This window comes from Phascolarctos cinereus, unplaced genomic scaffold, assembly GCF_003287225.1.
Source record: "Phascolarctos cinereus isolate Bilbo 61053 unplaced genomic scaffold, phaCin_HiC Scaffold_4;HRSCAF=312, whole genome shotgun sequence".
Lineage (NCBI taxonomy): Eukaryota > Metazoa > Chordata > Mammalia > Diprotodontia > Phascolarctidae > Phascolarctos > Phascolarctos cinereus.
This window is the reverse complement of record NW_027555847.1, coordinates 4,127,609-4,246,712: the sequence shown is the minus strand read 5'-3', so window position 1 is coordinate 4,246,712 and position 119,104 is coordinate 4,127,609. Positions and strand designations below refer to the sequence as shown.

Below are 119,104 nucleotides of genomic sequence, written 5' to 3'. Positions count from 1 at the left end.
ATTTACCCCATTCTACCTCTCTTTCTTCTTCTCTGAGTATAATCCTCTCTCATCCCTTAATTTTATTCTCCAGATATGACCCCTTAATCTTCAACTCACCCTGTGCCCTCTATCTATCTATCTATCTATCTATCTATCTATCTATCTATCTATCTATCTATCTATCTATCATACATATAATTTTTTTCCTCCAACTACCCTAATACTGACAAAGGTCTCATGAGTTATAAATATCATCTTTCCATGCAGGAATGTAAACAGTTCAATCTTAATAAGTCTCTTATGATTTCTCTTTCCTGTTTACCTCTTCATGTTCCACTTGAGTCCTGTATTTGAAAGTCAAATTTTCTATTCAGCTCTGGTCTTGTCATTAAGGATGCTTGAAAGTCCTCTATTTCACTGAATAACCATTTTTTCCCCTGAAGGATTATACTCAGTTTTGCTGGGTAGGTGATTCTTGGTTGTAATCCTATCTCCTTTGCCCTCCGGAATATTATATTCCATGCCCTGCGGTCCTTTAATGTAGAAGCTGCTAAATCTTGTGTTATCCTGATTGTGTTTCCACAGTACTTGAATTGTTTCCTTCTGGCAGCTTGTAATATTTTCTCCTTGACCTGGGAACTCTGGAATTTGGCTACAATATTCCTAGGAGTTTTCCTTTGGGGATCTCTTTCAGGAGGAGATTGTGGATTCTTTCAATTTCTATTTTGCCCTCTGGTTCTACTATATCAGGGCAGTTTTCCTTGATAATTTCTTGAAAGATGATGTCTAGGCTCTTTTTTTGATCATGGCTTTCAGATAGTCCAATAATTTTTAAATTCTCTCTCCTGGATCTATTTTCCAGGTCAGTTGTTTTTCCAATGAGATATTTCACATTGTTTTCTAATTTTTCATTCTTTTGGATTTGTTTTACAGTGTCTTGATTTCTCATAAAGTCACTAGCTTCCAATTGCTCTATTCTAATTTTTAAGGAAGTATTTTCTTCAGTAAGCTTTTGGACTTCCTTTTCCATCTGGCCAATTTTGCTTTTTAGGGCATTTTTCTCCTCATTGGCTTTTTGGACCTCTTTTGCCATTTGGGTTAGGCTATTTTTTAAGGTGTTATTTTCTTCAGTATTTTTTTGGGTCTCCTTTAGCATCACTCTCAGTTTTTCCTCTACTTCTCTAACTTGCTTCTCAAAATCGTTTTTGAGCTCTTCCATGGCCTGGGACCAATTCATATTTTTCTTGGAGGCTTTGGATGTAGGGGCTTTGACTTTGTTGTCTTCTTCTGGTTGTATATTTTGATCTTCTTTTTCACCCAAGTAAGATAATATAGTCTGACTCTTTTTGCGCTGCTTGCTCATGATCCCAGCCAATTACTTGAGTTTTAAACTCTTTGTTAAGGTATGAATCTGCTTCCAATGTGGAGAATGTATTGTCCCAAGCTTCAGGGGTTTGTACAGCTGTTTTCAGAGATACTTGTAGGGACCTGTAAATTTTCAGTTCTTCCAAGGTGGTATGATAAGGGGCAAGGTGTTTACTCCTTTCCTGGCCTGCGACTACAAGTACTCCTTTCTGTCCTGTAACTGTGATGAGGGGCACCACAACCACTACAAGCTCCACCAAGCCAGCGCTCCTCCTCCCCCCAGCACCGCTGCCCAGAACTGTGACCCAGATCCACACACGGGCAAAGCAAGAGATCCCTGCCTCAGCACTGGCAAAGAGATCCCTGCAATCCCTCTCTGATCAGCCACTGGATTCCCCCTCAGTCTGTGGGCCGGAAGCTCGGGAAGCAGCTGCCCCCCCCAGGGCCACGCTCTTGGGGAATGGAGCTAAAACCCGGCCTTCCTCTCTGAGCACCGACAGAAACAGACTTTTCCCACTGACCTTCTAAGTTGTGTTTGGTATTTGTGGATTGAGGAGTCTGGAAACCTCCACAGCTGCCCGCGATTCAGTCCTCTGAAGCCCGCTCCAGGTTCACTGTGGCCTGCGCTCCCAGCCCGGTGTGATACACCTTTCTGATCAATCATCCAGGTTGTCTTGGCCTGGAAATTTGTTTCACTCTGTCTTTTTGTGGGTTCTGCTGCAGCCATTTTTTATGAGTATCTGGAGGGTTTGGGGGAGAGCTCACGCAAGTCACTGTTTTCACTCTGCCATCTTGGCTCCGCCCCCCCAATCCCTCAATGCACAAATTGAGAGATGTCTCCACTCCCAGTGTTCATACGGGGCCTGTCCTGTGGTAGAGCCCTCTGAGCTTGTGCTGTGGATCAGCCATAGTGGGACACGGTGTACCTTGTCCCCATACAAAGGGCAAACAGCAGCAGGTGAACACTGATTATAGGAGATCATTCTCCTTAATCGTCCTCATAAGTGCTTTCCTCCTTCTCTCTTTTTCTGCTTTTCTTCTCAGATCAGTAATGTGCACTGATGATGATAAGCTGATGTTCATGCAGCTGTGCACCAGGCACTGTGCTGAGCACTTTTGTTGTTATTCAGTTGTAAGTCACGTTCAACTCTTTGTGGCCCTGTTTGGGGTTTTCTTTAGCAAAGATACTGGGGTGTTTTGCCATTTCCTTCTCATTTTACGGATGAGAAACTGAGGCAGAGGTTAAGTGACTTGCCCAGGGTCACACAGCTAGGAAGTGTCTGAGGCTATCTATGAACTCAAGTCTTCCTGACTCCAGGCCCAGTACTCTATGCTCTGTGGTGCCACTGAGCTACCCTCATAATAGAAAAAAGTTTCTTTCTCACTCCATCTGGCCATTGCCTGTGCTTTGTGGAGTGTCTGTTCCTTCATCCTGCATCTATTCCTTTCCCCTTCCCAAAATCTATGAGCTCCCTCAGATGACAGCACGACTTCCCTGGCCACTCTTTCATTCTCAGAATCGCTGGGTGAAGCGGGAGAGCTGGAATGCTCCTTGTTCCCCATTAGCCCTTCCAGGTTCTCCCCCTTTCTCCATCACTCTGCCTCTCCTCTTTGAAGCTTAATGAGGTTCACGTCGACCAGCCCATCAGAATCCTGGTAGCTGTCATCGTCACGGCCCTTTTTTCTTCAGTTAGTTTGATACCTGGCTTACAAGTTTTCTCTCCTTCCCAACTCCCACTCATACTAGGGCATGTCAACATACACTATGATACTCTTTCAAATGCCCAAACCACTGGGATCGCAGTCTACCTCGAAATCTACCCGCTTCTTGTGAACTTCTCCAACCAACCTCAGTCACAGACCAGTGGCCTGGCCATCATCCACCAGTCTACCACCTCCATGTTCAAGAACTCTAAATTCCCTTTATTTGATCATAACTTACTGGCTTTCCACCTCGCCCTCTGCTTCCTATGCATGACTTCCAATCCCTTAGCCCCTCGATTCTCTCCCAGGCCATCTCCCCTGCACTTGCCACTCTCTCCTCTCCTCCCCATTTTGACCCCTTGATGAACCATTCAACTCTACACTGTCCTTCTCTCTTGAATCCGTGACCCCTTATATTGTCGATTCTGTCCACCCAAGGCCTGGCCTTAAATCACGCACACCATTCATTATCTTTGAGCCTATACATACATGTGCTGCTGAATGAAGATGAAGAAAATCACCCAGCTGTTCTGACAGGGTCCATAGTAGATTTATGTTTCACAGCTGCTAAGCAATCCTACTATGCCCCACTTAGCAACTTACTCCCACTCTCCACAGCAGCTGCCTCAAACCTTCTCATCCCTCCTCAAACCTCCCACAGCCTACCTTCCCCCAACTCTCTCAGCTGAGAACTGGTTCCTGTTTTATAGAAGTCGAGGCCATGCACTATGAATTCCTCCCTTTCCTCTCTTTCTTACTTCCCATCACTCAGGTTCCTTCTGTCCCTGTGTCCCGCTTTACCCTTCTCTTCTGACCAACATCAAGCCCTGTGCCTGCTTAAGCAATCCCATTCCATGCCATCTCCTCCAACAGATTGCCCCCTCTGTCATCCTGATTCATTTATAGTCTTTCCCTCCTGGCTCCTTCTCTACTGTCCACAAACATGTCCCTGGTTCCCTAACCTAGAAGAACTTTCACTTGGCCCTTCTATCCCCACTAACTATCATCTCTTCTGCTCTTTGTAGCTAAACTGCTAAGGGCTGCCTACCAGAGAGGGCTCTGCATCCTCTCTTCTTTTTCTCTTAATGCCTTCCAGTCTAGCTTCTGACCTTATCCTTCCATCAGAACTGCTCTCTCCAATGTTACTGGTGATCTCCTGGTTGCTAAAGCCAAAGGACTTTTCTCAGTCCACATTCTCCTTGACCTCTGTAGCCTTTGACGCAGTGGCTTGCTCTCTCCCCGACTCGCTTTTCTCTAGGTTTCTGGACACCCCTCTCTCCTGGTTCTCCCTGACACCTCTCTGAGCCCTGTCTCCTTTGCTGGATCTTTATCCAGCCCACACCCACTAATGATGGGTGTCCCGCAGGTTCTGTCCCGAGTCTCCTTCCCTCCCCCCTCTGATTTCCATCAGCTCCGGTGGGATTCTCAATCAACCTTTCCTGCCTCAGACTCTCTGCTATTGCAGAGATGTAATCTCGCATCTCCCACTGTCTTTTCAGACATCATGAACTGGAAGTCCAGCAGACATTTTAAACGGAACCTGTCCTAAACACAACTCCTTATCTTCCCCACTATCCTGGACTCTCGTTGTCTGTCTGTCTGCCTGTCTCTCTGTGTCTCTCTCTCCCCCCCGCTCCTGTCACCACAGTTCTTACGTAGAAATGTGTTTTGCTTGACTGCATGTTTTTAACAGTGGCCTTTTTTTCCTTTCATTCTCAATTAACAGAGGAGGGTGGTTGGGTTTGGAGAGAAATCAGAGTGTGGCTGATGGAAAAAAATAAAATATAATTTTTAAAAGGACCTATTGTCTTAACTGTAATGTGTATTTGGAAGACCATTCCATTTAATTAGGACTTGTATCTGAACAGCTACCGAGGCCCAGATTGGAATGGAAGGAAGAGGAATCGATAAGTATCAGAGTCCAGTGATGCCAAACTGCTCCCCTACACACAAGTCTATCTTTTTAACACTTGTGTTGACACAGTGATTCTATAGGTCTTTAAATCTTAATGCTCCCAAAACACAGTAGAATGAAAGTTTCAAGTCATGCAAATATCAGTGGCGTCACTAAGATGGTAAGTTGGGGATGGACAGCTCGAAGGCCTACCACACAGCTACCCATAAAATGCCAAAAAAAAATGGCCTAGAGCAAGGCCATGGGACACAGCTGGGGGCAGGGCAGGACTGGGGACCTCTCAATGAAGGAGGAGATGGTTGGTCTGAGCTTTGAAGGATTGTTAAAAGGTAAACAGGAAGAGAGTGGGGGGAAGGGCATCAAGAAAAAGTGGGAAATCATATTGTGTTTGGCAACAGTGAAAAATCAAGTTTGGCTGGATCACAAAATTTGTGGGGGAGAAGGCATAACAGAAGAGAAAGCTTGGAAAGCAGTTTGCAGCCAGATGATGGAGGCCTTTTTAAGAGGTAGTGGGGAGCCATCATGGCTTTTCAGCTTCGTGTATCAGTCATGCTGCATGAAGATTATTCTGGCAAATTCGTGTAGGATGGATCGGACAGGGAAGAGTCTGGATTTGAACCCAGAAATCAGAGAGTTACTGCCCCAAACCCAGGCCCAAACTGGGGTGTTGACAGTGGAAAACGGGAGGGCTGAAATTGAAAGCTGTTGCATGAATCGGGACCAGTTTACATCAGCATTATAAATGAAAACAACTTTGGAAGGCTTCAGGCTGCTGACCAATGCCATCATCAAGTACAATGCCAGGGGGCAATGACAGGGAAGCAGTGAACTCCAAGTACAGAATCAGAGGTGCCACATGTTTGTATCTTGGCCATCATGGGAATTTGTGTTGCTTAACCATTATAAAGATTTTTTTTCCCCAGTTGGGAGCAGTTGGGGAGGGGGTAGATAATGAGAGAAAAGAGGAGCTAGCAGTAGGGTTACTGAAAAGGGGAGAGAGTGTAGCATTTATTACACTCCTATGTGCCAAGCACCTCGCAACAACCGTAGGAAGTAGACACTTTCATTATCCCCATTTTACAATTGAAGTAATTTGGCCAAGGTCACACACCTAGTAAGGGTCTGAAGCTGGATTTGAACTCAGGTCTCCCTGACTCTGGGCCCAGGACTCTCTTCACCATACTGCCTAAAAAAAGAGAGCCATTGACTCACTTTTTAAAAGTGCACAGAAGAGAAGGAAGTCAGACAGCCTTGAAAGTTAAGAGGAAAAAAGTATCTTGAGCAAAGAACCACCAAGCCGGAGGGCAGCTGGAGGGGTTACCAGGCTGGTGCCTGAGACTGGGATCCTGCTAGGGAGGCAGGAGACCCCAGAGCTTACATGTTACTAGTCTCAGGGTGTGGGCTCCCTAGCCAATTCCCTAGGCTGGGGTGTCAGTAGAGTCTGAAGCTAAAGGTGGCAGTATGGCTCTAACAGTGCAGTGGAACCATGTTTCTTGGACAGGGAGACAGAGGCTGGCATGAGCAATCATGTCCATCGGGGCTAGCATGTGCTAGGTGCCTGTCCAACCTTCCTGCTGATGGGGTGTCTATTTGTGGAAGACAGCAATCCCGTTTGTGGGGGAGATGGCTTGTTTCTTCTCTCTGCCATTTCAGGAAATGCCCTTTGCCCTGAGCTAATTGTGCCCTCTGGATGACTACTAAAGGGCCCCTCACCGGTAGGGGCTCAGGAGCCATGGTCTTTAGGAGAGTGGACCTACCGCGGACTCTGCACCCAGAGTAACCCCCACATTGGGAAATGTTGGGTTTTTCCATGAGGAATCCCATGGGTTTTTTCCGTGGGCACTTAGAGGATGCCCGGGAAGCCAGTCGACAGACCTGGGGAGGGAGAGCATTGCTCGAAGGGCGGCCTGAGAAAATGCGTGGAGTCGAGAGATGGAGGGACGCAACCCTCCTGGATTTGAGGATGAGCCGGAGGCCAGTGTTAGCGAAGTGCAGACTTGGCGGCGGGGTGATGAGCTTTGAAGGCCAAACAGCATTTTGTACTTGCCCCCGAAGGCCACAGGGAGCCCCTGGAGCTTACTGAGTGACCTGGTCGGGTCTGCGTTTTAGGAAAATCACTTGGGTGACTGGATGGAGGGGGAGATCCGGGAGGCAGGCAGATTCCCACCCGCGCCGGCTACCGCAACGATCCAGGTCAGAGGTGAAGAGAGAACGCACCAGAGTCGGCGGACACAGGAGGGATGATGTCACCTAAGTGGAACTGACCAGGCAGGCGTGCGCCTGCGCCGAGACCTCCTACCGCCTGAGGGCGCCTCACGGGCAAGGGCGCGCAGACCGCGGTCTCCGGGCTCTTGGGGGCGGAGCCTGCATTCTGCCCCGCCTTCTCTCTACTCCCGCCGTGGGCGGAGCCTCAATTCCGCCCCATTGTCCGTCGGGCGGGCCTTTGGGTCTCTAGAACCCTGCAGGGACCACAGCCCTAGACGACAGGAATGCGTAGCGCGGCGGCAGGGGGCGTGGCCAGACGGGCGGAAGTTCCGCGGGGCCGGGGGCGTGGCCTTGCGAGGAGGACGGGGGCGTGGCCTGGAGGGGGCGGAAACCGCCCGCTGCGGGTGGGCCGGGGTCAGTAGGGCTCGGGATGAAGCGCCTGCAGGTTGTGCTTGGCCACCTGTCCGGCCGCCCGGATCCGGGCTCGGTTCTGGGCCTTCAGGCCGCCCCATGTTCGGGCTCGGCGCCCGCAGCCCCGTCCAGGGCGTCCGCCGACGACATCGTGGTGGTGCATGGGCGGCGCACGGCCATCGGCAAGGCCGGCCGCGGTGGCTTCAAGGTAGCGGGCCTCCCGTCCCCGAGCCTGACTCCGCTCGCCTCCCTCGCGTCGTATCCCTCTCTCGGGGCTCCCCGGGTCCCAGCCTCATCTGATCTCCCATCTACGTCCCTTTGTCCCCGCAGGACACGACGCCAGACGAGCTGCTGGCTGCCGTGATGACAGCCGTGCTGCGGGACGTGCAGCTGCCGCCCAGGGAGCTGGGCGACATCTGCGTGGGTGAGTGTGGGCCCGCAGCGGGAGGGGCGCTGCGCCCCGCATCCCCCCAGCCTTAAACATGGAAGGAAGCTAAGGACGGGGGCGGGGGGGGGGGCTTCTTGGCCAAGGATACACAGGCTGAACTTGCTGCAATAATTAAGCGCCTACTTCGTACCAGACACCGGGCACAAAGGAAGGGCCGCAAAGAAACCCACCCCTGCCGGAGGCTGCAGGCAGCCGTTTGCACCCTGGGAGACTCCCCGGGCTGAAAGCTGAGGCGTCCTCTCTGCAGCTCTGCCTCCCTCTGAAATGTACCCCCCTCTGCCCACAGGGAACGTGCTGCAGCCCGGGGCCGGTGCCGTCATGGCCAGAATTGCCCAGTTTCTAAGGTAAAGAAAGTTCTGGGAGCTCTTGGTCTGCCTGCCCTTTGACCTCAGACTTGGCAAGGGACACCATTCCCACAGCTAGACCTCAAGCTGGGGTCTGCAGTCCTCTAACCCCTCAGGACCCCAACCATTGAGCCCTCCAAGAGGGGTGAGCGCAGCATTCGCCATGGCGTTAAGGCCAACAAGGCAGCTGTAAGGTCATCCCCCGACCCAGCCAACACAGTGGGCGCCATCTCAGCCGCTCCCAGCCAGCTTAGGCCCGGGACAGTAGTCTGCTGTGGCACGAAGATGGGGTGGGGGAGGGGTTGGCTGGTGGTGATGGGGGGCTGAAAATGGAAAACTTTTCGCCTTCTCAGAGGCCAAAGTTAGATCTGCTTAGGAAGAAGGAATTCAGGAGTTCAGTGTTCATGATGCCTCACAGTCATTAGCTAAGCTGTGATTGACCTTTTCCCTTATTTCCCAACACTCAGCTGTAGACAGATTGCCTTTGGCTCCTTGGCACACTCCTGGACTTTCCCCCTGATTTGAAGGGAGGATCTATTAATTGAGTTCTTTGGTTTCCAGGTCAGGTTAAAGCCAGGGAATTACCTGCCATTAATTCCACCAAGGCATACTTTTCCTAAGATGGACAGAAATAAACTGTCAGGGAGGTGGGGCCAACCAGAGACATGATATGGGGCTGTCTAACCCATTGCTGGCCCTAGGGCTGATGTCTGGCTCACTAGAACTTCCCGGAGCCCTGATCTCCATTCCAAGGGTCTGCTGCAGGACAGGCCCAGCCTGGATGCCCCTGGTGGATCCATTACTGCTTCAAGGACCCCACCCGTGGGGGCTGGGTATATGGGCTTGCAGAGCAAGAGCCAGCCTGGAGGCTCCCGTCCAGGGTACCCACTGACTGCCTGACAGGTCCAAGGTCACCCTCTGGAACTGGGCATTTGGACACTCGAGCTGCCCACCTCCCTCTTTTCTCTGTGTCTGGCGTTCGCTCAGCTCCTCAACCCAAGACGAGGGTTGCCCTGTCCTGTCTGCTCAGCCCCTCTCTCAATATGACTTCTTCCCGCGCAGCCCTGTTCCTTTGTTGGCTAACAATGTCAGAGGCATCAGGCACTGTGCTTTTTAACGTTCATGTCTGTATGTCCTTGTCTTCCAACTGGATGGTGAGCTTCTTGTGGGGAGTACAGCTCTTCTGGGTGGTCTGGAGGGCATCAGTGGCAGCCAACTGAGCCCTTCCACATTTAGAACAAGGATGTTCCCCAGGCCCAGAGGGCAAGAACTAGAAAGGACCTTGGGGCCCACGCCTTCCAGCACCCGCATTTTACTGATTGAAATTGCAGCCCAAAGAGATCAATTAGCAAGTGACAGAACCAGAACTTGAACCCAAGGCCATGTTTCCAGGTTCACCACTCTCTGCTGAAGCTCAGCAACTCTTTATTCTGTATATAAACCCAGGGAGTACGTGGAGCTCTCGCTAGAGAAATTGACCAGGACCCAGGAATGGAAGCCAATGGAGGGGCTGGCAGGCAGGCAGTCCACACTTATTTAATGTCTGTGGTGTGCCAGGCACTGTGCTTGGGATACCAAGGAAGGCAGAAGACAGTCCTTCCTTCAAGAACTTCACAGTCTTCTGGGGGGAGACCACAAGCAAAGAACATTGTACAGAAGCAGTATGTACAGAATAAATTGGAGACAATCAGCAGAAGGAGGGCACTGGTAATAAGGGGGATCAGGATGGGCTTTCTGTAGAAGGGGCCACTTTAGCCTCACTTGAAGGAAAACAAGGAGGTCCAAAGGTAGAGCTGAGGAGCAGGAGTGTCACTGGCATGGGACCCTGCCAAGGTAGGGAGGTGGGGAGGGGGGTCGTCTTGTTAGAGGGGCTGCAAAGAGACCTGTGTCCTTGGGATGTAGAATTATGGGGGAGGGCATTATGAAGGGCTTTGAGGGCCAAACAGGATTTTATTTGATCCTGGAGTTTACTGAGAAAACCACTTTGGTGGCTGAATGGAGAATGGACTGGAGTGGGGGTTGGGAGGGGGGAAACTGGAGGCAGGCAGGACCCCCTTCCTCCCCCCGCCCCAGCAGCTATTGCCATAGGCCAGGTGTAAGAAGATAAGGCTCTGCACTGAGGTGGGAACAGGGTCAGAGAGATGGGTAGGATTATTTTGGAGAGAGGTTGCACAATTGAAATTCACAAGAGATGTAGCAGAGGTGAAATCTGCAAGAGATGTAGGAGAGGTGAAATCTACACAAGATTTTGCAGAGGTGAAATCAGTGAGAGATGTAGCAGAGGTGAAATCCACAAGAAATGGTACAGAGATGAAATCAATCAACATCCTTGGCCACAGCTTGGTATGGGGAAGTGAGAGATAGTGGGAGCCCAAGGGGCCAGGAAGGTGGTGTTCCCTTTACAGTAACAGAGAAGGTAGGGGGCAGGGTGAGGCTTTAGGGAGAAAGATAATGAGTTCCATTCTGGACATGTTGAGTTGAAGACTTTTACTGGACATCCAGTTTGAGATATCTGAAAGGCAGTTGGAGATGCAAGACTGGAGGTCAGCAGAGGTTTGAAAATCATCAGCTTAGAGAAGGTAATTAAATCCAGTGCACTGATGAGATTGAGTAGTATAGCCGGAGAAGAGGACCCTGGGTGGAAGAGCTGTCCTTCCTCCTGTGCTGCGGGGGTACCAGGGTATGTCACCCACCAGGCAGGAATCTTTCCCTTGGTTCCTAATTTACTTATCAGAGAAAAAAAAGTTTTCCAATGTGATGAATGGGATCATTCCTGTTTGAGGGGATATATTTCAGGCTTTTCATCTGTCTTCAGAGCCTAATTTTTTTTTTCAGTAGCCACCTCCTATATCTAGGGATCTTCATTCACCTTTGGGGAAAGAAGGGACTTGGATTATAGAGAGAGGGATGAGGAAAGAAAGCTACTGCTCTTAGAACCAAGGAGTTCCTTGAGAACTGACTTTCCATTAATTAGATTATCTCATGGGGTGTGTAGGTATAGCAAATTTTGAAGAAGCATGGGATGGGTTTAAGGAGATATGACCTAGTTTAAGTAGGAGTAGATAATGAGGGCAAATAAAGTGGTTTGTTTAAGGCAGGGGGAAAGGAAAGAAGCTGAAGCAGAGGACTTTAGACTCTTGTGTAACAGGTTGTTTTTGTCTTTGTTTTATCAGTCGGTCAATGCATCCTTAACAAGTACCTCCTGTGTGCCAGGCACTGCCAAGCCCTGAGGATGTAGAGCCCAGTCTAATGGGGAGACAGCAAGCAAACACACAGATACAAAGCAAGCTTTGTGCAGGATAGATTTGTTGTTACTCAGTCGGTGCAGTCATGTCCTCTGGCTCTGCTGACCCCATCTGGGGTTTTCTTTTCAAAGATGCTGGAGAGGTTTGCCGTTTCCTTCTCCAGTTCATCTCACAGATGAGGAAACTGAGGCAAACAGGGTTAGGTGACTTGCTCAGGGTCACATATCAGGTGTCTGAGGCTGGATTAGAACTCGGGAAGAGGAGTCTTCCTGATGCTAGGCTGGCACTCTATCCACTGTGTCAGGTAGCTGCCCATATGGGATAAATAGAGGATCATCAACAGGGAAGGTACTGTAATTAAGAGGGATTGGAAAAGGTTTCCTGTCCAAGATTAGATTTTAATTGGAACTTAGAGGGTGCCAGGGAGGTCAGTAGTGGGAGTGGAGGAGGGATTGCCTGTGCAGGCATAGGGGCCTCCATGCCTGGAGCCGAGAGGTGGAGGGTTTTGTTTGTGGCACAGCTGGAAGGCCAGTCACTGGACTGAAGACTGTGTTGGGGAGTGAGGTATAAGGAGACTGGAAAGGTAGAAGAGGGCCAGGTCATGAAGGACTTTGAGGGCCAATCAGAGCCTTTGTATTTGATCCTGGAGGTGACAGGAAGCTACTGGAGTTTACTGAAGAGAGGGTGACCTGGTCTGCTCTGAGCTTTAGCAAGATCACTTGGGTGGCCAAATGGAGAGTGGACTGGAGCGGGTAAAGACTTGAGGCAGGCAGAAACTCCCCCTCCCTCCAATTAGGCTATTGGAATGGTCCAGTTGTGAAGTGGTGACAGCGTCAGCGGAAGAAGGGGGTATGTTCTGGAGGTGCTGCAGAGGTGAAATAGACGGGCCTTGGCACCATATTGGATGTGGGAGGTGAGAGACAGTGGGAGCTTGGCAGCCTGGGAGAATGGTATTGCCCCCCCACAGTAACAGGGAAGGTAGGAAGTAGGGGAGGTTAAATGAAAAGGTAATGAGTTAGTTCAGTGTTGGACGGCTAAGATGTCTACTGGACATCCAGTTTGAGATGTCTTCAACTGAAAGCAGTTGAAGAAGTGAGATTGGAGGTCAGCAGAGAGATGAGAAGACTTGAGAATTCTCAACATAGGGATGGTAGTTAAATCCATGGGAGCCGATGAGCTCACCAAGCAAAGTAAGATAGAGGGAGAAGAGAAGAGGGCCCAGGACAGAGCCCTGTGGGACACCCGCCGTTAGTGGGTGTGAGCGAGATGAAGATCCAGCAAAAGAGACAGGATCAGTCAAATAGGAGGAGAACCAGGAGAGAGAGAGAGGGAGAGAAGGAGAGAAGGGTGTCCTGAAAACCTTGAAAGAAGAGAGAGAATGTCAAGGAGGAGAGAGTGACCCACAGTGTCCAAAGCAGGAAGGTCCAGATAAGGAGTGAGAACAAGCCATTGGAAAAGGCGATTAAGAGAGTATCAGTAAATAACATCTGTTCTGATTGTGAAGTGGAGGTGACGACTAGATTTCGGGATTAGATCTGGTAGATAGAGCGCCTGAATAAGTATGGACAGAGGTTCGTGATATTGCACAGGAGGCAGCAGCAAAAAAACATCCCAAAGAAACAGAAGAGCAAGAAAGCAAAATGGCGTCTGATGAGGCTTTACAAAGGAAAGAAGGAAAGTGAAAAATAAAGCAGAAAGGGAAAGATGTGTCCAACTGAATGCAGAATTCCAGAGAATAACAAGGAGAGAGAAGAGGGTTTTCTTAATGAGCAATGCAAAGAAATAGAAGAAAACAAGAGAATGGAAAAGACAAGAGACCTTTTCAAGAAAATGAGAGACATCAAGGTAACGGTTCATGCAAAAATGGGCAGAATAAAAGAAAAAATGGTAGGGACTTAACAGAAGCAGAAGAGATGAAGAAGAAGTGGCAAGAATGCACAGAACTACACAAGAAAGATCTCAACACGATGTGGTTCCTGATCTCGAGCCAGACAGCCTAGAGAATGATGTCAAATAGGCCTTGGGAAGCACTGCTAGCAATGAGGGCAGTGGAGATGATGGAATGCCAGCTGGGCTGTTTGGAATCTGAAAAGGTGATGCAATTAAAGTGCCGCACTCAATCTGCCAGCAAGTTTGGAAAACTCAACAGTGATTACTGTGTTGGAAAAGATCAGTTTATGTCCCGATCCTAAAGAAGGGCAGTGCCGAAGGACATTCAGATTTCTGAACAATTGCACTCATTTCACACGCCAGCAAGGGTGTGCTAAAGCTCCTGCAAGCTCAGCTTCAGTGATATGTGAACTGAGAGCTAGCAGAAGAGCAGGCTGGCTTCCAAAGAGGCAGAGGAACCGGAGATCAAATTGCCAGCATTCGCTGGACTGTGGAGAAAGCAAGAGAGAGTTCCAGAAGGAAAACATCTGCTTCTGCTTCCTTGACTGCACTTAAAGCCTTTGACTGTGTGTGTCACAACAAAATGTGGCAAGTCCTCCAAGAGATGGGAGGACCAGGTCGTCTTGTCTCCTGAGGAGCCTGTGTGTGGGACCATAAGCGACCATGAGAACTGAACGTGAAACGGCCAATCAGTTCAAGACTGGAAAAGGAGTATGACAAGGCTGCATACTGTCACCCGATTTATGTAACTTCATGTGTAATGCCGGGCTGGAGGAATCAAAGGCGGGAATTAAGGTTGCTGGGAGAAATACCAACAACCTCAGACATCCAGACGCTCCCGCTCTGGTGGCAGAGAGTGAAGAGGAATCCAGAAGCCTCCTGATGAGGGTGAAAGAGGAGGGCGTCAAAGCTGGCCTGAGGTTTGACATCAAAAAACCAAAACAAAACTGAGATCTTGGCATCTGGCCCCATCACTCCTTGCAGATGGAGGGAGAAGAAATGGAAACAGGGTCAGATTTTCTCTTCTTGGACTCAAAGATCACTACAGACAGAGACTGCAGCTGTGAAATTAGAAGACTCTTGCTCCTTGGAAGGAAAGCTATGGAAATCCAGATGGCACACCAAGAGGCAGAGACAGCATCTTGCTGACAAAGGTCCATTTAGTCAAAGCTAGGCTTTTTTAGTAGCAATGTGCTGCTGTGAGAGCTGGACTATAAGGAAAGCTGGGCGCTGCAGAATCGATGTGTTTGAGTTGTGCTGGTGAGAGTCGCTTGGACATTAAGGAGATCAAATTGGTGAATGCTTAAAGAAATTAATTCTAGCTCTTCATTGGAAGGTCAGATACTGAAGCTGAAGCTCAAATACTCTGGCCATGTAATGAGAAGGCAGGACTCATTGGAAAAGACCCTGATGCTGGGGAAGATTGAAAGCAAAAGGAGACGGGGAAGGCAGAGGATGAGATGGACAGAGTGTCATGGAAGCAACAGACATGAGGTTGGACAGACTTCAGGAGACAGTGGAGAGTAGAAGGGCCTGATGTGCCGTGGTCCACAGAGTCACAAAGATGCAGATGCGACTGAGCAGCAAATAACTGGAGGGTGGTTTTGGTGAAATGATGAGGCTGGAAGCCAGATTGTAAGGAGTTAAGAAGAGAGTGAGGGGAGAGAAAGTGGAGACCCCTGTTGTAGGTGCCTTTTCCAGGAGTTTGGGAACAAAGGGAAGAAGAGGAGAAACAGGAGGATAGTGGGGAGGTTAGAATCAAGTGAGGGGTTTTTTTTGAGGATGGGGAGACATGGGCATGTTTGTAGGCAGTAGAGAAGGAGGGATTGAAAATAAGTGAGTGGGGATGACAGAAGGGGCTGAATGGAGTGGGATCTCTTATGCAAGGAGAGAGTTAGACTTGGTCAGGAGGAAGGCCTCTGTGTCCTGTGAGATGGGGGTGCAGGAGGAGGGTGGGGACAGGAGGGAGCTCATAGGGAATGCCCTCAATTTTCTCCATGAAATAGGAGACTTGGTCTCAGCTGAGAGAGGCAGGAGGTGAGAGGAGGGATGAGAAGGGGTGGAGAGTGGGAGAGGGGGCTGAGCAGGGAGGCGGAGCAGCATGGCTGGGCAGCAGTGAGGGCCCCATGGAGGCTGCATCACATAAAGGTGTGGTGCACCTTTTCAGAATGGTGGTGGGATTTTCTCCACCTTTGTTCAGGAGAGAGTGTGTGTGTATATGTGTTGCAGAAGCAAAGGTGACAAATGGTGAGAGTGAGCCAAGGCTGGGGCTTGTCCGAGTGTAGTTCGTAATGTGAGAAGGAGGCCGCTGATTGCAGAGAAGAGGACCAGGGGTCAGAGGGTGGTTAGTGCAAAGGAGGTGGCTGGGGAGAGAACTGAGGGATCAAGGGGTGGGAGGTCACGGTGTGGATGAGAGTGGGGATATGTAAGGGAAGGCAGAGGGTGAGGCAGAAAGCCAGTACATTATGGTCAGATCAGGGGACTTCAGAATTCTGCACCATGGATGTGGTCCCTCTGTGGGTGATGACCAGAGGGAGGCCGGCTCTACTTTGTGACTGAGGTCGGGTGGAGGGATTTTAGGTGGAGGAACTGAGTGGTTTGAGTGTTTGACGGGGAATCAGTGTTGAAATCCCCAAGGCTGAGTGTAGGAGCTGGGGAAAACAGAGTGACTGTTGGGCTCAAACGAGGTAATAATCACAAAGCGCTCTCTAATCGCTAGTTATGAAAAATATTAACTCTTCTTAGCACCTCTTCCTGTCTCGGTCTGCCTGGACAGTCTGCCCCAGGACCATAAAGTTGTGCTTCTCACGCCCTTCAACAGAGTCCCAGGCCCTGTATAACACCTTCCTCTGGCCCTGCCCTCTTCATCCTTGGAGCCCACGGGGGGGGGGGCGCTCCAGCTTGAAGGGGAGGCAGCCCCATGGACTCGCTTTGTGTTCTGTTTCAGTGACATCCCAGAGACAGTGCCTTTGTCTGCTGTCAACAGGCAGTGCTCGTCGGGGCTGCAGGCTGTGATGAACATCGCAGGTAAGCTGAGGCAGGGCCTCCCACTGCACTGGGGCCCAGGTTCAAGGCATGACTGGAGTCTCAGACTTGGTTTTTCTTCTATAAATGAGGGTAATCCTCGCTTCTCAGCCTCTTGGCTTGCTCTGCAGGAATGTGTGAGCCAGGCTCTGTGGGCCCTAAAGCCCCATCCTTCCTATTCTTTCCTTCTCTTCCTTCCTGGTCAGCTGCTACTGCTGCCCCCGCTGCTGAGTGAAGCTCACACCCTGATGTCTGGGGCCTCCATGGATCCTGTGAGCTCAAGGAATAGTCCATGGAGGGCTTTTATGGCGATGAAGCCACAGAAAGTCGCCAGCCACCCCAGCACTGGGTGTCGTGGCCTGTGGGCCGCGCCGTGAGGAATGCTCATGAGCCACTTTCATTGCAGGTGGAATCCGTCAGGGCTCTTACGACATTGGCATGGCCTGTGGGTAAGCATCTTTCTTTGCTGAGCTGCTGGGCACTTGCTCACACGTCTCCAGGCCAAGCCCCTTCCACTGGACCAGTGTGGGGTCTCTTGGGACGAGGGTCCCCCAAGTGTGGGGGCCCAGGAAGCATCCCCCTGCACGGAGGCCACCATGGTGGTTCTTGCTGGGATGAGTGGCTCCCTCCTTGTTCTTGGCAGAATGCTCCCCTCCAAAGGCACACCCAAGCCTACCTTGGCCTGCTGCCTCCTACCTTCCCCCCTCTCCCAGGGGGCTGGAGGAAGAGGAGGAGCTTAATGAGTGATCACCGGTCGATTGACAGGGGTCGGTTCCCGCAGGCCTGCTTTGCCTCGGCCCAGGGCCCCCCACCTCCCCTCTGGGGCCGCTGGAGAGCAGAGGGTCTCGGGGGGATAGTGGTCTTTGCTCTGGTTTTCCTAGTCTTGTCCACTGTGTTTCTGGCTCCCGCGTTGGCCCTCAGAGGCAGTTCTGTTTCTCCCCATCTCTTGTCTGTGCCGTGGGAAGACTGAGGGCAGCTGGCCGGCCATTGCCCCTTCCCCGTCTGGCCCAGGCCTGAGGTGGGCATGGAAGCAGATGGCCACCGATCCCCGGGAGGGCTATACTTGTAAAAGTCAGCTGGCCAGCCAGTGGAGGCCTCCCCACAGCCGCAACGGTCCCATTTTATAGGTGAACAGACTGAGGCTTTGGAACTCTGAAGTGGTTTTTCCAGGGTCACAGAGCTAGAAGGGGCTGGAGCAGTAACTGCTCTCTGACCTCATCCTAAGGCTGGCCTTTTCCACAGCCTGTGCTCTCCCTTCCCAGAGTGGCCGGGGGGAGAGCATGTGTGGAAACCAGGATGCCTCTGGCTGCCTCATGGGCCTGCATTCTAGGCCGCTGCTGGGGAGCCCTCTAACTTTAGCCTGGTCACTTCCCATCCTGTGAAATGGGTAGAGTGGGCTAAATGGTCCCTAACATTCTCACATGGCCTGGTAGCCATGCCCTCCTCATTTGGGGTCATCCCGAACCCACCACCCTGAGGCTGCTGGTCTGGGCCACAGGGTCAATGAGAACCAGGACTCGCTCCCATTCCAGCCCCGGCGTGTGCTCCAGGAGGGGGCTGCCCTCCTCCCCTTCCCTGCCCCTCCTCTCCTTCCCCTTCCCCTCCTCCCCACCCAGGCTGGCCCCTCAGCATATCCACGCTGGCCTCCTTGGTCAGGCCCATCTTCCCACCCTGGGGCAGCTGGGGCAGGAGGTGGGGGGCGCAGCCCCTCCAAGGGAGCCCAGCATTGAGGTGCCTCTCTCCTGGGCAGGGTGGAGTCCATGTCCCTGGCCGACCGAGGGAACCCTGGCAACATCACCTCCCGCCTGGTGGAGAACAGTCAAGCCAGAGACTGTCTGATCCCCATGGGGTGAGTGCTCCGAGCGGGGGAGGGGGGAGCTGACCCCACTGAGCCCCTACCTGCCCTGGGGCGGTGTCCTCCCCCTGCCAGCACACGGAGCTGAGCCAGCCGTCCAGGGTCGCCTGCCACACTCTCTGTCCACCTGCTGCAGCCGGCCAGGTTTCAGGGAGGGCTGGAGGCCGCTTCCTGCTTGTTTTAGTATTCTCAGCTAAGTTCCCATGATAAGGCACCACGCTGAGCCTCGGTTTCCTCATCTGTAAGAATGGGGCCATCATCTTTGTGCTGTGATGGTATCTGTCCCCATGCCCGGCTCCCCTTCCTTCCCTGTCTCGACCCTCTGCTCTTCTTGGCATCCCAGGATTACGTCGGAAAACGTGGCGGAGCGATTTGGCATCTCCCGGGAGAAGCAGGACGCCTTTGCTCTGGCTTCCCAGAAGAAGTGAGTGTGCACCTGGGGGCACAGGGGATGTGGTGCTCCGGGAAGGGATGTGTTCTGGGCACGGTTGGGCTGCCAGCTGCGGTCCGAGGGAAGGGCAGAGGTGAGCAGTGGCCTCCTCAGGCTTAGGGCCCCCAGCCCCACCCGCCGCGCCGATGATTAGCTGTGGTGCCCGTAGCCTCGTCCCCACCCCAGTCCCGGGAGGCAGGCGGTCTTCTGATCCCCATCGTACAGATGAGCGCACTAAGGCAGGCTCTGCCCAGGCTCCCCCAGCCTTTCCCAACCCGGTGTTCTCCCTGCATCCTTGAGGTCTTGCAGCTGATAGGTTAGTGATGGGCGTTGTGCAGAATCTTGGAGCTGGGAGGACCTTAGTCCAGCGCAGGCCTCCCGGCTCCTCCATAATGCAGCCACGTGTTGTGAATGATAGGCCTGCTCTGAACCACCTCGCTCTCTCACTCAAGAACTGTGGCTCTCCCTTGCCTCTGGAACAAACTACGGAATGCTGAGCCAGCCTCTTGCAGTGTGGCACAGCGGACTTTTCTAGGCTTCTTTCATATCACTTCCCTTTAGGCACTTCCTATTTCTGTCCAACAGTGATTTTCTGAACTCAGCATTTTTTTTGAGTGCTTTACACTTAATTATCTCATTTGATTCTGTTTTATTTTATTTTTTAATTAATTTATTTTGATTTATCAACAATCACTTCCATATGCTTCTGAGTTTAAAATGTTTCTCTCCTTTTCTCCCCACCACCCTCCCCAAGACAGTGCACAATCTGATACAGGCTCTACATTTACATTCCTATTAAACATATTTTCAGATTAGTGGTGTTGTAAGAATTAGAACCAATAGGAGGAACCAATAGGAGGAACCACCAGAAAGAGGAAACAAAACTCAAGAAAAGAGAAAAATAAGTGATAGCGATTCGACTTCCATAGTTCTTTCTTTGCATGTGGGCAGCATTTTCTATCCCGAGGCCTCTGGAGATGTCTTAGATCCTTGTAATGCTGAGAAGGCTTCAGTTCAACAATATTAGTCGTCGCACAAGGTGGCTGTTACTGTGTACAACGTTCTCCTGGTTCTGCTCGCTTCACTCAGCATCAGACCATACAAATCTTTCCAGGTTTTTCTGAAGTCAGCCTGTTCATCATTTCTTAGAGCACAGTAGTATTCCCTTACATTCATATACCACAGCTTGCTCAGCCATTCCCCAATTGATGGGCATCCCCTCAATTTCTAGTTCTTTGCCACCACAAAAAGAGCTGCTCTAAATATTTTTGTACATATGGGTCCTTTTCCCATTTGTTTGATCTCTTTAGGATATAGCCCTAGGAGTGCTATTGCTGGATCAAAGGGTATGCACATTTTTATAGCCCTTTGGGCATAGTTGCAAATTGCTCTCCAAAATGGATCATTTCATAACTCCACCAACAGTGCATTAGCGTTCCAATTTTCCCACATCTTCTCCAACGTTTATCATTGAACTCAGCATTTCATCTACCACCTCCATACCTTTGCCCTGGCTGTGCCTCTGCCTAGAATGCTGCCTCTCCTCTCCTTAGTCTCTTGGGGCCCTTGCTTTCTTCAGAATTTGGCTTCCACTGCTTATGAAAAGCCTTCTCTGGTACCACCGGTTGTTAGCTCACTCTTCCTCTGCTAATTCTCCGTTGACTTGATGGCTGCCCTGGGAGAATGGAAGCACCTTGAGGAGGAGATATGTTTTGTGGTGCAGACTGCCCTGAGTGCTCACTGCTCGGCCTGTGCCTGGCCCCTGCTGCCTCTCTGGGCCTCGTGGCCCTTCATTCTGCAGTGAGATGGCAGCTCTTCAGTGAAGCGCCCCCAGGGCTGTGTGGCGTCCCCAGGACCCAGAGTTGGGAGGGACAGAATAGCACACTGATCCAGAGGGGCTGTGGTCCTGCTGTGTGGCCTAGCACATAGTAGGCAGTGAATACAGACTTGTTTGATATCCCTTCCCCTGCTGTTCTGTGGCCACAACCAGGGCCCATGTGCTGCTTGGTAGATGGGATTGTGGCCGGTCTCCCCTCACCTCGCACTCTAACTGGTCTTCCTGCCTCCGTTGTGGACCTTCCTTCTGCACTTTGTCCAACCTCCTGTGGCCCCCTCCAAGTGCTTGGTGAGCTGTCTGTCTATCCTCCGTGGCTTCTCCTGTGGCCCAAGCTTCCTCGGATCCCTCCTGGGCCTTTGTCTGTGGCTTTATCCGTGGCCTTCATGGGAACCTTCCGTACTTTGGAGCCTGGAGCCCTAAAAACTGAGGGGCATGGAGGGGGTGCTGGGGAAGCCTCTCGTCCCCTCCCGTTCCAGCTTGGCGGTAGCAGCCTGTGGACATCCCCTTTCTCTGCCCACTCGGCGGCTCTCTTAGGCCCCACGCCCTGGCCAGCTGACACTCGGCCTTGAGGACAGGGACGGCTCAGTCTATAGCTCTCGGGGCCCAGAGTGGGCCCTCCCCCTCGACTGGTGCGTGGGGATGCCCCAAGGGGCCCCTGCAGCTCTCCTTCCCGTTGACCATCTTTGGGACGATTCTGAGCTCCCCAGCCAGCTCCGCCTGGTTTCGCGCTGGGGACGGGCTCTCAAAGCGTTTGTTCCCTTGGTGCCAACAGGGCGGCTAGGGCCCAGAGCCAGGGCTGTTTCCAGGCTGAGATTGTGCCTGTGACCACCACCATCCAGGACAACAAGGGTCACGAGAAGTCGGTCACCGTTTCCCAGGACGAAGGCATCCGAGCCAGCACCACGCTGGAAGGGCTTGCCAAGTTGAAGCCAGCCTTCCGGAAAGATGGGTCCACCACTGCCGGTGAGGGCGTGGGGCACAGGGCAGTGCCAGGGTGACCTCTCTCTGTGGCCCCTCCTCATCAGCCCTGTCTCCACCAGGAAACTCCAGCCAAGTGAGCGATGGAGCTGCTGCCGTCCTGCTGGCTCGCAGGGCCAGAGCTGAGCAGCTGGGCCTCCCTGTCCTTGGCATCCTGCGGGCCTATGCCGTGGTGGGTGTGCCCCCCGACATCATGGGCATCGGCCCCGCCTATGCCATCCCCGCGGCATTGCAGAAATCAGGTGATGACTGGCAGGAGGCTGGCGGGCACCCTGTTCATCAATCAGTCAGCTGGGGAGGGGGTGTATGGGGGGCTGGAGACTGCATCAGTGAGGCCAGGGGAGCCCCCACATGTCCTTGGCAAGTTTCCTCACTGGGAGACTAAGGAAGATGGCCACCTGGGTTTGGGGGTGGGGGGCCCCAGGCCAAGCACCCCTGGGGCTGGCCAGGGGAGGGGGCTGGGCATTGTCCATAGACTTGCTAACGGGTCGTTTCCTTGGCATCCCCTGCCGCCCTCCTGAAGGGCTAACCGTGAAGGACGTGGATATCTTTGAGATCAACGAGGCCTTTGCCAGTCAGGTGAGCAGCCCTGTTGACTCTACTGCCCTCCCATGCCTACCCTTCGGTGTCCGTGGACACTCATTTTTCTCCCCACAGGGCCAGACCCCATGTTAGGAATTTCCACTGTTTCTAAGATGATGTTGGGGTAAAGTGACAATGGCACAGGGAACAGAGGGCTGGCTTGAAATCAAGACCTGGGTTCAAGCCCTCCTCTGCCACCTAGTGACTGTGGGCATTGGGGAGGGACAGAGCCAGTGCCAACCTACATCAGTAGAGGGCAAGTCCTCACCTGGGAGTTTCCTCACCCATGAAATCACAGGTTCAGGGGCCTCTCTCTGCTGGTTTGGCCAGGAAGTGCGGAATCAGCACGGCAGTCAGTAATCATTTATCAAGCACCAGCTGTATGCTGGGCTCACTGCAGAGGACACAGACTGTGAATGAAACCGTCCCTGGGCTCGGAGAACTTCCATTGGTTTTGGGGCAAAATATTTCTACTATTTATTGATGACTCCTCAACCTCAGCCTCGACCATGCCCATCCAAGGAGACGTGTCCATCACAGCAGGCCCGCGACCCAGACAGCCGCTCTGGCCATTAGCGGGAAGGCCCTCCCGTACTGGGGGGGTAAGGAGGCTGCCCTCCATGCCAGGGGAAGGACATGGGAGCCTCAGGCCTGCCCTTCTTCTCTTTCCAGGCTACTTATTGTGTAGAGAAGCTGGGGATTCCCCTGGAGAAAGTGAATCCTCGGGGGAGCCATTGCCTTGGGGCACCCGCTGGGATGCACAGGGGCCCGCCAGGTCATCACACTGCTCAATGAGCTGAAGCGCAGGGGGAAGAGGTGAGACACCCCGCCTGCTGGGAGGTCCAGCTGTGGCCCCGGGGCTGGGCTTATGTGGGGGCTTGCCAAGGAACCAAGCTCCAGGGCATCCTGGAGGGAGGGGCCGCTGTCTGGGCCTTTCCCAGCCCAGTCCCACGTAGGGGACAGTCTGACCTGGCTGGCTAGGCCCTGCTAATCCCCTTTCCCTCTCCCGGCACAGGGCTTATGGCGTGGTGTCCATGTGCATTGGTACTGGGATGGGAGCTGCTGCTGTCTTTGAGTACCCGGGACCCTGAGGCCTCAGCCCTGGGTGAGGGAGGAGGCCCTGGGGGCGCACTCAGAGCCCTGGGGAGCCAGGGCAGAGGCCCTGCGGGGGTGGGGGGGGGCTGCTTCTGGAGGGGGCTTAGGCAGCCCTCCCATCTCTCTCTTCCCTCCCTTCCTTCCTTGCTGGGAGCAGCTGCTGTTTCCTCAGGGGGTGCACCAGCAGCCCCCCGGCTCTTGTGCCTTTTTCAAAGAAATGTTCTCTTGCATAAATAACTAAAATGATGGCCAGCAGCATGGCCTGTTCAGTGGCCTGTGGCTTGGTCCAGGCTTTCCCCTCTGTTCCTCCTAGCTAGCTGAGGGTTTCTGGCCAGGAGCCAACTGGGCTGGGGTGAGCAGGGAAGGGGGCTTCCAGGGGTTGGGGTCAGGCTGTCTCTAAAATCTCTTTAATCAGAACAATAAACCCTCATGACTAATTTCCAGGACTCTTCTCTAGGGGTGTGGACCTGAGGATGCCCCTAGGCCATGGGGAAGGAGTGAGCTCCCCCCACCCCAAGGCAGCTAGGTGGAAGACCTAGTGCAGATCTGGCCTGTGACCTGGCCAAGTCTCTGCACCTGTTTGCCTATGTTTCCTCATCTGTAGAATGGGGGTCATTGTAACACTGACCTTATGGGTTGTGAGAATCCCATGAGATTGTCTTTGTAAAAAGGCACTTACCTAGCACTCCCTTGAGCTGACGCCCAGCCTTCCCTGGCACTGCCTTCCCCGCCCCAGGCAGGAGACTGCCTGGGCCTCCACACCCCCAGCCCTGCCCCCACGGAGGAAGAGAAGGGCAGGTCAGGCAAGCTCTGCATTTATTAAAGTGGTGCTCATTGCCACACCTGTCCTGCTCACGGGACCAAGGCCATGCCAGGCCACCAGCATCTAGTACTTCTCATTGTAGGAGCCTTGCCCACGCACATGCAAGATGCAGGCCTCTCCCAGAATGTCGTCCACCGTCACGACTGCTTCATACTCGCAGCTGTCACTGCCACGAAAGGGGATGGCCCATCACCAGGAGGCACGGGCTAGCAGGAGAGACCCTGGGCCACCCCAGGCCTGTGCCCTCAGTGTCAGAAGTCTGACCCTGAGCAGGGAACGGGGCTCTAGTCATGCTGAGGTTGGGGAAATCTGCAGGAGAAATGCCTTCCGGGGAAACCCCAGTGCTAGCAAGGCCTGGAGAGAAGCCCAGGCTGCCCTTTCCCCCTCCCCACAAGGAATGGGCCTGCAGCCTACCTGGCAGTAAAGTGGATATACAAGCTCATGGAGGTTGGTGGGGAGTTGACTTTCCGAGCTTCCAGTACGCCACTGGTTGGGTAGACTTGAAAGATGACGTTGTGCCTCTCCTGCTTGTCTGTGGTTCAGAGAAACCAAGGAGAGGCCTGAGGGAGGGGCAGGAGGGAGGAGGTGGCATTCCCATGGGGCAGCCACATCCCATCTGCCTTCGCCCCCCATGGAGTGTGCCTACCTGGTGGCCAGGGACCTAGCCAGGCACCTTCCCTTGCATGTGGGGTTTTCCCCCTCTGGGTCGGCTTCAGGCGAGGGCTTGGGGTCTTACCGGTCAGAGCTATCCAGTGGCTTCGGCAGGAACTCTGGTTCAGCAGGGTGACCTCTCGGGTGTACGTCTCATTCACAAAGCAGGTGCCAAAGTCCACCCAGCTGGTGGAGAGCTGCAGGGATGGAATGCTCACAATGGCCAAGAGGGGCACCACCTATGGGCAAGTGGGCATGTCAGCGGGGAAGGGTGGGGCTCTCGGCAGAAGCCCTCTGGTGCCCCATCTCATCAAGTGTCTGAGTGGACCGCCATGTCTCCGGCCCTGCTCTTCGTTCTCCATGACCAGCACTCCTTGGGGCTCCTTCCCCCCTGCTGGGATGATGCCAACAGCCTCCCACCGGGTCTCCTCACCTTCCCCCCCCTCCCCTCTCCAATCATGACCAGGTCACTCCTCCAGGACAAAATCAGTCAGATTCTTCTAGTGCCCCACACTCTGACTGCCCTTTCACTCACTCCTCCTGAACTCACTGGTCAGCAGTGGGGCATCTTCCTGCTCCTTGCTGTCTGTCAGCACTTCCAGGCTCTCCCTCTAACCCCATCACTCAGTCACCTCTCTCCCAGTCAGGATTCCAGCAGCCCCTGTCCAGCCCTTCCTTCCTCCATGCCCGGTCCCTGGGGCGTTCCCTCCTCACATTAGGGGACTTCAGCATGCATGTCCGTGCTCAGGAGCTCTGAAATGGCTTCATCTGATAATAATAGGTTGTCATTCCACCTCTGCCTCTGCCTTGTAAGCCCAGACCCTGTTCCGTGTTCCCTCCTGCCTTTCTCCCTTCCTGGGGAAACCAGCTCAGCTCACACTGTCTTCTCTCAAGCCCCTTGCCCACTTACCCTCTCTCTGATCCTGCCATGCCAAATTCACTCTAGCCTTAGATTACTCCCACCAAAAACTGGGACACTAATGCACTGTTGGCAGAGTTGTGAACTGTCAGCCATTCTGGAGAGCAATTTGGAACTGTGCCCAAAGGGCTAGAGAACTGTGCATGCCCTTTGATCCAGCAATACAACTGCTAGGTCTATATCCCAAAGAGATCATAAAAATGGGGAAAAGACCCACATGGACAAAAAATATTTATAGCAGCTCTTTGGTATCAATGAAATAGAAATCGAGGGATGCCCATCCATTGGGGAATGGCTGAACAAGCTATGGTATAGGAATGTAATACTACTGTGCTATAAGAAATGATGAGCAGGATGCTCTCAGAAAAAACCTGGAAAGACTTGTGTGAACTGATGCAAAGTGAGGTGTGCAGAACCAGGAGAACATCGTACACAGTAACAGCAACATTGTGCCATGGTCGCTGTGATTGACTTGGCTCTTCTCAGCAAGGCAATTCCAAAGGATTTATGATGGAAAATGCTACCCACATCCAAAGAAAGAACCGATGGTCTGAATGTGGATGAAAGCATGCTATTTTCATCATCTTTATTTTTTGTGTTTTCTTTTTTTTCCCCTTTTGGTCTGTTTCTTCTTTCACAACATGACTAATGTGGACATGTGTTTTTACATGATTGTGTGTACATACATATATACATACACACATATATATACACACATACATATATATATATATATATACATATACATGTATATATATATATATATATATATATATATACATATACATGTATATATATATAAACCTGTCTCAAACCACTTACCATCTTAGGGATGGGGCAGGAAAGGAAGGGAGGGAGAAAACTTGGAGCTCAAAATTTTATTTGAAACAATGTCAACAGTTATCTTTACATATAATTGGGAAAAAAATATTTAATGGTATTAAAAAATTACTCCCACCCTCCACTGCTTTCACACCTGCATAAAACTATGCTGCCTTGGGATACTACAAGTTTATCTTACAGATTCTCAACTAGGCCCTCAATAATGCAAGTCAATTTTTCTATACCTCCCTAATTCACTCACAGCAGCTATTCCAACTTAGAAACCTTCCTCTTCCCCTGATTTCTCAGCAGAGGAAATAGTAGGGAAAGAGGTCTAGGAAAAGGGGGGGTAAGCAATAAGAGGGAGGGCTGATTAAGGGAAAGATTTTTGGAAGCAAAACAAACTCTTAAAAGAGAGAAGCAAGAAATCAAAACAACTCTGAGGTACCACATCACACCTATCAGATTGGCCAACACAACAAAACAAGAAAATGATAAATGTTGGAGAGGATGTGGGAAAATTGGAACACTAATACATTGCTGGTGGAGTTGTGAAATGATCCAACCATTTTGGAAAACAATTTGGAACTATGCCCAAAGGGCTACAAAAATGTGCATACCCTTTGATCCAGCAATAGCACTCCTAAGGCTATATCCCAAAGAGATCAAACAAATGGGAAAAGGACCCACATGTACAAAAATATTCATAGCAGCTCTTTTTGTGGTGGCAAAGAATTGGAAATTGAGAGGATGCCCATCAATTAGGGAATGGCTGAGCAAGTTGTGGTATATGAATGTAATGGAATACTATTGTGCTATAGGAAATGATGAACAGGCTGACTTCAGAAAAACCTGGAAAGATTTGTATGGTCTGATGCTGAGTGAAGTGAACAGAACCAAGAGGACTTTGTACACAATAACAGCCACTTTATGCAATGACTAAGATTGTTAAGCTGAACCCTTCTCAGCATTATGAGGATCTAAGACATCTCCACAGGCCTCAGGATGGAAAATGCTGTCCATATCCAAAGAAAGAACTATGGAAGTTGAATCGCTATCATTTTTTTTCTCTTTTCTTGAGTTTTGTTTCCTCTTTCTGGTGGTTCCTCCTGTTGGTTTTAACTTTTACTTACAACTTCACTAATGTGAAAATATGTTTAATGGGTATGTAAATGTAAAGCCTATGTCAGATTGTGAGCCATCTTGGGGAGGGTGGGGGGGAGGAAGGAGGAGAAAAATTTTAAACTCAAAAGCATATGGGAAAAAAACAAAGAAAAAAGAGAAGCAAGAAAAAAACTACAAGAGAATAGGAGGGAAGGAAATATATAATTAGTAACTGTGAACATGAATAGGATGAATTCACCCATAAAACACAAGAGCACAGCAGAGTGGATTAGAAACCAGAATCCAACAATATGTGGTTTACAAGAAACACACTTGAAACAGAAGGATAAATACAGAATGAAAATGAGGGACAAGAGTACAGTCTATTAAGCTTTAACTGAAATAAAAAAGGCCAGGAGCAGCAAGGATGATATCAAACAACGTGACAGCAAAAACAGACCTAATTCAAAGACTGCGTTTTGCTGAAGGGTACCATAAGACAATGATATCAGTACTAAACATACATTCACCAAATGGCTAAATTCTTAAAAGAAAAGTTAAAGGAGTTATAGAGAGAAATATATAGTAAGACTAGAATGAAAGGACCTCAGATCTACATAAACCTAACAACAACAAAAAGGCCTGAATAGAATTTTTTAGAAAATTTAGATATGGCAGATCTCTGAGGAATACTAAATGGGAATATAAAGGAGCATATCTATTTCTCAGTTGTTCATGGCACCTTCAAAAAAAAAACTGACTGAGGGCATAAACCTCACAAGCAAATGCATAAAAGCAGAAGTAAAAGCAATAAAAATTATATTCTATAAGAGGTTTTTGAATCAAAGATTAAAAGTAATTGGAAACTAATCCTAAAGAATGGGTGGATCAAAGAACAAATCATAAAAACTAATTTCATTAAAGATAATGACAACAAGAAAACATGCCAAAATTTGGGGGATGCTGACAAAGCAGTACTTAGAGGAAGATTCACATCTCTACACACTTTTATTTGTAAAAAGAGGGAAAGAATAGACCAACAAATTGGGCATGCAACTAAAAAAACCTAGAAAATCAACAAATTAATCCCCTCAATTAAATACCAAAATAGAAGCCCTGAATCAAATCAAAGATTAACAAGATTGAAAGCAAAAATAAACAAAAAGTTTGAATAATAAATGAAACGACCTTTTTTTAGAAAGAAAAAAAACCCCAATAAACCAGATAAGCTATTAGCTAACTTGATTTAAAAAAGAAGAAAACCAAATTAACAGTATCAAAAATTAAAAAGGTGAATTCACAACCAAGGAAGGAGAAATGTAAAAAATGATTGAGCTATTTCATCTATTTACATACATACATGTGCCAATAAAACTTGCAATCTAAATGAAATGGATGAATATTTACAAAAATAAATTGTCCAGATTAATAGAACAGTAATTAGAATATTTAAATAACCCTATATTAGAAAAGGAACTGAACAAGCAATAAATGAATTCCTAAAGAAAAAATGCCAGGACGAGATGGATTTGTAAGCGAATGAATCAAACATTTAAAGAACAATTTGAAGACTACATACGCTGTTTGGAAAAATAGGAAAAGGAGGAGTCTTACCAAATTCCTTCTTGGACACAAATATATTCTTAATAACTAAACCAGGGAGAATCAAATCAAAGAAAAAAAGTGTGGACCAATATCCCTATTTAACATTGATGTAAGCTTTTCAAATAAAACTACTACTGTAAAGACCACAGTGACATATCACCAAGATCATACACTCTGACCAGACTATATCATACGAGGAATGCGATCTTGTTCAACTTCAGGAAACATATAGACAGAATTGACTATATTAATAACATACAAAACAAAGATCACAGAATTAAATAAAAAGATGTAGAAAAAGCTTTTGACAAGATAAACAGCCATTCCTGTTTAGAAAAAAAAAACACACTAGAAAGACTAAGGGGGAAAATGGAGCTTTCTTTAATATGGTAATTAGTAACTATCTGAAACCAAGATCCAATGTCACACATAACGTGGATAATGTGGAAAAAAGGCCCTTCCAGGAAGATGAGGGGAAAGCCAGGATGCCCATTGTCACCGTTAGCATTCAACACAGTGCTGGAAATGATAGTCATGTCAATAAGGAAAAAAGACATTGAGAGAATGAGAGAATAAGCAATGGGGAAACAAAATTATACTTTTTGAAGATGACATGATGGTTTACTTAGAAACCCCAGAGTCAAATAAAAAATGAAATGAAACAACAACTTCAGCAAAGTTGCAGGATATTTTAAAAATAAACCCATACAAATCACCAGCATTGATGTATAATACTAACAAAATCCAGGAGGAAGAAATAGAGAAATTCTATTTAAAATACCTGCAGATAGTATAAAATATTTGAGAGGCTACCTGCCAAGACACACAGAGGAACTGTACGAACACAATTATAAAACTCTTTAGACAGATAAGACATTGAAATAATTGGAGAAATATTAGTTGCTTAGAGGTAGGCTGAGCTAATATAATAAAAATGACCATACTACCTAAATTAATTTATTTATTCAGTACCATACCAACCAAACAACTGACGGATTACTTTCTATGGTTGGAAAATTTTTTTAAAAAATTCATTTGGAGGAACAAAGGGTCAAGAATATCGAGAGAATTGATGGGGGAAAAAAGGGGAAAGGAAGGAGACCTAGCAGTGCCAGATCTCAAACTATACCACAAAGCTCTAATCATCAAAACAACAATCTGGTACTGGGTAAGAAATAGAAAGGTTGATCACTGGAACAGATTAAACATACAACAGACAGAAGCAAACAGGCATAGTAATTGAGTGGTTTGATAGACCTAAAGACCCCAGGTATTGGGGTAAGAACTCACTATTTGACAAAAACTATTGGGAAAACAGGACAGCAGTCTAAAAGAAACTATGCAGAGACCAGCATCTCATACCCCATACTACAATAAACTCCACATGGGTACATGGCTTAGGCATACAGGGTGACATCTTTTTTTTTAATATAAATTTATTTATTTTTAGTTTTCAACATTCCCTTCCACAAGTTTTTGAGTTCCAAATTTTCAACCCATCTCGCCCCCTCCCCCCACCCCAAGATGTCATGCGTTCTGAATATCCCTTCCCCTACTGTCCTCTCTCCTATCTCTCTCCCCTTCTCTTATCCCCTTCCCCTTCTATTTTCCTGTAGGGCAGGATAGACTTCTGTACCCCATTTCCTATATTTATTTCCCAGTAGCATGTGAAAACATTTTTTTAAACATGTTTTTAAAACTTTAGGTTTCAAATTTTCTCTCTTCCTCCCCACCCACCCTCATTGAAAAGGCAAGCAACTCAATATAAGTTGTACATGTGCAGTTATGCAAAACATGTCCATAGTAGACATGTTGTGAAAAACTAACTCTATTTTCCTTAATCCTATCCTGCCCTCCCATTTATTCTATTCTTTCTTTTGACCCTATCTCTCCTCAGAATTATTTACTTCTAATTAACCCCTTTCCCAATCTGCCCTCCTCTCTATCATCCCCCTGCTCTCTTGTCCCCTTTCCCCCCTATTTTCCTGTAGGGTAAGACAGATTTCCATACCCAATTGAATGTGTATGTTATTCCCTCCTTAAGCCAAATCCTATGAGAATAAGATTCACTCATTCCCTCTCACCTTCCTCTGTTTCCCCTTCCACTGTAACAGACTTTTCTGGGGTTTTTTTTGTGAGATAATTTACCCTATTCTACCTCTCCCTTTCTTCTTCTCCGAGTATAATCCTCTCTCATCCCTTAATTTTATTCTCCAGATATGACCCCTTAATCTTCAGCACACCCTGTGCCCTCTATCTACATATACATACATATAATTTTTTTCCTCCAACTATGCTAATACTGACAAAGGTCTCATGAGTTTCCATGCAGGAATGTGAACAGTTCAACCTTAATAAGTCTCTTATGATTTCTCTTTCCTGTTTACCTCTTCATGTTCCACTTGAGTCCTGTATTTGAAAGTCAAATTTTCTATTCAGCTCTGGTCTTTTTATCAGGGAATGCTTGAAAGTCCTCTATTTCACTGAATGACCATTTTTTCCCATGAAGGATTATACTCAGTTTTGCTGGGTAGGTGATTCTTGGTTGTAATCCTATCTCCTTTGCCCTCCGGAATATTATATTCCATGCCCTGCAGTCCTTTAATGTAGAAGCTGCTAAATCTTGTGTTATCCTGATTGTGTTTCCACAGTACTTGAACTGTTTCCTTCTGGCAGCTCGTAATATTTTCTCCTTGACCTGGGAACTCTGGAATTTGGCTACAATATTCCTAGGAGTTTTCCTTTGGGGATCTCTTTCAGGAGGAGATCTGTGGATTCTTTCAATTTCTATTTTGCCCTCTGGTTCTACTATATCAGGGCAGTTTTCCTTGATAATTTCTTGAAAGATGATGTGTAGGCTCTTTTTTGATCATGGCTTTCAGATAGTCCAATAATTTTTAAATTGTCTCTCCTGGATCTATTTTCCAGGTCAGTTGTTTTTCCAATGAGATATTTCACATTGTTTTCTAATTTTTCATTCTTTTGGATTTGTTCTACTGTGTCTGATTTCTCATAAAGTCACTATCTTCCAATTGCTCTATTCTAATTTTTAAGGAAGTATTTTCTTCAGTAAGCTTTTGGACTTCCTTTTCCATCTGGCCAATTTTGCTTTTTAGGGCATTTTTCTCCTCATTGGCTTTTTGGACCTCTTTTGCCATTTGGGTTAGGCTATTTTTTAAGGTGTTATTTTCTTCAGTATTTTTTTGGGTCTCCTTTAGCATCACTCTCAGTTTTTCCTCTACTTCTCTAACTTGCTTCTCAAAATCGTTTTTGAGCTCTTCCATGGCCTGGGACCAATTCATATTTTTTTGGAGGCTTTGGATGTAGGGGCTTTGACTTTGTTGTCTTCTTCTGGTTGTATATTTTGGTCTTCTTTTTCACCAAAGTAAGATAATATAGTCTGACCTCTTTTTGCGCTGCTTGCTCATGATCCCAGCCAATTACTTGAGTTTTAAACTCTTTGTTAAGGTACGAATCTGCTTCCAGTGTGGAGAATGTACTGTCCCAAGCTTTGGGGTTTGTACAGCTGTTTTCAGAGATACTTGTAGGGACCTGTAAATTTTCAGTTCTTCCAAGGTGGTATGATAAGGGGCAAGGTGTTTACTCCTTTCCTGGCCTGCGACTACAAGTACTCCTTTCTGTCCTGTAACTGTGATGAGGGGCACCACAACCACTACAAGCTCCACCAAGCCAGCGCTCCTCCTCACCCCAGCACCGCTGCCCAGAACTGTGGCCCAGATCCAAACACGGGCAAAGCAAGAGATTCCTGCCTCAGCACTGGCAAAGAGATCCCTGCAATCCCTCTCTGATCAGCCACTGGATTCCCCCTCAGTCTGTGGGCCGGAAGCTCGGGAAGCAGCTGCCCCCCCCAGGGCCACGCTCTTGGGGAATGGAGCTGAAACCCCACCTTCCTTTCTCAGGCACCGACAGAAATAGACTTTTCCCACTGACCTTCTAATTTGTCTTTGGCATTGGTGGATTGAGGAGTCTGGAAACTTCCACAGCTGCCTGACATTCAGTCCTCTGAGGCCCGCTCCAGGTTTGCTGCGGCCTGTGCACCCACACTGCGCTTACAGCCCGGCGCGATACACCTTTCTGATCAATTATCCAGGTCATCTTGGGCTGGAAATTTGTTTCACTGTCTTTTTGTGGGTTCTACTGCTTCAGAATTTGTTTAGAGCCATTTTTTATGAGTATTTGGAAGGGTTTGGAGGACAGCTCAAGCAAGTCACTGCTTTCACTCTGCCATCTTGGCTCCGCCCCCTAAAGGGTGACATCTTAAACAAATTAGAGGAGTGAGAAAGAAATTACCTGCCAAATTTATAGATAGGGGAACAGTTCATGACCAGACAAGACACAGAGAGGATCCCGGGAGACAAAATAGACAATTTTAATTACATAAAATTAAAAAGTTTCCACATAAACAGAATCAATTCAACTAAAATTAGAAGTGTAGCAGGAAATGGGAAAAAATCTTTGCAGCAAATTTCTCTAATAAATGTTCTTTTCCAAAATACATAGGGAGCTGAACCAAATTTGTAAGAACATGAGCCGTTCCCCAATTGACATATGGTCAAAGACATGAATAGTTTTCAGGAAAGAATCCAAGCTGTCAATAGCCATATGAAAACTTGCTCTAAATCACTAATACTCAGAGACTCATCAGATTGGCTACTATGACAAAAAAAAAAAAGAATATATGCTAGAGGGGATGTGGAAAAATTGGGACACTAGTGCACTGTTGGCAGAGTTGTGAACTGATCCAACCATTCTGGAGAGCAGTTTAGGACTATGCCCAAAGAGCTAGAAAACCATCTTTGACCCAGCAATGGCACTGAGATAGGTCTGTATCCCAAAGATATCAAAGTAAAAGAAGAGGATCCATATGTACTAAAATATTTAAAGCAGCTTTTTGTAGTGACAAAGATTTGCAGGGTGATGGGGCGCCCATGCACTGGGGAGTGGCTGAACAAGTTAGTGCACACAACTGTGACATGCAGGAAACAAGGACAGGATGGTTTCAGGAAGCTCTGGGAAGACTTGTATGGACTGAGGCAAAGTGAAGCAAGCAGAATCAGGACAAAGATTTATGTAATGACAGCAATATAATGAGGACCAACTGGAAAGACTTAGTATAATGGGGCAGCTAGGTGGCACAGTGGATAGAGCACCGGCCCTGGATTCAGGGGGACCTGAATTCAAATCCGGCCTCAGACACATAACACTTACCAGCTGTGTGACTCTGGGCAAGTCACTTAACTCCAATTCCAAACCAAATAAAAAAAAAAGACGTAGTATAATGAATGGGGGAGGGAGGGAGTGCACATTTAGTAAGCACTATTCTGGCTTCTCGAATGACTGGCAGGCAGTGTGCTAAGCACTTTATAATCTCAGCTGATCTTCAGGACAGCCCTGAGAGGCTGGTGGCAGAGGAGTGGCAGATGAGGAGAGGAGATTGAAATAGGGGTGGAAAGCTAAGTGACTTCTTCAGAGTCCCCACAGCTAGAAAGTAACTGAGGCAGATTGGAGTTCAGGTCCTCCTGACTCCAGGGTCAGTGCTCTCTTCCCCACGGTACCACCAGCTGCTTCTGCCCAAAGAGCAGCCACCGTTTCAGAGGCCTATGGAGAATGCAGCTGCTCATCTCTAGGGACAACGCTGATGGGCTTGGCGCACGCACACACACACCGCACATACATACGTATATGCATGCATGCATATATACATACGTACACACACACGTACACACATACACACTATACATACACACACTATACACACACATACACACATACGTACATACACACTATACATACGTACATATGTACATGCATACATGCATATGTACATACATACATACACACAGATGCATACTGGACACGGCAGGTGGGGAATTTGCTGGACTACACAGGGTGATCACAACAGGTTTTTCTTGCTTTCTTAGGGTTTGGGGGGAGGGGGGATGAAGAGCTAGGAGGGACAGAATACAATCTGAAAATAAAATTAAAAAAAAGAAAAGATCATTTGCCTGCCATCTTTCCTCCTGCACAGGGGACACCAGCCAGGCTTGAACCCTCCTGAGCTCCCCCAAACGGGGCTGCAAGGAGCCACAGCTGAGCACCTGGGGTAGGGGGATGGCGCTGAGGCTCCCACCCACACTTTACCTGCTACAGCGGGCAGGCCTCACAGCTCCCTGGGCTTGCCTCATCCCCCCGGCACGGCCAGCACCCATCCTTCATCTGCGCTAGTGCTGGGGACCTGCCCCAAGCCCAGCTCTTTCCACGTTTCTCAGGGATTCATCCTCTAATCCACATGACCATGACCCCTGCTGGGGCCACCCTGGCCCCCTGCCTCACCTACTGCCCCCCCTCCACTCCAGCTTCATCCCAATGGGGTCTCTGGGATCCCCATGGTAGTGTTGACACAGTGTCCTTCCCATCAGACTGGTGGCCCCGGCCCCAGCCCCCTCTGTGAAATATGAGCTCAGTTGTTTGACTGTAACCCCAGCACCCAACCCAAGGCCTCGCCCAGGGAGGCGCTTAATAAATGCTTTGGGGATGGAATTAGGTGGAAAGCATCCGTGGCCTCCCAAGTCTTGTGGGCTGGCTGCATCTTCCCGCCTGGAGAATACGGACTGTGGGTGGATGACACACTGCCCAGCTGGCTTCCCGGCTCCTGCCTCTACTTGCCTGGGTGGTCTCGTTGGTATACTCCAACACCAGCTCTTGGCTGAATTCCATTTTCCTGGCCCCATCTTCATCTTGAAGTATCTTCACTCCTGGCAGCATCTGGTCTGATGGCAGCTTCCGGTACGTCAGTAACTCCAGAGACAGGGAGAAGGACACCTCGATCTGGAGGGATATGGCCCCCACCTCATCGCCATGGGAGCGAGCACCCTCTCCGCCCTCCACATCCCTGCTTCCCATGGCAGGGGCTGCAGCCGTGGGTCAGCAGCCTCCCTCGTGACCTGCCTCCGGCTACACCCACAGGACGATGTCCCCGTGGAGGCCAGGCCAGAAAACACTGGCCAAGCCTTCCGGGGCTGCTGCCTGCCACGTTCTGGGCATCTAGGGAGACATGCTCCTGATGGGCTGATGGGGCCATCGTTGGGGCCACACCCACACCACTGATGGGTGCTGGGAGGCTTGTACTAGGATCCCACTTCCAAGATCGTATTTCTCCCTGGCCTCAAGGCACTGTCCCTGACAATTTCCCTCCAGCCCAAGGACCCTGTGTCTGGCAGTGACTCCTGAGTGTGCCCAGTAAGGCAAATGATCTCTCCCTGTTACAAGAACAAGCTGACCACTGCAGAATTGCCCTTGTATCACCAGGACCGTCTTGTAGCAGCAGAACTACCATGTACTGATGCCCACCGTCACACATACAATCCAGAGGTCCAGCTACAGACGTCAGCTCCCGAAGCTATCTCATCGCAGACATAACCGACCACAGACACGCCCCTTAGGAGCCCTCTCCCTGCACCCCCCATTCCCAGTAGTGAATGAGAGAGTGCTGTGTTACCGCCTGATGAGCACGCTTGGCGCACAATCCACTGCTTTTCCTATATAAGTTTTAGCATCACTCCTTTCAGGTTGCAAGCTCCCCAAGGAGCTCTGCCCACCATGGCGGGTTCCTCGAGAATCCTCGCCTGCTGTGTAGAGTAACAATCAATCTTTGCCACCTTGACTTAGAGAATGCTCGAGTCTGAATTCGTTCCAGACGACCCTGTCCTATACTCCGGTCCTTGAGGGGTCTACACCTCTCAGACCACACCACCACCACCACATCAAGCTGTTGGTCTGGCTAAGCCCCCCAGGCCATGTCCCCTGGGGAGCCCTTTGGCCTACCAGCATGTTCTGCTGAGGGTTGAGTACAAACTGATCTCCAGCCGGCTCCTCCTCTTCCTCTTCCACCTCCCTATCCAAGATTCTCCGGTTGTATTCAGGGTTGATCCCCGTCACAGAGAAAGGGGGTGCCACCAGGAGCCCGAAGCAATGGGCCATATCCGTGAAGTTGTTGACCTTCAGGCGGTGAGTGGTCACCAGCTTGGGGAGCACCTAAAGTCAGGCCAGAGTGAGCAGGGGTGATCCCTCCCCTAGGCCTCCAGCCCTGACCCTTCCTACCACTTTATGGGCAGCCTGATAGAAATCAGAGGGTGTGTGTGTGGAGGTTTTGGGGCTGTGGAAAAGACAGGGATGGGTTGGGAGCCAGGCACACCCAGTCGTCCTCTCCCTGTGTTTAGGAATGTTCTGGGCCCCGGGAGTCTCCTCTTCTGCTGAGAGGGCTTGGGACTGGCCTTCTCCTGGGGGAGGAGTCCCCACAGAGCTTGGAGGAGTGTCTGGACCTCCACCCACACTCACTTACCCCTGTGAGCATATTGGCTGGGATGAGGTCACTGGCCTGCAGGTAGAACACCATTCCACCATCATAGTCATTCTCAATGCTCAATCTGCCCCAAAGCCAAAGCAGAGTAGGGAGGGTCAGAAGACCCTCCGGCAGCCCTGGCTGGGACAGTCTGGGGGTCTGAAGCTTGGCAGGTCGGTGGACGGGAGGGATGGGGAGGGCAGGCAGGGCAGAGGAGGCCCCCCTTCCCCCCACTCACCGAGCTGGCCTCACGAGGCCCTGAAGGTCCAGTCGGAAGACCTCGGCATCGAAGTTTTGGGGGCGTTTCACCTTTCCTGGGATCTCTCGAGCAATCTGCCCCAGCCCGGAGAGGCCAAGCCACCTCAGGCCATGCTGCTTGCTGTGGCCAGGCAGGAGAAGCCTTGCCCTGCTCGTGTGCTCAAGGCAGGCCTCCCCTCAGCCTCCCAGCCCTCGCCTGCCCGACCTGTTGCAGGGCCCTACAGGTTGTCCTTGTGGCCCACTCGGACCCCAGACTCACCTTGTTGTCCAGGCTCATGAAACCCAAGGCGTAGCTTTTACACACCATCTTGCTGATGGACCCTGGCAGGAGCATGGGCGTGAAGGAGACATGGATGGAGCTGCTCCCAGCAGCTGGAATTACCTGCCACAGACGGATGAAGCTTAAGACAGCTGCCTGGTAAGGTGGTGCACAGTCACTGAATGGGGTGAGGAAAGGAGGCCCACATGGGCCGAGAAAGTAGCGGGTACCCAGGATGGCATCGTTGCCCTCAGAAAGGGCATGTACAGGGGCCCAAGCCAGCAAAGAGGAGAGCCCCGGCCTGGAGCCTTCCCACCCTGCTTTCTCTTCTGAGGAGTCTGTGAGTGAAGCCTCCCAACTGACGTCACGTCCCCCCAACATCACTGGGATGAGTCCCAGAGCTGGCAGCCCTCGGAGGGAGGGAGGACAAGGTATGGTTTGGGGTGGGGGCCCCATGGCAGGTGAGGCACGTGGAAGTGGGGCAGGGGCCCTTCAGAATCGGGCGAAGGCCTGCTGCTGGGAGCCGTGGGGAACTCACTCACCAGCTGTTTGGGAGTGATGGTATAGGGGTGGTCAGAGCGCACCCCCTCATGGGGCTGCAGGATCACGGAGATGATGTTGGGGTTCCCCTCAGCCGTGAGTGAGGAAGGCTCTTCTTCACTCCCCATCCTACTGCCGTATTGCTTACAAAACAAACCAACCCGCCAACTGTGAGGCTGGGAGCCAGGCCAAGTAGCAGAATTGGTGGCGACCCTCCCATGGCTGGAGCAGTAGTGACACTGACCACTTCCACGCAGCGAGGAGACCCGGGCCCACAGCTCTCCACTCCCTCCTGCCGCAGCCAGAGACCAGGCATGCCCTGATGGGCCAGCCAAGCTCTGGGCCTCTGAACAAGTCAGGTCCAGCCATGGTCAAGGCTCTCCGCCATCTCCCTCTCTGGCAGGCCTTGCCAGCTCCAAGGGCTCAGTGACCCCCAGCCAGGCCTCAATTGCACATCCCCCTCTCCCCTGATGACTGGACATCTGGGATGGAATGTCCTGCAGGGGTATCCAATCCACATGCCTCAGGCAAGACTTTGGCCCTAAGTCTATTGTTCCTGACCTACTCATCAAGGGCACCGGGCTCTCTCCTTCTTCTTCTCCCTCCTCCCTCCCAAGCCCCCACATTCAAGTCCTCCCCATTCCTTACACCTGTCTCCACTCACACGTTCCCAGAGCCTGCAGCAGGCTTCCAACCCTCATCCCCACTAGCCTGGAGCACCACCAGAGCTTCTACGCTGGCCCCCCGTCAGCCTCCACACAGCTCCCAAAATCACATTCCAAAAGCACAGGGCTGACCACGGCTCTCCTCCGTGGCTCCCCATTGCCTCTAGGGTTTGGCTTTTCAAAGGCCATCATCCATCATCTGGCTCCCACCTGTCTTTGCAGGATGATCCACACCAGAATTCCCCTCACAAAGAGAGCCACTTCAGCTGAACTGGCTAACTTGCTTCTCCCTTCACCTGCCTTGGCCTGGGCTTGGAAACCTCTCCCTTCTCATCTCCACCTCTGCCAATCCCTTCCTTTCCTCAATCCCAGCTCGGGGGTCCCTCTCGATGTCCCAATAACCTCTCCTCTCTACTCCTCACACTGCTGCCTCCCCCCAGTTCAGATCCTCCTCACTCCTTGCCTGGATGATCCTGGCCTTCCTGACTCAGCCTTCCCCTCCTCCCCCTGGCTGCCAAAGGTCTCTTCATCTGCAGAGCTCTGACCATCCTAGCTCCTGCCCATGGCCCCCACTGCCTCAAGGATACTCTGCCGGACAGTCAGGCTCCAGACCAGTTTTCTGAGCCCAGTGGGTCCACGGACTCTGCTTCTTGACTGGCCTCACCTCCGACCCCTTGCTGGCTCAGCCCATGTGCCCCTCCTGACTCCCTGGGCATTCCTTTATCCTCACTTTGGGCTACAGGGAGACATGTTTTGCTTCTACTTTGTCCCCAGTGGCTCAGCACACAGCCAGAGCTTTGGGATTGCCAAGCAGGCATGCCCCTGATCTTGACTGGTGTATCCCCGCCCCCGCCTCCCCGCCCCCACCGGGGGAAGAGACACACTCACAGCTTCTGATGGATTCGTGCTGCCCTGGGAGGTAGAGGACTGGCCGGAGCTGGCCACCAAGGAGGAGTCACTCATGGGCTCTTCCTTGGACTCTATCTCCACTCCAGCAGCATCCCTCAGGGGGAAGGGCGTCCCATACACCACCAAGAAGTCCAGGAGTTTGTCCTCATTCTCTTCTGGGTTATAGGTCTCCCAGTCTATCCTGACGTCTGCAGAGGGTGAGAGGAAGGGAAGAGGAGTGGGTGGCAGGACCACGGGGCGCCAGGGAGCCCAAGAGAACACCAGGAGGCTCAAGCAGGGACTGACAGACGCTGAGTAATGGGGGAGGAGGCCCAGAGCTGAGGAGGCCTTCTGGCACTGGGGACTAGTGTGGGGGACCTGCCTGCATCCCTTCCTCTTTAACAGAGCCCAGTGTAGATGTGTGGGAGCCACTATCACCCGAGGCAACATATGGAGCTTTCCCCAGGATCAATCTTGTCCCCAAACTCCCTGGGGAGATGGTAGGGAGGGAGAAATTGAAGCCTCATTCCGGGAGTGACTCGCCCTAAGCCAGGCTTATTCCCTCAGGCTTGCTCCCACCCTGTGCTCCTAGGAGTGACAAGGCCGATAGAGCTGGTCCTGAAAAAGGGGGGCCCCTTGTCATCTGGGCTCCAGATCCCACCCACTTCCCAGTCTCCTGGTGGTTCCCAGGCCATAAACCTGCTGCCTCCTGGCCCAGGGCTCCTGACATTGGCCAAGAAGGACTCTGACTGCAGGCAGAGACCTGGAGAGATGCAATGTGGTTAGCATCCCTGGGCTAGCATCTACACAGCAAAGAGCCAAAGCAAAGGCCTTCCAGGCACCACACAGGCCGGTGATTCCTTTGCCAGAGTAGTAGGTCCAAAGGGGCTCAGGAGAGACACAGACACAGAGGGATGTCTGCCAAAGACAGGCAGAGACAGCCACAGAGGAAGGAAAAGCCCTGCTATGGAGGACCCTGCAGAAAAGGTCTCTAAGGGGCAACTGGCACTTCTGGCCTCAGCATCCTAGACACCAGTTAAGGCATATGCTGAGAAAGCAGACCACGGGGGTCTCCGGGGACTGTGAGTGGGACAGATCCTGGACAGGCCATTCAAGCTTCTATTCCCTGAATGTACAATAAGGGGGGCTAGACAAGGTGATCTGGGCCTTCCAGCTCTAAAGGGTCTGAGGGTCACTCCTCCTTCCCAGGCTGGGGGACGCTGCCCATCAGTGAAGCAGGCTCTCTTTGGCAACCACCAGGCACGCCTGCGCATACGCACACGCACACACATGCTTACATGTGCCCACATACACGCACCCCAACTGACACAAACCTTGTGGGCTGCCTGTGCACTGCCCCTCCCCCCTCTGCCCGCATGCCCCTCCACCCCAAGCCCAACACCTTGCTTTATTTGATCACCGTCTATGTCTTTTCTCTTCAACTGGTCTACCAGGGTTTCCTCAAGAGCAGAGACCATGTTTTAGACATCTTGGTCTCCTCCATGGTGGCTAGCTCAGTGCCCTACACACCTAGTAGATTCTCAGTAAATGTTTATTGACTGACTGACTGAAAGTCTTACCATAAGGACTAGAGTTATTCAGGCGGAGAGTGCGGGAGACGGTGTCTCCTCCAGAGATCTGAGTGCCAAACCTGGGAAGGGAGGAGACGGCCCCTGGCTCAGCAGCTGCCCAAAGAGAAGGGGCCAGGCCTGGCAGGGGTTTGGGCAGCGGGAGCCAGGGACTCCCAGGAATCTCCAGGGGTCCCACCAGTGCCAGGTCTGGGCTCTAGACGGAAAACTACTGCTGCTCGCTCTGGCTCTCCTCCAGCGCTGATCTCTTATGCCCAAAGGGAGAAAACCAACTAGAAACTAAAGAAGCCCCTTAGAAGGAAGAAGAAAAGGCGGAGCCAAACCCCCTCCCCCTGCCCCGGGAGGGAGGAAGGAAGGAAGGCGCGGCAGGACCAGGGCAGAGCCAGAGCGCTGGACTACTGGCCGGGATCCCGCCGACAGTCAGCAGGAAGGTGAAGATCTCAGCAGGGACAGGCGTGCGCCCGGTCCGCAGGGACGCAGCCGCCTATTCTGAGCCCTGGCCTAGGTGGCCCCCCACAGGAAGGGGGCCCCTGCACAGTACCTGATAACGCGGTCCTGGGAAGGCTCATCAGCCAGGTGGCTGGTCCTAAACAGCGTGATGGGGCAGCCCGCCACGCCCATGTGGACCTCGATGATGGTTGGGGGCAGATTTTCCACCTGGGGACACAGGCCATAGCTGCTACAACAGGGCTCCCACCAGGCTCCCCTTCTTTCAGGGGTCTCCCCTCACCTCTCCTAGACCTAATTCTTTGGCTGGTGGACAGACAGTGGTACGGGTGACAGACTTGGAGTGTTAGACCCTGTCCCAAATCTTGGCACCACCAATTAATCTCCCTCTTCCTCTGGACCTGGGCATCCCCATTTACAATCCCTCCCTCCCTCTCTGCCCGGCCCCACATACCCCAGGAGCCCACTGGTCTGGACTCCCAAGCCCTTGGGGATTGCCACCCTCGGGAACCCAGCTCCGTAGCCCTTTGGCAGCTGGGCAGCAGCTAGAATCAGGGTGATGCGAGTTCAAATCCTGCCTGGGACACTCACTACCTGTGTGGCCCTGAGCCATCGACAGCTGTCTCTTTGGGCTTCACTTTTCCCTCTGTAACTCTAGCCTTCAAATAAGACCATCCCTGCAAAGTACTCTACAAACATTAAAAGGCTGCAGGTAGACTAGTTCTCATCATGATTATCCCTCTGCACTAACAGGGGCTGTCCGGCACACGGGGCAGTCAGCAATCCAGCCCAGCAGTAGAGTGACGTCTGGGCGTCAGTATCACGACAGGCATCGTGAACGCACCACCCTCTGCTGAGGGTCAAGGAGATGTCCCTCCTTTCCAGGGGCCATGAAGGGATAGGGCGCTACCTTCAATAGCGTGCCACCTGACCCTCTGAGGAGAGAAGACCGGCACATCCGCCTTTTTGTCTTTTTATTACTCCTCTTTAGTTTGACATCCCCTTCACTTCTGAAGAGGTCCCTCCCTTCTCTTCTACTCAAAGAGGGCCTTCCCTGGTGACAAAGAATTAAAAGAGAGTGGAAAAAAGTCTTTCAAAGCTCACCAACACACCCAATGAGCTGGACAGAGTAAGAGATGTTTCACACCCAGGGAAAGTTCCCAGAGTGTCTCTGGGTCACAGACCGGAATGGGAAAGAAAAGTGCAGGGGGAGGAAGGGCCCGGCAGTGTCTGAAGGGGAGGAGGGACGGGGCCACACCTACAGGTCAGGAAGATCACTTTGGTAGGTGTGCAAGAGGGTCTGGAGCGGGAAGAGGCTCAGGGCAGTCAGAGCAGCCAGCAGGCAAGAGTCTGGGTGTGACATGACTGCACGTCTGCAAAGACGGGAGGGGGGTCCGTGTTCTCACCTTCCCTTCTCTCTAGGTTTTCACGACTTCTGTGTGTGTGTGTGTGTGTGTGTGTGTGTGTGTGTGTGTGTGTATTTGTCTGTCTCTCTCCTCCTCCTCCTCTTTCCTCCTCTCTCCTCTCCTCTCTCTCCCCTCCTCTGTGTGTGTGTCTCTCCTCCTCCTATTTCCTCCTCTCTCCCTCTCCTCTCCTCTCCTCTCTCTCTCTCTCTCTCTCTCTCTCTCTCTCTCTCTCTCTCTCCTCCTCTCTGTCGTTCTGTCTCTCTCCTCCTCCTCCTCTTTCCTCCTCTCTCTCCTCCTCCTCCTCTTTCTCTCCCCCCTTCTCTTTCTCCTCCTCTCTGTCGTTCTGTCTCTCTCCTCCTCCTTTCCTCCTCTCTGCCCCCTTTCTCTCTCTCTCCTCCTCTGTTGTTCTGTCTCTCTCCTCCTTTCCTCCTCTCTCTCCCCCCTTTCTCTCTCTCTCCTCCTTTCTGTCGTTCTGTCTCTCTTCCTTCTCCTCCTCTTTCCTTCTCTATCTCCCCCCTTTCTCTTTCTCTCCTCCTCTCTGTTGTTCTGTCTCTCTCCCCCTTTCTCTCTCTCCTCCTTTCTGTCGTTCTGTCTCTCTTCCTTCTCTCTCTCCCCCCTTTCTCTCTCTCTCCTCCTGTCGTTCTCTCTTCCTTCTCCTCCTCTTTCCTTCTCTATCTCCCCCTTTCTCTCTCCTCCTCTCTGTCGTTCTGTCTCTCTCCTCTCTCTCCTCCTTCTCCTCTTTCCTCCTCTCTCTCTCTCCCCCTTTCTCTCTCTCTCTCCTCTCTGTCGTTCTGTCTCTCTTCCTTCTCCTCCTCTTTCCTCCTCTCTCTCCCCCCTTCTCTCTCTCCTCCTCCTCTCTCTCTCTCTCCTCTCTTCTTCTCTTCCCTCCTCTTTCTTCTCTTCTCTTCTCTCTCCTTCTCCTCTTTCCTTCTCTCTCTTCCTTCTCCTCTTTCCTCCTTTCTCTCTCTCCTTCTCTCCTCTTTCCTCCTCTCTCTCCCCCCTTCTCATTCTCCTCTCTGTCGTTCTGTGTCTTTCTTCCTTCTCCTCCTCTCTGTCCTTCTGTCTCTCTTCCTTCTCCTCCTCTTTCTTTCTCTATCTTCCCCCTTTCTCTCTCTCTCCTCCTCTCTGTTGTTCTGTCTCCTCCTCCTTTCCTCCTCTCTCTCTCCCCCTTTCTCTCTCTCCTCCTCTGTCGTTCTCTCTCCTCCTCCTCCTCTCTCCTCTCTCTTTCCTCCTCTCTGTCGTTGTCTCTCTCCCTCCTCCTTTCCTCCTCTCTCTCTCCCCCCTCTCTCTCTCCTCCTCTGTCGTTCTGTCTCTCTTCCTTCTCCTCCTCTCTCTGCCCCTTTCTCTCTCTCCTCCTCCTCTCTGTCGTTCTATCTCTCTCTTCCTCTCCTCTTTCCTTCTCTATCTCCCCCCTTTCTCTCTCTCCTCCTCCTCCTCTTTCCTCCTCTCTCTCTCTGCCCCCTTTCTCTCTCTCTCCTCCTCTCTGTCGTTCTGTCTCTCTTCCTTCTCCTCCTCTTTCCTTCTCTATCTCCCCCCTTTCTCTCTCTCCTCCTCTCTGTCGTTCTCTCTCCTCCTCCTCCTCTCTCTCTCTCCTCCTTTCTGTCGTTCTGTCTCTCTCTTCCTTCTCCTCTTTCCTTCTCTCTCTCTCTCCCCCCTTTCTCTCTCCTCCTCTCTGTCCTTCTGTGTCTGTCTCTGGGTCTCTTTCCTGGTTCTCCTCCCTCTCTGACCCCTCCTCCTCTGTCTCTTTTGCTGGATCCTCCTCCAATTGTGCCCTGTCACCGTGGGTGTCCCTTGGGGCTCTGTCCTAGGGTCTCCTCTTCTACCTCTCCAGGGATCTCACCAGCTCCCCTGGACTTATTTTTCTCCATGCAGATGACTTTCAGATCTACGTGTCTAGCCCTTAACTCTTTCCTGACCTCCAGTCTCACATCTCCAACCACCTCACAGACATCTTGAAGTGGATGTCCAGTAGACGTCTTACACTCACTGTGTCCAAAACAGACCTCGCTGTCTTTTCCCTGGAACCCTCCCTCATCCCCCAGTTTCCCTTTACTGTCCAGAGCCTTAGCATCCTCCCAGCCCTGTCAGGCTCACAAGCTAGGAGTCATCCCTGGCTCCTCACTCCCCCTCCCTGCTCCCCCCACCTCCTAACCAATCTTTCACCAAATCCAGTCATTTCTGCCTTCACAGCATCTCTTTCCCAGCACGCCTCTGCGTCTCCTCTGACAGCCACCTCCTTAGGGCAGGGCCCCGTCACGTCCCACCCAGACTCTTGCCTGCTGGCTGCTCTGACTGCCCTGAGCCTCTTCCCGCTCCAGACCCTCCCGTACACGGGTATGACCTGTCAGTGTGAACCAGTCCCTCCTCCCCTTCCAGCTGCTCCCTCCAAGCTCCAGAATTGGACACAACCCGGGCCCTTCCTCTCTCTGCACTCTTCTTTCCCATTCTGGTCTGTGACCCAGAGACGTGCTGGGGACCTTCTCTGGCTGCCCCCCTGCCAACAACACTCTCGCTCCTCTTTCTGCCCCCTGGCTCCCCTGGTTTCCTTCAAGGTGTAGGCAAAGCCCCACCTTCTAGAAGAGTCGTTCTTAGCTCAGGTCCTCCTTGGCTCAGTGCCCGAGACTCTACTTCATCCCCAACGTGCTGATTTGTGCCTGGTGTTTGTGTGCCATCCCTTCTGCTGGGCTGTGAGCTCCTTGCAGGCGTCCCTGCTCGCACTCAGGGCCCGCCCAGCAGGTGCCTCTTACCAAATGGCCACTTGCCCCGAGGAGGAGCCTGGCCTTCCCGCTTCGTTTCTGTGGTCCTCTCCATTCTGGGCTCTGCTTATGGCCTCGGCCTCAGTGCCCCCGAGTCTCTGCACTCACTACAGAACAGTAATTGAACCATTCCCCAGTGGATGGACAACGAGTTTGTGTCTAGCTCTTTGCTACCAAAAATGGCCGCTCTGACTATTTTAGGGACTGGATGGAGACTCGGGACAGACGTCTGAATACCTGCGGACACAAAATGATGCTGCAGACCCGGCAAGGAGTGAGGGTCTCCGAGTCACGGGGGAGAGTGCAGCCGGGGCTACCTTGCCTTATGGGATTCTCAGTCATCTCATCTTGGAACGCTCAAATGACCACAAGCAAAGGGATCCCCCAGGAAGGTTGTTTCAGTCCCTCCCCGCCCCCAGCCCCCTGCTCCAGCATCCCTTTCAGAAGATGAGGAGGGAGGGGAATTATCGGAAGAACCCGACAAGAGCCTCGGCCAGACCAAGTCAGGGCATACAGTGAGAGCTGGTGATTTCATCACACCTACTTCTCTGGGATTGCTTCTTTATAAAGGTAATCAGAAGAGGTCAAGTGAAAGATGGGGAAGCTAACAGGAGGAAGTGGTGTGCTGCTGGTCAGTCGTTTTTCAGCCATCTACGATACCGAGGTATTCTTAGCAAAGTGCTGGATTGGTTTACTATATCTTTCTCCAGCTCATTTTACAGATGAGGAAACTGAGCCAAACAGGGTTAAGTGACTTGCCCAGGTCACACAGCCAGTGAGTGTCTGAGGCCGGATTCGAACTCAACATGATGAGGCTTTCTGACATCAGGCCCAACAGTATCTACTGCATGCACACCAGCCTGGAACCTGATCAGGAAATCCAAGGAAAAAATCACAGGGAATCATTTTTCCAGCCCAAGACAGCACAGAGGGACAGATAAAGAGATCGGGGGATCAGGTCCAGCCAGGAGCACGCCAGCTTCCAGGCACACAAAGACTCCAAGACAGGAAGAGAGGGGGTAGAAAGAGATCACTGCCCTGGAGCGTTGGTGTGGCACCTGGTACCACGCGGCAGTGCACTACCCAGCTCTGGGTCACGTGCCCAGGTGGACTGAGGAAGGGCCAGTGCCCAAGAGTGAGAGATGGAGAGGAATGGGGAGGGGTCCCAGCAAGAATGACTCAGAAGCAAACAGCAGCCAGTCTGGCACTGAGCCTGGGAGCAGAGCCTCCAGCTCAGGCTGAAGCCTGCCGCGGAATGACCTAAGAGGAGGTTGCCCATTCTATCACTGAAGTGGGCTGAGTTCAGCAGCGTCTGCTCAAACTTCCCACCAGGGACAAGCTGACTGATGAACTCTTGCTTGGACCCAAAGTCGGGTCAGGAACTTGCAGAATTTGGATGAAGAGGGCAGGGAACTTCACCCTGGATGTTATCATTTGGGAGCACTGACAGCCTGGCCCATCTCTGACAGCGCCTTTCCTCCCATCCCCCCTGGGCTCCTCACCTGGCCATGTCCTTGGCCTGTCTGTGACAGAGCCTTTCCTCCCTCGGCTCCTCACCTGGCCACGTCCCTGGCTTATCTGTGACAGCACCTTTCCTCCCTCAGCTCCTCACCTGGCCATGTCCCTGGCCTGTCTGTGACAGTGCCTTTCCTCCCTCGGTTTCTCACCTGGCCACATCCCTTGCCCATCTCTGACAGCACCTTTCCTCTCATCCCCCCTGGGCTCCTTACCTGGCCACGTCTCTGGCCCGTCTATGACAGTGCTTTTCCTCCCTGGGTTCCTCACCTGGCCATGTCCCTGGCCCTTCTGTGACAGCACCTTTCCTCCCATCCCCCCTGGGCTCCTCACTGGCTCTGTCTTGCCCTGCTCACGCCCACATGGGCCAGGCCAGGCCCCTACCTTGCAGATGAGCTGATCATGGTAATCTCCCCACATGTTGCTACACGCTGTGATGTCAATGGTCAGCTTCTGGAAGGCATCCAATGTCCCTTGGGAAACGTGAGGAAAGAAAGCGGCTCCTTTGCCTTTCGATAAGAGAGTTTCTATGGAGTCTGGGAACAGACCAGTGAGAAGGGAAGATTCAGCCTTGTGTTCCCAAGAGGGACCTCAGATCCACAGCAGCTGCCCAGGTCAAGCTCCACCCTTTACAGATGAAGGGCCCTTCCTTAGGGGATGTCATTGCTGTCCCAGCCACCAGCATTTCCACAGGCCTCGTTCAGGCCGGACTCTAGGGCCCTGCAGACAACCGCCATATTTTCTTGTGGCAGAAGCCACCTTAGCCCTCGAGTCAGACTGCAGCCGGGATTTGGGAGCATCCTGACTCGCAATCGGATCGTCTTTGACTTAGTCTGCTGCCCTCTGTCTAATTCCCTCGTGCCCATCCTGCTAAAGGAGCCAGATTCTAGAGAAGGTCACTGAAGCCGACGCTCAGGGCTCACTGCCCTGCTGCTGTGTGGTCAGTGGGAACTGCGCTGGGCGCGTGAGAAGCCGTCTGTCCTGCACCTGTTTCCTGTGCAGGCTCACTGGCCCTGGCTGGTCAGAACTCAGGCAGCGCTGGCTTCACCGGCACGCTGATTCCTGACTAGGGATGGGCGCAGAGCCGACTCGCCACAGAAAAACGATACTATTAGCAGAAGGCACCATATTCCCGCTCAAGGGAGCAAGGAAACAGGCATTTATTAAGCGCATACTCGGTGCCAGACGCTGTGCTAGAAGCTTTACTCATATCGTCTCCCTTGATCCTCGTGACAACCTTGCAAGGTAGGTGCTGTTACTGGAGGCAAACAGGGTTAAGTGACTTGCCCAGGGTCACACAGTTAGACAGTATCTGAGGCCACATTTGAACTCAGGTCTTCCTGACTCCAGACCCAGGGCTTTGTCTACTGCATCACTCAGCTGCCCCTCGCAGCCTAATCAGACATCATTGGAATGGAAATTTAAAAAAAAAAATCTCTGTGATTGTCTTTTGTTGCTTCATCTCTTACAATGGAATTCTTCAGAACAGAACTGAAGAAAACAGAATGAAAATAATTCTTAGCAGGCAGCTGGTAGTGCTGGGGAGAGAGCTCTGGGGCTGGGGTCAGGAAGACCTGAGTTCAAATCCAGCCTCAGGCACTTACTGGCTGCATGACCCCGGGCAGGTCTGCCTCAATTTCCTTGTCTGTAATACGGAGATAACGATCGAACGAGATATTTGGCCTACTTTAAAGCACTACATAAATGTTATTATTTTTGTATTAACAGAAATAAAACTCCCAAGTGCCTTGAGGTTTGCAAAGTGCTTTCCTTCCACACAAGAGTCTTGTGAGGGAGGGAGCGTAAATACCATCAGCACCGTTTTATAGGTGAGGAAACTAAGGCTGTGAGAAGTGAAGGCAGCTGCCTGAGTGATGCTGGGAAGTCAGCCTCTCTTTTTTAAAAATTATCCCTCCCCCAGCCTCCCCTTTCTGGACCCGGGGCACTTGGGAGCTGCCCCTAGGTTCCCCTGCCAGCCGGGGCTTGTTCATGGCCCTTCTGAAGGAGCAGGTGTCAGCACAACTCTTCCCTCGGGCGCAGGCCCACCCTTCCCCCCAACTCCACCAGGAGGCCAGAAAGATGCTGGATTCCTGATGTCGCAGGGAATCGGAAGGAGCAAAGCTCTACGGCCCGCCTGTGCTCTCTTAGACAAGAGACAAATGGCCCTGACGTGAACTAGGGGCTCAGAACACGGCCTGGGGCAGCTGGCTTACTGCCCTGGCTGCTCCCCTCCCCAGTGTGCCCTTCGGCGGGGGTGGCCCTCCCCAGAGACAGGTTGCTGTCCGTCAGGACTATCACTCATACCTAGAAGGTCCCTCCTGGCCAAGTGCTTTGCAATCCTCACTGAATGTCTCATGGCAGGTGGTACGTCAGGGCTTAAAAAGGAGCGGAAAGGAAGGGTGGTCAAGCCAGCTGAGAGCATCCATTGTCCCATCCCGTGCCCAGAGGAGGACGGCCCAGGACGATTGGGAGGGCTGGCCCTCCCTTCCCTTATACGTCCATGCTCCTAGGGACCGGAGCTCCCACCTCCCTCCCGGGGGTCTCTGCCTAAAGAAGCTCCCAGAATGGGGTGAGAGCCCTTCTCCCTCTCTGGGCCCCTCTTTGTGGTCGGGCTGTGGTGCTTGGCTCAGACGGCCTTGGACAGGCCAGTTTCCTTGGCCTGCTTTCCAAGCCCATTCCACTGAGGCCCTTTGCATGGGTTTCTAAACATTAATTAACCGGGCTCTGCACCAGGCTCCCGGTCCCTGATCCCCGGGCCCACAGACCACCACACGTTTCACCCTTGTCCCACAAGTGCATGGAATGAGGGACCTGACCACCTGTATGGCTCCCCTGCCAGCACGTGGGGCCACTCTGCAGATCTCCTCCCCACCACCCAGGGCCTTCTCAGCCCAAGGACAGCTTGTGATCAAGAGCCATTTTAGAGGCTAAGGGGGTGCATCCAGCCTGCTCCACCTGAAGGCCATCAAACTGTCACCAGGGATTGCTACAAAGCCCAAGAAAACATCCTGGAACAAAATGCTTCCTCTTCCTTCTCAAGACTCACACAACTTTGGATTCAACCCAATGAGTGTCGAGGAGCGCCACGGCCCCTGTGAACACTAGGGAAGTTGGGGAGGCATGATTCAACACGGAAAAGCAGAGGAAGACTTACAGCCTCGGCTTTTTGTCCCAGATTTCTTCAGTGACCCCAAAATAATCAAATTCCAGAGAAAAGGATGCTCTTATTGCGGAATTGTTGGTCAGAACCAGCTGCCGCTCCAGCAGACATCTCAACGGAACTTTGGAGCCGAAGTCCAAGCACAGATCCTGAGGGCTGCTCACTGAAAAGTCCTGGTCCTCACTGAAAAGAGCAAGACCATCCCATGGGCCATCCAATGGACCGTCCCATCTCCTCGGCCCGGAGAGGTGGAGGCATCGCAGGATCCTGAACCCAAGAGCCCCAGAAATAGCAGCAGCCCCCCTCAGGCCCCCGGCCATCGTGCAGGGGCGTAATCTCCGTGCCGATACAAACTGGCAATGACCACTTCAGGTACGGCAGCTCCCACCCCCTCAGCTGCCACAGCTACTGAAGACCCAGAAAAAGAGCTCTCAACACCAGGGGCCTCAGCACGGTCAAATGGTTTCACATCAGAAATGGATCGGATGTGTTTTGCATGTCTTCACGTGTATAACTGATATCAAAAGGTGGAGGAGAGGCAGGAGAGAGCGAGGTTTTGGAACTCAGAATTTTTAAAAAACCTGAAATGTAACTGGCAGGCCCAGATGGATTTACAAGTGAGTTCTACCAAACATTTAAAGATCAACTAATTCCAATATTAAATAAATTATTTGGAATAATAGGCAAAGAGGCAGTCCTACCAAACTCCTAAACCACGAAGAGCAAAAACAAGGAAAATTACAGACCAATTTCACTAACGGATATTGATGCAAAAATCCTAAATAAAATAAAATACTGGCTAGGAGACTACACCAATATATCACCAAGCTTATACCTTGTGGCCAAATGAGGTTTATACCAGGGGTGCAGGGTTGGTTCAATATAAGGAAAACTATTAACATAATTGATTGAATCAATAGGAAAAGCAATAACAATCATGTGATTATTTCAACAGATGAAGAAAAAGCTTTTGACAAAACACAACATTCCTATCAAAAACGCTTGAAAGCAGAGGCATGAATGGATTTTTCCTTAAAATGATAAGAAGAATCCACTTAAAACCATCAGCAAGTAGCATCTGTAAGGGGGATAAGCTAGAAGCCTTCCCAATGAGATCAGGAGTGAAACAAAGATGCCCACAAAGAAATCCACACTATTATTCTGTATTGTCCCACAGATGCTTGTAATAGCAGTAAGAGAAGAAAAAGAAATGGAAGGAATCAGAATGGGCAATGAGCTAATACAGCTATCTCTTTTTGCAGACAATATGATGATATATTTGGAAAATCCTAGAGATTCAAGTAAGAAATTAGTCGAAACAATAATTTAGCTAAGCAGCAGAATATAAAATAAATCCACATAAATCACTGGCATTTCTATATGTCACCAACAAAGCCCTGCAAGAAGAGATAGTAAGAGATATTTCATTTAAAATAACTGCATAACTCCCAAGACAAACCCAGGAACTATATGAACATAATTATAAAACTCTTTTTATACAAATAAAATTAGATTTAAATAACTGGAGAAATAGTAATTGCTCATGAGTAGGTAGAGCTAATATGATAAAAATGACAATTTCACCTAAACTAATCTACTTATTCAGTGCAATCCTAATTAAACAACCAAAATCATTTAAAAAAATTTTTTATATTTATTTTAGAAAAAATAATAACAAAATTCATTCAGAAGAACAAAAGGTCAAATATACCAAAGGAATTAATGAAAAAAAATGTAAAGGAAGGAGGTCTTGTAGTGCCAGATCTTAAATTGTATTATAAGGTAGTAATTATCAAACTATCTGGTACTGGTTAAAAAATAGAAAGGAGAATCAGCGGAACAGACTAAGTATACAATACATAGTAGTAAATGATTATAGTGAACTTGTGTTTTGTAAATGTAAAGATCTAAGCTTTTTGGATAAGAACTTACTATTTGGTAAAAAAAAATTGCTGGGAAAACTGAAAGGCAGTCTGGCAGAGACTAGGTATAGACCAATATCTTAAACCATTTACCAAGATAAGGTAAAAATGGATACATGGCCTACACATGAAGGGGGATATCATAAGTAAATTAGAAGAGCGTAGAACACATTCCCTATCTGACTTATGGATAGAAGAAGAATTTATGAATAAACAAGAGCAGAGAACATTGTGGGGTACGATTCTGATTACATTAAATTAAAAAGGTTTTGTACAAATAAAACCAATGTAGCCAAGATTAGAAGGAAAGCAGAAAACTGGGGAAAATCTTTTATAGACAATTTCTTGGATAAAGGCCTCATATCTCAACTATACAGAAAACTGACTCAAATTTATAAGAATATGAACCATTCCCTAACTGATAAATGGTAAAAAGATATAAACAGATAATTTTTCGAAGAAGAAACCAAGGCTGTATATAGTCATATGAAAGAATACTGTTAATCATTATTGATTAGAGAAATGCAAATTAAAACAACCTCTGAGGTACCATCTCATACCTATCAGATTGGCTAAAATGATAGAAGGGGAAAATGACAAATGTTGGAGGGTCTGTGGAAAAACTGGGATACTAATATACTGTTGGTGGAATTGGGAACTGATCCAACCATTCTGGAGAGCAATCTGGAATTATGTCCCCCAAATTATAAAACTGTGCATACCCTTTGACCCAGCAATGCCACCATCAGGTCTGTTCCCCAAGGTGATCAAGGAGAAGGAAAAGAACCTGTATGTTCTAAACTATTTACAACAGGTCTCTTTGTGGTGGCAAAGAACTGGATGTTGAGGGGATGCCTGTCAACTGGGGAATGACTGAACCAAGCAATATGTGATTGTGACGGAACACTACTGTGCTGTAAGAAACGATGAGCAGGTTGGTTTTAGAAAAACATGGAAAGACTTGCACGAAATAATGAAGAGTGAAATGAGCAGAACCAAGAGAACGTTGTACACTGTAACAGCAATATTGTTTGAAGAGTAACTGTGAATGATTGAGATATTCTGAGTAATATCAACATTCAAATCAGCGATGAAGGAATATGTTCTCCGCCTCCAGAGAAAGAATTGATACGTGGAAGTATAGTAAGGCTCCCCATATGTCTCTGCATCAAATGTTGGCCTTCTCTAATGTGGGGCTGGGAAGGAGGGAGATAACTCAGAATTCAAAATGTAACCAAAAAAAATATAAAAAATATAAATAAAAAAGATGTCCTCAGAGGAAGGGAAGAAAGCAAAACGTGCAGCATGACAGTAAATGTGATATTAACTTGAAGGTGAAATTAAAACTTAAAAAAAAAGAAATGTAACTGGGAAACAAATAATGAAACAAACAAAAACATACTGGAAAAAGAAAAGACGCAGATCTGCGTTGCTGCTGAGGGCCCCGGGTCCTCTCTGTCCGACAGCTGAGCCGCCCTCCAGCTGGTGGTTCTCCCACCAGCCCAGGAAGGAGCGCAGCCCACTTTGTATCTCACCCCTTTATTTCCCAATCTCTTCCAGTCTGGCTTCTGATCTATCCTCATCCTCCTTGACCTCTCTGACACTGACTCCCTCGCTCCTTCTGGCTCCCCTCCTCTCTTCCTCAGTCTCCCCTTCCACCCTAAGCGTGGGTGTTGGGCCCTCTTCTACACTCATCAGCATCCATGGCTCAATGGTCATCTCCATGTAGATGACATCCAAATCTATCTCTTCAATCCTTGTCTCTCTCTGACACCCGTCCCACATGGTGAATTATCTGCTAGGAATCACCTGATGTCCCCCTGGCAGCTCGAGCTCGGAGTGCCCAAAACAGGACCCATTAGTATGCCCCATAAGCCTGCCTTGCTTCCAAATTGCTCAGTTTCTATGGAGGGCACCGCCATCTTCCCAATAACCCAGGACTCGCCCAAGTTCCTTCAGCTATTAAACCACAAGGTTAGGCAAGGGCTGGCCATCCCCTCAGAGGCCTGGCTTACCTGCTTTGGCCATCGGCCCGGGGTATTGAGAAGGTCACATCCAGCCCTTTGGGCTTCCCTGAAATGCCCAGAACAAGAGATTTTTTCATCCCTTCTATTTGACACAGGAGGACAAGGTCTGTCAGCTCATCCTAAAAGCAAAACAACCTTGTTGTTAACCAAGCCAAGACCCAGAACCAGCTTGGGAAATGTGTGAGAGGTCACTAGAAAAAGAGAACTGCCCTGCTTCTTGGGTCAATGATTGCTGGACCTACTTGGACAGTCCATTTCTAAGGACGTCCGTATTTTGAATTTCACAACGTCCCCTTTGCCTTCTTCTCAAGATGCCACCATCCCTGGAGGAACTCTCTTTTTGCTGACTGGATAGAGCAGGTCAGAGCCAAACTACTCAGCATGAGCATTCAGGCCGCCAGTGACGGGTGGAGTTAGAATGACGGGGAGCCACGAGGCCCTGGACACTGATAGAGGGAAGACTCCTGGGGTGGGGAGAGGGCCAACAGCTTCGGGTCCTCACTCCCAGTTCTCAGACACACAAAATACTTGCAGATGTAAACATAAAACCTATGAAAGTAAGTTTTCCTTTGTAGGATCCACAGGTTTAGAAAATTTTAAGCCCTATTATGATGGGGAAACGAGAATCCTTTGACACAGAAGACTTAGAGACTTCTCACCCTCTGGCATCAAAATGTGTATTTTGATTTTTGGAAAAAAAATAAAACCAACCCTATTCTAACCCAATTACAAAACTTGACCTGAAATGGGGTAAGTGATGTTGGCAGGTCCCAGAGCTCACGAGTGAGAGAGCGAGCAGGGCATTCTGCAGCACTCCAGCGTGGACACTGAGGCCAGAATGCCTGCTGGGGCCCTCACCCAGGGCCTCCTCGAAGGCCCAGAAGTGAGGCCCCGGCCAGGTCAGAGCCCCCTCCCCACCAGAGACATCACGAGACAACGGTTCTGTTGCTGCCCTTACCATAGTGAAGGCTGTAAGCTCCAGGTAGACCTGCTTTTCCTCATTGGGGCCCAGGAGGCCTTTTCTGGGGCAGATGTCCACTAGGCAGAGGCCAGAATGAGTCCCCAGAAGCTGTCAATACAGGGAAATTCTCTTTTAAGCTATTCAGAAACGTCCAAATTAACCTCAGAGATTCCAAAGGCTCAGCCAATCCCTCCTTGGCCAAAGGAAGGCACAGCACCCACAAGGCCATGCCATGATGCCCCAGAGGCTTGGTGGGTCTGGGGCACATGCCAACAGTCTTGACCTCACCTCCCTCCAGGAGACCTTCTTCTCCTTCTATGCCAAAAGGGAACCATTAAGGCAGGGTTACTGGGCACTGGAATACCTCTATTCCTAGCTCTCAGACAGAACCACCCCAGTAGAAGTGGGGATCTTAGAAGAAGTTATCTGGGTGAACTGGAATGACACTGCCTCAGATGCCCACAAGACCAGGTCTATCATAGAGCCCCAGGACTGGGGGTCAGGAAGACCTGAGTTCAAATCCAGCCTCAGACACTAACTGGCTGTGTGATCCTGGGCAAGTCACTTCACCTCTGTTTACCTCAGCTTCCTCATCTATAAATGGGAGGGAGGTAATCATAGCACCTATTGCCTAGGGTGACTGTGAGGACCCAATGAAATCATATTTATAAAGCAATATATATTAAATCACTAGCTATTATTAGCTCAAAGATGCTGCAGAGGTGAAACTGACAGGCACTGGCACCATATTGGATTTGGGGTGTGAGAGAGAGGAGTCCAGAATGACCCCTATGTTGGCAGCCTGGGGGGTGGGGAGGATGGGAGGGCCCTCTCAGTAACAGGAAAGGTGGGGGGGAAAGAAAACAAAGTCCATTTTGGACACGTTGGGTTGAGGTTGTCTACCAGAACTCCCCTTTGGGATGTCTGAAAGGCCATGGGCCCTGCCTCGCTGCCTACTGTGAGCACTCCCCATGAGCTTTGGAGGTAAAATGTAAAATCTATAAAATGAGGGACTGGGCTCACTGACGGTCTCTGAGCATCTCACCATCCTGTGGCCTTTGTGCTGTGCTCACCAGAACAAGCTCTGATTGTGGGTAAATCACTCTGCAAACCACCTAGTGCCCTAGACACATGGGTGCCGTTCTTCTTCCTGCCTCCACCTTGCCCAGGCCATCCAGGGCATTCCCCCCAAGCCTGTATGGAAGAGGCGTCTCTTACCTTTCCCCACAGGAACTTGGTGGGCAGGAGTGTCCCGTTAAAGAGCGTGACGGTGGCCTCAGTGGGAATGCCAAAGTACATGTCGCTGAGCACAAGCTGGCTGGACATCAGGTAGACATAAGGCCTCTGCACTTCACCATAGACAGGCAGGTAGCTGGAGGCAAAGGGGGCACGGGGTCAGGCATTGTTGGCTGACCCTTCCCTAGGTCAGCCTCCAGGGCCCGGGGCTGGGGCCTCCCCAAAATCCTTCCCCAATTCTGTTCAATGTATATGCCTTCCTCCTTCCCTCCCACTAAGCTTGTTACTCAGAAAACACTCAGCACCAGTGACACACCATCCCATATCTCTGATGACTTTCCCAGGACAGTCAGGCCCAGGTCAAACTCCAGGCTTCATCCGTGAGGCCTCTTCTGAGCCCAGGGACCTGCCTCCCACAAGCTTCTCTGCACTGGCAACACTGCCAGTACCAGACAGCTGCCTTCCTCCAGCATTCTCTTAGGAGTGTCCTTTGAGGCCCGAGGGAGCTCAGCACACCCTGGGCACCCGGGAGGCCTCAGTCCCAGGGGCTGGCACCAGAGCAGCACCTCGAGCCGCTCCCCCAAAGGCCAGCAAGGCATGAAGTGCCTCTGGTGTTCATGATTCCTTGGGAGCTGTGCTGGTCAAAAGCAAACCACACCCAAGCATTTGGGACCATTCTCCCAAAGGGGCCACAATCCCCCTAAGGAATCTCCTCCTATAGTAACGACAATTCTGAATCGAGATGCCTAAGAGACATGTGGAGAAAGATGTACAAAGTGCAGCTGGAGATGTTCAGCTAATGCTTGGGAGGCTGACGAGGGCTCTAACAGATCTGGAAGTCACAGGCATAAAGATGGTCTTTGAGTTCATGGGAGCTGATGGGAGGATGTGGAGGACAAGAGAAGGAGGCAGAGACAGAGAGACAGAAGGCAGGAAGGATGGAGAGAAATGAGGGAAAGGAAGGTGGGAAAAAGATAAGACAGAAATGGGGGAGGGGAGAGGAGAAGGAAGAGAAAGGCAGAGAGACACAGAAAGAGGAAGAGAAGGAGGAGAGGAAGGTGGGCAGAGACAGGGACAGGGAGAGACAGAGAGAGGAGGAGGAGAGAGAGAGAGATCACATACATGTGGAGAGAGGAGAGGCTCAGGACAGAGCCCTGGGGGGCACCTACAGTCAGGGAGAAAGAGAACCTGACCAGAGCAATGCCCTAAAAACCCAGGTAGGAGACAGGGTCCTGAGGCAAGGGGTGGTCAGCAGAGTCAACAGTTACAGAGAGATCAAGAGGAACGAGGAGGGAGAAAGAGCATTTGTCAGGCTTAACACTGAAGAGATCACTGAAGTAAATAAGAGGAAGAGATGTGTAACTCACCCTACAGAATAGCAGGGGAGTGTTTGATTAAACCCAAAAAGTTTGATAAACTACTGCAGCAAAGACTCACTCCTGGGCAAAAGCCTCTGGGAAAAACAGAAAACATCCAGCAGAAATCAGGTTTACATCAACATCTCCCACCATACATCAAGAGAAGCTACAAATGGATCTGTGACTTAGACATGAATGGTTACATCTTAGCCAGTGGATGCTTCATGACCAAAAGGGATAGAGAGGATTTCAGAAAAAAAAAAGCAATTTCAATTGAATTCAACAGAATTTCAAAGTTTTTGCACAAATAAAATCAATGCAGCTAAAATTAGAAAGGAAATAGTTAACTGGGGAAAATATCCGAAGCAAGTTTCTTTGAGAAAGGTCTCATTTCTAAGATGTATAATTGGTCTAAATCAATAAGAATAAGAACCATTCCCTAACTGATAAGTGGTCAAAGGATATGAACAGGAAGTTTCCAAAGGAAGAAATCTAAGCTATCAACAGTCACACGTGAAAACATACTCCAAATCACTAATAATTAGAGGAATGTAACTTAAGATAGCTCTGAGGTCATACGTCATCCCCATAAGATTAGAAAAGATGACAAAAAAGGGAAAATAACAAATGTTGGAGGGGCTGCAGGGAAAGAGGCACACGAACGCTCCCTTGGTAGAGCACTGAATGGCTCAGGCATTCTGGAAATTCACTCCACTCTGCACACCCTTACCAGCGACATACTGCTATGCCTACATACCCCAGGAGAGCAAAGAAAAAGGAAAAGGACTGCTGTGCACAAAAGTATTCGCAGCTGTTTTTACAGTGGCAAAGAAGTGGGTAGTGACAAGTTGTTTATTAATTATTAAATTATTAAACATTAAATATTAAAATAACTAATTATTGAATATGAATTATTAAAAGGCTGGACATTCACATATAATTTGTTCAGCTGTAAGAAATGCTGAAAGGGATGATTTCAATAAATCTAAGAAGACTTTCATCAGCTGATGCAAAGTGAAGTGCACAGAACTGGAAGAATAGTTTGTATAGTGACTTCAATATTGTAAAGAAACTCAGCTTTGCAGACTTCAGAGTACTCAGTGACCAACCACGACTCCAGAGGACCTGTGATAAAGCACGCTGCGCCCTCCAGAGAGGGGACTGCCTCCAGAGTGGAGGGAAACACACACTTCTAAATAAGGCTGGAGAACTTATTTTTCCTGACTACGTATATGTGTTTCATAAGTTCTGTTTTTCTTTCTTTTTTTCTGATTGGGGACAGGAGTTGGAAGGGAGAGGTAAAGAGAAGAAAGAAGGATCACAGAAGCATTTGAAGTGCACAGAAAGGAATGACGGAAGGCCAGAAGAGAACACTGACCAGTAGGACAGCTTTGAGAGTCACCTGCTCAAGTGAATGCACTGGAGACGTATCAATTACGATTCTCTTTTCTGTTCCGCTCTGTATATGGAAATGCTAATTCTGGTTGGCATTTGTTAAGTTCAGAGTACAAAAATAACTTAATAAAGAGATTATCTGGAGAGCCCATGAAGTTGTCCACCAAATGAGAGAAGAAAGTTAGAGAGCTGTGTGCCTTGAGTGGTGGGGATGGAAGCCAGAGGCAGCGAGGGGGAGCTAAGGAAGGGGAGGCAGCCAGTGTAGATGACCTTCTTCTTTTTCTTTTCTTTAGTTTGATATTTTACTTACCCCCAATCACATGTAAAACAATTTTAAACATTCGTTACTAAAACTCTGAGCTCCAAATTCTCTCCTCTCCTCCCTCCCCACCCCCCTCATTGAGTCAGTATAGGCTAAACACGTGTATAACTTTTTTCTAGGAGTTTGGTGTAAGAGCGGGGAGAACTACAGATTGCTAACGCGGGGGGGGGGGTGCTGTTACTGAGCAAAACTCAGTAAAGTCTTTTTAAAAAAAGAATAAAAGTCAGGCAGGTTTAAAGGCAGCAGGGACAAAGCTGGTGGATAAGAAGGATGAGAATTAGGGGGAGGGAGACCACTGAAGGGTACAAGTAAAGAGTGAGCACCCGATGCTCTGAGATGGGAGCCAAACCTGAGGGAGCTGGGGTGGTCTGAACGGTGGGCTGGGGAGGAGGAGGGAGCATGCTGGGGGCCCTGGGGACACCGAGTCCGGGCAGAGAAGGCAGTGAACAGAGGCACATTCCACTTTCTCCTCCCCCTCCAACTCCTTGGGACAGGTCTTTCTACACAGGAGGGACTCGGTGGACATGGTCAGGACTCTGGCCTGAACCGCGGATGTTAGCTAGGTTAGGCACCTTTTCTAGGCACACCTTCGGTTTACACAGTATTCCACTCGCTATCCTCAGAAACAACAGAGCCCAGCTCGAGAGCTGTCCCAAAGAACCACGGCCACTTGGCGTCTCTGAAAGAGTCTGTTCCCAGAGAAGAACAATGATTTGAAAAAAAAAAAGATTTGTGGGTGCCTGCCAGGGCAGCATCATACAGACCAATGGACGGACGGACGGACAGATAGATGCTTCGTACAGCTTTGTCTGCAGGCTGCTTCCCCCATTAGACTGGGAACTCCCAGAGGGCAGGGACGCTCTTTTGCCTCTTTTTGTACCCCCAGCGCTTAGCACAGTGCCCGGTGCTTAATCAATGTGTGTCGACTGATTAACGATGGGTGGAGGGGCAGCCAGGGCCCCTGGACCAGCGGCTCGAGCCCCTACCTTGGCTCTCCGTTCTCCACCTGCAGCTCCAAGACTGTCCGGAGGCTCTGGCAGCATTTAGCTTCAAAGAGAACAGTCACGCGGAGCTGCCCCAGAGGAGGAATATAGCCCCAGGGGGGCTGAATGATGAAGGGAGAAACCTAGGGAGGAAGAAGAGAGCTGTGTCGCTTTAACAGGTGATGCTCAGAGTGGGCGTCAGACTCAGACAGAAAGGGGGGCGAGGGACATGCTGACCAGGGAACCGCAAAGGAGCGTTCTTTGTGCTGCACTGTATCTGGGTTTATTTTGGTGAATGTTTCCCAGTTACATTCGCATCTTGTTCAGGAGGCGTGCTGCCACTGGCCTCGGGCAGCCACCTCTGCTCTGGAGGATCTGGGGAGGAGGAGGACACAAAGCACAGGGGCCCAGCTGAAGAAGAGGGAAGCCTGAGCTCATGGACAGGCTCCTCAGGGAGGAGGCAGAGGCATCCCAGAGGAGGGGGCCTGGATGGTGAAGGGCCTCAGGATCACAGGAGGCACAGATCGGGGGAAGGTGAAGGAGGGTCCAGGATCAGGTCACTCCCTTCTTGGCCCTCCCTGGAGAGTGACAGTCCAGGCTGGGTAGGTGCCTGGAGTCCGTGGCATACAAGGATCAGTCTAGGGGCCTGGAGAAGTCCCTTCCTACTCTGGCATTCCCAGCTTCAGTGACAAGTTAACTTTGAGGCTCGGAGCCCCGGGACTGAGAAAATGTAGGGAGCATCGGCAGAAACAAGAATGAGAGCAAAGGCCTGGTCTGAGGTGGGGGCAGCAGAGGTGGAATCTGAGGTTCCAAGGGGACCTGAGTCCGTTCTCAGCAAGTACCAAGACAAGAAGGGCCCGGGGAGCTCAGTCTGGGGTAGAGCCACAAGGGAAGAGGATCCCGTGGAGCTGAGGACCACTGACCTCGTCCCCAAGCCCCGAGGCCAGCCGCGGCTTCCAGAACCGCACAGAGGCTGACTGGGATGCAGCTGCAGGGAGCTTACTTTTTCCTTCCTGTCCTCCAGGCACGCAGGGCTCTCCTGCATCTTCCACTTTGCTGGGAGCTGGCTCGTGTTCTGAATGCTTACAAAGCCCATTGCTTTCTTCCCCAGTCGAACCAGACCGAACTGCAGGGCTGAGACATCTATGTTGAGTGCTGGTCCCTAAGGCACCAAAAAAGACCCTTCGCATGTCAGTGCCCACATTCTCTTTTGGCAGATTCTCAGTAGTATTTGCTGCCTGCTGGGGGTAGGCCCTTCCCCATACCTTCCTTTCACCCTGCCCCTGACCCCTGGGCCGCCAGACCCCACCGAGGGCCAGTGCCACAGGGAAAAGCTGGGAATGACCCACGCCAGTCCTCCCAGCAAGACGGAGGACTGCCCCCTTTCCCGTCACTGCACCGGGCGAGCCGGGCATTGGTGAACTCTGAGGCCTCTGGACTTCTCTCTGACCCGCCGCTGCACCCTTAGGCTTCTGCAGCCTACCCAGCTCCACTTTACTCCAAACACTGCCTCCCCTACATAGGATGGGAACTCCTTGGGAGCAGGGCTTGGCACACGGTAAGTAATCAATAAGTGCTTTTTCATTCCTCCATCCATCCGTCTCTGTCCCTCCATTTGCAGGAGCAGCTCTAAAAGGCCCAAGGTCTTCCATGGAAGCAGACCACAGGCTTCCTTCCCTGGCAGGGGCTCGCACACATCCTTACCTTGAAGGTGGCCTCAATGTGCAGCACCACGGGTACGGGGGAGCGCTCAATTTTACACAGCAGCTCCTGGCTCGTCACTCCAGGAACACCGCCAGTGAAATTCAATTCAAACTCACTCTTTTCATTAGGTTCTAGCAAAGGAAAAGACCACAAGGTCACGAGGGACACAAATTCTGGCAGGCTCTAGTTCAGGGACCAGAGGCGAGCCCCAGCAGTCACGTGTGCTAATTGAGGTGACTATGAGCGTGTTTCCGCCAGCCCCACCTTGAGGATTGCTCCAGGCTTTGCCACTGGCCCTTTTGCTGCCCACCATATTGGGGCCACCGGTCCTGAGTGCCCACCTCAACCTCCAAGATCCTCTAAGGCGGTCCCACCTTCGGCTGGTGCCTCTGATGCCATTCCTTGCCATATTCCTGTAGCATCGAGTTTCTGCCACTGGTCACACAGTGAGGCCCCCCTCATCCTTCCCCATGCCTCCACGGGACTCTGCCACCCCGTCGTGCTTTCTGTCTGTCTCTATCTCTCCCCACTTCTGTCTTTCTCCCCCCTCCCCTTTCCACTCTCTCTCTCTCTCCCTCTGCATTTTCAGAGCCAAGCTCCTTCCTCTTCCTCATCCCCCACTCTGCTTCCTTACCACCAGGCTTCTGTGCTCCCCCCTCTCCTGAATGTCCCCTCACCCCCAACTGTCCCGACCCCCGCTGGGATATTCATGCCCCGCCCCCCAAGGCTCTTCTCTGCTCAGCCTTCTTTCAGTCTCCACTCCTGCTCCATCACACCATACTGCCTATTCCAATGGATACAACAACCCTGAGGTGGACGATGCCCCAACTGACAGGCAGGGCCCCCTTTCGTCCTCAAGTTATCAGATCCCCCCATCTTTTTCTAGGTTGTCTTCTTCCCCCTTGAGGCCAGGGACTGTCTTTTGCCTAGAACACAGTATGTGGTTAAGCTAAACTGGCCTAGTGTGGTTCGCCACTCAACATTCATATTTTCTCTCTCTCTCTCTCTCTCTCTCTCTCTCTCTCTCTCTCTCTCTCTCTCTCTCTCTCTCTCTCTCCTCTCCCTCTCCCTCTCCCTCTCCCTCTCCCTCTCCCTCTCCCTCTCCCTCTCCCTCTCCGTCTCCCTCTCCCTCTCACTCCTCTGTACCCTAGAGCAAGAAGGCTTTCTTTCCACACCCGTCTCTGGCTCCCGCCCAGGCCCTCCCCATCATTCAGTACTCATCTCTATCTGCAGGACAGCCTAAGATGCTCGAAGTCAGGGGCCGACCCACTTTTGCGGCCGTATCCCCAGCGTCCAGCATGGCGCCTGCCTGGTACGTCCCGTGGGGTTGGTAAACGCTTGTTGACTGAATAATGGCCTTTCTCTTCAAGCTTCCAAGTACCCAGTGCACCCCCCGGAGGGCAGGGGGGCTTTGCTGTGTGGCTCCCTCTCCGGGCCCATCCCTCGGGGCCTCTCGCATACACGGGGGCGCAGTGATTCGCCTGCTGCCTCATCGCCACTGTGTTGTGGGCCCAGCTCGCTGCTGCAAAGCTACATTACCTATGACCCCCGTGCACGGCTCCACTTCAACGATGTGGCAGTCACTTATCTTCCCCCATGTGTACCAGATAGCAGATCTGCTGTTGTTCCACATCTACAGGACAAAGAAACCTGAAGCTTGGCTTAGGAAAGTACGTTCTGGTCTTAGCCCGGGGTCCCAGCCCCCGGGGAGCCCTGTGCTTCCCGAACCCAAGTCCTCAGTGTCTCCTTGTGGACATCCTCCAGAGAGCCAGCGCTCACGAGACAGCCGAGGCTGAGGCTGGGAGGTTACCGAAAGCTGGGGCGTGGTCCCCTGGGGCCGCGTCGGGCACACTTGGAGCCGAGACCCGGCGGGGCTTCGGGGTAAAGGTTGGCCCTCAGGAGGAGCCGGTGGAAGCCACCCCAGAGCGCCGGGACAAGAGACAAGGTCCCACCTTGAAGTCTTTCTTCACGTTGACTCCGATGTAGTTTTCTCCAGGAATGATAATGGCGTACGGTTCCAGGAGAATCTGGAAGGGCTCCACGGAGCCTTTCACCTCGATTTCCAGGGCAATGATGTCATCCATGGCACACGGTAATTCACGCATATTCTCGTTTTCTGGACTGTGCGAAAACAGGCACAGCCCATGAACCACCTGGACCCCAGAAGCCCTTTGCACAGACACTGATGGTCTGGACGCCACTTGTCGCTTAACATTTCCCTTGAGTTTTCCTTTAGTGTTAAAAGTTCCTCTCTTGGTCCCACTGCTCAGTGTGTAGCGCACACAACGAAGCTCCCACAGACTCTAAGACGGCCAGAGAGCTGGGAACAAAGGCAGCTCCCATGGCCCGGGAACCAGACCCTCCAATCATGGCAGACAAAGAAAACGGATCGGCCCTACGCCATAAGAGACAACGCCCACGAAGACTTCCGAAAAGTTCGCGAAGACTCATGGGAACTGAGCCGCAGGAAGCCAGCTGAACCAGGAAAACAAGGGACCCAATGTTACCGCTGACCACCAGAGCAGCGGAAAGGAAGCTGCTAGGAACCACGCCTCTCCCCGCAGAAGAGGTGGGAGGTGAAGTGCCCCTTGTTCCCCCTGTGCGTGGGGGCTCCGCTGCTGGAGGGCCGGGGGGAGCGGGAGGGCGTCATTCAGGAAGGAGCCAGGCAGGATGAGAACTCGCTGCGGAGGTGTCAAGTGGTGCCAGTAGACCCTGTGAGCCAGAGATGCCACGACTAGGTCTATGTGCCAAAGAAATCAAAGAACGAGGAAAAGGACTATATGGACAAAAACAGAGTAATTCTTTTGTGGTGGAAAGGAATCAGAAACTGAGCCAGTGACCATCCGTCGGGGAGTGGCTGAATGAGTTATGGTCCATAAATGGAATGTGCTCTAAGAAAGGAGCAAGGAGGGGGAAGGCAGCAAGCATTTATGAAGTACCTACTGCGTGCCCAACGCTAGGCTAAGCGCTTCGGAGATGTCACCTCGTCCGATGCTCACAGCAACCCCGGGAAGGGGGTATACTATGGTCTCCCTTTTACAGTCGAGGAAATTGGGGCAATCAGAGGTTAAATGACCTGCCCAAGGTCACACAGCTAGCACGCGTCTGAGGATGGATTTGAACTCAGGTCTTCCTGACTCCAGGCCCCACCTCTATCTACTGTGCCACCAGCTCAGAGGAACCTGGGAAGACTTCTATGAGCTGATGCAAAGGGAACTGGACAGAGTGAGGAGAACAATTTACACAATGACAACAACCTTATAAAGACAATTCTGAGAGATTTTAGAATTCTGACCAACAAAGTGACTGAGCACAAACCCAGAGGACCTTATTTATTGTTTTATTTTGGCTAGGCAATGGGGCTAAGGGACTTGCGCAAGGTCACACAGTTAAGTGTTATGTGTCTGAGGCCGGATTTGAACTCAGGTCCTCCTGAGTCCGGGGCTGGTGCTCTATGCACTGCCCCACCCAGCTGCCCCCAGAGGACTTTCTAATGAAGCATGCTACCACCAGCCTCCAGAAAAACAAGCTGGGGAAGAGTGGGGGCTGAAGCTTGTGTTTTCAGGGCTTGGAGTTATTTTTGCTTGACTACACATGTTTGTACTAGGTTTTGTTTTTCTTACTTTCTCATTTGTGGGGAGAAGAGAAGAAAGAAAGAATTTAGACCCAAAACTAAAGTGAATTAAAAAAAAAAACAAACAGGGAACACTGACAACTAGGAACCCCACGCTCCCTGGGAGGATTGTGCACACCCTGAAGGGCAGAAGTGCCCAGTAAATAACTGGCTGCCCATTTCACTGACCGGCTATTCAACCAATCAAAGAAGGCAAAAAACAGGCCCTCCCCTGATGCAGCTTACAATCTAATAGGAGAGACAACATACAAAGAGATAGACAAAGAGACAGAGAGATATAGAGAGAGAAATAGAGAGAGGTAGCTATAAAGAGATAAAGAGACAGAGATAAAGAGATAGAGATAGAGAGGGATAGAGAGATGGAGAGACAGAGAAGTAGAGAGAGATGGAAAGAGATAAGAGAGAGATAGAAACAGAGATGGAGATAGATAGAGAGGGATAGAGAGATAGAAAGACAGAGAGAGATAGAGAAATAGAGAGAGGTAGAGAGAGAGAGAGAGAGAGAGAGAGCGCTATCTAGACAGACCGACAGGTATGCTACTTATCTCTAACTATAGCTAGGATAAATAGGAAATAGTTAACAGTGGGAAGGCACTAGAATTAAGAGAGGCTGGGGATGGCTTCCAGTAAAAGATGCTGGGACTTAGAAGAAGGCAGGGAGGTGAGGAGGCCAAGTTGAGGAGGGAGGGCATTGCAGGGAAGGGTGGAAATGCCCAGAGACAATCCCAGAGACAATGGTGTCTTGTTCAAGGGACAGCTAGGAGGTCAGTGTCACTGGATTAAAGAGGACGTGCTGGGGAGTGAAGTGTGAGAAGACTGGAAAGGTGGAAGGGGGCTGGATTATGAGGGGCTTTGAATGCCAAAAAGCATTTTGTATTTGCCCCTGGACACAACAGAAAGCCACTGGAGTTAACTGAGTAGGGGGGGTGACATGATCAGAACTGTGCTTTAGGAAAATCACTTTAATGGCTGAATGGAGGATAGACTGGGGTGGAGAGAGACTGAGGCAGGCAGACCGCCCCTCCCAGCAGCTACTCCACAGTCCAGGGGTGAAGCGATGAGGTTCTGCACCAGGCTTGAGGCAGAGTCGGAGGAGAGAAGGGGGTGTGTTCAAGAGATGTTGCAGAGATGAAATTGAAAGGTCTTGGCAACAGATTGGAGGGTGTGTGTGTCTCTGTGTGTGTGTGTGTGAGAGAGAGAGAGAGAGAGAGAGAGAGAGAGAGAGAGAGAGAGAGAGAGAGAGAGGAGAGAGACAGAGAGACAGAGAGAGAGAGAGACAGAGAGACAGAGAGACAGAGAGAGAGAAAAGAGAGAGAGAGAGAGGAGAGAGAGAGAGAGAGAGGAGAGAGAGAGAGAGGAGGGAGACAGAGAGACAGAGAGAGAGAGAGACAGAGAGACAGAGAGAGAGAGAGAGAGAAAGAGAGAGAGAGAGAGAGAGAGAGAGAGAGAGAGAGAGAGAGAGAGAGAGAGAGAGAGAGAGAGAGAGAGAAGTGCAGGATGACTTCCAGGATGTGAGCCTCAGGGAATGGGAGGATGGGGGTGCCCTCAACAGTAATAGGGAAGGTAGGAGAGAGGGAGGTTTTAGGGGAAAAGAGAATGAGTTCTGTTCTGGACAACTGGACCTTTGTTTACTGTAGTTATACACAGAAGAACCACACAGCTCACTGGTGGCACCTGTCGCCTGAGGCTTTTTCCATGAAGGACTACAAGCAGGGACCAGCTCCTCCCGAGCCAGGCAAGCCCCTACACTGTTGGGGAAGCTGCAGATACGTTTGTCTTCCTGTCTGTGTTTAAGTGTGACTGGCTGGCACCAGGGAGAAAAGAAAACCCAGGAAATCCTCCCAAGGTATCAGTGCTTCTTAGGGCAATACTGGACCCTTGGAGAATTTTTTTTCCTTCAAGGGGTCTCATGGTTCTTGGGAGAGGGCTGGAAGGGTTACTGAACCCTTGAAGGAATATTTCCTGCTGGTGGGAGAGGGGCTCTGCTCCAAGCCAGGGAAGGGGGCCACTTTCTTTCTTTCTTTTTTTTTTGGCTAGCAATGGAGTTAAGTGACTTGCCCAGGGTCACAAAGCTAGTGAGTGTCAAGTGTCTGAGGCCAAATTTGAACTCAGTTCTTCCTGAATCCAGGGCCAGTGCTCTATCCACTGTGCCATCTAGCTGCCCTTTTTTTGGGGGGGGTAGAAGGGGGCCACTTTCAAAGGCCCCTTTGGGGAAGCCTAGAAACCACAGATCTTCTCAGTCTTAAAGAGGGTGAGACTAAAAATTAAAGCAAAATTAGCTATATACACATACATATACATATATACATGTATACATACATATATGTATCCCAGAATCTGACCTAAATAGAGGATTTTCCTTTGTGTGCACTAATTTCATTTATATCTCTCTTTGATTCTGTCTTGTCATATTATGTTTATTAACTTTTTCTTGGGGCTTGCTTAACTGAAAAAAAATTTGTTTTTGCCTTCAGAAATAATCTCTGTCTTTCTCTCTCTGATTCTGGCCAAGACAGAGAGGCAGACAAAACACAGATAAGAGGGAGTCTTTCTTCGATGGATTTGCAAGCTAATTTGAGGCTAAATTTATGACTGAACTGTAAGTTCTCTATTGTGAATTTCTGAATTATAGTTTGAATGTTTTTATAAACACTAAAATGTTTTAGTGAGTTTTAACTCTCTCTAGAATTTGAAAAAGAAATTAAACACTGAAAGTTACAAGGAAAATAACACTTAGATCTCTCATTACTCTTTACCTGGAGAGTGACAGACATTGTTTTACAGCTGGGAGAGGAAGGTCATTTCACTGACTAGAAGGAAGCTAATTTGAAAGTGGTGTCAGTGAAGTTTCAAAGTGAAGGAAAAAATAGGCTGCAGCTTACATTTTAAATAAATGTGACCCTTCAGAACTCCCTGCTATCATTAACTCTTTCCTGGTTCCCAAAAAAGAGACGTTTGTGTAAATCAGGGAAGAACCAAAAAGTAACAAGTTTTATTAGAACATCTCATTAGGCACTTGGGAGTTTTACTAATTAAAGTTAAGTGTTACTTCATTTTGAGGGAAACTGTTGAATGTGTGTGTTTTGCAAGTAGAAATTTTGCTGTAAGTTATATTAGACTCCCCATTTAGGTATGGATATTAATTGGAATAGAATTTGAACAACTTGTCAAGAAGAAAATGAGACTCCTACTAATTTTTATAATAGATACAATAGATTATATGCAAGTGCTAGGTGGGGCTTGGGGCTAGATCCACTCAAACCATGTGATACAGAAATCACTGACTCTGCTTTTGTTAACCAATCCCCGCCAGGAATTAAACTGACATTTTCTGCCTTAGGTGGCAGGAAAGGGCACAGACGAACTCAGATGCATCACCATAGGTGTGCGTGACAGCAAGAACAAGGGAAGGGGAAATCTGAACCTATACCTCCTCTCTACCCTGCTCCCGGGGGAGTTATACCCCTGAGAGCTACTCAACATCACATGACCACAGGTTAAAGAAAGAGAAGTTGGGACTTTGGGGAGCCAAGATGGAGGAGCAAGCAGTAAATCGCCACAACTCTCCCATATTCACCTTCAAACAACCATAAAATAGTGCCCCGAAACAAATCCTGGAACAGCAGAACCAGCAAAAAGACAGGGTGAAACAATCTGAGCCCAAGAAACTTGTAGGATTAACAAGAAAGGTCCATCTCATTCAGGTAAAAGGGGAGCGCAGTCCAGGACAGGAGGTGTCCCATCAAACCAGCAGCAAGACCCATCTCAGCAAACCAGCAGGAGATCCTGAGCCCAGTGTGGCAGAGCAGGCACACACCAACCCCAGGACCCGTACATGCCTCAGCATAGCCAGGGGAATGGGCAGATTCCAGCTCCAAGAACCTCCAAGTACTTCAGCACAGCCCCAGGCAAACAGGCAGACACCAACCCTCCTGGTGCCTAAGCAAATAGGCAGCACCAAGGCCAGCTCCCACCACGTGCTTCAATGTAGCCCCAAGGAAACCCAGAAATACCCCACCAGCCTCAGCACATGCCAGATACCAGCACTAGGACCCCCGGGTCAGCACCAGCCAAGCTGACAGACCCCTACAGCCCCCAGCAGTGCCAGTCACCCCCCACTCCATCCCCTCAGGGCAACATCAGTGCAGCAGCCGGTGCCTGTAGCCCCTGGCACAAGAAGCCTGAGACAGTGCCCCTTCCACCCTGGATGCTCAGATTTAAAAGAGAGGAAAAAGGCCAAAAAAGATGAGCAAAAAACAATAAAAAAGAATCTGACTACAGAAGGTTAGTATGGTAACGGAAGATAAAGACATGAGCTCAGAAGAGAACAACAATGTGAAAACACTCATGGGCAAAACCCTAAAGAAAAATGGGAAGTGGTCTCAAGCCCAGAAAGAACTCATGGAGGAGCTCAAAAAAGAACTTAAAAGTCATATAAGAGAGGTAGAAGAAAAACTGAGAAAAGAGATGAGAGTGATGCAAGGGAATTATGAAAAAAGAGTCAACAGCTTGGAAAAAGACAACAACTGCTTAAAAAGTAGAACTGGCCAAATGGAAAAGGAGATACAAAAATCCACTGAAGAAAACAACTCCTTAAACTATACAACTGGCCAAACAGAAGAGGAGGAACAAAAGCTAACTGAGGAAAACAACTCCTTAAAAGTTAGAATTGGGCAAGTGGAAGCTAGTGACTCTATGAGAGATCAAGAATCAATCAAACAAATTCAAAAGAAAAAAAAATGAGAAAATGTAAAATACCTCATGGGAAAAAACAACTGACCTGGAAAACAGATCCAAGAGAGACAATGTCAGAACCACTGGACTACCTGAAATCCATAATCAGAAGGAGGACCTGGATAGCATCTTTCAAGAAATTATCAAGGAAAACTGCCCTGATATACTGGAACCCAAGGCAAAGTAGACATTGAAAAAATCCACCAATCACCTCAGGAAAGACATCCTAAAATAAAAACTGCAAGGAACATTACAGCCAAAATTCAGAACTATCAGGTCAAAGAAAAAATACTGCAAGTAGCCAGAAAGAAACAAGTCAAATATCAGGGAGCCACAGTCAGGATTATACAGGACTTAGCAGCTGCACCATTAAAAGATCAGTGGTCGTGGAACATGATATTCTTGAAGGCAAAGGAGCTAGGACTACAACCGAGAACCACTTACCCAGTAAAATTAAGCATGATGCATCAAGGGAAAAAATGGTCATTCAACAAGATAGAAGGGCTTCAAGCTCTCATAAAGAGAAGACCAGAATTAAACCAAAAATGTGGTCTCCAATATCAAGTCCCAAGAGAAGCATCAACAGGTAAAAAAGGAAAAGAAAACCTAAGGGATTCAATAGAACTGAATTGCTTACATCCCTACATGGAAACAGACTTGTAATTCTTAAAAATTATATCACTAATAGTACGCTAGAAGGAATATACGTAGATAGAGGATATGGGTATAAGGTGAATTTGAGAGAATGACATTAAAAATAACTAAGGGATGAGAAAGAAGAATATCTTGGGTGCAGAAAGAACAGAGAGGCAGAATGAGGCAAATTATTTCACATGAAGGGTGCAAAAGACTTCTTTTTTAAATTAATTTATTTTTAGTTTTCAACAATCACTGCCATATGCTTTTGAATTTTAAATTTTTCTCCCCCTCCCTCCCCAAGATGGTGTGCAATCTGATATAGGCTCTACATATACATTCCTATTAAACCTATTTTAAATTAGTCATGTTGTAAGGAAGAATTAGAACCAATAGGAGGAACAAAACACAACAAGAAAAAAAGAGCAAATAGTATGCTTTGATCTGCATTTAAACTCCACAGCATTTTCCATCGTGAGACTTTTGGAGATGTCTTAGATCCTTGCATTGCTGAGAAGGGCTAAGTCTATCAGAGTTAGTCATCACATAATGTGGCTGTTACTGTGTACAATGTTCTCCTGGTTCTGCTCACTTCACTCAGCATCAGTCCATATAAGTCTTTCCCGGTTTTTCTGAAGTTCGCCTGCTCATCATTTCTTATATAGTACAATTGTATTACATTACATTTATATACCACAACTTGTTTAGCCATTCCCCAATTGATGGGCATCCCCTCAATTTCCAGTTCCCATAAAAGAATTCCCAAAAAAGGGAAAGATGGGAGGGTGGGAGATGGGCATTGCTTAAACCTTACTGTTATCAGTATTGGGTCAGAGAGGGAATAATATACACAATCAGTTTAATATAGAAATCTATCTTACACAACAGGAAAGTAGGAGGGGAAGAGATTAAATAAAGGCAGGGTGAGGTACTATCAGAAGGGAGGACAGATCAGGGGAGGTGGTAGACAGAAGCAAAACACTGTCGAGGAGGGAAAGGTTGAAAGGAGAGAGAGGACAAAAGGGAGGAAAAAGGGGTGGAGGGAAATACACAGTAATCATAACTGTGAATGTGAATGGGATGAATTCTCCCCAAAAATGGAAGCAGATAGCAGAATATGGACCAAAACCCAAAATCTTACAACATGTGATTACATGAAACACACTTGAAGCTGAGGGATACACACAGAGTAAACATAAGGGGCTGGAACAGAATCTATTATGTGTCAGCTGAAGTTAAAAAAAAAAAGCAGGGGTAGCAATCCTGATCTTAGACAAAGCAAAAGCAAAAATATATCTAATTAAAAGAGAGAAGGAAGGAAATTACATCTTGTTAAAAGGTACCACTGACAATAAAAAGCAAGATCAGTCCTGAAAAATAAATGCAGCAAGTGGTATAGCATCCAAATTCTTGAAGGAGAAGTTAAATGAGTTACAGGTTGACAACCAAACAAGAAATAGCAAGACTAAATGTAAAATAGATAATTTTGATTATATTAAATTAAAAGATTTTGTACAAACAAAACCAATGCAATCAATATTAGAAGGAAAGCAGAAAGCTGGGAAACAATCTTTACAGCCAGTGTGTCTGATAAAGGCTTCATTTCTCAACTATATGGAGAACTGAGTCAAATTTATAAGAATACAAGTCATTCCCCAATTGATAAATGGTCAAAGAATATGAACAAACAGTTTTCAGATGAAGAAATTAAAGCTATTTATAAGCATATGAAGAAGTACTCTAAATCACTACTGATCAGAGAAATGCAAATTAAAATGACTCTGAGGTACTACCTCACACCTATCAAATTGGCAAACATGACAAAACAGGAAAATTATAGATGTTGGTGAAGATGTGGGAAAATTGGAACACTAAGGCATTGTTGGTGGAGTTGCGAGCTGATCCAACCATTCTGGAGAGCAATTTGGCACTATGCCCAAAGGACTACAAAACTGTGCATACCTAGGTCTATATCCCAAAGAGATAAAAAAAAAAAGGGGGGGGAAAGGACCACATGTGCAAAAATATTTATCACAGCCTTTTTTATGGTGGCAAAATATTGGAAATTGAGGGGATGCCCATCATTTGGGGAATGGCTGAACAAGTGGTGGTATATAAATGTAATAGAATACTATTGTTCCATAAGAAATGACGAGCAGGAGGACTTCATAGAAACCTGGAAAGTCTTGTACAGTCTGATGCTGATTGAAGTGAGCAAATTAGGGTTAGGGTGCCTCGCGCATAGTGCAGACTCTAGAAATGCTTATTCCTCAGGCCCTTGGCGCCTTCTGCCCAGACCCTACAGGTGCTCCCTGACTGGCCTCCCTTCTCCTGACCGCATTCCAAAGTTTGACCGTTTCACTCCCCTGCCCAGTAAGTTCCTCTTGCCATTGGGTTTTATAAAAGACATGCTCCACTGTTTGACTTCTAAAATCCAGCACTGGCCTCCCCTTCTAAACGTTTTGCATGTGATTCTCTAAGATCCATTGGCTCTTCTCTGTCCACAATCCTCCATTCTCCTGCCTCTGCTCTTTTGCCCAGGCTGTGCTTCATGTCTATGATGCCATCTCTACTCTCTTCTGCCTCACATAATACCTAGCTTCCATCCAAATATAAAAAGTGGAAATCCCTACACCTTCAGCAAGCAATGTTATCTGTTTAATCAGAAAAAGATGATTTTCATAAAAGGATAACAACATGTTGATTTCTCATGGCCGGTATATGTTACGGAAGCAAAGTTTTACAAGAAACCTCCCTGAATTTTGAATCCCTTTCTGGTTCTGCATAAAATGTAAGTGGGAAAATTAAAGGGCCACAAACCAAGGCTTAGCGTGGAGATTCAGGCAAGTCCAGGATGTTGTGGGAGGCCATCTCAGGCAGGGTCAGATGGGAGGGCTCTAAGTGGCCATCATCACCCAAACACAGAGCCAGTGCTAGGCTCTGGAGAACAAGACTGATCCCCCCAAACCTGCATTCTGCCTGCATCGCATGAGAGGACCACCCTGGCCGCTCCGTCGGCCAATGCTGCCCCTGCCTAACCAAAGCAGGGGGAGTCACACTGCGGGGCCCTGTCTGTGACAAGATGGAGTCTGCACTGCCCCAGAAACACACAGAAGGGGCAGAGATTTGGGCAGCCTCCAAGCCCGGCCAAGGGCACGGTCCAGATCACCCCCCAACCCCTGAGGCCAGCAGCTGGCAGGGCCATGAGCGCGAGCAGGCCTCCTCCCAAGGGCAAAAACGGGCAGGTGTTAGTTTTCAGGCCCCTACAGGCTAAGGAAAAGAGGAGAGAAGTCTCCTGACCCCTCCTGCTGGGGCGAGGGATGCTCTCTGCTTACCAAATGGGGTCAGGGACCTCCTCCAGCACAATCTGGATCACACTGTGGTAGTTTTTCAGCTGGAAGACAAAAGGTGCCCGGATGAGCCCCTGTCCTCTCCCTGTGGGTCTTGGGGAGCTGGGAGGGGGGAAGGACACATCTCTCCACTAAGGATCTCTGGAACAAGGACAGGAAATGCCCTGAGGGCCCATCGAGTCCAGGCCTCTGGTTTGACAGAGGAGGAAATGGAGGAAGTCCAGATTTGGCAGGGGCAAGGGGGAGACTTCAGCTGCCTTTCCCATAAACTTCTTGTGAGAATCAAACAAAATGATCCATGTACAAAAGTCTTGTAACCAAAAAATGCTACACAAATATAGACTATTAGGAGGGACATTATTAGAAATGAGAAAGTCCCCAAACAGTCAAAATCCACTAAAATGATTTTTGTCTCCTGCTTCCCCCTCGTCTCCTCCTAAAACAGAAAGGGACAGCCCAAGGAGAGAAGCAGAGAAGCCCAGATGCGGAAGGCTGCCCGTGGTTGGGAGGTCACCAGGGTAGTGGGAAGGCAGCCGGCCAGGCTTGGCTGCCTAGCTTGCGTTCTCTCGGACTACACTCTGTCCTTCCCTCAACGTTATTAGACAAAATGTCAGAATCGGCCTTCACAGCACTCCCCGGAGGGTGGACATGCCACGCTCTCCTTTTTACCTGCTCGGGCGAAAAGCTCAGGATGAACTCATGGTCGGCATGAGGCTGAAGGCTGCCCTTCCTGGGAGTGACGTAGAAGGCGGTCTCGGAGTCAGGGTAGTACCTGATGTCCTCAGAGCTCCAGATCTCTCCTGGCATCAGTGGCAGCAGATTGGGCTTCGTAATCTGCCAGTGAAAGGGCAGGGCCACATGCCTGCGGCAGAGCAAAGACCTCATGAAGCCACAAGAAAGGGATCAGAGCAGCCTTTGTCCTCACCTAGGACTGGCCAGGTCTCCTCTGACAGCAGGAGCCCTGGGGGGCTGGCGAGGAGGACCCCGACTCTTCCCCTCACGGGGTCTCATCCAAAGCACCACAGGGCCTCGATCCCCAATTTTTACAGTGAAAAGGGGGAACAAGTGGGCAAAGTGATGTGAGGCCATAAGGTGGCCCACCTACTGCAAGGCCACGAAGCCTGCTCTAAATGCAGCTTCCAAAACCTTCCTGGAGGTCTTACCCCCACCATCCTGGGACTGAGAAACCTGCTGAAGGCCACCGGAGACTTTGTGTGTGGCAAAACACAAGGAGGGACTTCTAAGTCATGACTTCCAAAGCTCATGCTTTCACAACATCATGAGACATCTCTTATCCCATCACACATCAATCTCCACCAATACTGGCAAAAATGCTCTGCTGCCCCAGGAAATACCATAGAGCCAGGCCCTCTCAGAGTCACTTCTTAGGAAAGCCCATCTGGCAAGACCTATCAAAGGAAACTTCCGTGCACTCCCCCACCAAGTTCTACTGGGAACAGCCCCGAAGCCAAGCCAGGCGAGGACCACTTACGTCAGGTTTCTTACAATGAGGTGTTTTGAGGTTGTCGTCTGGATATTTTGGGACTCAAAGCGGATGAAGTGCTGAGCAGTCAGGTCCGTGAACTCCCCCGGCTCAGGATGGCTGGCCTCACCAGACACATAGAGGAGTTCCAGGGCAACCAGCTGACCAGTTCCTGGGAAAACAGGCTCATGATGTCACAAATGCTCCATGACATTCGTCCACCTGGAGCAGGGCTGTGAGGATCTGTGTGGGGCTCCACCCCACCTCCGCTCTGCCAGTCCGTAACATCTTACTTCTGGCTCTTCCTGGGGCAGTCACCTGGCTTGCGCTGCAGGAGGGAAAACTCACTCAGTGTCGATCAGAACTAGAGCATAATTGGGTAGATGCAAAACCAAAACCCAGCATACATCCACATATACCAACAGCCCACATAATAAATTTTCATTCCAAAAGAAATGATTTTTGGATTATCTGCTGTTGGCTGCAGGTAAGCAAATGATAAATCACATGAACGTTTAACACTAGTGGTGACTATTTATTTACATTTTGTGGCTTAACAGATTCCTGTTGGATGACTGCTTTCACCTAGCAAATGAGCATCTAATAATGGGAAAAGGTTGGAAGAGAATTGGAAAGTTCGGGTGACTGGTGCCCCCTGGAAGCAGATGGGTCTAAGAAGTTGGATTTTAATCGGGGGGAGGGGGGGGATGATGAAGAATGAAAGCCTGAGGTCCAATGGCTTAAAATCCAGGAAGTCTGGAAATGGCCTAGGAAACTGTGCTCTGTTTGTGTTCCTGCTGGAAGCCGTCGACCCCTGTGTTGAAGGCAACTCCTATGTCCCTGTGTGAGAAGGCAGAAGGGCCCTCTTGCAGTCAATCTTACTCAAGAAGCCCAAGTCTGGGGAGGAAGAAATGGTCCAAGAGCGGGACCATTCGTTAAGGGCTCACCAGGTGCCAAGTACTCTGATGGGCACCAGACACTTACAATCAGTACTGAGAAGCCAAGGGGGGAGAAATGGGTGTCACCTAAGAGAGGCCTGAAATAGTGACGTGATGTAAGGGTAATGAACAAAGTGAACCAAGATTTCAGTGCAAAAGAAGAAAAGATGAGTTCTCTGTCATCACTGCTGCTTGGCAGCATGGGATTCATGCTCATGGATGCTGAAAACTTGTACAGAAGGAGAAGAGATAAAAGCCGCTGGGCTGACAGGATACATCAAGAGGCCAAGTGAGGATGGGCATGTCAGGCAACTCCTTTAAACTCAGCTACTAAATCAAACACAGGCTGCACTCTGTACTGGTGGTGACCCTTTGTGGCCAACTCTTCTCTCTGTTGGACACTGTCTTCTCTCTAGGTTTTCAGGACGACTTCTCCTACTCCCCACCCCACCCCATTCTCTGACCTTTCCTTCTCATCAGCTCCGATGTATTTAATTACCATCTCCACGCTGATGAGTCTCAAATCTACCTTTTCCTGCTCCAATCTCTCTGCTGACCTCTAATCTTGCATCTTCAACAGCCTTTCAGATATCCCCAATTGGATGTCCATCTTGAACTCAATATGGCCAAAATAAAACTTGTTATCTTTTCTCCACCCCTACTTCCCCTCTCCTACCTTCCCTATTACTGTAGAGGGCACCTTCATCCTCCCAGGCTCACAACCTAGGAGTCATCCCAGACTCCTCACTCTCTCACCCCCCCATATCCAAGATGGTGCCAAGCCTATCCATTTCACCTTTGTAAGACTTCTCATTGATTTCACCTCTGCAGCCTCTCTGGTCAATTTCACTTCTGTAGTACTTCTGGTCGATTTCACCTCTGCAGCATCTCTCAAATACCCTTCTCTCTTCCAACGCTGCCCTCAACTTAATGCAGAATCTCATCACCTCACACCTTGACCATTGCAAGAGCATGGTTAGGGGGCGGTCTGCCTGCCTCTAGTCCCTCCCACTCCAGTCCAGCGTGTGCTCAACTGTCAAAATCATCTTCCTAAAGTGAAAGTCTGACCATGTCATTCAATAACCTCTGGGATTGAATACAAAATGCTCTCTTCCTTTCCAGTCTTCTTATACCTCACTCCCCACCACATATTCTTTGATCCAGTAATACTGGCCTCTTGTCTGTTCAGTGAACAAGTGCTCCTTTTCTCTGGCCATCCCCCAGGCCTGGAACACTCTCCCTCTTCTGCTGACTACTGACCTCCCTGGCTTCCTATGAGTTCCAGCTAAAATCTCTTCTGTAAGAAGCCTTCTCCCATCTCCCTTAATGACACAGTTGAGAGAGAGAAGTGTAAAGTCCTGAACTTGGGTTCACACCCTACAAAAGTCCAGGATCAGAGATGTGTGGCTCTACAGGGTCTCACATCAATTAGACTTGGGCTTCTAGCCAACTGCCAACTTGACACGAATCAGCATGAAGTGATCTTAAGTGGGCATCAAGAAAAAAGCTGGAAAAGTGAGTCTGAAACCAGGTCAGGGGGCTAGTCTGAAGAACTTGGGAGGGACTGATCAGAAGGAGAGATGACTTAGTGGTGACATAATCCTTATCCTCAAACATCTGACAGGCTAGCATAACAAAGATGAATTAGATTTCCTGTACTTGGCCCCAGAAGGCAGAATTAGGACCAGGAGAAGTTGCAAGGAAATAAATGTGTTACATAATATAAGAACTCCCTAACAATTGGATCTGTTTGAAATGGAATGGGTCACCTCATTCAGGTAATGAGTTCCTCATCACTGCAGGTATTAAGAAAAGAGCCTGCATGGCCACAGTGACCTGTAAATCACAGCCAGGGCTGAGGAGGCGTGGCGCCTAAGAGTCTGAGCCAGCGGAGGTTACCAAACACATAAATGCTAACGCCAGGTCGCCACTTGGACATTCTTCAACTGACTTTCCCAACAAAACAATTTCCCTGTGGATACTGAGAATGTGCAGGGTCAGCATTCACATCTGCACTTCCACACACGCAAAACACCAAATAATATAAAAAAAAGACTAAGCAATTAAAAAAAAAAAAGGGCAGCTCAGTAGCGCAGTGCATAGAGCACTGGGCCTGAAGTCAGGAGGACCTGAGTTCAAATCCGGCCTCAGACCAACACTTGACATTTATGAGCTGTGGGACCCTGGGCAAGTCACTTAACCCCAACTGCCTAAGCAAAAAAAAAAAAAAAGACTAAGGAACAGGAAGTTAGGTGGCACAGTGGAAAGAGTCCAGGATTTAGAGTCAGGAAGATCTGAGTTCAAATTTTGCCTCAGCTATTTACTTAGCTGTATAACCCTGGGCAAGTCACTTAACTCCTCTGGGCCTCAGTTTCCTCCTCTGTAAAATGGGAACAACAACAGTTCCTACTTCACAGAGTCATAAGGATCAGATGAGACAATATGTATAAGGCTCTTGGCAAACCCTGAAGCACTCTTCAAATGCTCACTGTTGTCATGTTATTGGACCTCACCCAACCTGCACTGTCCCTGGCAGCTCATGGGAGGGCCCCCCTATTTCCCAGAGTCACTGGAAATCTTGGCCCCAGCTCTGAGCAGTTCAGCCTCAGGAACAAGCCTCTATAATTAGGCATGTGGCGGGCTCCCAGTTGGCTCTCACCCGCATTTAGCACTTGGCTAAGGAGCCGACCGGTAAGGGCCTAAACAAGGTTCTAAGACCCGGGGAGGGAAAACTGCATATCAGCCTGAAAGGGACAAGCCATCTTCAAGAGAAGCAGACTCGCTGTAAAGGGGCTGGGAGATTTTCTTCAGAGAAGGAAGGGCATTAGGTTCTCCCATACCCAGACTGACAAGTTAAATGCAACAGCCACTTTGAGGCTATGTCTAATAACAACAACGCCGCCTTTCGGCATTCACACAGACGGCTCTAAACTTCACCAAGGGCCCTTTTTGTACACTGCCTCTTCTGAACCTCACTCACCACAACCCTGGGAGGCATTTTACAGATGAGGAAACTGAGGCACAGAGTGAAGTAGTGACCACAGCAGTGTTTGTGAGTAGGGAAATGACAATGCCCCCAGCATGGCTTTGGGCATTGTGCTTGACATGCTCTTACCAAGGTGACCGCCTTCCCTAGGGTCAAGTCCCAAACAGAGAATGCCTAGCCCCTAGAAGCCAGGAATTGCCCACTTGTTTCTGAAAATCCAGCACCTCACACATTGCTTTGTAGATAGTAAGCACTTAATAAATGCTTGTTGGCTTGGCATGGAAAAGCCCACCCCAGTGCTCGATAAACAAGACTATCTCATAGAATCAGCATAGTCCTCCTTAGGCAGTTAATCAAACAAATACCCCTATCCCAAAACAAACAGAGGCTGTCTCACAGAAGACCAAACCCTTGAAAATGGTTACATCCTTCAGAGGGTCCTCAGAAAAACATCCCAACTCAAACCAATTCTCAACACGTCTTTGGGGTCAGACTTCCTAGGATCAGGGAACTCAGAGGGACCCAAGGTCATCTCATCCAACCCCATCATTTTAAGGGGAGGAAACTGAGGTCCAAAAAGAGAGACCGATTTTGCAAAGTCACCCAGTGATTTGGTAGCAAGCAGCTGGGTCTACGCTACCATCCTCACCTCCCAAGCCCTAGGCCCCGGTTCTCTCCTTCTCTAATCTACACTATGGAGGGCACGGCCATGGCCATTGGCTAAAAGGTCCCCCTTTTCAGGCAGTGTCCTGAAAGAGTGAGTAGTGATCTAACAGAGGAGGAGTAACCCTTTGGGGCTGGGGGGGCAGCAGCTGATCCAAAGAGCCGCTTTGGGGCAGGCTAGCGATGTCAAGGAAACATAGAGGGGAGTGTTCCAAGCCTAGTCCATGAGGGCTTGGGCCTCTCGACTACTTGCCAGGTGCCCTCCAAGCATGTGCTCAGCATTCCCAGCCTTGGTGGAAACCACAGGAGGCCCCCATAAGAGACAGAAAACCAAGACACATGGTAGGGGTAGCTGGGAAAAAGAACTGCATTTGAGGGTGGCAGATTCAATCGGTTTTAGCCATACTAGCTCAAGGTGATGGTTGGACACCTAGGTGAGATGTCCCATAGACCCCGGAAAAGGTGAATGAGATGGAGCTTGGAAAATGGGTAGGCTGAGAAGAGAATGTGAGAGACGCCTATGCTGACACGACAGATGGTGAATGAGCTGTGCCAGGCAGTACGAATGGACAGGTGGTCTGTCACTCAGTCATTATTCTTGGAGCACCTACTATGTGCTAGGGGATGAGAATACAAAAGTAAGAGTGAAACGGTTCTTTGCTTCCTCAAAAACTGGCCTAATGCGACAGACAACCCATAGACATATGAGAATCCATACAAATGAACGCAAGGTGGTGATGGGAGAGAGGGATCAGGAAGGACTGGGTGTAAAAAGTGGGATTTTAACCGAACTGTGCAGGAATAGAGAAATCCCAGGAGGCAAAGGTGAGGAGCAGACTGGACGTGCAGAACAGGGAGGAAGCAGAGAGCTCTGGACAGCACAGTTGGTGGGGGTGCTCTGTGTAATGAGGCTGGGAACATGGGAAGGGATGAGGTCGTGGCAGGCTTTACGAACTGGAGAGAAAAGTTTCTATTTGATCCTGAAGATAACAGGGAGACATAGGAGTTTGCTGAGCAGGGGAATGACATGACCAGACCTATGCTTTTGGAAAATCATTTTGGCAGCTGAGTAGAAGACTGATTGGAGGGGTGAGAGCCTAGAGGCAGGGATTCCAGTTAGAAGGGGGCTGCCAAAATGGAGGTGAGAGGCGACAAGGGTCTGAAGGAGGGAGAAGCAATAAACCCAGCCAACCCCAGCTCAACCCAAAAAGGGAAGCTGCAGTAGAAGTAGGACTGAGCTCCCAGTCAGCAGGCCCACACGCTCCCACAGGTGGCAAACAGACCTGAAATGATGACTTCTTTGATCTGACAATTGTCACATACAATGATGAAAGATTTCTCCACAGTTTGCAGGGAAGTTGGAAGAAACAACACCTGAAAGAGAGAGCCCATGTGACTGACCATGATGTTGCCCCGACTTCCTGCCAAGAAAGTAACCCTAAAGAATCTTCCTCCCCTTCCCCCAATGCTAGAGCCAGACCCAGGAGGAATGGCCAGAAGGGCCTGATGGCCAGGGTGTCACCTGGGGCCACAACTCCTGAGACAGAGTAACAAAACCAGTAACGAGGCACATTTGCTCCTCTACCTGCTTTTTGCCACATTCCTGGGAAGAGGCTGGACTGGAGGGGAAGCCAAAGGTATTGAGCAATCACCCGAGGGTGCCACAGATTAGAGCAAGGTTCCAGGTCCCAAGGAGGCCCACGTGCTGCCCTCCTGACAACTGGCCTCTCAGCACCCCTAGGTAGAAGGACATCCTGCAGCACAGCACGGCACCCATGAAAGCCCTCTCCTGCCACGGGACTCGTCTATGAGCAGGTTACCTCTAAGAGAAAACAAACTCAGGGCCTATCACCCCAGAGACTAGCTCTAGTTTGGTAGGGAGGGCAACCTCAAACAGAGGACTTGTCCAATCAGCACTTGGCTTCCTGCCCAGGGGCAACAAGTGGGGGAGAGTTCTCCTTCAGTAAATAGGCTCTTGACGAGCTTTCCTTGGTTTTCTGCTCTCTAATCATGCCCCTCTCTTCTCCCCAGTTCCTAAAGCTGGTATACCCAAGCCAGTCCAGGGAGAGACGAGGGTGCTCCTGCACTCTGAGGGGCTCTCCAACACTTGCTGGACCAAGCGCCTTCTGCGTCCTCTAGGCTCATTCCCCTCCTTAGGTCAACTGTTTAGCCTAACTGTTAGGGTCACTGGGCTGCCTTGCTCATTCCTCCTTAGCTCTCCTCTCCCTCAGGTCAAAGGCAAACATGCTATTCCAGGCCTCCAGGAACCAGAGAAGACTGGCTTAACCCTGCCTGGGCCCCACATCTACCTACTCTGGCTTCAGGTAAAATACTGCCTCCTGGCAACTCCAAGACCCAGGCGTGTTTCCTAGGCTCCACCCCCTATGAATTCAGGACTGCCTCTTACTCAGGCCTTTTCAGAGGGCCCTTGAGAGCCACCCGTAGCTCCCATCTCCTCAGCTAGGCTCGGCTTCCTTTCTCTGCCCCTCTCCACTCCAAAGGCTTTGCTTAGCAGCCTGTTTATCCTGGTGCTAGGCCGATTCACCTTAGATGGAGCCTCACTTGTTCTTTCACACTGATGATGTGACTAAGAAGGTCCTCAGCTTTCCCCAAGAAAAAAGGCCCTCTCCTCCTTCCCGATTTTGCGATTCACCCTGATGTACTCAGGAAAAATACGATTGAGGACATCATAATGGCCTTGTGGGGTTTATGAGAATGAGTCCCACTGGACAGGTAGGAGCAGTGAGAGGGATTAGAGCAGCCACCGCCTCCGGTGAAGGACACTGCTCACACATGGGTCACCGGGGCTCTGATTGGTAAACCTCTTGGAGAACGTCACGGCATAGGCACATACGGGCATAATTCTGGACCTGAAATCTACCCTGGCTCAAAAATGGGGCTCAGAGACACTAGGCCTAGAGAACAGTGCAGGGTCGACCTGTAACCTCCAGATACTAACCAGACATAGCAGAGTCCACAGCCTGCCCCGCTGGGGGTCTCTCCCCCTTGTCCCTTCCTGTGGCCTCTCCTCCTCATTGTCCATCAGTCTTCCCTTTGCCACTGTCTCTCCATTTGCCCTTCCAATAAGCATTTATTAAGTGCCATATGGTGCCAGGTGTTGGAAACAGAGACAGGAACAGAGGGAGCCGCCTTCTCCCTGCCGCCGGGAGCTGACTCTTTACCCGGGATACAATGCCACAGATAAGAAAGTGTAAAGTGTATGCAAAGGCATTGGTAGGGTGCCAAAAGTGCCGAGGAGGAGGGCAGGTCACGGATAGGAAGGACACAGCATCCACGGATTCCCAAACAGCAGACCAAAAAAATGGCAGAAGGAGGAAGGGAACGAGTCCAGTTGTGGGGGTGTCTGTGCAAAGATGGGGGCGGTGTTGGGCAGGAGCACAGAGTGTATGGAAGGGCAGTGTGTGAGCCCGGCCTGGACCAAGGCTGAGGCCTCATCCTTCCCTAGGTCCCGAGGGCGAGCTCCTACCAGGGTTCTTGGTCTCCCACAAACAGAGCAAGCAAACACCAGCTCCAGGCCCTGCCCCTGTAAGTGCCAAGAATCTGAAAAAGAGGGGAGCAGCTGCCTCACCCTGAGCCAGAGAAGGAGGGACGGCACCCCCCCGCCCGAGCCGGCGAAGGAGAGATGGCCCCCCTGCCCGAGCTGGTGAAGCAGAGACAACCTGTGATGCTGGGGCATGGGGAACACGGCCCCAGTGTGAGAGAGAGTGTGAGCACACACCAAAACCTGTCCCTCCCAGTCCAGGGGAGCAGGCCCTGGGCATCTCTTTAGGACATGGTGGTAGCTCTTCAAGGGACATTCTCTCCCTCCCAAACAGGAAGAACAACACAGCACTTTCGTCGCCCATCACCCCATTTCACAGGTAGGAAACTGAGGCGCTCAAAGGTCATTGGCCTTTCCAAGGTCACTCAGCCTGGAAGTGTCCGAGGCTGCCAGGTGGGCGCTGGAGCAATCATCATTTATTAAGCCTCTGCTCTGTGCCAGTGGTGCCGTGGACACAAGAACAAAGAAGGAAGAAGACATGAGGACCTCTTCCTTGGGCAGGGGACGGGCTTTGTCGATTTTTTCTGAATGGAGCCAAGTCTCTGGTTCCCAAGTACAAAGTACTCAGAACCTGAGCTAAGGTGTCAAATCAAACTGTGCCAACACACTAGCTCCCTGAGCCCCAGGACCCAAGTGGGGACCCCCAGGAGCCTAAGAGGAAACACTACAGCCCGTGGGAGGAAGGGCCCAGACACAGCTCAGTCTCTAGAGGGGGGATCCCTAATGACAAAGGAAACCTGCCCACAGCATGCCCCCCCCACCGTTCCTCCAAGCCAGAGACTGAGTCCTACACTAGAGGAACCATTCTCCATCACCCATAGAAAGCTAAACCTGGGAAAATCTCAAACTCGGGGAGTTGGGGCTGTCCCTTCCCTTGCACACCTTCCCCAGTCACTGTCAGGGCATTCATTTGATTCGAGCCGCTAACAGCTCTGGGGAAAGGGAGGAGTCTAGACGTCTGGAGCCGAGGCACCAAACCCACCTCTCCACCGGAGAGCAAAGCAAACTCCTCGGGCAGCTGCTAAAGTTCCCAGGAGCCAAGCCTTGGAATAGGAGGGACCTCAGAAGGGGTCTCCTGCAGCTTCCTCCTTTTAGAGACATGGGAGCTATGGCCTCCAGGCATGAGCTGACCCAGTAACAAGCAGCAGTACTGAGACCTGAGCCCAGTTCCTTTGCCTGCAGATCTAACCCGTTCTTCCACCATGCCATCTCCTGTCCGGGGTGCATGAGCAGGGAGAGAGGACAAGCTCTGTTTCGCACGCTCTTATTTGGGAGGGAATATCAGATGGAGAGGGTGGAGAAGTCAGGCTAGAGGCGAAGCGATTCTGAAGATAGATAGAGGGATGACAAAATGGCGGTCAAGGATAAGTCCAAGGAGATGAGCACAGTTAACGAACAAGCATTCATTATGTGCCAGGCACTGAGCTGAGTGCTGGGGACACAAAGAGAGGCCAAAGCTAGTCCCTGACCTCAGGCCAGGAGCTTTCTGTCCACAACCAGGTACAGCCAAGGGAGAGGCAGAGCAGAGGAAAGACTCTCGGAGAGGAGGAGGCACTGGAAAAGGGGCAACGGGGATACCCAATGTGAATCTGAGCTAGCGGAGGAGGGCAGGCATCTAAGCCAACTCGAGGCCCAGGATGAAGATTCACAGAAGTGATCAGAACAGAAACACATTTGGCATAAATAATAACAATTAACCATACTGCATTTCCCCCATTGGGGTCATTCAGATGGCTCAATTTCTTTGCACAATAAATGACCTCCAGGTAGCAGATCCCTGATTAGAAAGTGCAGAAAGGAATGAACAGAAGAGCTCCAGAGCTTCGGTCAAACCCCAGCCACCGGCCCAGAGAGTCTCCAACCCACCCCAACCCCCTACCTCCAGGAGCAGCTCCTGTCCTGGGATGAGCTCAAAGACAGCTGGCAGGACTCCAAAGGGCGCCTGTTCCACAAAGCCAACATTAGCGACCGCCTGTGGAGAGTAAATCAGACGCTGACCCGGGAGGAGATGTCAGTCCTCCTCCTCCTTTTCCTCCTCTCCCCAACGCCATTTTGTTACTTTAATGCTGCCATTTCTTGGGACACTGATGTAAGCTAAAGGTTTCACAAGCACAGTCAGAGCTGCCTGGGTCCTTACCTAGACCAAGCCCCGTGGCCCAGGACAGCACTGGAGCGAGCCCTCACCCGAAACCAGGACCAGATGAAGCCCCAGGACAGCATGGGAATGAGCCCTCACCTGAAACCAGGAGGTGGCCAGGACCTGACCAAGCCCCGTGCCCCAGGAGGGCGCCAGAGCAAGCTCTCACCCTGAAACTAGGAGGCGGCCAGGACGACTTGGGCATGATGCAGAACCTGCCTGTGCTCAGCCCCACATTCTTGCAGATGAATCTAGTCACCTTGATTCCGCCAACGAGGCAGTAACCACAGTCTAAGGACAGAGCCACTGAAACAAGACAGACAGACATGAGGGTATGAACAGTTACGGTACCTGCCACCTAGGAATCAGCATGCATTGCCAAGGTACCTTCCTCATGCAATGAGACAGCAAAGGGCTGCGAGTCTAGCCCAGCAGCAGCCCCTAGGGAGAAAGGGAACCTCAGGAATACAGCTGGTTAGAAGGTTAAAGGAAAAGCTGCAGATACCAAGGGAAGAGCTGCTTGGCAAGATTTTGTACCAAGGACTGATCTCTGCCCCCATTTGTGTCAGATCCACTCTGAGACACCAGTATTTGGGGAGCCGGCCTATCAGCTGACCTAGGCCAGGAGGCGTTAATAAGTGGGGGGCACTTGGAGTACCTGGAAGAGGCCATTTCTTTATGTCCCTGATGGATGAGAAATGAGAACTCCAAAGTCCTAACTAAGGCAGAGTGAGCTTCGTCTACACTGAATTAAAGGAAGCCAAAGGGGCTGCCACCTGCAGGAACTGGTCCCCAGACCAACATTCCAAAGGGGACTGCACGTTCAGTCGAGAGGTGCCTCCATGGTACCCAGGCATGGTTCAGGCTAACTCCACAGGGAGGCATCTCTTACCTGAGCAGGGCCTCACCCCAGTTTATGCTAAAGAGTCGATTTTGGTAATAAGAATACAGGATTATAACTAGAGTCAAATCTCCAGGTAATGACTGGTGTTTTTTCCTTTGAATTAAGAGAGCTGGTGGGCCGTGGGGCTGACCTCTTTCCAGAGTCAATTATTCCAGAGCTGATTAAAATTACAAACACTAGCAAGAAGTCAATGTAACCCAACCTACATTTTTAAAGCATCTATAGTACAAGGTATCAACAGTAAAAGAACTGATAATGAAAAAAGAATTACTGTCCCCAAAAAATCACAGCAAGAAATGGAGCAATCTGATGTTTCGTGTGGGAGAAAATGTGAGTTGATTCTTAATTATCCCCATGAACTTCCTTCTTTTGTGAACTCCTTGTAACGAATTCTGAATCCTGGGCTCCCTTTTCTCCCTTTTCTGAGTTAGAGAGAATGGCAATCATTTGAAACTGCCTCAAGTAAAATAATTAGGAAGGCGTAAAATCTACTGCCAAACCACAAGTCAGATGGATTAAAAAAACCAAGTATAGACACTTTTTAGATTGTCTGTGCTGCTGGCCTCCATCAGTGGATGTAGCTTTGAAAAAAATGAAGGAGGCCAGGATCTGAGAAGCATTAACAATAAGGACAGACCCAGGAATAGATTCTTCCTTGCGACTTGGAAAAGAATACTGCTGCCTTTGAAAGAAATCCCCAATCTTTATACAGGTTTTCTTAGTAAATACATTTTGTGGTCCCTTTTGTCTTTACACTACAGTGATTTCACCCCCATTCCTGTCCCTCCCCACCCCTACCCCACCAAAGAAAAACAATTAAGTTCAAAGATAACCCGGTGATTGGACCTCTCATGATGTAGGCATTATTCTGCCCCCCCCATCCTCTTCCACGTATCTTCCATGGATACATGTGTGTATATATGTGTGTGTGTATGTGTGTGTGTGTGTGTGTGTGTGTATAGAGGTAGGTGTGTGTATACATATGTATACATATACACACACATATATATGTGTAGGTTTATATGTATATATATATAGTCTACATACAAATATGTGTGCATGACATATAAATGTACATGTATTCATAGATTTTTCTTGGTTCTGCTTGCTTTGCTCTGTATCAGTTCATGCAAATCTTCCCAGGTTTCTCTGACTCCTTCACATTTACCATTTCTCACTGCACAGACATGTTTTATGACATCCCTGCACCATCATTTGTTCAGCCACTCCTCAGTCAAAGGGCATGCCCTCTGTTGCTCAACAATCACCCGCCAGGGGCGATCTGGTGTCAGGGACAGCCTGCTGGGCTCAGAGTCAGGAAGAATTGGGTTCTGATCTACCAGCGACACTAGCTGTGGGGCCCAGGGCAGAACTCTTACCTGGGCTGGATGCTGGGTAATACCCCCTTCCCCTCTCTGTCGCTCTGACAACACCCTAGGACTTAGTAAGCACCACAGATTTAGAACTGGAAGGGACCTCGGCCCCCTCATTTTTCAGATATGGAAACAAAGTTCAGGGCAGAGCTGGGATCAGAATCCAGGGCCCAGGGCACCGTGCTGCTATCTACAGCACAGCCTGTCTGTGACCTGCTTTGCTAGAGGAAGCTCCCATCCCAGGCACCCTCTGGGAGGCTAGCATGTCTCCAACCTATCCCCTGCTTGCTTCCCCAGCACCCCACAGCTGATGGAATCCATACTAACGTGTCAATATTGGAGGTGATCTCCTGGCCTGTAAGGGGATCACAAGGGTGTGGGCCGCCTGAGTCTCCACTAAAATAAAATCGTCAAAATCTCCAAGGCTGTCAGGAGCAAAGCGCACTGTATACTGGCAGATCATCCCAGGGGCCACCAGTCCTCCTTTTCCTGGGAATTGTCCTGCCAAAGACAAGCAGTGGAATTTTCAGTTCCCCACACCAGGAGCTCGCAGGGATCAGGGCTCCATGATTCTGGAGAGGCGCCACGTGGACCCATGCATTCCTCAAAACAAACCGCCCAGAAGAAGTAGCTTCTGTTCCCAGGACAGATAGCTGGGACAGCTCAAGGGGCTGCTGGTCCAGGCATCCCCTGCCTGGGGGAGACAGAAGTGGGGGCATCAGAGGAGCCGACACTGCCCAGAGGAAGGCAGAAGGAACAAGTATTGATTAAGCCCTTTCTGTGAGCGTAGTAGGCACCGTGCTAAGGGCTTTCTCAATGACTGCACCCGGAATAATAATGTTACAGCTCAGGAAACTGAGGCAGACAGCAGGTGCTGCTCTGTTCCTCCCCAGGAAGGCCTCCTTCTCCCTCGGAGGCCCAACATGTGGCTGGCTGGCTGCCTGCTAACATGTTGGAAGGCAGGTTTTTAACCCTAAAACCTCTGCGCTGATGTTGAAAGGCCGCCCTGTGCTTTTGTTCCTGCCATTCTGAGCAATGCTCAGGGCTGATGTGTGCTACAGTAGTGTGGGCACAGTGGCTGGGCTTCAAGGACAGTACAAGGTGGGCAAGCCAGCCCAGAGCCCAGGTGCACTCAAGGAGAGCAGGGGCTGAAGAGCAAACTCACCCGGGCCTCGCCCGTCAGTAAACAGTCCATGACAACAGCCTTCTGACCTTGGGGGTCTGAAGCAGGGGACCAAAACTTTACCCCAGAGTGAGCTGGCTCGGGGTGGCCCCACCATCATGGGAGCGCTGATATCGATGGCTTTCAGTCACGGGGAAGCAGAAAAGTGTTTGCCCACTAACAAGGAAACAGAGCTAGGGTTAAGCCGCCACGAGATGTATGCACACTTACCTAGGCCCAGAGAAAAGTACGGCGTGGATGGAGGGAGGACTCTCAGGTGGCGGCTGGCGGACGTCACGTTCTGCAGCTCGAGCACGATCTGGGTTTATCATTTAAAGAACAAGGTGGAAATCAAAGGTTAGACTGAATCGGAACCCAACCCCTGCCATTTACAATCTAGGGGCACAGCTCAGAAACCAAACTGTCTGGCCTGAGTCAAGTGGCCTGTGCTTTCTGCTGGGCCCCCGTGGTTCCTGTCTGACCTCACGGGCCGAGGCCATTACCGAGACCCGTGATAATCATGGAGGGAAGCGCTTTCCCTGCAGTGAGCCACGAGTCATGACCGGGCCTTCGGGGCAGGGGCTGGGCCACAAACCCCTTCCATCTCCTGCCCTGGACTCCTTCTCTCTTCTCCTCATGTGGCTGTTCTCCCAGGCTCTGTACCCAACCACCTCCTGACACTCTCTCCTTTGGACATCTCACCCACCCCCCAGCTTCACTGGCCCTCTCCCTGCAGAGGACCTTGGCAAAGTTCTGTTCAAAGTCCGTCTACTCCTAGCTCCTGGGTAACTAGCCTTCCCTTGCATTCCCACTCCCAGTGGTTCTGCTTAACTGCCTGTGCCCGTCCACATCCCACAAGAAGAAATGGAATCTGCCAGGCAGGTGACCCCTCAGTGGCTGCCATCACCTCCCAAAGCCCTCCCTGTCCTCCAGGGTCACCGCCCTGTGCGGGCTTCCACCCACCCCGGCCCTCTCGGCCTCCGCTGCCCAGCCACACAGACCTCACCTCCCAGTCACACTAGACTTCATCTCCCCAGATCTTTGTTCGCTGGGCTCTATACTTCTCTATCAACCCAGGCCCAGCTCCAAGACAGCCTCCTTCCCCAAGCCTTCTGTGATCCCCATCCACCACTGCCTGCCCCAAGCACTTAGCCCCTGCCCCTGGGTAGGTCAGCTCTCCCCTGCTAGACTGTAAGTCCCTTGAGGACAGGATCCATTTCTCAGCCACTTTTGTAGGTGACACCCAGGACTTTGTACATTCCCAATCAGCATGCAGTGAACGAATGAGCAGATGACTTGCTCACTGCCCTGAACAACACGGTGCAGGGCTGTAAGCTAGGAATTTAGGGAAACTCTTCGGGAACCTCACCAGGTTTGGTTTGCCATCAAGTTCTTTTTTGGTTAAATCCTTTTACTGCGCACTGTACAGACTGGAGCTGCCTGCTCTTTGTCCTGCCCAAGCGAATCCCAATTCTAGTCTTCTGGGATCAAGGAACAAGTCTGCATTCACCACCCTCCTCCCATGCCCTCCTGTTCTGATGGACATCAGTCTGAGCTTTCTTTTTTCAAAACCAAAGAGTCCACCAAGAGACCCTTCCCCCCAGGCTGTCCCTTCCTGGGCCTCCTGCAACCTCTCCTGAGATACTCCATGGTGTGCAGAGAACACCAGGCAAGGCAGCACCGTGGTTCAGGACAAGAGGAGAAGGTCCTCCCTTGAGCTTCCTCAGCCTTTTGTCCTTGTCACCCCAGGCATCATTCAATGTCTGGATGTGTCTGGCTTCCCCCATCTGCGACCAACTATCAGAATAGCACGGCTTTGTGTGGCCTAAGCCAAAGGCTGTGAGTGCTAATGGTTAAGGAGGAGTCAGTAAGGAAGCAAATTTCTACCTCGTAAACTGGTCCAATTACATAATCAGTAAAAAAAGCCACTGATGGCTTAGCTAGAAACACCGGAGCATCATCAAAATTTCTGGAAGGAAACAGGAAAGAAAAAAAAAGGCCTGTTAGACACACACACACACACACACACACACGCACGCACGCGCGCGCGCCTGTGAATCTGCCCCCCAGGTGCTGCTCATGCCTCAAAGGGCAGCCAAAGCTTGCACTCCTCACCTCCAGCCATAGCCACTGCTCACCTCCCCCAGGTAGAGCATCTATTCTGTACCTGCTCATTTACACACATGAGCTTTCATTTTTGTCTCGTAAGCCTGGCACACCGTAGTGGCCAAATCAGTGCTTGCTGACTGGGAGAAGTGGTGTCAATGAGTTACTGGCGGAAAAACCAGGATTTCTGCTCATTTCCTGCTAACTGTCAGATTGGGAAGGGAATGAAGAGTCCTGCAGACCCACCAAGCTGAAGCACCGACAGGAGCAGGCACTGGGAGGGCCCCAGCACGCACTGAGAACACAAGGAAACAAACAGGGACCTCCCTTCCCTAACCGGAACCCAGTGCTGACCCAAAGAAGAAAGAGGGTCTCCAGATGGGCGGGGCTTCAGCCCCCCATCCCAGCTCTCTGCAGGGTTCCCACAGGCTGCTCAACAAATATCTGCTCTATGTCTGACTACTGGAGACCCCATTCCCAGACCCCTCCCCCGGCCCTGCCAAAGCAGAGCAAGGACACCCTGGGAGAGAAGAGAAGCTGTCAAGCCTTATTGTTCTTGGGGTTCACTTTTTGTGGACACATGCCTCCCAGACAAACCTCGCACTGAACTCCACACTGCGTTCGTCTCCCACTGCGCCTGTCTTCTTTAGAGGAAGGATGAGGGACTTGCCTCCACGCACAGTGTTGGGTGGGAAAAAGCGAGGGTTCTTGAGAAAACTGTGCTGGTTCTCCAATTTGGCAAGAAGCTGTCGCTCCTGCACCCTCTGGGCCGTGTTTGAGTGATTCATCCACATCTTATTCTTTGGAAAGTAACATTTCTGGGAAACAAGCAGAAGCATCTATTCAAAACTGGGGAGATGCTGCTCTGGGGTGCAGGCCCAGACTCAGAGCATACAAGAAAAAAGGAGGGCTGGGGCAGCTAGGGGGGTGCAGTAGATAGAGCACTGGCCCCAAAGTCAGGAGGACCTGAGTTCAAATCCAGCCTCAGACCAAACACTTGACACTTACTAGCTGTGTGACCCCAGGCAAGTCACTTAACCCCAACTGCCTAAAAAAAAAAAAAGAGGGCAGATGCAAAATTTCCTAGCTCCACCCCTCCCCCAAAGGCATGTGGGCTGGGGGTTCTGGCGCCTACCTTGACCACTTTGGGGGGCTTCACTTCCGGTGTCGAGCACTTCGTCAGGGTAGACAAGGACACTTCAGAAGGGATGGCGGGCAGCTTCTTCTTGCTGACCATCTCTGTGACCTGAACATTGCCTACGCGCCTACACTGTGCTGTTTGCTGCTAAAGGTCAGCTTGCAGTACTCTGGCTCATTGTCTCCTGTGGTTCAAAGGAAACCGAGGTTATCTCCAGGGGAAAGGACACAAGGAATTACCCCACCCACCAACCAGAAGGCCAGCGGCTCCCGCTCTCCCCCAAATGCTCTGCCACACATTGGTCCCGATGAAGTCATCGTGAATGCAGAATGGGAGGCCTGCTGGGAGGTTTCTCCATCATATGGGATGAAGTCCTGGGTTTAGGAAGCCTTGCATGGCCAAAGACTTCACAGAGTAGAAACCAAATTCCCAGCCTTGTTTTTGGCAATGATGTGATGATAAAGCACTGCCTCCCTTTGGAATGTTAAGAAAGACCGGGCATCCAGGGGACCACCATTTCTGGGCCACACATCACTGGACAATCAGGATTTCCTCTAGGGACAAACCAGAGAGGAATTCACAGCCAGAGCACTACTTCTGAGCTCCTGAATCAAATTCATCGCAGTAAACACAACTTAAGGAAAGACTGAAATACGTGACCCCTCTTTGCTCCTTTAGAGAAGTGGGGGACCATGGGTACAGAATACTACATAAACATTAGCCTTCTTTGACATATTGGTTAGTTTTGCTGAAAGTTCTCCCCTTTTTTAGTCTTTATTATAAGGGACAATCCTCTGGGAGGTAGCAGTGGTGAGGGGGGGGGCCAGAGTGGGAAATGTGGATGACCCCAGAACAAGAGATACAAGTAAAGTTGACTACAAACATCCAGGTAAGCATCCTGCCTGGATGCTCAGAAGGCGCTCGGTCTTCCCTGGAGGGGAAGGGGCTGGTTGGGGCAATGGGGGCAGAGGGTGTCTGTGGGAGGCCAGAGAGGGGATGGGGCGTGGAAGCATCCTCTGGGCATCCGAAGCGAAGCAGGGCGAGGATGAGTACTCACAAGAGAGAACCAAGAGAAGAGGGAAGTCAGTGACGAGGATGGGGGCAGTTGGGGCACAGAGAGGGGAGATCAAGGAAGCGGACTGTGACCCCGCCTTGGCAAGGCCCCGGGCACTCAGCGCCCCCTAGGAGAGCGTCAGCATCAAGCGGAATGGGGACCTGATCCGCCTGGACACCACTGATACAGGCAAACAGCCCGCTGTAACACCCAGACGCCCCTGACTCCAAGCCCAACATCTGCCCTGGCCGCAGCTCTGCAGTGCCCTGCCAAGACGCGGCGGCTCCTGGGCTGGCCCTGCTGCAGCCGTGGGGCTAGGACCACGTCCTTTCCTAAGCCCTCCCTGCGTGACTACGTTCCCACTGCCCCGGCCTCGTCTAAAACAAAGCACTCAGTGACCAGTGGAGAGGGTCAACACACGATGGGCGTGGGGAAGGAAATGTGCCTTCTGAAGAGCGATCTGAGCCCAGAAGGGACTGCCAGAGGGACCCAAGATGGAGAAAGAGCCCTCATCCTGAAGATCCTTGCCACCCCAGGCCCCAGGAGGAGCCAGGGACAGCCGGCTTTCCAAGTGTCCGGGCTGAACAGACTGGCCTGGCCCTGCAGGGGCCACAGGACCCAGCAGGACCGCACCTCACTTTGTCCTGTGGTGCTTGACCTGCTTAGAGCTCGCGCCCCTAGAGGGGCACCCCGCGTGGGACAAACACCACAAAGAAGGACATGCCCAGTGAGGACTCTAAGCCGCCAGGGAGCGCAGCAAGCTCCAAGCTCAAGCTGGATCCATAATGCGAGCTGGTATTTGGAAAGGAGAGAAGCATACCTTTGGGTGCTCGGGAGAAAGGCAGAGGGTCACGGACGTAATCACCAGGGCAAATCAAGCCGCTGTTCCTCAGCACCTCGCCGTCCACGCACCACCTGAAGGCCGACTTCACTGCACAGAAGGGGCAAGCAAACGGTTCACAGACAGTGAACACGTGAAGCTGATGCCAGAAAGCTGGGCTCGGTTTCCCCAGTGGGCAGACGTGCAATTCAGGCTCTTCTCAAGGGTCCTGCCACGTGCCCCGCCATCACCCTCCTCTGAGAACCGCCCCCGGCCGTGCCTCGACTCTCCTTTCCAAGCCTCCTCCGTCTTGGGGCCTTCCTTCTGGGACCACCCCCAACGTACCCAACCTGTCCTGTCTGTATACTGCCCCTACCCTGATCTGCTCCTCGGAGCGTGGCTGTCTTGGCTTTTCCTTTGTACCCCCAGGGCTCACATAGTGTCTGGCACCTAGGAGGAACCGACTTTCAGGTCAGTCCGATGGGGTAGGCAGGAAAAGAAGACAAGCAGCCCTTCCCTCTAGAAGCTTCCAGTCTAGCTGGGGGACAAATCTGACCATGAAAAACAAATGCAGCCCAGCCAGCCCTGAACTGTGGGACACTGATGAGATACCCAATGGGAGAAGAGGGGGACAAAAAGGCCTCCAGAGAGGTGGCGGCCTTGAGAACGCTCAGCCTCGGCCAGGGGAGGAGGGCACATCAGGCAGGCGAGCGCCACGGGCGCAGATCTGGAAGCAAAAATTGGCATAGCACTGGATGGGGCAGAGGCTGTTTACAATGCCAGTGAGAAGGAAGGGCGGCCAGCTGTGGAGGGCAGACAAATCACCCGAGGAAGTTGGCCCTGGAATGTAGATGGTGCCAAGAAAAAGAAGCCAGCCCCCCTGCAAATTCCGGCTGCGGCTTCCCATCGCGTTTACTGCTGCCCCAGGCCGGGAGTCAGCAGCGCTCTCCTAAACCACGGTAACAGGGTTTCTGCCCCCTCCCATACCTCCCTGACATCAATCATCCCCCTGACAGGAGTCCAGAACACACCATCCTCTCCTCAGAAACCTCCCGTGACTCTGCTGCCTGCAGGCCCCAGCCAGGATTCTCAGACGACTCTCCGCTCTTTTGTGGGTGTGAAGGGGCAGAGGACCCGGGCTAAGCTAGAGGGTGTCTGAGGAGGCCACCTGCAGCACAGAAAGCCGGGGGGCCTGCTGGGGTGGGGAAGTGGCAGCAGGACAAGGGGGAGTCCTCCTGGAGAGCCGGGGGCTAGATTAGGGGGCCCAATCGGGGCTTGTAGAAAGGCTGGCCGGCCAGCCTCAGATGGTGCTGCCGCATGTGTCAGCACAGCCAAGGTTCTGCCTTGGGCCACGCACAAAGTCAGGGTCCGGTCAGGGTCATTACTGTTGTCAGGGCGGTAGACAAAGGCACACTTGGCAGACCCCAAATGGAGATGACAGGGCCCGGGGGGCCAAAGACTGTCTGCTGGCCCCAAAAAGATTTTAATAGGCTAGAATGATGGGCCGACTGTCATCCAATCAAACCCAATGCGTGTTCTCTCATGTCCTTGAATTTAAAAACAATAGCTAACATTTATATAGCACCGACTATGTGCCAGGCACTGTGCTAAGCACTTTATAACCGCTATCTCATTTGACCCTCATAACAACCTTGGGAGGCAGGTGTTAGTATTGTCATCCCCATTTCAGATACGGAAACTGAGGCAAGCAGAGGTGAAGTCACCTGCCTAGGGTCACACAGCTAGCGAGTGTCTGAGGCCAGATCTGCCTCTGGGCCCAGGGCTCTATCCCTTCTGCCACCCTGCTGCGCCATGTACTAAAGTCAACTGTACAAGTATAATATGGGGGACACATGGGGGCCCAGATGGACAACAATGTGGCTGCAGCAGAAAAGCGGACATATCACCACAGTGACAGAAACATCGGGCCCCAAGGACGGCTCTCGCTGCCCTCGGCCCTGCCCTGCTCAGATCGCCTCCAGCTGGTGCAGCCACCATGCTTTAGGAAGGACATCGATGCACTGGCTGTGTCCAGAGGAGGCTGACCATGACGGTGAAGGCTCTCAAGGCCAGGACCCTAGGAAGCCCCGTGACAAGAGTCAGGGAGGACAGAGCACTGATGGGGATGTGTGGTAGAGCTCTTCAAAGGCCTCCCATTAAGGGTTAAGACCTGTCCTGCTTGGACCAGAGTCACAAGGCAGTCGATTTCTACTCGATCTCAGAGAAAACTTCTGAAAAGCCTGAGCTGTCCTGTCCAAAGGTAGACAGGGCTGTCCCCGGAGGTGGAGGCCTGCTCAGGCCCTGACCAGACCGCATAGCTTTGCTGGCCCCTTCTGAGCCTGGGCTTTGGGGACTCCAAGAAGACCCCAGGAAGGACAGAGGCGCCCTTGGATTCCACTTAAATCCTGCCACGGGTCCAGCTCTGCACCTTTGCACGAGGGCAGGCACAGGGTCCTTACCTGGAGGCAAGCAGACGGTACCAAATCCCTGGGCCTTGATGTTGTTCAGGACCCTTTCTTCTTCCGCCAAGGCCCGAGCCCGGGCCTGAATGATGTGCCTCTCAATGATGTCTGTGTCTGCCAACTTCTGGGTGTACTCATCTCGAAGCTGGCACAAGACAAGGAGTAGGACAGAGACAGTGATGCTGACCTCGCTTTGCCTCCCTGACTCAGCCCAAGAGGCCCATGCACAGCCTTGCCAGGCTATCTAGTCTAGCCCCACGTGTCCCCAGATAAGCAGCCCTGCTCCACGATTGCCAGTGTCAGTGCCAGCTGAAGATCCCCGCTGAGCAGTCAGCCATTTTTCCTGGGCAGCCCACTCTGCTCTGGGACAGTACCATGTGCATTGCTAACCCCCCCCCATTAGTACCAGCTCTGCCCTCTGGGGCCAAGAAAAGCATTCTGTCTTGTAGAGCAGAGGTGTCGTACTCAAGGAAATGGGACCTCTCAACTGCACACAGAGTGACTTAGAAGTCCACAAACTGGCATCACCTATGTGTTCCTATATCTATTTATTTTCTCAGATCTTCCCAATGACATTGCATCGAGGTTGGCAGCACTCTGGTGTTTGACAGCTCTGGCTCTGCCCAATGGTACGCCCAACGCTTTTCTTCTTCAGGCCAACCATCGCCTCCCCCGGTTCAGAAAGGGCAGGATGCATGCCCCCAGCGGCCTTCCTTCTCTCAGAGTTCCCCCATCTTGTACCTGCGAGCTTGACTTTCAAACTCGAGTGTATGACTTGCGCCACCTCTGTTCCATTTTGTCTCATTAGGCTTGGCACAACATTCCAGCCAGGCTGCCTAGAACCTGTGGGCTCTGGATTGAAAGAAGTGTCCCCTGCTTAACAAACAGGTCAGTGACAAGGCTAGAGAGGGGTAACTAAGTCAAAAGAAGAGCCCCAAAGTCTGGGAGGAGAGGCCAAGGCTAAAAAGAGGAAATATATTGCATGAGGGTGAACAGAAAGTCCTGCCCTGGAGTTAAAACCTTGTGTTCACAAGTACAGAGGTGGGAGATATGGGAAAGCAACTGGCGTGAAAAAGCTATTGGGGTCCCAGTGGACCACATCAAAAGCTTAAGATGATCTTTGACTGCCTTAATACAAGCAGAGACTGAAGAGACTAATCATGACAACTCCCTCCAACAGATTCATGAAGAAATGATAAAATAATCACAGGATACTTAAAGATTCAATAGAACATAAAAATTAAATTGAAAACCCAAAGGATACCTCCAAGTGACAGCTGGTGGTGAGTGGGGAGCTCTAGATATAAATCTAAACCAAAGAAACCGAGGCTGGACGCTCCTGCCAGGAGCAAAGGCAAAAAATCTGAACAGAAACAGAAACATGACAGATCAAAGGAGAAAAGAACCCCCAGGTCGGTGGGACACCAGGCAAGGTCCCCGCACCGCCGGGGGCCCAGGGCCCTTGGCATGGCTTCTGCACCGAGGTTCTGACAACAGCAGATGCTTCCAGTTACCCTCTGAGAGGCAGCCTGGTCTAGGGAAAGAGGCCACAGCCCTGGGTGTGAATCCTGCCTCCAACAAGGACCAGCCCTCTGAACCAGCCCCCTCTCCTCTTACACTCAGGCGCCACCCTGCCACCTGGTGTACGAGGCAGGGAGGGCCACAGAGACCTGGCAGTAGAAAAGGGAGCCCGGAGGCTCTGGATACCAGTCAGACACACCCCAGAGGAGGGCTCTACACCGCTCTCCCCTCCAGGGAACAGGACCTGGCTCGAAAACCAGTCACCAATCAAAGGCATCAAAGTGCTGCTATGGCCAGAACATTTCTGAGGCCCAGGCTTCTGAGCCAGAGGTTCTCTGGCCACCCGGTAAAGGACTCTTAGGCTCACCTAGTTAATCCATCAGCAGGCCCAGAAGGGCTGAGCTCTACTCCAGAACCAGTCCCTCCCTCTCCGGGCCCCCAGGCCTGGAAGGTGTTCCCCACTACCACAGGAAGCCTTCCCCAAGCCCTCTGTGTCTTGGGGCCTTCTCTCCACTAATTATCTCCTCCTTGGACTGCCCAGAGCTTTGCTTTGTATCGATGTGTTTGCACGTTCTCTCTTCCCTGAGATTGTGAGCTCCTTGTGGGCAGGGAATCTGTTGCCTCTTTCTGCATCCCCAGCCCTTAGCACAGTGCCTGGCACACATGAGGCGCTTAATCAGTGTTGACTGATCAATCCATTGAGAACTGATGAAAAGTATGGTTCTTCACATGACTTCACCCATACAGAGTTGTGAATGTCTCATCCTAACTGTGTTTGTTGCTTGTTATGTTCAAAAGTGAATTTAAAAAAGGAAGCTCCTTGGCTGTCGGCTGGCTTGCCGAACAGCCCCGGTGCCATGGAGAGAACCAAGTGTTTCTCCCTTTACCTTCTGCAGCTCCTCCACAAGCTTCTCATGGTGGGTGTTTTCTCCGCCCCGGGATCTGATGAAGTTCATCCCTATGTCTTCTCCTATCACGTCCAGAGTGTACAGGTTCTTGAAGAGGCTGGTCAGCAGGTATGAGATGTCCTGTGCCAAGGAAGAGGGGTTGTCTGAGAGGGGAGCTGGGTCAGCCCCCGGGGGCTGCACCCAGTCTCTCTCTGCCCATTTGCGGGCCAGCAACCCATGAGAGCCCTCCCTGCCTGCCTCCCGCCTGCTCAGCTTTCTAGTAGACCTTTCCACATCTCACATGTCAGGGAGGGACAGCTGGGGGACAGCAGCACCCAAGTCAGTTTTCTCTGAATCCCCAGGAAGACACTGACCTCTCATCACTATGGACACAGCAGGGAAGGGAGGGAGAGAAAAGGGGGGGGGAGAGGGCTCCCAAACGAGAGGGTGGACGGAGTAAACAAAGTGAGTGACCACAAGGAGCCAAGAGGGAGAGAATGAATGAGTGAATGACTGAACCAAATGGACAGATGAAAGAATGAAGACGAATGTACAACCAAGTGGAGGAGTGTGGGAATGAATTAATGAACAAAAAGAGGGAAGGAGAGAGGACGTATGAATGAACAAATGGAAGGAAGCAAACTGATGAATGAACTAAAGAACAAGGGAATGAATGAATGGAGTTAAACAACTGAACAGACAGGAGAGACGAAGGAAGGCAGGAAAGAAGGATGCAGAGAGGAAGGGAAGAAGGAAAGAAGGAAGGTAGGGGAGGGGAGGGAGAGGGGAAGGGAGAGGGGAGGGCGGAGGTAGGCAGGCTGGAGGGAAGGCCCTGCCCCCACCTGGCTCTGCAGGGAGGTGGGCCTCAGTCTCAGCAGGGGGGGGCTCGGGCGTCAGCTCCACGGATTCCCCGCAGCCGCTTTCGCCCCGGGGCTGACTCCGGTCGCTGCCGCCTCCGCGGAAGCTCAGCCTGCCATCCGGCTCCAGCTGGGGCTCGGGCTGGGGCTCGGGCTCGGGCTCCGGCTGCACCACGGACGGCGAGGCCATCTCCACCCGCGCCTCCCCGGGCGGCGATCCCAGGGGCTGCGTGCTGGTCTGAGCCCTCTGGGGTGCCAGGGACGCCAAGCTCCCGGTCTCCATGGCGACAACCGACGCGCCGAGGCCGCTTCCGGCCCCGTCCCTTCAGTCCGCTCCCGCCCTCCTCCTGACAGCTTTCCGCCCAGCGGCGGCCCTCCCTCTCAGCCCGCGCCCCGCCCCACTTCCGGCCCTGCTTCTTCCTTGCCTCTCAAGTCGCTGCCCCGCCCCGCTTCCGGTCCCGCCTTTCCCTCACCGCCTACTAGGCCCAAGCTTCCGGCCCAGCCCCTTCTCTCGACCAGTTCACGGCTCCACCTTCGCCCGTGCCCGTATCGCCACGCCTCCTCCCTCAACCAGTCCTCCTTCCACCCTCTCCCCCCGCCCCCCGCCTAGTTTCTGGCCCCGCCCCCTGTCCCTTTTCTGCCCTGCCCTCCTCTTCCCTCCCAGCCTTCCTGCGCACGTGGCTCCGGGGGAGCCCTGCTGCGGGCTGGCCACCAGAGGGCGCCATAGTCCGAGGACGCTGGGGCGGGCCCAGGAGCAGGGCGTGGGCTCTGGGTCCGGGCTGGGCCCCAGTCCCGGGCGCAGCTGCGGGAGCCACGGAGCTTGGAAGCTCTTTACAGGCCGCTAGAGGGCGCCAGAGTCCACAGAGCGCTGAGCCTGGAGCCAGGAAGACCTGAGTTCAAATGCAACTTCGGAAACTATGTGTGACCCCGAGCAAGTCATTCACCGCTGCCTGCCTCAGATTCCTCAAAAAGGGAACAGTCACAACCCCTCCCGCACAGGGCTGTTGTGAGGATAAAAGGAGATAGCAATTGTAAAGTGCTGAGCCCAGCGCCTGGTACACAGTAGGAGCTGTATAAATGCTTGCTCCTTTCTTCTCCAAGACTATAAATCTGACGGCCTTCAGGAGGCCTTTCTGCAGGATTATTCCTTCTGAGAGCCCTTCACTATGCTCCCGGGTCTCCCAAGTAAGTGAAAATCAGCTAGCCAGCACTTATTAATCACTTACTGTATGCCAGGTACTGTGGCAGGTGAAATCCCTGTCTCTGTCTCCAGGGAGTTCCCGTTCTAAGGGGGGACCACGGGCGAACAGGCCTGGAGCACGCTGTCCTGGAGGGCAGGCCAGAAAACAAGGGCTCAGAGACGCCCGTCCCTGCAGGAAGGAGCAGCCCGGAGGCCGGTGCTCTGGGAGGCAAAGTGTACAAGGGGAGTCACCAGGGGCCGGGGGTGAAAGGCCTTAGGGAGCCACGGAGTCTGCAGAGATGGGGAGGCGGAGGGACCCCTTCCTGGACAGTGGGCCCAGTCTGCGGCCCCAGCCCGCTGCCTGGGGAAAGATGGCAAAGCCGAAGGACTTTGACCAGGCAAACCCTTGGAGCAGGGCAGTGGCCGAGCCTGGGGCTGCCTCCTGACACAGCTGCCCTGCGAGTTCGGGGTTTGACTCTACCTGTCACCAGCAGGAGCGTCCTTTTTAATGTTCCCCAAGGGGCCGGGGGAGGTTAAGACAATGGTTTGTTAATTGAAAATAAATGCTGACTGACTGAAACCTCCAGAATTGTGTGTAAGCCCTTGAGTCACCATATTAACATGAGCCGCTCTGCTGATCCTCACAAGGCAGAGGCTGAGAGGGGAGCAAAGGGCATAGCCGAAGTGCCCTTAATACATGCTGATTGACTGGCTGAACCATCCTGGGTTCAGGCCCTCGGAGCAGAAGAGGTTTCGTTAACTACTGGCCTAACCTGGGGGAGGGGTAATGGTGTGTGGTGGGGGGTGCCCTTTCATAGGCTAGCGTTAATGCCTCCAGTCCCAGCCAGCATGAGAGAAACTGAGAACTCATCAAACGTTCATTAAATACCTGCTGTATGCAAATCACTGTGCTGAGCGATGGAGACACAAGGAAATGCTTCACAGGCTTGAGACAGAAAAATAAATACTTCTACGGAGCCCCCTGTGGCAGAGGCTCCTTCCTGACACAAAAGGCACATTTTGGAAGACTTCTCACTTCTCCGGCTCATGGCTCCACACAGAAATTCTGAGAACTTTATCCCAAGAGTATGATCACCTGCTCCCCTTCAGAGCACCTTGGCTCACGAGGCACAAAGCAGAGACCAATTCATTTACCGGCAAAGGGAGACCGATAGGACTCATCTCAGCGCCCATAGAAGATAACAGCACCCCATAAGGAGTAACATCCCGTCTCACCTTTCCCTCCGCCCCCCAGGGCTCTACAGACTCTTCCAGGCTTGGGAGGTTTCACTTGTCCCAGGAAGCTGCTCCCCTCACAGCCTGGAGCCCACCCGTTCCTTCCTCTGCTCCCCAAGCAGGGGGCGGCAGAACGGGGCTGTCTCCAGTCATCCAGATCCATATCTGGCCACCTGCTCGATGGCTCCGGAGGAAAGAGTGAGGCAGGTGGCTGTGCCCAGCCCTGCCTCGCTTAAATCCGGTTCACTTGCATGTCATGGCATCCCCTCCCTGATGTCAGCGTCCTCTTACAGAAGGAAGGACAAACAACAGCCGCAACCCAGAATAGCTGGCCACCTGCCCCCCAGCTTGGAGGCACACTTAGGGCACCTCCCCTCCTCACACCTTCTCTTGTGCTGTGGTTCATTCAGCTCCAGGCCGCCTCCCGGGGGCAGGAGCCCATGTCCCTGGGGGCTGCCCTCTCTCTCAAATCACATATGGACTCAGGGGACCTTCTCCCCGTCTGAGTCCTGTTTCCCTCAGCACCCTGGGCAGCGTGCCTCTGGACTGCCTCAGTGGGCCCCAAGGATGGGAGGAGCACCCTGTCTCTCCCCCATTGCCTCTCCTCTGGGGCATCGGGCATTTCATTTACCTGGTGTTGCTAAGGGGGGCCAGGGTAGACATAGTGTTACCATGCACCAGAGAGGGGGAAATTTGTAGTACCACCCCCACACTACAGATGATAAATTCAGAGGAAAAGAACAAACAGCAAAGAATGGAGGCATTTCAGAAGGCGTCTTTCTTCACTGGGATCAGTTTCCAATCTGCACAATGGGTTCCCAGGGACATGCACAGGAAATGGAAGTCGGGGCAAGTAAAGGAGGACAGATACATGTGCGTGTCGGAAAGTGTCACATGTGCTGAAGCCTCCATGAGTGAGGGCTGGCAATGAGCATGAAGGAGAGTAAAAATGATGCTTCGCATGAGAGGACGGTTCAAAAGAAGGGAGGAGACGGGCCCGGGATCAACACATCAGGAAAACGATGTGCCGTCCAGCTCTCATTTTGCTTCTGTTTTCTCCTCCAAAGAAAATGATCTTTCAGTTGGAAAGGAGAGACCAGAAATGCCTAGCGGGGGTGGGGGGTGGGGGGTGGAAAGCACAGGACCAGATGCACTGGTAAGAGAGCACCTACCTGCCCTGGCTGAGTTCCAGTCACCAAGCACGCTAGCGCCATTTCAGGACGTGGAAAAAACAGAGCTGCTTTGGGGGCCCTTTGGAGAGTTCGTGAAGAGTGGGAGCCCAGCTATGGGCCTGGAGAAGAGCAAAAGTCAGGGGTAGGGAGAGCAAAGTCTGGAAACCGTAAGCTCGACTGCATTTCCCGGCAAAATGCTACAAAAAAATCCCACTAAAGGAAGGGCCAGTGAGCATTTAGAAGGAGGAACGTGATGACAGAGTGGGACAGAGGCACTTCCTCTGGGATGGGTCAAGGTGACCCGGCGTGGGCAGTGTGGTAGACAGGCTTTACCTTGGTGGTCTCTCAGGACCAGGTAGGGAGGTGGAGGCAGGGCGCCAGGGCCTCCCAGTGGATTCAGGCCTGGGTGGATGGACGGACCCAGAGGAGTCAATAATTGCTCCGTCTTGTCTCGGAGGAAGGACTCCCCTGGAATACCTTGGGGACCTGTGCTCGGCCCCCTGTGGTCTGACATTTCTATCGACAACTTGGGTAGTGGGACACTGGCTGTGAAACAGGCCAAGATCTGCATCATTCAGAGCAGATGCAGAAATTCTCTGTCTGCTTCCAATCCAGCCGTGTGGGAGGTAAGGGGCACCCTGGAGGCCAGGGATGACTCAATGAGTAGTAAAGTCTTCTGGCTGGTGGAAGCCTCCGAAGGGAAAATGCTCAGCATTGGGTGGTGGCATGGGCCAGGAACAGCCAGGGGGCCAGGGTCGCTGGAGCCAGAGTATATGGATGGGAGACAGGTGTAAGAAGGAACTGCAAAGGCAAGCCGGGTGGGGACACATGACTGGAACTGCAGCCTCCATGGCCATGCCAATCCACTGCTCACTACTTCAGTGGGCTGCCCCTTCTCCCCGTTAGGAGGTCATCCTGCCTGGCAGGTGGCCTCGGGGGCTCAGGACACCCATGTTGGCACCTTCCCTGTGCGTGTGCAGTACACGTGTGTGTACACGTATGTGTGCATGTGTGCCTGCCTGTGCAAATCTCAGACCAGGCTGTCAGCTACCTTACCTGGGGCTCTTCCTCCTGAGTCCCTAAATGCACAGCTGAGGCAGCCGCCAGGTGTGCCGCTGTGGACACCCAGGAGTCAGACTTTGGCTCCCTGGGGTCCTTGAGGGATGGGGGTGGGAGGAGAAGGGTCGATTGGGATAATACTAGGCCTCTAGTGCCCCCCCCCACGTGGATGTCTGTCTTCCCCACCACACCCTCAAGCCCTCCTCAAAGGTGACTTGGTGCAGAAAGAGAGAGGCCAGGTCTGTTGGGCCGGGGAATGGCTGCTTGCTGGTTGTGCGGGGAGGGAGCTGCCCCTGCCTCAACCATGAAGCATATTTTTCAGACCCGAGGGCGGAGCGGTCATCTGTGACCCCAGGCCTCAGGACCGCCTCTTGCCTTTTCTCCCTCCACCCTCTTCCCATTTCTGTTAAGTCCTAATTTTGTCTTCAAGTCCTTGGGGGCCTTTCACGTGGAAGAGGCATCGGATGTGGCCCAGGAGACTGAAGCAAGAGCCGCAAAGAGCCAGCCAGACCTCCTCCTGAGAGTGGGCAGTGCCCCTCCACCGTCAGAGGCTTCTGGAGCAGACTGCACCATGTGCTCTTGGGGATGAGAAGGCTCTCCTGCTCAGGGACGCATTTACAGGAAGGCCTTCTGAAGCTCCTGGAGATCTCTGGGCTTGGACGGTCACCTCCCAGGGTGCTAAGGGCCTGGGGGCTGGCAGCTTCACCCTGGGCTTCCCTGGGGCACTGGTGCTCACTCATCCAAGAGAGTCCATAATGGGAACACTTCTGGGTGGAGAGGGAGGGCCCTGGGGCCCTCAGCGAGGGGTGCACCCACAGTCTCCTGCCCAGCCCTGTCCACAGCCACATTGAGGAATTCTAGGCTTGGCTTGGTCAAAGAAATACTGATGACAGTGATTTACCTAACCACAAACCATATACGCCTCCTCCCTTGGGCATCAGAAAACTGCTGATTCTAAAGGATCAGAGGCTGAGAGGGCACTAGAGATCCCTTGGCCAACGCTTTGGTTTTATAGAGAAGATGAGGGGGATGCCGAGGCAGTTGGTGGACCCCCAGGGACTAAGTGGAAGGGCTGAGACTTGAACTCCAGACCCAGGATTCTCTCCGCTGTGCCAAGGGTCTGTTCAGAATCCAGTCAAGAGCGCAAAGTCATCTAGGAAGTGCCTTCTCTGGGCCCAGCCCACGCTGGGGAGGCCTCTGAAGGAGAGAAGGGGTAGTGGGGTTCCTGAAGAGGGGAATCTTTCCTCATGAACTGCCAGCCCCCCAGGTGGCAAGAAGACTGCCTTCGAGTGCAGGCCACACTGGGACCACACCATGCCCAGCACTAAACCGGGATGGAGAGAGAATGTGCTCGGAAAAGTGATGCGAGGCCAGTCTCTGCGGCCGAGACTAGAACCAAAGCACTGGGGGGCACCACGCGCGCAGAACCGGGCCCGTGGCCAGGAAGCCAAGGCTGGAGTCCAGCCGCAGACTCTTACGCGCTCTGGGACCCCGGCAAGTCTGCCTCAGTCTCCTCAACTGTGGAATGGGGTCGTACCAGCACCTGCTTCTCAGGTTGTTGTGTGGATCAGATGGGAGGATGTTTGTTGAGCGCTTCACACGGTGCCTGGCAAACAGGAGATGGAATGTAAATGCTAGTAGCAGTATGACTGTTACCAGGCAGGTCTAAGGAGCACGGCACAAGAGTGCTCCCACAGCGGGGCCTGGGAGACAGACACAATTGCTCTGTCGGCACCTTTTGTGCTGCGGCCCAATTCGGGAAAGACCCAAAAGTGTGCCGGGTCCAGCCGGAGCAGAAAGAAATGGGGTCAGCAGGGCAGAGCATCTGCTTCTCCGGTCCCACACCGGCCGGCCCTTGGCTCTGGATGTGGCAGATTGAAGTGTGTGTGTGTGGGGGGGAGGCACATGCATGTGGTGTGTGCTCGTGTGTGGTGTGTTGTATGTGTGTGGTACGCGCATGTGCGTGGTGTGAAGCGTGTGCACGTATGTGTATATATGTGTACATGCATGTGCACATGTGTGCTGTGTGTGTGTGTGTGTGTGTGTGTGTGTGTGTGTGTGTGTGTGTGTGTGTGTGTGTACGCGAATGCTTGGGGCTGCTGGGAAAGGCCTCAGTCCAAGTGTCTTGAAGGCAGCTGGGAAGCCTGGATGTGAGTGGAGGAGGGAGATGGAGGCAGGAGGGACAGCCAGTAATTAGACAGTTAGGGGAGGGAGGCTTATGTAGAAGAGGGTGTGGAGGCCTGTGGAGAGGGGTGAGCACCATTGGAGAAGCCTGGAAAGGTGGGAGGGGGAGGTTAGGGCAACTTTAAAAGCCAAACAGGACTTTGGTTTTGATCCCGGAGATCACAGGTGAGTCGTTTTTCATTTGCCTCTGACTCTTCCTGGCCCCATTTGAGGTTTTCTTGGCAGAGACAGCAGATATTATATAAATGCTAGCTATAATTGTTACTACTACTGGGCTAGTCTGAAAGAACATGGTACAGGGGGTGTTCCCACAGTGGAGCTTTTACCATTTTCTTCTTCTGCTCATTTTATAAATGAGGAAACTGAGGCAAACAGGGTGAAGTGACCTGACCAGGATCACATAGCTGGTAAGCGCCTGAGGCTGGATTTGAACTCGGGAAGAGGAGCCTTCCTGCCTCCAGGCCTGGCACTCTATCCACTGTGCCACCTAGCTGCCCTTCTCAGTGTGCAGTCTGAATTTAAACAGACCTCTCAGCCCCAGATCCAGCCCAAGACCTTCTTCTCACCTGCTTGTCCAGGATCCAGGACCCGAGACTCCCCTGGGAATTCCACTGGCCTGTCCCTGCAGTCCGTAGGGGAAGTCCAGTCTGTGGCCATGGGGTGGAGGCCTGGCCAGCACCGGTGGAGAGAAGCCAGGCGCTGGAGACTCTACGGGTCCTGAGTGTCCTCGGGCCCCTTCTCTTTCACTCCCCAAACCCAGGCGTCCTCGCCCTCCTCCGGGTCTGAGTGATCGCCCCTCCCAACGCTAGGGCTGCCAGCCCCAGGGGAGCCGCACACAGACCAGGTGGATCCAGGGTGCCCTGTAAGGGCCGGCCCCTCCAGTGCCCAGAAGCCTGGCCCTTCTCAACACCAACTGGCTGAGTAACAGCTCCCTGCCCCCCCAAGGCCAGAGAGGGGAATGAGGGTCACTTCCCGGGCAGGTCAGCTGCACATCGCATCCCCCCCCCAGGACAAACGGCAATCCCCTCAAGATCCCCTGGCCGGACAGAACACCCAAACTCCTCGGCCAGCTGGGCTCTTTCTCCAGCAGGTGACATGTTGGGAACCTGGATTTCCAGGGCCTGTGCTTTGGGAGAGAAGCTAGAAGCAGGAAGAAGCAGCCTTATCCCCCAGCCCCCAAGCAGAAGGCAGGTGGGCTGGGCCAGGGGCCCCGACTCTTGCTGGTCAAGGAGGCCGGGCCAGGAGAGCCGTTGCCCGGAGCTGGCACCCCAGGAGCCCACCTGGCTTCTGCCTAAGGCACTTCCCTTCACTTGACTGTTCAAGAGGGGGCTGCTTCCTTCTTGCAATTCCGTGAAGCCGGTAAACGCTTTCTCTTCCCCTTGGGAATGGCCTGAGCTCAGAGGGAGGAGAAACTGATGATGTAGCCTCTGTAGTGGGCAGCCGGTGAGTAGCCTGGCCCTTCTTCTAGTCCCAGAGATGTAGGCCCCCACCGGGTCCCTCACTGACCTTTCACTGCTATCACTTTATGTGCCCCTCCCCGTATAAAGGAAAGTGGCCCCTAAAACTCTGCCTGTTTAGATGAATGCTGACACAGGTAAGGGCTTGGGGAGAGGTTTGGCAGCATGGGAGCCACGGCCACAAGGCTGAAGCAGCAGAGCTTGGTCCGGGGAAGCTGTAAAGGAAATGGAGACACGGGAAAGACACAGCCTTGCTGCCCCTCTCCTGACACCTGGCCAAGAAAGCCCAGGATCCCCTAAAGGGGAGAACCTTCAAGCAGAGAGAGGTATTGATTACAGAGGGTGGAGCAGAGATAAGGCCAGGAGACAAAAATCGAGCCTTTCACCAAAGCATTCCTTCAATTCCTTACAGCCAGGGGGTGGGGGTGGGGTGGGGGGGTGGGGGGGAGGGGCACGGCTGCTCACACCTGAACTTAGGGTCACAGTTTAGGAGCTTCTGCCTACAACTCCCAGTTCTCATGATGGGTTTCAAGTAAATGAAAAATCACATTCTTCCTCAAAACATTGCCTCCCCTGGGTCAAAAACAAGTGTTATACCTCAAAAGAGGATAGAGAGAGGGAGAGGGAGAGGAATGGAGAGGGAGAGGGAGGGAGAGGGAGGGGAGGGGAAGGGAGGGGAGGGGAGAGGAGGGGAGGGAAGAGATTTAAGTCCTGAAAAGTAGAACCAAAAATTTCTTTCCAAAATAAGTCTAAGCAGATTTTAATAGAAAGTGGTTAATCTGGTCACTGTCATTCAGCTGGAAAGGACCAGGGGACCATGAGTCCAGCCCTCTCTTTTATTTTTGCTTTCATTTTTTTTTTCAATCAACAAAAATTCTCCTTCTTCCCCTCCCACCTCACCCCCTACCTGTACTCCATTGAGAAATATAAGAAGGGAGGAAGGAAGGAAGGAAGGAAGGAAGGAAGGAAGGAAGGAAGGAAGAAAGAAAGAAAGAAAGAAAGAAAGAAAGAAAGAAAGAAAGAAAGAAAGAAAGAAAGAAAGAAAGAAAGAAAGAAAGAAAGAGAAAGAAAGGAAGGAAGGAAGATGAAGGAAGGAAGGGAGGGAGGGAGGGAGGAAGGAAGGAAGGGAGGGAGGGAGGAAGGAAGGAAGGGAGGGAGGGAGGAAGGAAGGATGGAAGGGAGGGAGGAGGAAGGGAGGGAGGGAGGGAGAGAACACCTTCCGAGTCAAGCAAAGCGCCTCTGCCACTGGCCGTCCGTGCCCTGGGGTCTGTCGCCTCTGTCAGGAGATGGGCAGGGGGCTTCCCCAGGAGCTGGAGTGCTGGCTGATTATTGCGTCGGCCAGGGTTGACCCGCTGGTGAGATTGCACCAGTTGTCCTCGTGGCTCGGCCACTTCCCTCTGCATCAGTTCATCCAAGTCTTCCCAGGTTTCTCTGAAACTGTCCCCCTCGTTATGTCACTGGATCCTCACAATAATCCTGGGAGATAGATGCTGTCATCCCCATTTTACAGATGAGAAACCAAGGCAAGCAGAGATGAAGTGACTTGCCCAGGGTCACACAGTTAGTACGTGTTATGTGTCTGAGGCTGGATTTGAACTCAGGTCTTCCTGACTCCAGGCCCAGGGCTCTATCCACCCAGCTGACCTTTTTGTAGTCTAATACAGATGTTGTATTACAGGGTCAGCTGGGCAGTGCCAAGTGGATAGAGTCACCGGCCTGGAGTCAGGGAGACACATCTTCCTGAGTTCAAATCTCCCTCAGGTGCTAGCTGTGTGACCCTGGGCGAGTCACTTCACCCTGTTTGCCTCAGTTTCCTCATCTATAAAATGAGTTGGAGAAGGAAATGGCAGCATCTCTGCCAAGGAAACCTCAAATGGGGTCCCGGACAGTCAGACACAAACAAACAGCAACCCCCTCATTTTACAGACGAAGAAACTGAGGTGCGGAAAAGTAAAGTGACTTGTCCAGGGTCACACAGATAGTTTCTGTCCCCAAAGCCTCTCAGGTGTGAGTTGACAGAAAATATGGAACAACCTTTTCCTTCCTCTTCATTTAAAAAGTTATCCCCAGGGGCAGCTAGCTGGCACAGTGGATAGAGCACCGGCCCTGAAGTCAGGAGGACCTGAGTTCAAACCCGGCCTCAGACCAAACACTTTATACTTACTAGCTGTGTGACCCTGGGCAAGTCACTTAACCCCAATTGCCTAAAAGCAAAATAAAAATAAAAAATAAATAAAAAATAAAAAGTTATCCCCAAATTGGGAGGCAGCTTCAGTCACTTCTGACATGCCTGGGCTGTGTGACCCTGGCCAAATCACTCGCCCTCTCTGTTTCTCCAGCTAACTCTCTAAGCCATGAGCTGTGTTCACGCTCGGGGCAGGGGGGTGGCGGGGGTGCTCTTGACCTTGAATCTCCCATTGAGCACAGGCATGGTACAGTTTAAGAAAGGCTTGTAAAGTGGAAGTGAATAGACCTCCCTCCTGGAGGATGACCAGGCTCCTGAAGCTGGCATGGGCAGGAGAGAATGTAAGGACAGGCAGAGGGAAGGGAGCACGTGGTGGGCCAAGAGGAAGGCGCCCCAGGAGAGGATGCGAGGGGGCCCAGAATTTGTGACCAGAGCCAGGCAGAGGCTTGGGGCTACTTTAGATGACAGGGGGGCAGAGCCCTGAGGGCCACGGACAGGCCAGGGAAAGAATCCTCAAGAGGAGAGGGGAGATCTGGCCCCCAGGGGGGGCTGAAGATTATCTGGGAGGGCAAAGCCCCTCCCTCAGGCCTGGGGCTCCTCCCTGAGTATCCCAGATGGCAGACCCAAGACCACAGCCCCCCTCCGCTTGGCATACGGTGGTCAGGACCTCTCACTCACTGGCAGACCCAAGACCACAGCCTCCCACTCCCCCTCTTGCTGGCAGACCAGAGACAAAGGCCCCTCCCACCTGTCCTCTCCAAGCCCTGAGGTTCTGTGACTCTCCCCTCTCTTCCCCGTTCCTCCCCTTAAGACAACCAGACTTGCAGCCCAACCAGTTTCTGTTTGGTTTAAAAGGGCAGCCAGCCTGGGGTGGGGCTGAAGCCTCGCCAGGGCCTGGCAGGCCTGAAGGTTGGCATTCTTGGGCACTGACACAGCTCCCTCCACTGCGGGGAGATGCTGCTGCCCTGATGCTTCTGGAGCAGAAGGAATTCTCGGGGTGCAGCCTGAAAGAGGAGGGGCCATCCGCAACCCAGGGGGGCAGCACCCCCACTACAGGCTTGCAGGCTGGCAAGAGCCTGCCCGGGTGCTCTCCTGCCAGGGGCGGCCTTGGGGGAGAGACGGCGACATCTCTTCTGCAGCCTTCCCTCCTTCCATCTCATCTCAAATGAGATCGTGTTTGTAAAGCGCTTAGCAAGGGCCTGGCACATACCAGGTGCTGTGTGAGTGCGTATTCCCTTCCCTTCCCTCCGGTCCTCCCAGCTCCTCAGTCCCCTTGCCCCTCTGCTTGGAGGGTGGGGCCATGGGCTCCAGGGCCTCTATGGAAAGGGGGGGCTCAGCACAGGCTGACCCCATCTGCTCCCAGCCCCAGCGCTTCTGGACTCCCCTGCCCTTTTCAGCTTCCTAGTGTGCCTGGTCTTCTCCCGTTAGATTGTAAACTCCTGGAGGGGAGAGGCTGTCGGTTCTGTTTGCATGCATACCCCTCGCTTGGCACATAGCAAGCACTTGGTAAGCGTTGGTTCATTGACTGACTGACCTCTGCCACCTCTCTGGTTCTCGTTTCCTGTCTTCGATGTGGGCGTCCCCCAAGGTTCCATCCTCCTCGCTCTGCTCTGCTCTCTAATCGCCTCCATCTGGGGCCTCCCGCGGCTCCTCTGGAGCCCTGAGCACATCTCCAGCTGCCTGCTGGGTCGCCCATCTGGGCGCCTCAGGCTCAGCATGTCCACAGCAGGATCCATCAGCTTCCTCCCCAGCCCCTCTGCCTCCTTCTGATGCCCTCATTTTTGACATTGTCCCCACCATTCTTTTTAATTTAATTTTTTCAGTTGACAAGGTTTTTTTCTCCCTAAATGGAAAAGAAAAAGAACTCTCTTGTAAGAGCCGCACCTTGTCAAGCCACCCAAATGTCCACACTGATCATAACCAAGAACCTAGTGTGTCCGGCTGTTCTCTGTCCAGAGACGGGCACTGCGCTCCTGTGTCCACGTGCTGGGATTCTGGCTGGTCGTCGCAGGAGAGAGCTTCAGTCTTTGCAGTCTCACTGCCACAGTAGAAATCCTTCCGCTCCTCCAAGCTTCAGCTTTGTCTGAAACTGCCCCTTCATCCTTTCTTGTAACGTTCCCTGACCCTGGCATCCCAGCCTTGTCCAGCCCGATGGGCTGGATGTCCCGCCCCGTGGGCACCCTCAGTTTCCGGTTCTCGGTCACTGCGAAAAGAGCTGCCCTGTGTTTCTGTAAACATGGGTTCTTTCCTTTCTTTGGCGATTTCCTGGAGGCACAGGCCTAGCAGTGGTGTCGCTAGGCCAAGGTAGGCCCAGTTTAATGCCTCTTGGGGGCCTGTCTTGCTCCCAGCCATCTCAACCCTGGCAGTCCTCGTCCTGGCCCAATGCCTGTCTGCCCCAGGAATCTCTGCCCCTGCCATCTCTGAGATCGTGCTTTCCTCACGCACTTTAGAATTAGAGGGAGCCTTGGAAGTCATGTTGGGGTCGCTGATGCAAGCCTGGCAGGGACCTGAGGGCTTTCTTGTCCAGCCCCTGCATTTTACAGATGACCAAATTGGAGGCCCAGTGAGGGTGACCTCCCCAAGGTCATACAAGGGGTCAGTGCCAAGGGCAGGATCTTGTCCAGATTCTGTGACTCTGAATCCAGGGCCAGGGGCCTCTGGAGGCCACCTCAACCTCTCCGTCTCAGCCTTTTGGGCAGCTTTTGTCTGTGTTTCTCCTGCTCAGAGGAGGCCAATGTCAGGGTCCTGAGAGCGCAGACATGCCCAAGGGAAGAAGGAGGGCTGAGGGGCAATGTCCAGGAAGCAACCAGAGCTGACCTTGAGACCCAGACTCCTTGAGCAGGGAGGAGGGCAGGTGGGCTGGCCTTGAAGTCAGGTGAGAGCTACTGGTCAAGCTCTGGGCAAGTTACTGTACCACTCCGTGCCTCAGTTTCCTCATTTGAAAAATGAGGATCATAATAGCAGCAACCTAAGGCCATGAGCTACAGAGGTGCCAGCCTGCATTGGTGGAGGGCACTTTCTCACCTGGGAGTTCTGTACCCTAATGCAATCCTGTGCCTGGTCCCTATCCCTCTTCCTGACACCTCACAAGGGGCTGCTCCAGGCAGCAGCCAGAGGCTTTGGTGTGTGAGAATGTGGGAGATGGATGAATTAAAATACATTGATTCATTAAGCGTCATTGGGGTACTAAGTGCTGGGGACACCCAAAGATGGGCAGGAACTCAACAGCAGAGGGTGGGAGGGCAGCAGCCACTTTAGGGATGGAGGAAGGGGCAGAAAAGGGCAGAAATCTGCTGGGAGGAGGAAGAGCCCAAACAGGTAGAAATAGGAGCTTGTGATGCACGTGGCAAGGAGTGAGAGGAGACTGGAAGGGTAGGCCCTGCCACACTGCCCCACGGAGGGGATGTCCAGCTGGACTCAGTGGGCCATGGAGCCATGACGAGCCAGCTCTAAGCAGGGGGACCCCGCAGACTGCCAGGCCGGGGGAGGGCCGGAAGGGACCCAGCATCCACCTCGGGGTCTGGGGGGAGGCGGACCCTCTTGTGTCCCAGTCCCTTAGTGCCCTGAGGCGGAACTCCGCTGCAGAGAGGACAGCTCAGATGGGCTGGCCACCTTGTTCCAATGCCAGCATATGCTAGCCGAAAAGACTGTTTTACAGAGATCTCAGGCAAAGAAGGCGCTCACGTGGAGGCCAGAAGAAGTGATGCGAGGACGCTCTCAAGGTCTCTCTGAAGAACTTTGGATTGGGAGACACGGTAGACGCTGGCCCAGCGCGGCGTGCCCGCATCGGAGAAGGTGTCCTGCTGTACGAGCGCAGCAGAAGTGTAGCAGCTCGAAAGAGATGCGAGATGTGCGAATTTAGAGAATCCGCCCCGAATGTCCACTCGTGCCTGACCCGTGGGGGAGCCTTCCAGCTTGTATTGGTCTGACCAGCCACAGTCTGACACACTGGACCTTGACTCCCACACAGTGATGTCATTTGAGTCCTTTTTGAGAATGAAAGACAGCAAGCACCCCACCCAGACAGTAATCAATAAACATTTACTGAGTGCCTCCCAAGTGCCAAGCACAACCTAAGCACTTACCTAAGCGTCACACTTGCATTTAAGCCTACTGATGAATTTCAGGAGGCTGTGACTGCCCCTGGTTTAGAGGCTAGACAGAAGATGGGAGGGAGGCGGGAATGTTTGGGTATTGTGATCATGGGGGCAGGGAGGCAGGAACGAGGGCCTGGGGTGGTGGGGGTGTTCTCTCCCTCTCCTAGGAAGCCGGCAGGGCAGAAATGTATGGTTCCCCTCCATGCTGGCAGAAGGGAGGACAGGAGCCACCCTGTGGGATGGCACATTCCCAAGGGGGAGGTCTGGGCAAGGAAGGGCTGGCTGAGTGGCTGCAGGTGTTTGTCCTGCACTTCCAGGCTGCACAGATTTTACCCTGCGGTGGGACGATGAATAGAGAAAGTGAGAGGTCATGGAGGGGAGTTTGGGGGAAAGACAACAAGCTGGTTTGGCAGGCAGTGGTAGAGTTCGGGGGAGCAGGAAACGGACGCTGCCCAGTGGTGGGGCCCACTTGTGCTAGACAGCTTGGAGGCAATGGTGGGAGAGAACGTGCATCTCTCGGCCACCACTTCAGTGGGCAGTGGAGTAAATGGGCCACACTCTGGGCTGTGCTCACCCCCATACAATGCTGGCCAATAAGGGGATGCCCCTGAAAACCACGGCAGGACCACGTGGCTCTGAAAAGTGCTGCTTCCCAGCCCAGTCCCCGCAAGGCCACAGGAAGGCCTTTTGGTTCCTGCCTCTGCCGCCCCTCTCACATTCAGGCCCCTGTCCAGCACCGCATTGCCTCCTGCCTGGCCCCATCCCCTGTGATCTGCCTCATGGCTGGTGCCATGACCACCTCCAGGGCCACCGTCCCAGCTGACCTTCTCCAAGAGGGTTGTGGTCTCCTGGGCACTGCTGCCCTGGGGCAGGAGCCTTGCTGGGAGGCAGCATGATGGAGAAGAGGTGCCCAGGGACAGGGGGAGTGGAGGGGTCTGGCCCTAGAGGCTGGGCAGGTTTCACAGCAGAGCCTGACGTAGATTGGGTCCCACAGGACACCAGATGACCAGCTGGGAGACTGAAACCTTGGTGGGACACGTCTGGTCAGGAGGGATGGGCACAGACAGATGAAGGGGCTAAGCAGAGCATCCTTCATTCTGGGGGTCGCTGGGGCTGACCCTCCTTCTAAGAGCCATGCCAGAGGGAAGAGGGGAGTGGGGCTCGGGATAGCCCTCCCAGGCATGCCCTTGTCTCCACTGACACTCTTTGAGCCCTCATCACCTCCCGCCTGAACTAGCCTGAACTAGCGTGGTAGCAGCCTCACTGCTCTCTGCTTCCAGGGAGACAGCTGCCCACATAATTATTAAAGCGCAGCGCTCTGAGTCAACCTGCTTCCCAAGGAAACCCCGCAGGGGTGCCCCAGGGACTTTCAGGGAAAGATGAACTTTTGGAGACTTTTTGGCATTCAAAGTCCCCCACAATCTGTCTCTACCCCCCTCTTCCTGTCTTGTTCCATTCTATTCTCCCTTCTGCACACCATGCTCCGTCCAAACCGGAGGAGTGGATGCACTGGCCCTGAACTCATTCTTTTCTCTTTTGCTGTTCCCTACTTCTGGGCTCCCCCAACCCTCATTCCTGCCTACTAAAAGCCTTCCTCTGTTTTAAGGTCTAGCTCATGTGCCTGCCACCTCCTCCAGGAAGCCTACCCGGTCTCCTCTGATGGCAGTGATCTCTCCCTCTGGGTCAATTGCATTTGGACTCTGGAGAGTCCAACCCCCTCCCTTCACCCTGGAGAGTCCACCCCTGCCCCCTCACAGATGGGGAAACTGAGATCTATGAATGATTGTTGGGAATAGCTTTCTAAACATTTCTCCCCTGTACTTAATCCTATTCTAATTTTTCTTCTAGATGTGTGTGCAAGTGTGGCCCTCTAAATATCTCTGCTCCAGTGCTTAACACAGAGCCTGGCACACAGTAGGCACTTAATAAATGCTTGCTGGACAAGCTGCTCAGTGGGAAGGAACGGAGGCCTTCACTTCATCTTCCTCATCTGGTAAAAGGGGATGATCCATCCCATGGCACAGTTAGAAGGTGCTGGGTTTGGAATCAGAGGACCATGTGACCTTGGGCAAGTCACTTTTGCTCTTTGGCCTCAGTCTCCCCATCTATAAAGTGGAGGGGTTGGATGAAATGACAGCTGAGACGGCTCCCAGCTCCAGCTCCACACCTCGTGATAGAGGGAGGGGAGGTCGAGGATGCTCCGGGGGCCTCTGATGGCCCTGAGCGAGTGCAGGGTATGGGCGTGGATAAAGGGGAGGGCATCGGGAAGAAAGGGAGGACTGAGCAGCCCTGAAAGGGAGGGTGGGGTGGGCGTCCTGACAACCACACCCAACAGTTTTCCCCCGGGTGAGGAAGAGGGAGGCCCGTTCCTGGCTGGAAACTTTGGGAAAAAAACAGCGGGCCTTTGAGCCCGTGGAGGAAATCGGCAGGACAGGAGGCGGGGCGCCCTCCCTGCCCGAAGAAACATACACACATTCACACACGTGTACATGGACACACACATACACGCATACATGCACACACAGAGACACACACACATCTAGACATCGGGGCTAGGGCTGCGCCTCTAATACCCCCCCCCAGACATTGGGCTGGGGCTGCACCTCTAACACACACACACACACACACACACACACACATACACACACACACATACACACACACACATACACACACACACATACACACACACACATACACACACACACACACACACACACACACACACACACACACACACACCCTAGACATCGGGGCTGGGGCTGCACCTCTAATACACACACATACACACACACACACACACACCCCCTACACATCGGGGCTGGGACTGCGCCTCTAACACACACACACACACACACACACACACCCAGATGTTGGGGCTGGGGTTGCACCTCTAACATACACGTGCATCATTTCTCTCCCAAGAGAAGCCCATTTGCCCCCAGCTTGAACTGTGGGTCAGGGGTGTAGAAGATAAGGCTGGGCTTTGAATGTGGGCTGAGGGCAAGTGCCACACATTACAGCCCTGGCCAGGCAGCCAGAGCAGTGACTCACAGACACATTTAATCCTGGGCAAAATATTTTCCTTTTGGGAACAGCTCTGAGTCATGTGGTGACACTCTCCCCAAGGGCAATCACAC

At 51.4% G+C, this 119,104-nt stretch overlaps 2 protein-coding genes across 2 annotated transcripts; one reads left to right on the top strand and one right to left on the bottom strand.

Moving 5' to 3' along the window:
• The first annotated feature begins 7,543 nt into the window (after positions 1–7,543).
• Positions 7,544–23,747, top strand: ACAA1 (acetyl-CoA acyltransferase 1). The gene is given in 13 exon segments (XM_020964407.2): positions 7,544–7,790; positions 7,913–8,006; positions 8,317–8,374; positions 16,457–16,536; positions 16,940–16,982; positions 18,284–18,382; positions 18,732–18,812; positions 21,428–21,618; positions 21,696–21,875; positions 22,157–22,212; positions 22,888–22,937; positions 22,939–23,031; positions 23,231–23,747. Coding segments are annotated over 13 exon segments (1,290 nt in total). The 5' UTR covers positions 7,544–7,601; the 3' UTR covers positions 23,307–23,747.
• A 362-nt stretch (positions 23,748–24,109) lies between these two features.
• DLEC1 (DLEC1 cilia and flagella associated protein) lies at positions 24,110–101,677 on the bottom strand. Its single transcript, XM_078151671.1, has 41 exons — positions 101,476–101,677; positions 101,380–101,432; positions 100,538–100,678; positions 98,127–98,274; positions 95,668–95,778; positions 95,293–95,447; positions 94,696–94,974; positions 93,791–93,937; positions 93,253–93,473; positions 92,437–92,518; positions 90,781–90,868; positions 89,715–89,888; positions 87,280–87,416; positions 86,853–86,945; positions 82,695–82,785; positions 76,834–76,996; positions 76,011–76,203; positions 75,327–75,385; positions 64,940–65,108; positions 64,527–64,620; positions 62,988–63,118; positions 62,287–62,445; positions 61,287–61,426; positions 57,208–57,361; positions 55,987–56,097; positions 55,017–55,147; positions 51,074–51,262; positions 50,224–50,294; positions 48,304–48,455; positions 42,337–42,452; positions 41,787–41,857; positions 40,207–40,415; positions 38,656–39,021; positions 38,114–38,236; positions 37,835–37,929; positions 37,597–37,681; positions 37,080–37,289; positions 35,922–36,083; positions 24,870–25,023; positions 24,548–24,665; positions 24,110–24,299 (listed from the first exon to the last, which is right to left on the bottom strand). The coding sequence occupies exons 1-41, from the start codon at positions 101,675–101,677 to the stop codon at positions 24,197–24,199; spliced, it is 5,850 nt and encodes a 1,949-aa protein (XP_078007797.1). The 3' UTR covers positions 24,110–24,196.
• Between the last annotated feature and the right edge of the window lie 17,427 nt (positions 101,678–119,104).

Coding starts and splice junctions, on each gene's coding strand:
- DLEC1 (XM_078151671.1), bottom strand. CDS start 101,677: ATGGAGACCGGGAGCTTGGCGTCCCTGGCACCCCAGAGGGCTCAGACC. Junction 61,427..62,286: donor TGGAGGACAGGAAGGAAAAA/GTAAGCTCCCTG, acceptor CTTCCTCCCTAG/GTTTCTCCCTTCATCATTCA. Junction 48,456..50,223: donor GGCCAGGAGGGACCTTCTAG/GTATGAGTGATA, acceptor GTCTGTTCCCAG/ACTCCATAGAAACTCTCTTA.